The 144,179-nt window shown below is 47.5% G+C and overlaps 1 protein-coding gene across 2 annotated transcripts; it reads right to left on the bottom strand.

Moving 5' to 3' along the window:
• Positions 1-29,758: 29,758 nt before the first annotated feature.
• Positions 29,759-105,966, bottom strand: LOC146830194 (phospholipase A2 inhibitor gamma subunit B-like). 2 transcript variants are annotated; one of them, XM_085604027.1, is made up of 5 exons: positions 105,888-105,966; positions 96,634-96,750; positions 95,612-95,767; positions 79,759-79,908; positions 29,759-29,907 (listed from the first exon to the last, which is right to left on the bottom strand). In XM_085604027.1, the coding sequence occupies exons 1-5, from the start codon at positions 105,937-105,939 to the stop codon at positions 29,783-29,785; spliced, it is 600 nt and encodes a 199-aa protein (XP_085460153.1). In that variant the 5' UTR covers positions 105,940-105,966; the 3' UTR covers positions 29,759-29,782. The 2 variants fall into 2 exon arrangements, with proteins under 2 accessions (XP_085460153.1, XP_085460154.1); XM_085604028.1 differs by having other exon boundaries at positions 96,634-96,753; positions 105,888-105,951.
• Positions 105,967-144,179: the final 38,213 nt, after the last annotated feature.

Here is a 144,179-nt window from a genome sequence, read left to right as displayed (position 1 = left end):
TTAAAGAACTTTTCATAGCAAAAAGTAGACATGAGAGATGGGAAGAAATGAAACAAAGGGGCAGATTTATGTTTCCTGGCGCATCCCTGCAAATCAGCAGGGATGCGCCAGGAAAGATGCGTCACGCAAGTTTACCCTTGCGCCACAACAGATGCGCCGCATTTACAATGCGGCGCATCGTGGCGCAAGGATAAACAGATGCGTGACGCATCTGATGGTGTAAGGGTGGCGCATTGCTGGAGTCGTGTCGCAAGCACGACGCAACTCCAGCAATGCTCAGGGGCTGCCCATACCTAACATGCTGCGTCATGCCTTATGCCTGCTTCAAGCAGGCGCAGGGTTTTGACGCAGCAGCGTTGGAAAAGTGACTCAGTGAAATCTTGTAGATTTCACTGCATCACATTTCCAAGGCTTTTTCCGACGGAACGCCCACCCTGCATACATTAAAACTGACACAGGTTTAATGTAGCGCAGGGCTTTCCAACGTGACACATCTCCCTAGATGCGTCACGTTGTAAATAAGAATTGGCTTGGTAGTTTGGTTTGCCCTGTTCCCATCATGCACTGGGACAGGTACAGACTAATTTGCATGTAGCCAGGTTCTAAACTGGGATGGTGCAGTGAGCTAAAAAACGGTGATGGATTAAAACCATGATCTCTTGACTTGGTAAGAGTATTCTGCATCATTCAGAAACTCTGTCCATCACCACCCCCTTTTTCCCAAATCGATTTTATCCACACTCAGTGTGGGAGGGTATGCTCAGACGTGAGTCCCTTGCTCATTGCACCATCAGGATTCAGGCAAGCCGGGCCGACGAAGGCTGTGATGCCAGAAACCGGTCCCCGGAAGCTTGTTTCCTTCCCAGTATAAGAATTGGCTTGGTAGTTTGGTTTGCCCTGTTCCCATCATGCACTGGGACAGGTACAGACTAATTTGCATGTAGCCAGGTTCTAAACTGGGATGGTGCAGTGAGCTAAAAAACGGTGATGGATTAAAACCATGATCTCTTGACTTGGTAAGAGTATTCCGCAACATTCAGAAACTCTGTGCATCACCACCCCCTTTTTCCCAAATCGACGTTGTAAATAAGGCGCAACATGGCGCATGATTTATGCCGCCGCTGCGTCACAGAAGTGACGCAACGGCGGCGTAAATGTCTCGCAAGGGGCTTGTAAATCTGCCCCTAAATGTTCAGTAACAACATACCAGGCAATCCCCCCGTGCCATTTGGGCCTTCTTCCTACCTCCCCTTTATAGACAACACCCAGCATCAATTTATACTGATAAGTTTCCAATAAATGAAGTCCCTCTAATGCTGGGTTATCCGTCTTCAATCTGTGGGGCGCGACCCCCAGGGGGGCGTGTAGTTGAGGAAAGGGGGTCGCGCCTTCCTGTCGCACTTCTGCCTTGAACTGCTTCAATCTGGATTCCGAACAGTGCACCTCAAGGAGCGCTCTGATTGGAGGACATTGTCAAAAGAATACCACGTCATTGACGACTGTCCTCCAATCAGAGATACTGCAGGATGCAAACCAGGAAATGCGCCCGTGAACTGGAGCCATAAATATACACTTCTGGAGTGTGTAAGGCTCTGGAGTGCTTCAATATTTGCTTGTTCCTGCTGCCTTGCATGCCTGCTCCTGGACGTCCTCGTTGCTGCTGTGTTGTAGCTGGTGTCCTCTTCGTGAATCTTCCTAGGGGCTGCCTCTGCATTCCATCTCTCGGCTGGTTCCTGCTTTCCAAGGCAACCGAAGCTTCTTCCTCGTGGCTTCCTCTCCATTCCATCTCCCGGCTGGTTCCTGGTTTCCAAGGCGACCAAAGCTACTTCCTGTGGCTGCCTCTGCATTCCGATCTCCCGGCTGGTTCCTGGTTTCCAAGGCGACTGAAGCTTCCAAAACTAGTGAGTAAGCTGGCTGCCTCTTACCCCGCCTTCCTCTGCATCCCCCCCACCTTTAGGAGCCCTTTGTTTCTATGATAGGGAGAGTTGAATAAATGTCATTAAAATTTGATTTAAAGTTAAAAAAACATGTTCTGTTCCAGTTTTGTTAAATAGTTGAAAAAGAAAAAGGTTCAAGAAAAGTGGTTTTGTGTTATTTTAAAAAGGAATTTTAAATGGTGGGTTTTTTTTTCAACAAAAGATTTTGCAAACTGCACAACTGCTGTATCAAACTAAACCTAAAAAGGTGACAACAAATTATGGATGGCAGATAAGAGTGTGTATAACTCGAGTTGCAAACTGAAACCATGGCAACCCAAAATTACTTTTACATAGTGGTTTCTCCTGAACCATAGCACTTTGTCCTGCGGCAGATTGTTCAAAAGTATAGAAAGACATGTATAAGCCCTTCTTGTCAGGAATTACTAATGTATGCAGCTCCCATGTCTCCAGACTGGATTCGGCGTTTGTTAGACGGCGACCTCAGAGGAGCCCGGAAAGGGGGTCCTGACTACCCTGAGACCCACCCTCGAAGTATCGTAGCTGGGCACTGGCGGGAGACTCCCCAGGGGGAGGAATCTCGTATCTAGGATCGTACTTCTGGCACCACACGACACAGAGTGACCACACCGTGTGTTCTTAGAAATCAATCTTTATCAAGTAGGTTATCACTGCAAAATATGTACAAGGAGAGCACGGGCTCAATGAGTCTCGGAAGGGGTAGGGGGTAGCGGGACAGTCTCTGACAAAGGTTCAAGGCAGGGACGTATCCGGCGCACAGCTCACAATCCTCGAGCTGGGGGATACGTTGTTGTAGTCGGGGTCCGGCGGGACCGTGAGAGTCTGTCGGAGCCGCGAGTCACTCAGCGGGCTCAGGTACAAGTTCGGAGGTCTTACGATCTTCAAGGAGCCGCGAGTCACTCAGCAGGCTCAGGAACAAGTTCGGAGGTCTTACGATCTTCAAGGGGCCGCTAGTCACTCAGCAGGCCCAGGTACAAGTTCGGAGGTCTTACGATCTTCAAGGAGCCGCGAGTCACTCAGCAGGCTCAGGTACAAGTTCGGAGGTCTTACGATCTTCAGGGAGCCGCGAGTCACTCAGCAGGGCTCAGGAGGGTCCAAGTTCCAGGAGCCGCGACCACGTCGGCAGGCTCTTGTTCCAGCGTCGAATCTGCCGGACAGACCCAGAGCACCCCTTGTTATAGGTCGATCCCTCTTTGATGTCCGGAGTCTGTGCAGGCAGGGGTCTTGTCACCTGGGGGTCGCTTGTCGGGATTTCCTGTCATTGTCTTTTGATCCTTTCAGGGCCGGGTCGGGAGGAGTCCCAGACACCCAGCAGGCATGGAGCCAGCCCTCAGGGAGGCCGGAGGGCCGATCGAAACCCATCGTCCCAGGGGAGTTCAGAGCTGCGATAGAAACTGCTCCTCCCTCTCTCCTCCCCTGGAAGCGGGATGTCCTCCAGCCGGAGTGGCGCCTCTAGGCCCGGGTCGCGCTGGGGCCGGGCGGCCATCTTGGTGCATGAAGTGGGCACGCGGGCCCGGGGTGGCCGAAAGGAGAGAGGCCATGGACGGGGATGTCCGGGTCGGGTGCGTGTGTCCTGGTGGGGAGGGTCGGCTGGGCCGTGTGCTTGGGGATGCAGGTACCAGGTTTCGGTGGTGCGGGGGCACGCAGGGCCATTCTACGAGGCCGGGTCCAACACGCGTCCCCCCCAGCTGAAAGCCGGAGAGAACTGCCCATCATCTTGGGGGGTTCTCTTCGCTGAGGCGGAAGAACCGGGAGAGGCCGTCAGCGTTGGCGTGGTCCGTACCAGGGCGATGTTCTACGGTGAAATCCATCCCCTGGAGGGAGATTGACCACCGCAGTAGCTTGGGGTTTTCTCCTCGCATCTGCATGAGCCATCGCAAGGGCCGATGGTCAGTTTGGACTCTGAAATGTGTGCCGAACAGGTAGGGTCGTAGCTTTTTGAGTGCCCAGACCACGGCAAAGGCTTCGCGCTCTATGGTGCTCCATCTCTGTTCTCGGGGCAACAGCCGCCGACTGAGGAAGGCGACGGGCTGGTCTAGGCCTTGGTCATTCACTTGGGACAGGACGGCCCCAATGCCATGCTCGGAGGCATCGGTCTGGACTATAAACTCCTTGGAGTAGTCGGGAGCCTGGAGGACGGGGGCAGTACACATGGCTTTCTTTAGGGCATCGAAAGCTTCCTGGCAGGCAGCCGTCCACTGCACTTTCTTTGGCTGTCTTTTAGACGTGAGTTCTGTGAGGGGGCCGACAAGGCTGCCATACCCCCGAATGAATCTTCGGTAGTAGCCAGTGAGTCCCAGAAAGGCTCGGACCTCCGTTTGGGTGATGGGTGGTTCCCAGGCCAGGATGGCGTCGATCTTTGGCTGTAGAGGGGCGACCTGGCCGCTCCCGACCTGGTGGCCCAGGTAGACTACGGATCCTTGCCCGATCTGGCACTTGCTGGCTTTTACTGTGAGGCCTGCCTGGCGCAGGGCGGTTAGCACCCTCCGGAGGTGCTGGAGGTGCTCACTCCATTCTGAACTGAAAACAGCGATGTCGTCCAGATATGCCGCGCTGAACTGCTCTAGCCCGGCCAGGACTCTATTCACCAGTCGCTGGAAAGTGGCCGGGGCATTTTTCATTCCGAAGGGCATTACGCAGAAGCGGTAGTGCCCATCGGGGGTGGAGAAGGCGGACCGCTCCTTGGCCCCCTCGGTGAGCGCAATCTGCCAGTATCCGCAGGTGAGGTCGAATTTGCTGAGGAACCGGGCTGCCCCTAGTCGGTCAATGAGTTCGTCGGCTCGTGGAATGGGGTGGGCATCGGCTCGGGTAACGTCATTGAGCCCCCGGTAGTCCACGCAGAATCGGAGCTCGGGGCGACACCGGGGGCCGCTGCCTTCGGGACCAGGACCACGGGGCTGGCCCAGGGACTGTCAGATGGCTCGATCACCCCCAGGGTCAACATCTTCGAGACTTCAGCTTGAATTCAGGACCGGACCCGATCAGGAACCCGGTAGGCTCGGTGTCTCACCGGCGGGCTGTCCCCGGTGTCCACGTCATGAACACACCAGTCGGTGACCCGGGGGGTCAGGGAGAAGAGGTCGGAAAATTGTCTTAGGAGCTGGCGGCAGTCCGCTTGTTGCTGGGCAGTGAGGGCTGGGGAGAGGTTCACTCCTTCCACGGAGCCATCCTGCTCCTTGACACACAGGAGGTCCGGGAGGGGATCAGACTCATCTTCGGCCCCGTCATCGGTGGCCAGCAGGAGGCTCAGTCATGTCCGCACGAAGTGAGGCTTGAGGCGGTTCACGTGAAGGACCCGGAGGGGATCCCGAGGCGACTGGACGTCCACCAAGTATGTGACTTGACTCTTCCGCTCAACCACTTTGTAGGGCCCAGTCCACCTGTCCTGGAGGGCGCCAGGCTTCACGGGGGCCATGACCCACACCTGCTGGCCCGGCTGGAACTCGACCAGAGTGGCACTCTGGTCGTACCAGCGCTTCATCTCTTCTTGACTTGCCTCCAGGTTGGCCTCGGCCAGTTCTCGGAACTTCCTGGTCTGGTTCCGGAGGGCCAGGACGTACTGGAACACATCTCGGGGGGTGGTCTGGGGTGCTGCCTCCCACCCTTCCTTAACCAAACTGAGGGGACCTCGGACGGGGTGTCCATAGAGTAATTCAAACGGGCTGAACCCTAAGGACTTCTGGGGGACCTCCCGGTAAGCGAACAAGAGGCAGGGGAGCAGGACGTCCCACTTACGCCGGAGGGGCTCTTCTAGGCCAGCGATCATCCCTTTCAAAGTCCTATTAAACCCTTCTACTAGGCCGTTCCCTTGGGGATGGTACGGGGTGGTGAACTTATAGGACACCCCACATTGTTGCCACAGGGACGTCATATATTTCGAGATAAAATTAGTTCCGCGATCGCTCACGACCTCGCGGGGAAAACCCACCCTGGAAAAGATCCCCATCAGGGCCCGGCCCACCACGGGGGCCGTGATGGTGCGTAGGGGAATAGCCTCAGGATAGCGGGTGGCGTGATCCACTAGGACCAAGATGAAACGGTGACCTTGGGAGGTGGGGGGGTCCAGTGGTCCCACGACGTCGATTCCGACTCGTTCGAAAGGGGTACTGACGACCGGGAAGGGTTGGAGGGGAGCCTTGCGCTTCCCCCCACTCTTCCCACTAGCCTGGCACGTGGGGCAGGACTTGCAGTGGGCTTCTACCGCTGCTCTCATTCTAGGCCAGTAAAAATGGGTCACGAGACGGCTGTAGGTCTTGTCCTGACCCAGGTGGCCGGCGAGGGGGACGTCGTGGGCTAAGCCCAGGAGGAAGTCTCGGAAGCGGAGGGGTACTACCAGTACCCGTCCGGATCCCAGCTCCACCGACTTCTGCTCACTGTACAAGATGTTATTTTCCCAATAGATTCGGTGCGTCCCGGTCTGGTCACCTGCGGCTTGGCCCTCGGCCTGGCGCCGCAGCCCGACCAGGGAAGGACAAGTGGCTTGCTCCCGGCAAAATTCTTCCCGGGTGGGCCCGCCCTCATGGCGCCAATGGGCCAATTCGGGTAAATCTCCCAACTCGGGGACCGGGGCGGGGTCGGATGGTGCGGGTTCGTCGCTGGCGACGGACCCTTCTGATGGGGGGACGGGAGGACCCTCGGCGGGGACTGTTCTGGTCTCTTCGATCGGGGTGCTTTCGACTTCTCTCCGGGGAGTGAGTCGGGCTGACATAGATCGGGTGGTGGCGCACACCCACTCGGGGAGTCCCATCATTCCTAGGTGGGCCTTGCGCTCGACGTGTTTCCAGGGAGAACTCTCCAGGTCGTTCCCTAAGAGGCAGTCGACCAGCTGGGAGGTTCTTACGGCAACCTTGAGTTTACCTATCACCCCTCCCCACTCAAACGGCACCAGGGCTACCTGACACATACTTTCTCTATTGTCTGCGGAAATTACGGGGCAAAAGACGTTGGGGAGGATCTGCTCCTCGGGGACTAGGTGCCTGAGGACACCGGTGATACTGGCCCCGTTGTCCCGCAGGGCCTCTACTTGGTGGCCATTGATCTTGACGAGCTGCCCGTATTTCTTTGTGTTGGAGGGTAGGAGGCTACCAGGGATCATCTCCCTATCTCCCAGGGATACTAGGGCCATCGCTGCGGGTTCCCACTCCTCGGTTTCCTCAACCTCCTCCCCCAGGGCTACGTTGGCTATCTGTCTCGCAGGGGTGGTAGGGGAGACTTGGGTGGCCATGGGGCACTCTGGGTCATTGGCGTAGTGCCCGGGTTTCTGGCAACGGAAACACGTGACGGTCACCCGGTGTCCCCGTCTCCCAGGGGGCCCTGTCACTGGTGGGGGGGGGCGCCGGGAAAGGTGGAGGTTGTGTTTTCGGGGGGCTAGGCTGGGACTCTCTCGGCCCTCCCTGGTTCCCTCCCCCTCTCTGGCGGGGTGGTCCCTGACTGGCTCGGGGGTACTCTCCTACCATGCCCCGGGAGACCCGGGTGTTGGTCCAGCGGTCGGCCTCCACAGCCAGCTTCCTGGGATCTGTGAGCTTGCTGTCAAGCAGATGCTGACGTAGTTCTATGAAGCAGTTCGCAGCCAGGTGTTCCCACAACATGAGGTCGGTGAGTTCGGCAAGGGTGGTGACTTTGCTGCCCTTGATCCACCCATCGAAGGCCCGACTGAAAAAGTTTACATACTCCACCCAGGTGGTGCCCGGGATCTTCCTGCAGTCCCGGAATCGCTGACGGTACATTTCTGGGGTGAGGCCGTATCTTGTGAGTAGAGCCTCTTTCATGTGGCTGTAGGAGGTCTGCAGGGAGAGGGGTAGGTCGAGCAGGGTGTCCCTTCCTTCGCAAAGAAACCGCCCCCACAACCCCGCCCCCCAGTCCTTCTGCGGGACCCGATGGGAGGTCATGGCGACCTCGTAGGCCCTGAACCATTGTTGAATGTCATCGTTTTTATAATATTCTTTGACCACGTCCTTGGGGATGTGGACCTTCTGTTCCGCTGGGGAGGCCGTCTCTCGGTTTCCCGGGGGCCTCCCGTCCTCGTTTCTGGCCTTGAGCTCGAGTTCCTTCAAGCTGCGTTCGTGCTCCAGTTGGAGCTTCCTTCCTTCGTGCTCCCGTTGGAGCTTCTTTTCTTCCAGTTCGCCTTGTACACGCATTTGCTCTACTGCTAGCTTTTTTTCCGCTAACTTCAATTCGCCTTCGATTTTGAGTTTGGCTAACTCGAGTTCATGATTGCAACTTCTCTCTCTGTCCGCGAGTTCTTCCGGGGATAGGCCCCCGTCTGGTACGATGCCTCGCACCTGATTGCTGCTGCTTTCACTTTGGGGGGGTTCGGCTTTGTCGGGGCGCTCCCCCGTGCCTTCCGGGCGGGAGGCCCCGGTATCCACCCAAGTTTTCAGTGCTTTCTGCAAATCCTCTTTAGTGTTGAGACCGGTGGTAGCGATTTTAAGTTCTTTGCAAAATTGCTTTAGCTCTTTGTGTGTGTATTCTTCTAGATGCTCCACCTGGAACACCCTGTTGGCGTTGGTTTCTGCGGGGCTCATGGCGCTTCCTTCTGCCATCTTTGTCGGTAGTGCGTCCGTCGTTCACGGTACGATCTCTAGGTGATGGGCCCGAATCCCGTCGCTTGCCACCAATGTTAGACGGCGACCTCAGAGGAGCCCGGAAGGGGGGTCCTGACTACCCTGAGACTCACCCTCGAAGTATCGTAGCCGGGCACTGGCGGGAGACTCCCCAGGGGGAGGAATCTCGTATCTAGGATCGTACTTCTGGCACCACACGACACAGAGTGACCACACCGTGTGTTCTTAGAAATCAATCTTTATCAAGTAGGTTATCACTGCAAAATATGTACAAGGAGAGCACGGGCTCAATGAGTCTCGGAAGGGGTAGGGGGTAGCGGGACAGTCTCTGGCAAAGGTTCAAGGCAGGGACGTATCCGGCGCACAGCTCACAATCCTCGAGCTGGGGGATACGTTGTTGTAGTCGGGGTCCGGCGGGACCGTGAGAGTCTGTCGGAGCCGCGAGTCACTCAGCGGGCTCAGGTACAAGTTCGGAGGTCTTACGATCTTCAAGGAGCCGCGAGTCACTCAGCAGGCTCAGGTACAAGTTCGGAGGTCTTACGATCTTCAAGGGGCCGCGAGTCACTCAGCAGGCCCAGGTACAAGTTCGGAGGTCTTACGATCTTCAAGGAGCCGCGAGTCACTCAGCAGGCTCAGGTACAAGTTCGGAGGTCTTACGATCTTCAGGGAGCCGCGAGTCACTCAGCAGGGCTCAGGAGGGTCCAAGTTCCAGGAGCCGCGACCACGTCGGCAGGCTCTCGTTGTTCCAGCGTCGAATCTGCCGGACAGACCCAGAGCCCCCCTTGTTATAGGTCGATCCCTCTTTGATGTCCGGAGTCTGTGCAGGCAGGGGTCTTGTCACCTGGGGGTCGCTTGTCGGGATTTCCTGTCATTGTCTTTTGATCCTTTCAGGGCCGGGTCGGGAGGAGTCCCAGACACCCAGCAGGCATGGAGCCAGCCCTCAGGGAGGCCGGAGGGCCGATCGAAACCCATCGTCCCAGGGGAGTTCAGAGGTGCGATAGAAACTGCTCCTCCCTCTCTCATCCCCTGGAAGTGGGATGTCCTCCAGCCGGAGTGGCGCCTCTAGGCCCGGGTCGCGCTGGGGCCGGGCGGCCATCTTGGTGCATGAAGTGGGCACGCGGGCCCGGGGTGGCCGAAAGGAGAGAGGCCATGGACGGGGATGTCCGGGTCGGGTGCGTGTGTCCTGGTGGGGAGGGTCGGCTGGGCCGTGTGCTTGGGGATGCAGGTACCAGGTTTCGGTGGTGCGGGGGCACGCAGGGCCATTCTACGAGGCCGGGTCCAGCAGCGTTCCATAAAAAGTGCTTACTCTATATCACTGATATCCCTTCGCTACCTCCTCATCTGTTGTGGCCAAAGAGAGTACAGCCTATTTCCCTCAGAAACTGCCCACAGGTCACAAACCCCGCGCGGAGTCACCGAGGCCAGAGCATGGGCAAAGCTAAGCTTGGCCTGGATTCCTGGCGTTCTAGTCCCACTCCTCCACTGCCATCCCAGTCTTGTAGATCATGGCTGTATGTGGGCACGGTGGTGGGTTAGTTCTGTGGCTGTGGGGTCTTCTCCTGGTACACACATGTTCACGGCCTTTAATGTGGCCTAATGGCTAGGGCGGTCGACCTCGGAGCTGGGAAACTGGGTTCAAGTCTTGGCAGGGATGCTCAACATCCTGTGATTCTGGGCAAATCACTTAATCTCCCCGTGCCTAACAAAAATGAATGTGTCCGTCTGTAATGTAACTGGTGCTCATGTAAAGTGCTCTGACACCTTTGGGTCTAGTTTGCGCTATATACAACTCCACACAAAAAAAATAGTAATTGCAACACCCTTAACTCTAAATAATCTTGCAGCCTTCGCGTAAGGGACACTGGATGTAATGAGCTGAGTGCTATCCATTTTGCCTAAAATAAAGTTCCGGAAGGGGCACTGTAGTTAATGCAATACAGTAATCAAAAGAGCACAGAGCCACAGATTCCCTATGAACCGTTATGTTCATGGAAAGAGAGTGGGCCACTATGGAACAATACCCAGTGGGTATAAAAAGCCCTCACTCGCCAACCTGGTTGGTGACATGCTTCATCATTGGGCTTCCACTGGGACGACCAAATGTCATCCCAGTGTGCTGCGACGCCAGGTTACTGCGGAGCGGGGTTTGTTGTGTGGGGAAAGTGAATTTAAACTATCCAATTGAGTCAAAAAGAAATTTTAATGATTTTGCTTAATTGGAAAGGAGTAAAAAGGAGTGAGGGTCAAAAAAATAAAAGACCTGGTTCACTCCGTGGCGGTCAACATGTTTCTGCCTCTAAGAGTGTTAATCGGGCATTCTTCAGGACCAGAGTGGGATGTGCGGAGCCCCGGTGGTGTGAACACGCTAAGGTCCACCCTACCGTGGGCTGCTATGTGAAAATCAAAAAAACACTAAATAGTGTAAACTCCGCCAGATAATGTAATTAATTATGGGGAGAGGAACGAGTTTACTAGAGAGGCCAGTCCGTTAAATGCCTCATGGATCCCGGGAGGGGGGTGGGAGCAAATTGGCACACCGCCCTTGCTGCTCTACACCCGTGAAAAGCCTACACAGCCTCTTGCTGCCGGGTCCGGATGGATGAGAGTGAGTGGGTGGAAACTGTTTAACTCTGCACAAAAAAACTTTTTAACTCTGCACAAACCTCCAGGGTTTTAAGGGACCCCCTACTTCTCCTGCCAGGACACGGTGAGCTTCTAATGTGGCTACACGTATTCCTGCAGAGTGGAAGGCCCTTTCAAAGGTTGACTAGGCACCTTTCTGTTGTTCATTGCTGTATTTTGTTTATTTACTGGTACTGTTGAGGTGAAACCATTGCCCAGTGTTACCGTGTGTACAAAATGTCAAAATAATGAAGCAGTAGTATCCCAAAATATGCGCATCACATAGTATTATTTACATTTTCTTACCACAAAATTTAGTTGATCCTTCCGCCTAATTTGGTCCTCCCTTACCTCATAATTTTAGTAGCCCTTCCTATAGGGCAGTCTGGCAGTGCCCAAAGGGGTGGCCAGTCAGGTCAGTGTGTGTGCTTTGTTTTGCTGCTTGCTGACCGGTTTTACAATCTGGTGGGCTGTTTTTACTCTTAATTTCTGTGCTATTACCACAGATATTGTCTGCAGGACGCACAAGTGCAGTAGTCTCCCATACCTTGCAAAATACCTCTACAGCTCGGCCTTTACAAATTTAAACCCACATCATAATTTGGTCCTCACTTGCCTCATAATTCCAGTAGCCCTGCCTATAGGGCAGTCTAGCAGTGCCCAAAGGGGTTGCTGGCCACGACACTTGGTGGCAGAGCAAGCCAGAGAGTGTCACGCTAGGCGCCAGGTTTAGAAATCATAACTATAGGTAACAAAGGTGGAGAAAACAGCCCCACAGACAGATGCATGTCCAAGAAGTAGTGAATGCGCTCAATTCACTAGCTTTGCCTAGCAGAACACCACACAAAATCGTTCTGCATATCTTCATTCATGAAACTGCGCAGAACGAAGGATCCTTGTTTTGTATTATGTCATATTTTAATTCCCTGGGGATACAAAATCACCAAGGAAGAAATATGTTTTTAAATTTAACCTATTTAGATATTTCCCACACTATGGTACCTTTCAAAACAAAAAGCAACACATTTTTCCATGTGAGCTTACAAACAGGCATGCCAAAAATACTGCGGAAAACGCAAGTATTATAATCAAAACCAAATGGAGAAATATCTCCTCATTACCTGCCTACACAAATTGCAATTCGCACATCCAAACCTATACAAACCAAAAGCTACATTTCCAAATTTGCTAAGATCAGGCATCTTATAGCTCACTAATCTAGCTTCAAACTTCAAGGGGTTATCTCTACCAATACACTCGCAAATATGCGAGACCCTCGGTTTTGGGAATTGCAATGACCAAATCAGAAACCAAGAAACCAACCCCTCGGCTTTGGTAATTGCGATAACCAAATTAAAGACCCAAAGAACCAAAGGACTGGGAGTGACCCACTTATACTTAATTCTTATTCTTAATAATCAAAAGGTTATCCAAATTCTAATTGTCAAGTTCTACATGACCAAACGTCTTCTATAATACTCACGCCAAAAGGGTTCTTTTTCTCACCTTTTGAGTGACATCATGTGGAGGATCAAAATCAGGAAGAGCAGAAATATACCGGGCTACATAATCAAAGAATCTCCAGAATCCCTGTGCACAGAGTACCTTCTTGGTAGAATCCCGTTCTGTCCTCTCAGTAGATTTCAGTCTCCTGACAAGATCACTCCCACAGAAAGTCACTTCTCTGATGAGGCCGCGCTGGTGGGCGCCAACTGAAGTACTCCAATTTTTGAGACCCCAGAGGTGCTAGGGGTAGCACCCTATGACTTCGAGTACTTCCTGATGTGGTATTATAAAATTCTGCATATCTTGATAATATAACAAAGAACTTGGCAACAGAAGCTGAAATATGAAAAGACATCTTTATTAAACTCAAATGAGTGAGACTACGTCGCACAGAAGCCTTAGCAACTGAATGAGGCAGTCTGCAGAACAGAAACCAGTCTCCTCTTTTATGGAGAATGTTATGCTTTGGGCAACACTCCCTTCTCTTGCAGTTGGTCATTCACATATTTTACTTCAAAGAACAAGCAGAGTCATGATTACAATCCCACATTTCAGTTCAGCCAGCCCACAATTATTTACCCAGCAAGGCTCAGATCCCTCATCAGATATCAGCAGGCCCCAATAAACACGGGCACCTCCTGTTTGTAAAACAAGCCATAAAGCAGGAAGAGTCAGGTGTGAAAGAGATTAGTCAGGGTTCGTGTGGGAAGAAGGAATTTATGATGCCTCGGGCCCTGATGCTAATCCCATTTGGCCGCAGTAAAAGGAACCGGCCGGACAGGGCTGACCTCGGGCAGTGGAGTCAGTTTGCACAGGTCACAGAGAAGTCAAAGTAAAGTGTAGCCTATGTGAGGGCAACTATAAGATGGCCACCGCTCCAAGATGGAACCCACGGAGTCAATGTATAATAACGTATACATAGTGCATTCATAGCTAAAACGTTACACAAAGCACTTGTACATACCGCATTGACCATTCGCGGTTCACTAATACCGGGATAGACAGGGGTAGGGCCCTGCCTCCTACGCGGTCCCAAATTTTAAAGTACGACAATAATCAACAATAAATGGAAAACAGCAAAACACTACTCCCCATAATTTAGGTGATTTGAACCCCTCACACTCTTCTTCCCCAGTGCAACTGCACCTGCCACAGTAATGACAGCTTCCTCACTGAGTAGCTATCATCTCTGCCTCTTTGGCCCCTCCCCCAACAGGCCTGGCCATCAATCTCGAAACAGACTTGAAATGAGCTCCCACATGTTGGCTGCAAGGGTGCCCTCAGTCCTAATGCTAGCAAGGATAATGAGTCTCCATGCCTCTTTTGTAAAGTAAGACAGTCATACGTGTGATGCAGTGGACTCCTCACACTCCTGGACCCCAGGGCCTCTGCACCTGTTTCAATAAGCAGAACTACGGCCAGTGAATACATGAGTGCATAGGAACTGGCTGAGTAAACGTTTGAATTGTATAGTAGTGTCTAAGGGGCCGATTCACAGAACTAGTTTGAGATAAATTCCTAAACTGACTACTTTTGGTATTCAAAGAAGGTATTTAGTAGTAGTAAAGTTAGGACTTTGTAGCTGTATCCAAGTTCCAGGTTTATTCTTGAGTAGATGTTGCAGGAGTTGGTGCTGGATAATCAGCATAATAGTCCAAGTAATAAGATACAGCATAGTAAGCCGCACCGGGAGCAGCAACCCTGCTGCTCAGCCTCATGCATAAACTGACAGATACACTTAAAAATATACAGAGAGAACATTCCATAACATCACAGAGACTCATGAGCAGCAAAGTACAGGATACAAAGAAAGGACAGAGTAGAGAAGAAGGTAAGATACCACACATACATACTCTTTTTTAATTTTGCCTGGAATCTTGAACCCATCGCAGTTACACGGGGGGCCATGCTGAGAGCCACAATGGAGTTGAGACTCCAGGCACGTGAGAAAAAAAATACCCCCATTCTCAATACTCAAATTGCCCCGGGGACCCCATTCTCAGAGGCCCAGCCATTCTACTTATACAAAAAAGTACCCGCCAGGGCTTTTTTGTTTGCCGCAGGGACCCCATTTCCCGGGGCATGCCCTCACATTGGGGACTGAGGAGGAGCCCCAATGCCTCCACAGTCCCAGCCTACAATGAGACCTATGTGTATTCTTCCTAAGTCCAGCCGGACAAAGGAACATTTATTCTAAGGTATTCATAGAGATAAGGAAATGAAGAGTAATTAAACAAGGGCACAATCCTGTACCAAGTTTTCAAAAGAGGAGACAAGGAAGTCAGATTTAAGTGGAAGAAAATAACAGGCAAAAGGTTTTTTGGAGCAAACAGAGGGCTTACAAACCAATAAACAATTCAAGTAAGCACAACCAAGCAGAAACCACAAAACATTTTCACAGTGGATAAAAAATTGTGGTACTGTAATAGAAAGTCGACGACGTTTCGATCCCAAGCTCCTAATACTGTGGGATCATCATCAGGACTAGAATTTGAGAAGGAGTTGCCTGGTATTTATTGGCAATGCCTGTTAACATGAATTTGGGAAAAAAAGGGGGAGAAAAAACAGACAAAACAAATGTGTTCAGCAGTTCGGTTTGGCGTACATTAAAACAACAATTGTGAGGTCCAAGGACGTGCCTCATGCTTATGGTGAGTGTTGACGCTTTTAAAAAAAAAAAAAAAAGTTCGTGGGCGCGAGTGCAGAGGAAAAAAATCCATTGAGTAGTGCTCGGCGTCGCCGCTGAGGAAGCTGAAGGTAGTGGTTCGTGTGCGTGGCCAAGTTGCGTACATGTGACTAGATGCTGTTCATGCGCTGAGCATCATTGGTGAATTCATGCCTTTATTTTGAGGAGTTGATTAAGGCTTGGCCGAAGAAGTTGTGAGTTGGATTTATAAACAATACGCAGTGAAATAAACCATTTTACCTAAAAGTATCGGCGAGAGAAATGATCTCGCAGCAGGGCTCGATTGAGCAGGGCGATCAATAGCAGTAGGCGGACGCTGTTATTTGGGAGGGAGAGGGAAGTTAGAATAATGCAAGAAACGGGGAAATGCAAGGGTCGTGATAATGAGGTCTGACGGCTTACCGTTTAAAAAGGGGATAAAGTACCGATGGAACAGTAAAGAGGACGCGGTCATCCACGTGTGTAATTGGCAATAACAACAATAGCTGCGTCTTGTTTTAAGGTTTACAGAGCTAAGGGGAAAAAAAGAGGAATAATAAGGAACGGGAGATGAGGACGAGGTGTCCAGCCAGGGGATAAATTGAAACAGGCTTACCTGCTAGGGTTGGCTCTGCGGGGGATAGTGCAAGAACGTCCAAATGGAACAGAGAACGGCAGCTACAATGGCTGTCCGTTAATGGATACGAGCTGAGTGGGAAAGGAGGAGCTCATTAGAGGACGTTGTTGGTGATGTGATAGTAACGGGTGTAATAGGCCAGTGAACGCTTACCTCAACAGAGTCTCAATGGGACGTGTAATAGCATCCGATGTGGTCTTCAATGTGGACTGGGCTCTGAGGTCTTGGTGCGGTTTAAAAACCGCGCAAGAGTGAAAATGGAGGTAGGACTACGTGAAGAACCGTGCAAGGGAGTGAAAATAGTGGTAGGACTGTGCCAGGAAGTGAAACGATAGCAGGGGACATATTGGAGTGGAGAAAAATGAATGTGACTGTTTAAAACAATGCGGTTATACTTGTTACGATCAACATTGGTAAATCACAAAAACAAGTTTTTATCAAAACCAAAGTAGGATTCAAAACAAGATAGTTCAGTTGGGCTACCTTTGTAGCTGGAATGAAAGGCGATTGACCGAAGCGCCAATTAGGACATCATGATCAACCCTGAAAAACCTTGGATAAACAAGTACAACCGGACTTTTGAGCAATATTAGAAAGTATAGGACGTATGATTGCTGGGAGGGATAGTTCATTGTTACTTGAATGGTTCTTAAAGCAGTGTTGTCCAATCTTCTGTCCTGTTCAGGCCATTACGAATTGAGTCATAGGTGATGATAGATTTAAGTTCTTCTCGGTTCAGTAGTTGGGCAATGTTGCCTCCACGCTGTGGTAGTTTCAGAACTTTTAACACTGCCCAGCGAATTTCATCCTCATTGTGATTAGCCTCTGTGAAGTGCTCGACCAGCGGCGCATTTGGAGTCCTGCATCGTATTCTGCTTCTGTGTTGGCAGATTCTTGTCTTTACTTTCTGTGTGGTTTGCCCAATGTAGATTTTATGACATGGGCAATAGATGAGATAGATTACATTTGATGTATTGCAGTTAGAGAAAGAGTGGCAAAGTGAAGTAATGTTATTGAAAGTGAAACTTCTGCCCTCAATGGTAAATGCACAAACATTACAACACCCACATTTAAAATGACCAATGATGGGGGAAAGGCCCCAAGCAACATCAAGAGTAGAGGCAGTGACAGGACAGGGCAAGGAGGCTCGGATAAGATGATCCTTCAAATTTTCGTTCTTTTTAAATGCGAACAAAGGTTTCTCTAGTGCTAGATTACCTACATTCAAGATCGGCCAATGATGGAGTATCATCTTCCTCAATTTGTTTGAGACTGGAGAGAATGTTGTCACACATGCTAATCTTTGTGTTTCTTTTTTGGGTTTGGGGGTCAGCAGGACTTCCCCCATGCGCGTTTTGATGCATTTTTCACTGTTTTTCTAGGGTAACCTCTAGCTTTCAATTTCGCCGAAAGATAGTTTGCCTCTCTGAAATAGTCAGTTTTGCAAGAGCAATTTCTCCTAATTCGTAAGAATTGGGAGTAGGGCAATGAGTCCCTAAGGGCCCTAGGGTGATTACTAGTGTAGTTCAACAATGTGTTGTGCTCTGTAGGTTTGCGGTATAGGCGTGTGAGAAGTTCACCTTCCTGGTGGAAAGTTGTGAGATCTAAGAAGGCAACATTAAACAACTTTGCTCAGGCCCATCATTATTATCCGACACCTCAGACATACCAACATCATCAAACACCTCGATACCCGATCAACTAGAAAAACTTAAGAAAAAACAAGTCCGCCTGCAACTAATGATTTTGATGCTCACAGAGTACCTCAAAGCAGAAGTTATTCCCCTTGGCTTACAGGTACGCAACATTCCCGGGATCTTTACTGACAATCCCAAATACATATCAAACTTTAGTTATATTGGAACTACCTGTTCACACCACTGGCTAGTACTGGGGATAGACATTGCCACAGAAACCCTTAAAAATTTGGAATCAGAAATATCAGATATCCTCAAGCAGATCCAGGACTCTAATCCCACAGCAGAGGCCAAAAAACTGCTTGAACAGATTGACAAAACTGTATCAGACTTTCAGAGAATAGAGCAGAACAAGAAGGCCAATAAAATCAAGAAAGATATTAGGACCTATAGTGTAGAGGCTACCTACCCTTATTTACACAAAGACTTTTACACTAATAGATCTTACACCACCCACCAAAATAATCGCCCCTGGGGCAGATACAATAGACGTCACAATCTTGTCGGTTTTTCAGATACCTCAGCTGAGTCATCTGATAATTCTGACCCTGGTGAAGGGACCAGCACCACTAGACGTGGAGGCGCCCACCAGCAACCTTTTTTAGCCAGAGGCCCTCAAGATCCGCCACAACGCGGGAGAGCCAAGAGAAACCAACGATGGTACAATCAACCAGGGGAACGGAGAACCCGCAACAACTTCTACCAATGGTAGCCTCAGGCAATCCATCTCTCCAATACACTGACACTATTCCCATTTTCAATCTGTCCAGTTACTCACTAGCTACAGATGAACTTTCTCTCCTTAAAAAAGGCTTATCTTTTGTCCCCACAGTGCCACCTGACTATATGGAATTACACACAGAACTCCTTAGATTTTTCAGGCGTATTCGCCTACAAGCCTTTTTTCAGCTACACCCCACACCCAAACAAATTTGCAACTCTCCCTTTCTACCTCCATCTACCTTTTTACCATCTGCAGGAATGATTCCACCTGAAATAGTGACATTTGAAAAAATGGTCATGAAAGACCTCTCCTTAATACAGAATAAAAAGCAATTCATTCCTTTTAATATTTCCTTCAAAGAAAAACAAGCGATCAGCCATCTTAAAACCATTGACACTCTTGTCATCAAGAGCGCAGACAAGGGTGGTGGAATAGTCCTTCAGGAGAAAACAGCTTACATAGCTGAAATTCAACGTCAATTAGACAACAAAGATCACTATATGCTTCTGGCTAAAAATCCAACCAAAGAGATCCAAGAATTGATCCTAAAAACAATCACTGATGGACTTCAAGCCGGTTTTCTCTCTAAAAAAGAGTTCAATTTCCTAAATGTCAAAACTCCACGCATTCCTGTCATCTATACACTTCCCAAAATCCACAAAAACACATCCAACCCCCCAGGCCGACCAATTGTTTCGGCTTGTGGCTCAATTTTGGAACCACTAGGGGCATACGTAGATTTTTTCATCAAAGGTTTTGTCCCCAATACACAATGCTACGTTAGAGATTCCATGGCTATGATTAATTTAATTGAACATCACCCATACAATCCGACATCTGAAACCCTTTGCACCATGGACGTTGAGTCCTTGTACACCAACATACCACAGACAGCTGCCCTTTTGGCAATACAAAAGACCCTCGACTCACGTCCCCGTCCGCATGCTGTCCCCAGTCACTTCATCTTACAACTCCTTGAACTTTGTCTTACACGCAATTTCTTCTGGTTTGAAAACAAATTTTACCAGCAAATCAAAGGCACTTCCATGGGTGCAATTTTTGCCCCAAATCTGGCAGTGTTGTTTATGGACCAACTAGAAATAAATGTGATTCTCACTGATTCAAACCCTTTTTTTCCTTGTATCGGCCTTTGGCGCAGATACATAGATGATATTTTTATCATTTGGAAACAGAACACAGAAACCCTGCTCTTCTTTGTACATTGGATGAATAACAATTGTTCAGGCCTCTCCTTTACTATCACGACTGACAAAAATTCAATTGCCTTATTAGATCTCACAACTTTCCACCAGGAAGGTGAACTTCTCACACGCCTATACCGCAAACCTACAGAGCGCAACACATTGTTGAACTACACTAGTAATCACCCTAGGGCCCTTAGGGACTCATTGCCCTACTCCCAATTCTTACGAATTAGGAGAAATTGCTCTTGCAAAACTGACTATTTCAGAGAGGCAAACTATCTTTCGGCGAAATTGAAAGCTAGAGGTTACCCTAGAAAAATAGTGAAAAATGCATCAAAACGCGCATGGTATTGCCCAAGGGAAGTCCTGCTGACCCCCAAACCCAAAAAAGAAACACAAAGATTAGCATGTGTGACAACATTCTCTCCAGTCTCAAACAAATTGAGGAAGATGATACTCCATCATTGGCCGATCTTGAATGTAGGTAATCCAGCACTAGAGAAATCTTTGTTCGCATTTAAAAAGAACAAAAATTTGAAGGATCATCTTTTCCGAGCCCCCTTGCCCTGTCCTGTCACTGCCTCTACTCTTGATGTTGCTTGGGGCCTTTCCCCCATCATTGGTCATTTTAAATGTGGGTGTTGTAATGTTTGTGCATTTACCATTGAGGGCAGAAGTTTCACTTTCAATAACATTACTTCACTTTGCCACTCTTTCTCTAACTGCAATACATCAAATGTAATCTATCTCATCTATTGCCCATGTCATAAAATCTACATTGGGCAACCCACACAGAAAGTAAAGACAAGAATCTGCCAACACAGAAGCAGAATACGATGCAGGACTCCAAATGTGCCGCTGGTCGAGCACTTCACAGAGGCTAATCACAATGAGGATGAAATTCGCTGGACAGTGTTAAAAGTTCTGAAACTACCACAGCGTGGAGGCAACATTGCCCAACTACTGAACCGAGAAGAACTTAAATCTATCATCACCTATGACTCAATTCGTAATGGCCTGAACAGGACAGAAGATTGGACAACACTGCTTTAAGAACCATTCAAGTAACAATGAACTATCCCTCCCAGCTATCATACGTCCTATACTTTCTAATATTGCTCAAAAGTCCGGTTGTACTTGTTTATCCAAGGTTTTTCAGGGTTGATCATGATGTCCTAATTGGCGCTTCGGTCAATCGCCTTTCATTTCAGCTACAAAGGTAGCCCAACTGAACTATCTTGTTTTGAATCCTACTTTGGTTTTGATAAAAACTTGTTTTTGTAATTTACCAATGTTGATCGTAACAAGTATAACCTCATTGTTTTAAACAGTCACATTCATTTTTCTCCACTCCAATATGTCCCCTGCTATCGTTTCACTTCCTGGCACAGTCCTACCACTATTTTCACTCCCTTGCACGGTTCTTCACGTAGTCCTACCTCCATTTTCACTCTTGCGCGGTTTTTAAACCGCACCAAGACCTCAGAGCCCAGTCCACATTGAAGACCACATCGGATGCTATTACACGTCCCATTGAGACTCTGTTGAGGTAAGCGTTCACTGGCCTATTACACCCGTTACTATCACATCACCAACAACGTCCTCTAATGAGCTCCTCCTTTCCCACTCAGCTCGTATCCATTAACGGACAGCCATTGTAGCTGCCGTTCTCTGTTCCATTTGGACGTTCTTGCACTATCCCCCGCAGAGCCAACCCTAGCAGGTAAGCCTGTTTCAATTTATCCCCTGGCTGGACACCTCGTCCTCATCTCCCGTTCCTTATTATTCCTCCTTTTTTCCCCTTAGCTCTGTAAACCTTAAAACAAGACGCAGCCATTGTTGTTATTGCCAATTACACACGTGGATGACCGCGTCCTCTTTACTGTTCCATCGGTACTTTATCCCCTTTTTAAACGGTAAGCCGTCAGACCTCATTATCACGACCCTTGCATTTCCCCGTTTCTTGCATTATTCTAACTTCCCTCTCCCTCCCAAATCACAGCGTCCGCCTACTGCTATTGATCGCCCTGCTCAATCGAGCCCTGCTGCGAGATCATTTCTCTCGCCGATACTTTTAGGTAAAATGGTTTATTTCACTGCGTATTGTTTATAAATCCACCTCACAACTTCTTCGGCCAAGCCTTAATCAACTCCTCAAAAGAAAGGCATGAATTCACCAATGATGCTCAGCGCATGAACAGCATCTAGTCACATGTACGCAACTTGGCCACGCACACGAACCACTACCTTCAGCTTCCTCAGCGGCGACGCCGAGCACTACTCAATGGATTTTTTTCCTCCGCACTCGCGCCCACGAACTTTTTTTTTAAAAAGCGTCAACACTCACCATAAGCATGAGGCACGTCCTTGGACCTCACAATTGTTGTTTTAATGTACGCCAAACCGAACTGCTGAACACATTTGTTTTGTCTGTTTTTTCTCCCTCTTTTTTTCCCAAATTCATGTTAACAGGCATTGCCAATATATACCAGGCAACTCCTTCTCAAATTCTAGTCCTGATGATGATCCCACAGTATTAGGAGCTTGGGATCGAAACGTCGTCGACTTTCTATTACAGTACCACAATTTTTTATCCACTGTGAAAATGTTTTGTGGTTTCTGCTTGGTTGTGCTTACTTGAATTGTTTATTGGTTTGTAAGCCCTCTGTTTGCTCCAAAAAACCTTTTGCCTGTTATTTTCTTCCACTTAAATCTGACTTCCTTGTCTCCTCTTTTGGAAACTTGGTACAGGATTGTGCCCTTGTTTAATTACTCTTCATTTCCTTATCTCTATGTATACCTTAGAATAAATGTTCCTTTGTCCGGCTGGACTTAGGAAGAATACACATAGGTCTCATTGTAGTCTATGTTGCAACAGCTCTTTTCCAATTCAATTTAGGCTAAGGACCATTGTTTTCTAAATTAAATGATATACCCGTGGTCCTAAGCTACCTTCATCGGGTCCCCCTTGTTAACTTTATCGTCCACAGTCCCAGCCGGCATTGGTTTTGGATAAGGGGAGCTGCTGACATGCAGCTCCTCTTGTCCAAAAGCAATACTGCTTTGTTTCATGGAAGTGAGAGCAGGTTTCCTGCTCTCGCTTCTATGAAGCAAAGCAGAGTTTGAAATGACAGGACAGGAGCAGTGCTCCCACCTTGTCATTGCAAACTGCAATGTCCCGGGGGTGGCGGTCCCCAGGGCCATCTAGGGTTCTAGGAGGGGGGCCCATGAGGGGGGCCCAAAAAGTTCTGGGGAGGTGGTGTTCCCCAGGGCTGGAGGTCTGCAACAGATCCCTGCATTGACATAATTAGTGCCCCGGAAGGTGGTGGCCCCTGGGGCAGTGTGGGGGGGCTGAAGTCCCCCACACTTACTACCTAAAATAGCCCCGGGGCTTGGGGGGCTGCGAGGCCCCTCCATAATTAAGTAAAGCCCTGTGGGGTGGCAGTCTCTGGGGCTACGGGGCCATTTTCCCCCGCACGTAATTAATAAAGCCCCAGGGAGGTGGCGTTACCAGGGGCTTTGGGGGCCCTCGAGCCCTCGCTCATAGCTATAAATAGCCCTGGGGAGATGGCAGTCCCTGGGACTGCGGGGGCCAATGCGGCCCCTCATACATCTTACATATTGCCTTCGGGACCAGGCCCATCCGGGGGCTCATTAAAACGAAGCATGACATACTGTTTTTTGGGGCGGGGTTTGGGCAGGATTGACGCACCCAGCGTGAAGTCCGCCAAAATGTTTAAAACAATAATACATTTGGGCCCTGGAGGTTCCTATGGGACCCCCTGACCTGACCTAGGGGGTCAGGGTATTTCTACCCAGACCCTTTTCTTTTTTTAAAATTTTTATTCCCTTTTTTCTTGTGACTCGGTTTTACAGAGTCACAAGATGACTGTCAACACTTCTTGGTTTGGAGTGTTGACAGTCAATCAGAATGAAGCTCATGCGCGGGAAGGTTCACGAATCCACCGTGGTCACCAGATATCGATATATATTTGTTAAAATATTTCAGGAACTACTGAATGGATTTACAAAATTTAAAGCAAAGAATGCGCTCTGGAACAACAGCTACCTCTCTGCTAAATTTGGTTTAATTCCGTTCAGAAGTTCGGGCTGTGGCCACGACAAAAGTTCCTTTGGAAAATAAAATGGAGAAAACGCGCTTTGGGACCACCCTTTTTTCTCGGTCCCCCCTTGACAAATCACCCCAAAACGTTCAAGACAGGAGCTGACCAGAGCGGGCAATACGTTGAAAATTTTGCAAAGATTTGTCAAATGGCACCAAAAGATATGGGCAAATCAAAAAACGCTTTTCCTATGGAAACTAGGTCCTAACTATATCTACCTACTGGCGGCTGGCAGTACGTTATATATAGATATAGATAAAAATATAGATATATATTCACTGAAAAATACAATGGCTACAGAGACGTTATAGTTAGACTGTCATTTCACTTGTACAAAACCATAGAAATTCAGCCATTATAGTTAGCTGAGATAGCAATAACTTGTGCCCTCACAATGCACTGCTGATTATGTCACATGTTACATCACTCATGACATGGTAATTGACATCAGTTTTTCAGTGAATTTCTAATGTTTTTTAAATGGAAATTGCTAGCTATAAAGTTGCTGAAACCCTTGTTTTTTCAGTGAATTTCTAAGGTTTGTCAACTAGCAGTCACACTTACAGAGTGGTGGAGAAAGGGGTCTGGGCCTTCAACCAGTTCTCAAGAATTCTGATGCATAGCATTTATAGGAGGTATGAGGCCGGGTTTGTGGCCTCCAAGGTCCCTCTAGAGTAAAGTAGACTACATCCCCCAACCAGTAGTGTGCCAGGAGGTACATTTGCAGAGTGGTGGAGAAAGGGGGCATGGTCTCTCTCCACATTTGCGCAATCTATCTTTGTGGGGCTTACTGGCGATAACATGAGGGCTAGTCGGCCCCCAGGGACCCTCAAAAGGCAAGAGGACTTCATGCCCAACCGAGAGCATGCCAGGAGGCATGTTGCAGAGTAGAGGATGTTGTGCTCTTCGATGAATGTGGTGAGTTGGCTGTTGAAGGCTTTCTTGATGACTTTTGCTGGGAACCGGAGCAGGGAGATGGGTCTGTAGTTTTTTGAGGTCGGTGGGGTCCGCCGAGGGTTTCTTCAGGAGGGGGTTGACCTCGGCGTGTTTCCAGTTGTGAGGGAACGTGGCGGTTGCCAGGGAGCGGTTGATGGTGTTGCAGAGCATGGGTGCGATGGTGTCGGCGGCTCTGTTGAAAATGTGGTGGGGGCAGGGGTCCATGGGGGCCCCAGATTGGATTGACTTCATCGCCTTCAGTGTGTCTTCGTAGGTGAGGGCTGCACAGTTGCCGATCGCTGTCTTCAGGGTGTCGGGGGTGGTTGGTGAGGGTTCAGTGTGTTGGTTGTCTTCATCGAAGTTGTTGTAGATGCTCTTGATTTTGTGGTGGAAAATGGTGCTGAGTTTGTCACAGAGGTCTTGTGAGGGAGGAATGTCAGTGGACTCGCTGGTGGGTTGGGCGAACTCCTTGATGATGTTGAAGAGTTCTTTGCTGTTGTGTGCGTGAGTGGAGATTCTGTCTTCAATCGCTTTTTTCCTTTTTTCCTCTCTGAGCCCCCAAAACACACCCTAAAATCATATTTGATCCAAATGCACACCCCAATTTCCATGATTGAACCCAAAACACACCCCATTATACACCCCAAATATCATCTCTGACACCCGAAACCCATACCCACGCTAAAAATCAAAAATACCCTATTACTGACCTCACACTGCATTGTAATGGAATGCGATGTAAAGGCACCTGCCTTGTTGGATTTGCTTCTCTGAAGGCATTATGATCTAATGCCTGCGTTGTAATGGACGTCTCCTGTGCCAAAGGCAAGTCATAGGCAAGCCCATCTGCGTCCATCTGCCCCTGGACCTCGCTAACCACCAAGGACCATTCCTCTCAGACTCTCTACCCCTACGACGCCAGCACCCTCCTCGCCATCAACCCTGGCTGCCACATCGCCTGCCAGGACCAACATCTGCTCCAGACCGGACATCGCCATTGTCTTCACTGACGGCTACTATATCACCTGCAAAGAGTACCCTGACCGTCCAGGAGGAGGCATTGCCATCAACTACAGAAGCACACGCCAACTGAGCACTCACTCTTATGACTCAACTGTGACCATGGTACACCTCAACTTCCAGATCCGGACCAGCCCCAACTCCATCCTCTTTGGCACTCTCATATGCAGGCATCCCAGGCCATGGACACCCATTCTCCGATACCATTGTAGACTTCATTGCACACCAGGCTCTCCCACCCACCCACCAACGACATCCCACTCGGCAAACTCAAGTTCCACCTGGACAACCCCAGTGACGAGAACACTGCCCCCTCCTGGGGAAGCTCCCCAACATCAGACTCAAGCAGCTAGTCACCGCAGCAAGCCACATAGCAGGACACATGGTCGAGCACGTCTCCCCCAACATTGGGACCTACAACTACAGCCACACCACCGGACTCTCCTGCACTGACCATCATTTTATACATCACGCCTTCACCATGCCCATCATACACAACCGCCATCATCACCACCCTCGCAGCTGGATCAAGGCGAAGGGAGTGACATCTCGTCAACTCCCTCAGCACCACCACTCGGCCAACGCTTAGAGACGATGAGACAGCACCGTGCAACCACCACCGATAAATCTCCAACTGCGACGACACCTGGGCACCCCTCAAGAATGGCATTGCGTCAGTACCTTACGACTGCATGATGGCAGGTGTAAGGGTAATGCAGTGCTACAGCTATAGGCTGGCCCCATTCATTGATGGAGTTTCATCATAGTTGTGACATGACTGCAGCAATGGGTGACTTTAGCGCAGACAGATAAGCCAGGATTCCAGACGTATCTGTCATTACTCGTGTCATGGAGCGCTGTCCAGTAAATACAGAGCATCCATGGTGTTGCAAGAAGGCGGCAGTGAAAAGTGTTGCAACGCTGTCTTGTTGCAGCGCTGCAACACTTTTCATTAGTGATTGTTGATTATTGATTGTGCGCAGTCCTGCCCAGCAACATTGCTCGCAGTGCGGTGCAGCAACAAAACCTGCTGAAATGAGGCCCCAAGGGTTTTCTCCATTTTTAAGACAAGCTATTTTCTGGCCTTAAAAAACTGCCTCTAACTGCAATTAGAGGCAGTTTTACTGGTCCTCAAAACTTAAGGAATCCCCTTGTAAATATCGCTAAGTGGGGTTAGCGGCTGTTTTTGCACGGGAACGTCTCCCTTGCATGTCATTATCGCTATCAGAAGTGGCAATCTTTATAATGGCTGTTTTTGCCGAAAACTGCCGCTAACAGCGGTTATCAGCAGCTTGTACATAAGGTGATACAAATCTCGACGCAAAACTGTTGGAAAAGTGCTGCTAATGCAGAGTTAACTCCTTGTACATATGCCCCCAGGTTTTTCCTGTGTCAATCAATCACGGATTTGTGGAGCGCACTACTCACCCATGAGGGTCACAATGCACTGGGGGTAGGGGGATATGGGCAGCTCCATGGTCATCTGAAGAGCCAGGTCTAGAGATCCTTTCTGAATAGGTGCAGTGTTGAGCTTTGTCACTAAGTAACTATCATTCAAGGTTATGGATTTCAGTTGCGGCACCTTGCGAGGTGCAAGGGCAACGCAAAACTATGGTGAGTATACCTCATTATCCTAATGTAGAAAGCTGGCCTTAGCAGAGGTTACCAAACATACCATACAACAACTTCTCCTAATGTAAAATTTAAGTTCATCCTGATCAGAGATTATACCTACAAAATCACCAATATTATTCTGACCTTTCTCAAAGCCTCTTCACCTTCTGAGAGAGATATCATGATAAAGTATGATGCCCTTCCCCGCTGAGGGATTGTGACTCCCAAATCAGAAGGCAAATTCCTAGACCAGGCCAACCTGCTTGGTGTATACAACCTCGAGGTCCATTTTTGTAAGCCATAAAGTGTGCTTAGATCCCGGTGTACCATAGAATATTATTGCCACTAAAATGTATTTAAAGATTTAAAATGTCATTCCTCTGGTTCTCCTTATTGGATTTTTGTCATTTTGATGAAATTTCCCTTTTTAAAATGTACTTGATTTTTTCGAATTCGATTTGGGTTTTATATTGTTCGGTATTATTACTTTATTACTGTTTCAGTCCCGCATAAATAATGTATGCATTTTCATAGATTACGTCGGTGTGCTCTGTGTCATAGCTACCGGGGATTGAGCTCATGTACATTTAGTGACTCTTGCAGTACACTCTGGCAGTTGGTGTTATTATCCCTTAAGGAGGGCGACTGCCCACCCCAGATAATAATACACTTTGTTACAATAGACCTGAGAGCATAGGGGCATCTCAGAATCCTCTGCAGTGTTATATAAAGACGTGCATATTTGGACTGTGGTGGTGCAAGGGGACTAGGAGCACTGCAGGAACATTGGTTTCGTGTTCTTGGCCACACAGGAGCAGCAGCAGCACCCTCCCCTCCCAAAAATCAAAGAGCAATGTTTGTTTAAAATTCAAAAGAGCACCTTAAGTCTTCCAGGTGAGTGGATTTATGATCTGGGGAGGATTTCTTTTAAACATTTTGAATTAAATGGAATATAACTATGTTTCCTCTTCATTTGCTTTCTGATTCTCCACTATAACCAATGTGTGCTACAGGGGGGTGAGAATTCTCCACATAAGGGGTCTCTTTTTCTGCAAGGAAGTTGTTTTTTTGTTTGTTATATGTCAGCATCTGACCTAGTACATTCTTGTTTTATCCCACATCATAATGAGGAGCTTTAAAGTATGTTTTGAATGCTTAATTCTGGGATCAGCATCAAAATGTTAAGGCTTAATCAGCCAACAGTAGACCAAACTGGGACTCACTTGTTGAAACTTTAAAGATCATCTAGACTTTCATGGAGACACATTCATGGCAAGCCTGAAGTCCACCATTTCCTTGAGAGACAGTCTTGAACTTCACTTTGGTCCAACCCATCCTCCAATGGACTTCACAGTGAGGGCAGGCATGCCTACTGCCATGGTTCTATGTCAACGAGGGTTTCATCCTGTCTTTGACATAAACTGGTCTGTATGGGTGTCTATTTACCTTTATTCCTTGTACAACACCTCTCCCATTAAACACCCAATCAATAGCTATCCATGAAAAACACAGACCCATAGTAGATGCGTCAGTGTCAAATTAAGTTTAATAATTATTTCACTGTACATTATAAAGCAGCTCCGCATTGTTTATGCTATTGGGTTTGCTGTCGAAGGAAAACCCTGCTTTCTTGTGTTTTGACATCATCAGCACAATGTGGCAGCTATTTTCCATGATCTTATATTCAAAGAGGTGTTTACACCTCAGGCCAAGAAAGAGAAACAAAGCAGGAATGACCGGAAGCACCTGGTGATGTCCCACTGATAGTAGATGGTTAGCTAGTTGGGAGTCTCCTGAGGGCGTCACTGATGGTCATCAGTGTGGAAAGGAAGAAGGATGACCTCGAGCTGAGGCCCCAATGGATGATCCAAAACTTCCAGATGCATCTCAGATGGGAGGTGAAACCTGGTCTCTCTGGTTCAGGCACAGGTGTGTTCATAATTAAACAGCCCTTGATGGTGGAAAGGAAGTGATAAAACTGAAGGAGTCATACATTCAAAGTCAACCAGGGTTTGAGCAGGCTGAAGTGTGTTAGTTACACTATTGGTGCATCACATATAAACACAGGGACTTGATATGTGATCTGCATTTATATTTAGTGGCAGGATATACATTGACTGTACAATAATAATTTGGTATTGTTATTTAAAATAGAGAGGTGACACTAGATTTCATTTTCCTGCATGGTTACACATGAAGTCGGCAATAGTAGCTCATCAGGAGGAGAACCTTCTCTGACCACAAGCCAATATCTTTGGGTGGTTGAAGGGCCTGGGATTGGATCACTTAATGCATCAAGCACAGGAAACCATCTCATACACCCAGGCACCAAAAATGGCTTAATATGGAGGTTGGTGGTCCCAAAACAGCTCAAACAGCCCTAAGCACATTGCCCATGTGTATTCCTTTGTCCCAGAGAGGTTGACAAGATTTCATCCGCTTCTTTCTTACGGTGTTCCACTTCACAAGTCCAGACTCTGAATTACTGCATAAGAGGTGTAATTAATGGTCTCAAAGCTTCTCGGCAGGTGAGCACTGTAAATCATAAGTGTAGGCGTGCGTCCCGGCCAGGTAGAATGATTGACAGAAATCTTCAGAAGCGCATCCTTTCAAAGTATACTGTTGCACATCTCCCCCTTTAGAAGAAACACACAGACAATATTCAGTCATTAGCAATGTTGTTAAATAATTGTTTTTTTTCCATTTTGCAAAGAATTCATGCCTATCCTAGTTCCAAAATTCCCAAGATCTCAGATTGGCCACTAATACAGATGCTGCAAATTGTTAGAAGCAACCTGGACTGGATTCCAGGCTCTGGGATTTCAGGCTGAATTATGACTGTCACAAAAGGTCCATACATGTCCTTATGGTGGGAATTTAGAGGTCTGCATGGAGCAAGGAAACTATTGGCCTGACACATAAGTAATAATTTCAGCTTTACACTGTCAACAATAAATGTCAATCACCCACACTATTTTATGGAGTTTACCAAAGGACTCTTTTTATATTTTATTGCTTTTTGGAAAACTTGTTCAACCTTTTCTTTTACAATAAATGTTTTTTCAACTGATTACCAATGCCCAGAAATGCTAAGTTTTTTTCAGCAAATCTTGTAATGAACTGTACCACATTCAAGACAGAAAATAAAACTTTTTTATTGTAATGTTGTATCTCCTTATGCAAACTTTTCTGGTGCACTTGAATTTTCAGGCATAATTCTTAAAATAAGACTTCACCTTGGTGATGAGCCCATCAGTGAGAGTTAACAATCATTTTACGATCCTCTATGCTCCCAATGTTATAAAGTGGCAATATATATGATTCATATTTATTTCTGCTGGGGATAAGGCAGCAACAATGCACTCCTGTGGTTCCAACAGGTAATTTGGAGGAGGCCGACTGGACTATGCCACCCTGAACAACTTGCACAGCGTGCCCTGTATTTATGGAATCACCTGAGAGAACCCGTCCTCCAAAATAGCTGAGACACACACACTCATGTCCACACGGTAGGTATTGTGTCTCTTCATGGCAGTGTTGTGGCTGTCTGTTGTGTCAGTCTCCAGTGGTGAATTACAGAACCTGCCAAGGTGAGTATGTAGCTCGCTGTGCTCGCATAGAGCTCTGGGCACAAGAGTGGACTACTGCTGTTAGGAAATCTGGATTATAACCTTCCTGACCACCTGCCTTTTACTGCATTCCATAGCATCTCATTATTTCAGAGGGTGTTCTTGTTCTTCTGTGATGTGTGATGGACATTTAATTATACCGTAAAGGTAAGAATTGCAGGCACTGAAGGAGTTATATTGTTTGGCCTCTACTTCTGCATCCTCTCATCTCTTCCACCATTAGGCAGGACAATCAAATATTCTATGAACAGCAATCCTCTGAATCAATATTGATTAGGTGGAACAGAGTTGTGCCACTGACCCAGATGTACCCACTCTGTAAGGCTCTGGATGACTCGGGCAGCAGCAGGGTCCTCCCTCCTAAACCCAGCCATGGCTGCAGACGTCCCTGGAGGGAACATACCTTGCAGACATCTGGGCATGCTTTGAGCCAAATCACAGGCTCACACGCCCTCCACTCTGGAGCCCACTACTGCCCATTCTCTGAACTCGTCTCTGCTTTCCGATGTGTGAACGGAGCCTGCTGCCTGCTGGGCATCTGTAATTGCTGCCAGTGCTGCACAATGACATCACATAATGCTAATGTCTCCACAGCCCATCACAGGTGCCCTGTGCTGTTCTGCGAGGTGCACACGGAGAACTATGGCCTCTGGCTCAGCAGTGTCTACCATAATGATGAAAACAATGTTTTAACATATTTAATACAAATCAGAGATCTGCTTATATATAACAATTTCCCTCCAATTAATGGCTTTCTGGATAAAAAGAGTAACAATAAAACATGCAGAAGGATCATTTAATGCTTCATAGTGAAATAGGGATAAAAATACCTATAGCTTAGAAAAATGTTACAAAACATGTTCTGTTTACTCCAACTACCTCACAGGCAAAATATCATACTCTAGGGGCACGACCTCATATTAGGAAAAGCCACCAAATGATGCATTGTACCAAATTTGAGTCTTGTAAAAAGTGGGCCTGGGAATAGTTCGTTGATTTCTCTTACGCCAAACTCTATAAAGCAGACAAAAATAACTCTGCCACATAGTTCTGCAAGCAGCGACGTGCATTCGTTTGTGCCATTCACACAGATTTTTTGCACCCAGTGTTTGTCGCAGTGCAAACGGCAGCATTCGCAGGGCACGAGGGCGCTGCTCCTTTCTGCAGCTCGAGGAGATTTTCTCCTCTAGTGGCACATTCCTCAACACAAGCGGTTGGTTCCAAACGAGAGCAGTCGTGACCATCAGCGGCCGCCAGCATTGAGAAGGCTCACTAGGATGTGGTCTAGCATTGGAATTTGCTTGGTTGCCAAATTTTGCAGAGTGGAGTTTTTCCCGACTCCGTGAGCTCCGCAAAACGCGGAATGAAGAAATATCTGCGAACACAGCGTCCCTGTCAGTGCTGAAAAATGGTTCTTAGTAAGTGACAGTACTTGGGTGGGATCTGAACATATGGGTAATTTAAACATCAAACTAAAATAAGAACTAATTTATGATAGCCGAGAGTTATGTGATACATTATCCAGATGTAAGCAGCTACAGGATAATAGATGTGGTAAAACTGGTTTACTCTCTTGCCCACATAGAAAAGCATAATAACAAAGGTCTTGTCAAGAGTATGTCCTCCATGTACTGAGGACGAACCTACTGATGTGCGATCACAGCTGAGGGAGAACCGGAGAGGAATATTAATCATTTAAAAAAAAGAACGATTTCCTCAGCTTGCAGGGCTGTACTAGGAAGAAAGCCATAGGCCATCTTCATGGGAAGCAGAAGCCACCCCTCTAGCCTTATAAATCTCCACTATTTCTAAAATGTGTTGGCTACCTAGCTTAGATTAGAACCTAAAAATCCCATTTGAATTTTGCTCTTTTTGTCTTTGGCATTTAATACCTGTTGTGCCAAGAGCTATTACCTGTTAATAGAACCTCCAAGTAGCAAAACTGATTTACGTTAACAATTGGGTTATTATCATTAAAAAGGATGTAAATGGTTTGTGTTTTAGCCCACACATCATTGTAAAAGTTTCAGACCTGTTGATCTCCATATTTTTAAAATACATAAACTATCCAAAGGCACTCATCAATTTCTGCAGACCAAGCAGAGTTCTGGACAGCATGACAGCGTCGTCAGGACGCACTGGCATACAGGGAGAATCAGCCTGGAATGACTGCAAAGACTTATCCAATCCATTGATAAGAAGCATTTTCAACGCAATAGGTCTCGCATTTGTGAGTGTTTAAGCTATTGCCATTGAAAACGTCAATGCCTCTTATTTATGTGTTTTTAAAAGGAACACAAATATAAAAGGATTTGTTGTTTTTATTGCCAAGAGCTCAAACTCTCGCAAATGCAATACCGCTAGAAGAGTGGCCACGCCTTTTTTAGATGCTGTTCGCAAATTCAGGTTACTTTGAGCAGCGTCTAAACAAAGGGGCGTGGCCACCATTACAGTGAAAGCATGTAGGGTACTTTTACCCAAAGTAAAAAAAAAAAGTAATTTCAAAAGCTCTGTAGCTTTGCCACTAAAGTGAATACGGACCGCGTTGTACATTACATAATTAAATAAGCACGCCGCTATAAGGCGAACCGCGCTGTATATTAAATAAGATTGGCCACTATGAAGTGGACCACGCTGTAATTTGAATAATAAAAATATATTACAATTTAAAACAAAGAGGGCGGGAGCTCCGATGACAAAGCGTGCATGTGCACCAATGCCATGGGGGGAATAGGGAAAGAGCATTAAAGAAAACAGTGCTCGCTAACTTATAAAGCAGACCGTGTAACAACCGAAGTAAAAGGGCCAGTCCTCATGGGAAGTTACAAGTAAGGTGGTACTAAGGCAGGACTAACAAGCCTATGTACGAATTAGAAGCCAGCATTTATAAAGGGTAATGACATAAGCCAATGACAAATAGGAGCAGAGAGTGGGTGGGGCTTCAGTAGCATACTCTCATACAGCATGCCTCGCAGAGCGAGCAGCGCATGCACGCTGGCCTTAGGCTCAACCAAAAAAGCTGGTATTTTACCCAATATTACGTCGTCAACAATAGGTGTTCAAGAAGGGCTCTGTTAGGTCACTTCTGACTTGGTTGTAGAGTATATGTTTTGTTTGCTTACTGATTTTTTCCAGTAGACTTTAAAATCACTAGATCCTGAATGTGCCTGTCACTGACAGTGGACAGTCAGTCAATCATTAACTGCGGCTTTATAGTGCGTGTGTCCATCAGGAAAGTAGGGGTGTACTGAGCTGGTGAGTGACTGTGAATGAGTGAAGGTGGGGGGTGTGCACACGATAGCTGGAGGTGAGAGACTGAAGGAGGGAAATGGACACAAAGGGCCCGATTCACAGAACTAACTTAAGACAAAATCCTAAACTTAGTACCATTTTGGTATTCACAGAATGCACTTACTACTTTTGGTATTCACAGAATGGAATTCCAGCCCGGAGGCGGAGCTTCCGGCCCAGAGACGGGGCTTCCGGGCCGGAGGCGGAGCTTCCGGCCCAGAGGTGGAGATTTTGGCCATGGCTAAATCTCCGCCACTGGCCGGAATCCCCACTTCCGGCCGGAAGCTCCGCCTCCGGGCCGGAATTTCCGGCCCGAGTGCGGACGTAAAGTTAGTAGTCTTAAATCCATTCTGTGAATACCAAAAGTAGTAAGTGCATTCTGTGAATACCAAAAGTAGTAAGTGCATTCTGTGAATACCAAAAGTAGTAAGTTTAGGATTTTGTCTTAAGTTAATTCTGTGAATCGGGCCCAAAGTAAGGGGCAGAGGAAGGAGGGAGTTCATGTGTACAAGGGGGCTGTGTGTGAATGATTAGGAAAGGCTAATCTATTCCTTTTATCCTGTGGATTACAGAGAGCGAGTTTTGGAAACAGCAGGGGTATCCCTAGGATTACACCTCACATACGTACCTACCCATGAAAAAGCACACTTATCCCATGGGCTGTATCGCTCTATGGTAAGTAGGCATGCCTAGTTGGCATGTTACAGAGCTCTCCTTAGCTTCTAAAAAAGCAATACATCCCTCTGATGACAAAGTGGGAGAGATCTGAGATGCCAATCACTACCACGATACGGACATCAAATGTTTTTGTTAGCCCCCAATTAAAGCCATCAGTAGTGCCTGAGACAGCACAACTATCCCTCCGTTTCCACTGCACTCACTAACCCACGTTCACAGGGCAGTCATTAAAGACGACGATGGAACACGGAAACCCCATCACTCAAGGAGCAGATTCTCACTGATGTTGGAAACAGCAGTGCCGTGTCTTCTGTTGAAATAATCATGTACAAACCTACCCAACCACCGGGAGGCGCCTTGAGGCCTTGATGGGTGTGTGAAGCACTCTACGGATAACCATGGGAATGCAGAGTGATCCTCGTGATCAGGGCTGGCTTCGGAGGTGGCGGCACCCGGTGCAACAGTGTTTTTTTCGGGGCCCCACCATGACGTCCTTCATGACTCCCTCACTACCACTCCCCTACAGTGCCCCTCATCTCTCCATAGTCTCGCCCTGCTCGTGATACATATCTGTCAGCAGTGAGACAGAGAGTAGTACCTGCTAAAGTTTCACAGCGAAGTCACTAACACCACCACTCCCCCTCAGTTTACAAAGTACTCGGTAACGACAGGGACTGCAGACCTCCCCCCACCACACCGAACCTGGCACCAGAGATGTCCGGTTCTCCAGTGTCTGGAGCAGGACTTCCACTCACTACTGATTATGTTCTTGCCCCCATTTTACTACTGCTAATCCATTTTCAATGATAAATAATGCAGAACTACAGATACCAGAATACAAAGCGGCGTGGGAAAAAAAAAGTAACTTTTTCGTAAGCAGCACAGCCGCGCGCCTTAAGAAAAGTGTATACAATCGAAAGAAGCAGCTATGGACAGACAGACAGAGTGTTAGACAGACAGACAAAGTGTTAGATAGACAGACAGAGTGTTAGATAGACAGACAGAGTGTTAGACAGACAGACAGAGTGTTAGGCAGACAGACAGAGTGTTAGATAGACAGACAGAGTGTTAGACAGATAGATTGTTAGACAGACAGAGTGTTAGACAGACAGACAGAGTGTTAGACAGATAGATTATTAGACAGACAGAGTGTTAGACAGACAGACAGAGTGTTAGATGGACAGACAGACAGAGTGTTAGATAGACAGAGTGTTAGATAGACAGATAGAGTGTTAGATAGAAAGACAGACAGACAGTGTTAAATAGACAGACAGAGTGTTAGACAGACAGGCAGGCAGTTAGATAGACAGACAGAGTGTTAGATAGACAGACAGAGTGTTAGACAGACAGACAGAGTGTTAGGCAGACAGACAGAGTGTTAGACAGATAGATTGTTATACAGACAGAGTGTTAGACAGACAGATAGACAGAGTGTTAGATGGACAGACAGACAGCGTGTTAGATAGACAGACAGAGTGTTAGACAGATAGACAGGCAGTTAGATAGACAGAGTGTTCGATAGACAGACAGAGTGTTAGATGGACAGACAGACAGAGTGTTAAATAGACAGCGTGTTAGACAGACAGGCAGACAGTTAGATAGAAAGACAGACAGACAGTGTTAAATAGACAGACAGAGTGTTAGACAGACAGGCAGGCAGTTAGATAGACAGACAGAGTGTTAGACAGACAGACAGAGTGTTAGGCAGACAGACAGAGTGTTAGACAGATAGATTGTTAGACAGACAGAGTGTTAGACAGACAGACAGAGTGTTAGATGGACAGACAGACAGAGTGTTAAATAGACAGCGTGTTAGACAGACAGGCAGACAGTTAGATAGAAAGACAGACAGACAGTGTTAAATAGACAGACAGAGTGTTAGACAGACAGGCAGGCAGTTAGATAGACAGACAGAGTGTTAGATAGACAGACAGAGTGTTAGACAGACAGACAGAGTGTTAGGCAGACAGACAGAGTGTTAGACAGATAGATTGTTAGACAGACAGAGTGTTAGACAGACAGACAGACAGAGTGTTAGATGGACAGACAGACAGCGTGTTAGATAGACAGACAGAGTGTTAGACAGATAGACAGGCAGTTAGATAGACAGACAGAGTGTTCGATAGACAGACAGACAGAGTATAGATAGACAGACAGACAGATAGAGTGTTAGATAGACAGACAGAGTGTTAGATAGACAGACAGAGTGGTAGAAAGACAGACAGAGTGTTAGACAGATAGATTGTTAGACAGACAGAGTGTTAGACAGACAGACAGAGTGTTAGACAGTCAGACAGAGTGTTAGACAGATAGATTGTTAGACAGACAGAGTGTTAGACAGACAGACAGAGTGTTAGACAGATAGATTGTTAGACAGACAGAGTGTTAGACAGACAGACAGAGGGTTAGATGGACAGACAGACAGAGTGTTAGATAGACAGACAGAGTGTTAGACAGATAGATTGTTAGACAGACAGAGTGTTAGACAGACAGAGTGTTAGATGGACAGACAGAGTGTTAGACAGACAGACAGAGTGTTAGGCAGACAGACAGAGTGTTAGATAGACAGACAGACAGCGTGTTAGACAGACAGAGTGTTAGACAGACAGACAGAGTGTTAGATGGACAGACAGACAGAGTGTTAGATAGACAGACATAGTGTTAGACAGAGTGTTAAATAGACAGTGTGTTAGACAGACAGGCAGACAGTTAGATAAAAAGACAGACAGACAGTGTTAAATAGACAGACAGACTGTTAAACAGACAGACAGGCAGTTAGATAGACAGACAGAGTGTTGGATAGACAGACAGACAGTTAGATAAACAGACAGACAGAGTGTTAGACAGACAGACAGGCAGTTAGATAGACAGACAGAGTGTTCGATAGACAGACAGACAGAGTATAGATAGACAGACAGACAGATAGAGTGTTAGATAGACAGACAGAGTGTTAGATAGACAGACAGAGTGGTAGAAAGACAGACAGAGTGTTAGACAGATAGATTGTTAGACAGACAGAGTGTTAGACAGACAGACAGAGTGTTAGACAGACAGACAGAGTGTTAGACAGATAGATTGTTAGACAGACAGAGTGTTAGACAGATAGATTGTTAGACAGACAGAGTGTTAGACAGACAGACAGAGTGTTAGATGGACAGACAGACAGAGTGTTAGATAGACAGACAGAGTGTTAGACAGATAGATTGTTAGACAGACAGAGTGTTAGACAGACAGAGTGTTAGATGGACAGACAGAGTGTTAGACAGACAGACAGAGTGTTAGGCAGACAGACAGAGTGTTAGATAGACAGACAGACAGCGTGTTAGACAGACAGAGTGTTAGACAGACAGACAGAGTGTTAGATGGACAGACAGACAGAGTGTTAGATAGACAGACATAGTGTTAGACAGAGTGTTAAATAGACAGTGTGTTAGACAGACAGGCAGACAGTTAGATAAAAAGACAGACAGACAGTGTTAAATAGACAGACAGACTGTTAAACAGACAGACAGGCAGTTAGATAGACAGACAGAGTGTTGGATAGACAGACAGACAGTTAGATAAACAGACAGACAGAGTGTTAGACAGACAGACAGGCAGTTAGATAGACAGACAGAGTGTTCGATAGACAGACAGACAGATAGAGTGTTAGATAAACAGAGTGTTAGATAGACAGACAGAGTGCAAGATAGAAAGACAGACAGAGTGTTAGACAGACAGACAAAGTGTTAGATAGATGGATAGAGTGTTAGATAGACAGATGGACAGAGTGTTAGATAGACAGACAGACAGACCGACAAAGATAGCGAGAGATAAATAGATACATAAACAGAGAGATAGACAGACTGATAGATAGATAGATAGATAGATAGATAGATAGATAGATAGATAGATAGATAGATAGATAGATCAAGAGACATCTATGCGAATGTCAAAACTTTAGGAAGAAGTCTGTCTGACTTTCTTTACTTGATTGCCTGTATTATCCCCACCACTTTCAAAAATTGCTTTTGAGCAAATGTGACAGGAAGCAGAGGGCAGTGTTTGTGTGTAGAGAGGGTAGTGTGTTTGCAATGGGGCAGCATCTGAGATTGGTTGGGAAAATGAACAACGTTCTCAGTTGTAAATGGGATAACATGGCTTACATGTTTCAGCCCCTTCCGATTGTAATTCATCACAATGTAAATTTAGAATTGTGACATGAGACGCCGCCCCATCAATAATGATGTGAACCTGGTTTCCATCCGTGTTGCACTTTTCAGCTCTGGGGCAGCCTCGACTTTGCAGTGGTCCTCCTGGGCATCACACCGGGGCCATTCAAGGCTATGCAATGTCTTTCATTGCTCGGTGCCCCCTTCTGTGAATTGCCAGGGTTTCCCTGGTAACCGTGCCCCCAGTGCTTAGATATGTCCGGGACAGCTGCTCCAACATAGCCGATCGGGGTCCAGCACTATATTGAGATCTGAGTCTGACACGGGTTGAACCCAGGCTCAGAATGGTTCCGGAGTGGTGCGATGACTAGCGCGGATTGAGAGAGGGAAGAGACCTGCACCGAGTCTTAGGAAGAAACAAAAACTACTTAATACTTTAGAATCTTTTGTTTTGGGGCAAACTGCTCGTTTCATTTAATAGGAGCGCATCATTTCTAAAGTCCAAGAAGCAGCTTTGCAAGTTAAATTCTTTAAAAAAAGAAATTACGCTGTTTGTATAACTAAATTAGGCGGAGTAACTTTAACGTTTGAAGTAGGGAGTATTATCTGTGTTTTTTCCTTGCAATGTAAAACGGTCTTTCAAATGTATTAACACATTTACCAAACTTTAAAATATGGTGAGATGGCTGACCAAATGAAAGGATAATGCGCATAGAAGGCAGCAGGTACTTATTTGGGTTGTGAATATGTCTGCAAAGTTTGATATGATCTCTATGAACTCCTGAAACACTTTTGTGTTATCCAGTAAACACTATTACGCAATGCTGACGGCAGTAAAGGTAACAAATAAATGGTGAATGTTGTAAAGTGTAGTCTGCTTAAAAATGTGATATTTTGTTTCATGTAAATGTTATTAAACTTGTTTGTTTGAGAATGTTGTAAGTAGGTCATGTAAATCATGCAATATAGTACAAGATATAACAAAAGGATTTACATTCACAGTAACTGGAAACTTAGTTTGTAGTTAAAATCTAATTTGTAAATGTTGTGGCTGCTATGATTTGTTGTCACCATAAATAAAGCAATTGCACAAAAACCCACCTCTAGAGAGCTTTTGATCGGAGAAACAGAACATTAGCTAAGTAGGAGCAGATGGTAAAATCTGTTGTAAATCGGCCACACAGTAAAGATTGTTATCGCTGTTGAGTTGAAAGAAGTATCTGTGGCGTATAGTCACAAGAACGTGTGCTAAACATCACCCAAAAACTGCTAACCCAACTGTACAGCGCTCAGGGCCCCAATTGGAGCTGGATGACATGGAGGAGCTGGTGTTGACAGTCATCAGTGTGGAGACTGTGGCCGGAGTCGGGAAATGGACACTGCTCGACAGGATACAACACAACCGCAACAGGGTGAGTGACCACCAGGTACTGGGGGGATGGGTGGAGATGGCCACAATGGCACACATGCACAATCAAGCAGAGCACAGTGCACACCCTAATTGAGTCTGGGTCATCGCCCAGATCTACAGACTGTCACAATGTGCAATGCCATGCTGTCTGAATGTCAACATGTACCATGCGGCTACATACATGTGGACACATTGTAATACACCATCTCCCCTTCACATTGCAGGGGCACCGTCAACTCCTCCTACAGTGCAGTCCCAGCCATTCTTCACTGATGACGAGGAGGACACCCCCAGCATCGACACCCAAGCCCTCCTAGACATCATTGACATCATCCACAACTTACCTCCAGGATCAGGGCAGCCCAGCTGCATCGAGGAGACCCCACCCACCATCCAAGCCACCCAGCAGGAGTCACCCACAGCCCCGGCAGTCTCCCAAGACCCCCAGGAACAACACATGGCCTTCCAACGTCGTGTGCTGGAGGGCCAGAGGGCGACAGCTGAGCAGGGTGGGGTCCCACAACATGGCTACCTAAACTGGACACCATCCATGGGTGTCTAGGCCCGCTCCATGGTCTCCAACGAGCCCTGACTCACATTGCTGGAGTCATGACATGGAGAGAAGAACAGCTGTCCGTTCAGAGTGGCTCCAGCGATGCCACGAGCCCTGACTGACATTGCTGGAGTCATGACGCGGAGAAAAGAACATCTGTCCGCTTAGAGTGGCTCCAGCGATTCCAGTCGTGAGCCGGCACACATGCGGAGGCTCAAGGAGGACATGGTGCGGATGGAGGCGGAAAGGATGGCAGCCACCACTGCACATCAGCGAAATGTAGCTGGGATCTACCATGCCCTGCAGATCCTCATCATTGCATTGCTGCGATAAGGCGTGGTGCTGATGAATGCTGCTGCCCCCACACCATCCACATCTCCGCCCCCTGGTGTGTCAGTGCCTCACAGTGTGGCAGGCGTATCCACTCCGGCACCTAATGTGTCACTGCCACACAGTGCAGACGACAATCCTCCTCCAGCCCCTGATGTGTCAGTGGCACACAGTGCCGCAGCCAGTACTGCAACAGCCACAGGTGGGGCAGAGCACACATCTGAGGACGAGGTCGTGGATGGGTTTGTGATCAGGAGGCACAAGCATTAATTTCCGCCACCTGTTCCTTCTTGGTGCCGCACATGGCCCCATGACCTTCCACTGACCCCCGATACCCTCCGCTGCACTCACCTTGGACCGCGACATGGACTGCCATATCCTGTTTTGTGACCAATGACACGGCGACCGGATTGCAGACTGTTCCCTTCCACTTCTGCAGTACTTGTCATCCCCTGATGGACTCTGGCTGGCCCTCCATGGGCCCATATTGTGTAGTGTGCTTGGCATTGCACTGTACCGCTCCAGCTGCAAAACTCCACTGGATGTGCAATAAACATACAGTAACGCACTGCTGTGTCATGTCTTTCATCATTCATGTATGGATATGTGGATGAATGTAGGGACGGTGATTTCCCTTGTGTCAATGATGCTCATCTAGTGGGATGCCAGTCACAGTGTACTACATTGCGTATTGTGTTCCGGGTGCTGTGGACACTAAACAGGGACACACGCATTAGTCACTTCCTTGTCCGGACATGGACTGAACCACACCCAGAGCCACCGAGTCATTGTTGCAAGCCCTGCGCTGGTCCGGCGTATGCCAGGCCAGACCACTCCGCTTACGTTTCCTTTCGCAGGCGTAATCGCTGGTGGTGTGCAGGTCACTGGTCTTGTTGTCAGCATGTCACGGCCACCCCCTGAGGGCAGGTTTGCACACACAACACACCCATCCAGCACACGAATCACAGCACATGTGACCCTGACAATAAAAGGGCCGGGTGCACGTGCTCGACGCCATTTCCAACCTCTCTCGGGGTGTATCCATGTGGTGTGCATGTAGGCATGGGGGGCCCAGGGGCCTGGGATGTCACATTCCGCAGGCCCGGAGGTGACATGATGGCATCAGCACCACGATAGCCACTCATAAAGGGGCCATGACTTGCGGGACACAGACTTTGTGGCACTGGATACATTGTGGCCGGCACAGGTACACTGCCACGGGACGGTGACTTTGGGTGCACTGAGGTAGGGGCACCTTAAGTGCTGAGCGGGTGTGCAGCCTGCGATGATGCCCCATCCCAGCGGTCTGGACTGCTTAGGTTTTGTGTGCCCTGCTGGACCGCAGTGTAGGCCACAGCCAGCGGGCAGCGTGGGCCTACAGCCACGTGGCGTTGCATCCCGGATCACAGAGTTAGTGGCACCTCAAGGGCTGAGCGGGTGTGCAGCCTGCGATGATGCCCGGTGCACTAGTATGTCCTCTGCCATGGCGAGATCAAGACTCAGCATCAGCGGGGCTGCATGATGTGGAGGGTGCCATGTCTGTGGGCCCCAGGCTTGTGGCTTGCAGAGGCACATGGTGAGACCTCTTTTATACACGCCGGCGGCGGAAGGTGGGCAGTGAGGCCTGGGTGCACAGGGGCAGCAATGCTCCGATGGGCGGCGGGAGGGGCTGGGGTGCCTCTGCCTGGGTACGCAGGGGCAGGCAGGAGATAATGTTTTGTGCAATTGTATGTACTGTGCCATTCATGTATCTGGACCCTGTTTCAGATGATGGGTCTGTCTCAGATGTGTGACCTGGTGAACTGCACTGCATTCCTGCATGTGGTTGGAGACACACCGGTGGCAGCAGGTGAGCAGTGTGGCCTGGGGTTGCAGTGTCGGCACTCTCTCTACCCGTCCCTCTGTTCTTCACTGTCTCTCTCCCCCTCTTCTTCTCGCTCTCTCTCTCCCCTACTCTTCGCTCTCTCTCCCCTCTCTTCTTCTATCTCTCTCTCTCCCCCTCTCTGTCCGTCTATCTCTCTCTCCTTCTCTTCCTCTCTATCCCTTGATGTGCACAGTACACACCTTCTCATCATGATTTTTGTCTTGCAGGCTGTGGCCTACAGATTGTCCTGAGGGGAGCCGCCATGTGTCTTAGTTTCTGGTCGGTGTTTTTTTAAATACATTTTCATTTGTTGCTTCAAAGGTGAATTTGTGATGCTCATTTTTGTGATGACACATGTATGTCACCAGATGTGATTGTGCGACATCATGCAGATTATTTGGTGCATCTTTACGTGTAGAGGATGTGGCATGTCTTTGGTCGTGGGGGGTACCAGGGAGGGGGGTCCTGGAGGTGGTGGCGGTGGGTGATGTTGCCCTATTGGGCTGCGATAAAGTGCCGTTAACTCAGCGATAGTTCCTTGAGAATATGCCCCTGTGTTTTTTATTGCACCATGACCATGTGTTAGTAAAAGTTCCCATAACAAAGTGCTCGCATAGGGTGGGGTGGGAGGCGTGGGGGTTGGAGGTTAGAGAAGGGCTGTTTAACCATGTCCAGGGACTGCAAACCGATTCTCGTAGCATTTTTTGTTTGACGGTGTAAGCACAGTAGAAGGTCTTTAGTGATTTAGCCTAAAAACATTTGAACACTAAATTAATTTGGGAACCTTTGGTTGCAAAGATAACAAAACAAAAAGGGCAGAGCTGCGGAAAAAGGTAGAATGCTTTGTAGATGTGCAAAGCTATAAAGACTGCCATTGTCGCTCTAAGAAGCATGTCTGTGTTTTGTCGAACCAAAAACAGTTGTCTCCAAAACGTATCAATAGGAAAACACATGGTGGGGGCTGGAGGGCATGTAGGAGGGAACGCAGGAGAGTGGAGCTAGGGGACTTTCTGTATTAACTATGTGTGCTGAATACGTTGCGTGCACTGCATTTATGTGCTATTTTTTAGGGGGGTTTAAAAGTTGCTGGTAGGTGTTGTGCGAACTAAGTTAAGTTGCTTGCGTATGAGTCTTTTTTTGAGTGGGGGTAAGTGTATATAATTACCTACTGGTTACCATTGTAAATAATGTTAAACATATTGGCCCAAGATCACCTGTTGTGTTTTGGGCCCTAGGCCCACATTGTAGTAATAATTGACACAGACACAGTATGTATGCTTAGTCAACTGGCCACGAGCATGTGCACTTGGGCCCTTTTATTAGCCGAGTCACGTCACTCGTGACACCGGTGGTGAATGGGTGTGGGGTGTGTGTGTGTCCACTCCCATAGGGGAGTGGCTACTAAATCAGTGCCTGTCGAGACACTAGAACGTGTCTCACGGGACACAACAATCACCAAGTATTTTTTGCAGATTCGTTAACAGAAACACGCAGGAAACGTAACACGGATAAGGCACAGAGTGCACTAAACATTAAATATCTTTCACAAACGGTGCTGTAGAGCCAAGGTGTTTAACATTACTTGCAACAGTAACCAGTAGGTAAATATATAAACTTACAAATATCCCTCACGCTAAAATAGTATGGAAATATCATACAATATTCCTCAGGACAAATGCCTCTTCCAGCCTTCTTTACACCCCCCAAAACAATAAAACAACATGTAATAAACGCAATGTATTTAGCACATGTGCAGTCACCGCAATATATTTAACACATAAAGTGCTTTTAGCTCTATATATGTATAACTACTAGTTATGGTAATGTCCTTTTGCCTTTTTTTGCCAAGAAATCAACGGTCCGTTTCAACCAAAACAACAGAATCCATTCCGGAAAAAACAGCCAAGCACTTTCAACGGGAAGCTACATAAAAAGCATACCGTTTTTTACTGCCAACTTCTCTATTACAGTCTCTTTAAGACTTTAAAAGAATCATCTACAGTGAAACACAAAATAAAACCTGTTTTAGCCAAGAAACGGAAAATAATTCTTAAAACAAAGCGCCATTCCTTCACAAGAGAAAAATACGGTCCGTTCGTAACAGTAAACAAGCATTTGCAATGCAATAGGTCTCGCATTTATAAGAGTTTGAGCTATTGGCATTGTAAAATTACAATGCCTTTTATTTATGTTTTGGTTTTAAAACAAATAAAAGGCATTGTCATTTACAATGTCAGTAGCATAAACTCGCATAAAAGCAGTGTGTGGAGTGCAGCAGTTTGCGGCGTGCAGCAGTGTGCGGCGTGCAGCAGTGTGAGGCGTGCAGCAGTGTGCGACATGCAGCAGTGTGCGGCGTGCAGCAGTGTGTGGCGTGCAGCAGTGTGCGGCGTGCAGCAGTGTTTCGTGTAGCAGTGTGAGGCACGCAGCACTGTGACGTGCAGTGGCGTGCAGCTGTGTGCGGCGTGCAGCAGTGTGCTGCGTGCAGCAGTGTGCGGCATGCAGCAGTGTTTCGTGTAGCAGTGTGTGGCATGCAGCACTGTGGCGTGCAGCGGCGTGCAGCAGTGTGCGGCGTGCAGCAGTGTGCTGCGTGCAGCAGTGTGCTGCGTGCAGCAGTGTCGTGCAGCATGCAGCAGTGAGTAATGCAGCAGTGTGCAGCAGTGAGTGGCATGCAGCAGTGTGCCGGTTGCATCAGTGTGTGGTGTGCAGCAGAGTGTGGCGTGCAGCAATGTTTCGTGTAGCAGTGTGTGTCGTGCAGCAGTGTGTGGCGTGCAGCAGTGTGCGGCGTGCAGCAGTGTGCGGCATGCAGCAGTGTGCGGCGTGCAGCAGTGTGTGGCAGTGTGTGGCGTGCAGCAGTGTGAGGCATGCAGCAGTGTGTGGCATGCAGCGGCATGCAGCAGTGTGTGACGTGCAGCAGTGTGAGGCATGCAGCAGTTTGAGGCGTGCAGCAGTGTGAGGCGTGCAGCAGTGTGTGGCGTGGAGCAGTGTGAGGCGTGCAGCAGAGACACGTGGAGGGTGAGGAGAGACGTGGAGGGTGAGGAGAGACACGTGTAGGGTGAGGAGAGACACGTGTGGAGGGTGAGGAGAGACACGTGTGGAGGGTGAGGAGAGACACATGTGGAGCGTGAGGAGGAGACACCTGTGGAGGGTGAGGAGGAGACACATGTGGAGGGTGAGGAGGAGACACATGTGGAGGGTGAGGCGGAGGGTGAGGAGACACGTGTGGAGGGTGAGGAGAGACACGTGTGAAGGGTGAGGAGAGACACGTGTGGAGGGTGAGGAGAGACGTGGAGGGTGAGGAGAGACACGTGTGGAGGGTGAGGAGAGACACGTGTGGAGGGTGAGGAGAAACGTGTGGAGGGTGAGGAGAGACACGTGGAGGGTGAGGAGAGACACGTGGAGGGTGAGGAGAGACATGGAGGGTGAGGAGAGACACGTGGAGGGTGAGGAGAGACACATGGAGGGTGAGGAGAGACACATGGAGGGTGAGGAGAGACACGTGGAGGGTGAGGAGAGACACCAAGGGTGAGGAGAGACACGTGTGGAGGGTGAGGTGGAGGGTGAGGATAGAGATGTGTGGAGGGTGAGGAGAGACGTGTGGAGGGTGAGGAGAGACGTGTGGAGGGTGAGGAGAGACGTGTGGAGGGTGAGGAGAGACACGTGGAGGGTGAGCAGAGACACATGTGGAGGGTGAACAGAGACACGTGTGGAGGGTGAGCAGAGACATGTGTGGAGGGTGAGGAGAGACATGTGTGGAGGGTGAGGAGAGACACGTGTGGAGGGTGAGGAGAGACACATGTGGAGGGTGAGGAGAGACGTGTGGAGGGTGAGGAGAGACGTGTGGAGGGTGAGGAGAGACACGTGGAGAGAGACACGTGGAGGGTGAGGAGAGACACATGTGGAGGGTGAGGAGAGACACGTGGAGGGTGAGGAGAGACGTGGAGGGTGAGGAGAGACACGTGGAGGGTGAGGAGGGTGAGGTGGAGGGTGAGGAGAGACACATGGAGGGTGAGGTGGAGTGTGAGGGGAAACAGAGTTGGAGGGTGAGGAGAGACGGAGGTGGAGGGTGAGGAGAGACGGAGGTGGAGGGTGAGGAGAGACGGAGGTGGAGAGTGAGGAGAGACCGAGGTGGAGGGTGAGGAGAGACCGAGGTGGAGGGTAAGGAGAGGCTGAGGTGGAGGGTAAGGAGAGACCGAGGTGGAGGGTAAGGAGAGACCGAGTTGGAAGGGAATCAGAAGTGGAGGAGAGAGAGAGGTGGAGGGTGAAGAGAGACAGTGGTGGAGTGGGGGGGAGGGGAGGATATCACTTTTACTTCCTCTCCTAGTGTAAGGTAAAGCCCCCACCCCACAGGCCCTGCCGGGGCCGAGAGCAGATCACTGTTGGCATCAGCCGTCACCCGAGACCGCTCCGTACTTGTTGGTAAATAGAGGTTCACTATCTGTTGATAATGGGATTCACTTGGGGGGCTGACTTACCTCCTCCACCCCCAGGGCCAACACTGAGAAGGCATCAGAGACCTGGTGCTGCCTATGCTGCAGTACTGCGAGAGAGAGGGATGGGGGGGTGGGCAGAGGAAGAGGAGTGGGGTTAGAAAAGGGACAGGTGGGGAGAGAAAGAGGAGAGAAGGGACAGAGACAGAAAAGGAGCAAAAAAAGAATTATAGAGAGTAAAGAGGAGAGTTGGGGAAAATGAAAACATTACGGGAGAACATGTAGCAAAGAGGTGGAGAGAGAAGATGGGAGAGAGTAAGGACGCAGCCAAGAGATAGGGCAGAGACAAAAAGAATCGAAACAATACAAAAGTATTTTCCAAACTCGTAAATAACCACGGGCCAAACAACTGATCTGCAATGAAGCATCCGAATCCGGTATATCATGACGTTAACCATGCAATAAAAAATAAATTAAAAAAAAATAAAAAAACACCCAAAAACACGTATACACCATGTTGACCCTTTTCCATGCAACGTATTCTAAAACGCCATTCTCATTCATACATTCACAGCAAACCTGTTCAAAAGAGTGACAGAAAATGTGGTATTAGTGTTACATTTTTGTTTACATCCATACCCGCTCACTTATGCAATTAAAGGATTCATGACCACACGGTTAAACAAAACGTACTGATTGGCCTTGCCGTGAAGGAGAAACATGTGTTGACACACACTCCCGATCTGTGAAACGTTCACCCCACTTTCTCGAAATTGAAACCAGTGCATGTGTCCGACGAACTTCCTGCCGCTTATCTGAAGGCACCAGTGGCAGAAGATAGTCACCATCTTGCAACAACACAATTAAAGGGAGGCATGTCTGTCTCTCCCCACCACCACATGTCTCTGAGTCTTACTGTCTCATGCGAGATCTCCCTCTAGGAGACAGCTGACACCGACTCTTCCCCTGAGACAGTACGGGAGATGCGTGTGTGTGCATAGTGTGTGTGTCTATATGTATATATCTGTGTGTGTATGCATGTGTGTGTGTTTGTATGTGTATATGTTTGTGTATGCATGTGTGTGTTGGTGTGCAAGTATGGGTGTGTCATTGTGTTCATTTGTCTTCATGGATGTGTACACATATGTTTGTGTGTATACCTATGTCTGTGTATGCATGTTTGTGTGTATGTATATGTGTTTGAGTATGTTGGTGTGCGTGCTTGTTTATATGTGTATGTGGGGTTGGTGTGTTGGTGTGCATGTATATGCATATGTTTATGCATGTCTGTGTGTGTTTGTATATGTTCATATGTGTGTGTAAATGCATGTGTGTGTTTGTATGAGTGCATAGTTGTGTATGCATGTGATCAGAGGGAAGAGTGCACTTGAGGGCAAAGAGGAAAACATACAGGGAAGAGTATGTGAGGGCAGAGAGAAAAATACAGAGGGAAAAGCACGTGAGGGCAGAGAGAAAAATACAGAGGGAAGAGTCCATGTGAGGGAGGAGAGAAAAATAGAGAGGGAAGAGCTCATGTGAAAGCAAAGCGAAAAATACAGAGGGTAGGGCGCATGTTGATTTGATTTGATTTGATGATGTACTTGTAGAGCGCAACTATCACCCTACGGGCATCTTGGCGCTTTAGACTGAGGAAACCATACCGGAAAGACAGAAGACGGGACAGGGAGAGTGGACCCAGGTTAGACTTTAGGATAGAGCCAGGTTTTGAGTCCCTTGCGGAATTCGAGTAGAGAGTTACACTGTCTCAAGTTCAGAGGGAGCTTATTCCACAACCCGGGGGCTACTATGCTGAAGGCCCTGCCGCCTACCCGAGAGCGTTTAAATCTCGGGACTACCAGTAGGCCTGCTGTGGAGGAGCGCAGCTGCCTGGTTGGTATATGGCGAACGAGTTTATCCTGCAGAGGGGCTGGGCCCAGTCCATGCACTGCTCTGAATGTCATACACAGAGACTTGAAGGAGACGACTTGAAGGAGACCCTTTCCATGACCGGGAGCCAATGCAGGTCCCTCAGTGCACCGGTGGACGAGGAGCTGCGTCGTCGATCAAGCACTAGTCTAGCTGCTGCTGATTGTATCCTCTGCAGACCCTGGAAGATATACTGCGGGGCCCCTAGATAGAGGGAGTTGCAGTAGTCGAGCCTGCTTAATACTGTGCTGCGCACTACCATGGCACGTAGTTCCCTAGGAAGTAAAGGTAGAATACTTCGAAGTAGTCGTAGCAGGGCGAAGCAGACCGAGGCGGTCTTGCTGGCCTGGGAGACCATCTGGAGATCATCGTCAAAAAACACCCAGAGGTTGCGCACCTTGCTGACCGGTATCAAGGGATCCTCCTCTGGAAGGAGTCTAAATTCTGGAGGTAGATGTTTTGGGATCCTAGTAAGAGAGCAGAAGACCACCTCGGTTTTACCGCTGTTGAACTGGAGGGAGTTTCTTCTAAGCCAGTCCGTGGTCTGCCTCATGCATTGCTGGAACCGGTCCATAGGTATCGCATCATCTCCCTCTAGAGAGAAAGCCAGCTGCGTATCGTCAGCGTAGTTCACTAGGCTGACTCCAAAGGATTTAATTAGAGGAAAAAGGGGCCGTAGGTAGATGTTAAAAAGGATGGGACTAATTGCCGATCCCTGCGGCACCCCGTACGCAACTGGCGACCTACTAGAGGAGAAAGGGGTCATGGTGACTACTTGCTGTCTGCCCTCCAGATAGGATTGAAACCATTGAAGCGCACTGCCCTTGACACCTATCTGCTCTAGTCTCTCCAACAGGACCGGATGGCTCACCGTGTCGAAAGCTGCCGACATATCGAGAAGCACTAAAATCATGGCATTCCCGTTGTCGGCACGCATTCGAAGATTGTCCAGCATGGTAGCCAGAGCCGTTACGGTCCCATGGCCGGGGCGAAAGCCGAACTGATCCCTGTCGAGCAGAAGGTTCTCCTCCAGGAAGCAGGACAACGTCTTTGTGAGAAGTTGGCCTGGTATATGATGCTCACTAGTTAAAGTGATCACCTTGTACCATGCCAAGCAACCCTTATGGTGTGGTTGTAAGTCAACCTTTTCGGACTAGCTGCCCTAGTGGTAGCGTAGGCTAAGCAGTCTTTGAGGCTAAACTCGTGAAACGTGTTAAGCCAGCTGTTTTACCAAATGCAACCCCCTTTTATACCAATGAAAGGACACCACACAGATATATATTCAAAATATATATGTATTTATTTCTCAAAGTAACCCCTAGTCTCTTTATGAGCACAGGAGCACAAATCGTCAAACAAGATTATCACAGAATACACAGAAGTTGCACGTTATATGGATAGGCCCTGGTGGCCACTCAAACCATATACTAAAATAGTGGTATAAGTACCACGAACAGAAAAGGGAAAAGGCCTAGGGCCTCTAGAATCGCTGGGCCTACAAGGAGCTAACGTCAGTTAGTGACCAGGAGGTCCACGGGTGGCGTGTGCAGAGCAAATAGTCACACGCGTGCTCCCATAGGTTTCAATGGGTGCGTAAAAAGTACAAAGTTACTGCAAAGGAGATCTTCCGGGTTGACTAGGAACTTAAGATTTGGAACACAGGCACTAGAGATGTATTACTACACATGGGCACCGGAGTACCAGCTTTACCTCACCCACAGGAAGCGGGTGCATAGGCCTCAAAGTGCGTCGGGTTTCTTCTATCTGTTCCGTGGAGCTTGAAGACAAAGATGCTGCAGGCGGTCGGTCCGGGAGAGATGCAGTGGATCCAAGAGTGGATCGGAGATGTTGAAGACCTGAAAGCAGAGGGGACAGTGTTCACAGTCACTAGCCAGTGACCAGCGTGGCACCAGGGGGGTACCAGGCGATGTCGGGTGCAAACAGGTGATGAGGGGTAGCTTGTCTCTGCAGCCACGTGGTCCCTGAAGGTCGACGACGTCCAGAAGTCGGCTCACGAGCTGTCCCACGCAGGCTCTCGCTGTCGGCGGTGTCGGCGACTTGATCGAAGCAAACAAGCCTTGGCAAAAGCAATTGCAGGAGGATTCGGAAATCAGCTGTTGGTTCTGACCAGCAAGGTCAGAGGGATTGCTCCTTTGGAGGGGAGCAAGGGCCAGTCTGGAGCAACCAGACCAGCGGTGTTTGTTGTAGATTTCGTCGCCAAGATGGCCACTAGCCAGCGGGCCAGCAACCGGTTAGGCGCGTCGAGTGGCAAAATGCAGAAGGGCCCCACGCAGATCGTGGAGATGCTGGAGGGCTCACCTTTGGTGCAGATGCTGCTCGAGGGTTGGGCTTCTCAGGACCCAAAGCACAACTTGGAGGGAGCCTCGGTTGTTGCACTTGTCAGCTTGTCGTAGTCGTTCCAAGATGGCTGGCTCCACGTGTCTCGGGGCCTCCACGGGTCTCCTCTTTTCAGGGACTGTGGATCGGGTGGTGAGAGGTCTGGAGGTCCAGGTCTTGTCAGTCTCTGGGCTCGGGCTCCGGCGGGAGGCGGCGGCAAAGCAGACGGTGATTCGCTGGATGGTGCTTGCGTTAGCAAGGTGGTCACTCCCTGACCACAGGGGAGATTTTCTTCAGTCTTCTGTGCAGCAGAATGTCGAAGTTCCCGTCTTCTTCTTAGTTGCAAGTTGATTCCAGGATGTCTGAAGTCTTTAGGACACAGCTCCTACCTTTAAGCGGATTCTAGGGGCCGGACTACCTGCTAGGTCCCTCCCTATGGGTGGGACCAGGAAGGGGGGTGGTTACACCCCCAATCCTTTGTCCAGCTCGCCCCAGGCCCGGGACTGGTGTGCCCCAGGACCGGTTTGAACTGGCATATGCACCGAGGCTCCTTGTGAGCCACAGGCATGTCTGGTTTCTTTCAAGCCCTACCTGACCAATACACAAAATCCTGTCTGGGGTGGTGCATGCACCTCCCCTGGCAGGAAACCCTTTGTCCACACCTCCCAAGCTGGAAGGACTCCCAGCAGCAGGAGGGCAGACTTGTGTCTGTGGTGGCAGCATCTATTTTGTGGAGCTGAGGCTATGTCTGATTTTACCCGGGTTTCAGGTACTGTACATGTCGTGTCCCTCTAGAAGGGTGGAATGCTAACCCCGTCGCCAGAATTGGCGAGGGGTTAGTATTCCAATTCGTATGACACCTTACTCGACATGTTTTGATAAAGCCAAACCAAAGATAGCATTTAACCGCGAGGTTCATAATGCACTTAAGAGTATATGGTATGACGATATCTGGAAACAGTAGAAGGAAGTTGTTCCGACCACTGCAGACAGGCTCAGCTCATGCCAGAGCACCATCTCACATGGAACCAAGCACTCTGCCTTCAGGATTGTTAAGGCCTGCCATAGGAGTGACTTATAGGTTACCAGGTGTCCCATTTAAGGTTAGGTATAGGTATACTACACCTAAGTAAGAGGTGATTACACCAACTTACCCCAGCTGAGTGATCAGCCAGTTGTGTCAGATTGTTAGGCCAAGCCTGGGGTGGCATAATACATGCTGCAGCCCCTGGCAGGCCTTGGGTACACCAATGCCCTGGGTACCTAGTGTACACTGGTACAGGGGCTGACAGGGTGATCCAACCAATTGGGTATGTACCTAGGGTACATGGAGTCCATTTTAAAGAGAGAACAGCCAGGCTGAGATCCTGAATGGCAGGATCTCAGGCCAACTAAGTCGAAAAACCAGCTAGACACTAGGCAAAAATTTGGGGGTAACCATAGTCAGATATCCACCTTCCTACAGTCTTGCTAACTGATTTTTTGAGAATTTTCACCGGGTAAGGCAGGAGTGAGATGGGCCTGAAATTAGCAGGAACCAAAGGATCCAGATTTGGTTTCTTAATCAATGGAGTTACTACTGCTAATTTCCAACATTCCGGGACTGATCCTGCCATCAGAGACTGGTTGCAAATCAGCCTCAGGCCGGGAAAGGTGTTACGCCCGTGCAGTTTCCAAATTTTATGAGGGAGGGGGTCAAGAGGAGAGCCAGAGGACACGCTTTCTATTAGACTGTCAAAAACTGCCTGGGAGAGTGGTTGAAAGCTGTCTAAGACCGCGGTCAATGGGAAAGCTCCGTCGGCCAGGCTGGTGGTTTCCTCAGAGCCCTCCTGAGTCTTGTCGTAGAGTGTGTTAACAATATTAGCGATTTTCTCCTGGAAAAAGGAGGCAATTTCATTGCACAAGGTTTGTGAGGGAGCTACTCTGTTGTTCATGCAATCCGGGTTGGAGAGATCGCGAACAATCTTAAAGAGGGTTTTAGTCCCATTAGAGGCCTGGGTGATGGAGCTCGCATAGAAATCAGCCTTGGACCTCAAGATCAGAGCTTTATATTTTAGTTGGATCAGTCTCAGATCTCGCTTGTCGTCCTCGGCCTAGTTTCTTCTCCATTTCCTCTCGGCTTGCCTACGAGATAGTCTAAGCTGATGCAGCTCCTCATTGTACCAGGGCGCTGATCTTTTCCTCGCCTTCTTTAGTGATTTTATGGGAATGGTGCGATCAAGAGCCTTAATTATCTGATCGGTGAATGATTTATAGTTTTCATCCACTGACTTATCAGGGGAGAAATGGCTGACGTCCGAAGATATGGTTAAGGGGTCGGCTTTGGCCAATTTGGCCCATTCTCTGTCCTTCCTATAAAGGCTCTGCTGGCTGGACTTGTTCTTTTGACAGGGCAGCATCGTGCTCAAGTGTATAAGGAAGTGGTCTGTCCAGTTCAAGGGCAAGATATTTGATATCCCAGTAGTGTCTGGGCAAGCAAATACCAAATCCAAAATATGCCCCTTCTGATGGGTAGGACTGGCCACCAATTGATGAAGATTTAAGTTAGAGCACGTGTGCTGGAGGTCCCTCAGGTGACTACCGAGACCTCCATCTTCTGTGAGGTTGAAGTCACCTAGTACAATCAAATTGGTATGAGCAAGCTTTAGATTGGTGATGGTATCAGCTAGGAGTTGGAAAAGTGTGGTCGCACCCGGGGGCCTGTAGCAAAGCATCCCCGTAAGTAAATTCCCGCCAGGAGACTGTAGGGAAAAGCCCATGATTTCTATCCCCCCTACCTCATCAATCTGAAGAGGTCTGAAATCTAGGGTGTCCTTATAAAACATACCCACTCCGCCACCTCTACCTATGCCGCGGGGTTTGTGGAGAATTTTATAACCACTGGGACAGGCGGCGCCCAGGCCTACTATGGACGTGGCCGTGGCCCAATTTTCCATTATAAAAAGAGCGTCGAGCTCCAGATCCTCCAGGAGGCCATAGACTTCAGCGGAGTGTTTAACTAATGACCGGCTGTTGATTAGTCCGCAAGATAGGCTAACGGCGGAAGGATTGTGGTCTTTAGGTGGGTTCAGCTGCAGTAGTTGGCCTCTGCTATAAGTCACACGACCAGAGAGGCCATTTGGCGGGGCAGCATTCCTGGCGCTGGGAGCTTGCATTAAGCGCCTTAAGTAGGTGGCGAGGGAGTTCCCTTGGTGACTAGAGCGCTTCCCAAGATGTCCGCCAATAATGGCAGAAGAGCAGTTTCCCCCACCCAAGATGGCGCTGCAGATGAATGCGGGTGATCTTCACGCTAAAGCAGCGTGTGAGGAAAAGTTTTACAGTGCGGGTAAGTGGAACATCAGTAGCGATCTTTAATTATGAGAATAAGATTTGTATTTAAAATTAAATTGAGGCCAGAGCCCAAACAAGCAGCGAAGTTTGGGCTCTGGCCTCTGTTAGACCGGAGATAAAAACATAGAGGGAAGAGAGCATGTGAGAGCAGAGAGAAAAATATAGAGAGAAGAACACATGCGAGGGCAGAGAAAAAAATACAGAGCGAAGAGCACATGTGAGGAAAGAGAGAAAAATGGAGAGGGAAAAGCACATGTGAGGGCAGAGTGAAAATACAGAGGGAATAGCACATGTGAGACCAGAGAGAAAAACATAGAGGGAAGAGCATATGTGAGGACAAAGAGATCAAGTACAGGCTATGCCAAGCGGAAGTGATCGCGTTTGCGATCAAACATCAAAGCGGCGAAAGTGAAAGTAATCGAGCAGAGCATCAAAGGGCTGGGTGAGAAGGGAGGGGGGAATGCAAGGGTCAAAGCGGCTAAAGTGAAAGTAATCGAGCAGAGCATCAAAGGGCTGGGTGAGAAGGGAGGGGGGAATGCAAGGAGCAGAGGAGCAGCTGTGCACGTGCACGCCATCATGCACTCAAGCCCTAGGCCAGCAAAACCATGTGGGTAGCACTTTTGAAAGCCCACTTACAAAATGTCTCAAAGAGACAGCTTTCGCTGTCTCAGCGAGACCTAAAAAGCAACCACTAATGAAGCACAAATCAGTCTTCTAGTGAAGATCGTTATCTTCAGATTTACAGCACCTGTGGAAAACACATCACCTAAATTAAGAGAAGCAGCAAAATGTTAAAGTTAGAAAAAAAAATGCAAATCACTGCTAAAGCCAGCAACGCAAGCTGCATGCACGTTTAAATTAAGCAACCAATACAACCAATACAACCAATACAACAAATAAATATCTCAAATGCAAAAAAAACACTTGATCACACCAATACAAACAATAAACTCAATGCACGTTCTAATTAAGGAACCAAAAACAAAAGAGTTCCAAACCAAATACTTCATCCCACTGCTAGCAAGTTTACCGTAGTTAGGCGGTGCTGCGCAGTCGTTACCAAACAAAGAAAAGGAGGAACTACAATACATATTAATCACTAAAAACAAAGAGATTTTATGAGACAAGCAAACTAACCAATAAAAAGCTAATAGGTGGAGTGCCAACACACTTAGTAATTACTCAAAGTCTCAGAGAGACAGCGCATGCTCTGCCTAGGCCTCGACATAAAAATAGCGTTTGGCGAGCCTTGCCAGTGAAAAGAAAGGCGCGGCTCGCCAAACTCTATTTTTTCAAACTTGTAACTTCTTCGTATGCTGCGCAGCTTGCCTGCCGCCTGTTCCGCTCTGCTTAAGTAAAGTGTATACAATTGAAACAAGCAGCCACGAACAGCAGCATCAATGTAAAAAAAACTAAAGAGTTCTCCAACAAAACACATAAGGAATGAAACGGGAAGGAGACTGTAATCAGCCAGTGAGGTATCGGCTGGCAGAACAAGAACGAAAGCTGCAATTAAGAGGGGCACTGGAGGGTACCTATGGAAATCAGCAGGCGGGCAGAAACATGGTGTAAGTGATTACTAAAGGTCTTGCAGACAGCGCTTGCGCTATAGGCTCGACCTAAAAAGAGAAAACTGTAAAGAGGCCAAAACACAACCTTGACGAATGCCCTGCCCTAATTTGAAAGTGGGCGAGCACTCACACTGTGAGCCAAATTTGAAACATTTACTTAGCCGCGTGTAAGGAAACCTATATTTGGCCTAGAAGCACCAAGGGAAATCAACAATGACCAAATGATGGTATGGTTAACTAAATCAAATGCACTAATCAGATGTGTGAATCTAAGATACCAGATTGTAAAAGGACTCATAATTTGATGTAGTGTATCTTTTGATCCAGACTAGTGTCTGTTAAATTCTTTATATTATAGCGAGATAATTCTGCCTATATATAAGTAAAGGCAGGGGGCAATTTGGTCCCCCTTTGGGTGGTCTCTCTACATTCCTGCAACCTTCTCAGTAGGATCCTGCTCATCTTTTTCACAGAGGTGTCCAGGAGCGAAAAAGGCCGATAGTTTTTAGGGTCTGATTAATGATCCTTTTTAGGTCTCGCTGAGCCCAGCGCATGCGCTGGCTCGGAGAGACATTTTGTAGGTGAGTTTTTTAAGTGCTGCTGGCTGGCCTAGTGCTTGCGTGCACGTGAGCGTGCACGCGCGCAGCCGCCATGCGCTAGGCCAGCCAGCAGCACTCAGGAACGCCTTTAGCGCGTCATCATGATCACTTTCGCTTTCACAGCGATCGTGATGACTTTCGTGGCCAATGCTTGTTTCAAGCTCGCATCCTTGTTTTTTTGGAAAGCATTGGCCGTGCGCGCACACAACTCCCGCTTCTCCCGCCGCGCACGCGGCCAATTCTTTTTTTTCCTTAACTTTGGATATAATCACGGCACCCGCGCTTTACTTTTAAAATTAAAAGTAAAGCACGGGTGCCGTGATTATACCAAAAGTAAAGAAATAGAAAAAACATCTATTTCTTTACTTTTGGTATAACCGTGGCACCCTCACTTTACTTTTAATTTTATAAGTAAAGCGCGGGTACCGCGGCTACCTGGCGAGCGCTTGTTTGTTAACATGAGTTGCCAACAAAATCTGCATTTTCGTACCATTTTTGCGCGTGGGAATAAGCCATGCTTATGAGGTGATTCTTAGAGTACGTCATGATGCCCTTGCCGCGACAAAGTTAAATAAAGTAACACATCGCATTTTGAGCATCTGCATAATGCCATGGCCTTATTTCATGTTTCGTGTTTGAAAAAGGTACTTAAGTAACCTTCAGAAAACGCCGGGTTCCTTTCGTGGCAAAAAGAGGCTTTTCCGTGTTCCAACAGATTGGTTCATACAGTTTGGCATCGACTCCTGAACAATCAAGGTTTATGTTACAAAACATTTGAATTCTGTAGACCACTTATGACATATAGGTTTTGCTACCCACAATATATTAATACATAGGCAAAAGCCGTTATTCACACTGTCCTCGGCTCCTGGTTCGGAAATGAGAACATATGTAGGTGACGCGATGTGCCATGGATCACACAGTGTGCTCTGGTGGGGAATCTCAGATTGGAACATAGTGCTCCCGAACAGCCAGTACAGTCAGTGGAAGCATCAAAGGACGCCTTTTTCACTGGTGCTTAAAACATGGCAACTTGGGGGCATATTTACAAGCTGGCGAGAAAAAATTATCGCTGCTTATGCGGCCGTTTTCGGCCGAAAAGCGGCGATAATTTTATCACCTAATTAGCAAGGCCACGCTAACGCGTGAAACCTTGCTTTAGCGTGGGGATTCCTAACGCCCACTTTGCATCTCTAATGAGATGCAAAGTGGGCGTTCCTGACCTAACATGACAGGAGAAATGTCGCTAGGCGACATTTCTCCTATCATCAAGCCCCTCGCTATGAAGCATAGCGTCAGGAAAAGTAGTGATAACAGGGGTTATCGCTACTTTCCTTACGCCTGCTTCCGGACTGACTTAGCCATGATATCCTATGGAAGGTGGATATCATGGCTAAGTTTGTGAGTCCCTATCAGCAAGTTAACGCCACATTGCGTGAGATTATCGCTGGGTTTCCAGCGATAATCTCATGTTAGGCAGTTAGCGTGAGGATTTTTATCGCTGAGGAGATAAGCGTTGCTAAAAGCATGCTTTCTCAGCGATAAAAATTCACGATAGCCGGCGATAATTATCCTAGCGCTAAGTGCGCTTAGAGATAATTATCGCCGGTTGTTGCTGATATGCCCCTATGTTTGCACGATTTTGCCGGGCAAGGAATGGGGGCAAATTTATTTTTCTCTGCTCCATATTATATACATATTTATATAAAAGGGATAAAATGGTTTTAACAACCTCGATAAATACGTGTAACCATTACATTGCATTTTATTTTAAAAGAGTGACAGATACATTCAAATGGATGTCCTAGTCTTCGACTAACCCTTTAAAACAAATAGAACAGACTCATTTTCACTCCAGGGCACATAGGGGCATATCAACAACAACCGGCGATAATTATCTCTAAGCGCACTTAGCGCTAGGATAATTATCGCCGGCTAGCGTGAATTTTCATCGCTGAGATAGCGTGCTATTAGCAACGCTTATCTCAATAGCGATAAAAATCCTCACGCTAACAGGCTAACGTGAGATTATCGCTGGAAACCCAGCGATAATCTCACGTTACCTTGTTGATAGGGACAGGCAAACTTAGCCATGATATCCTCCTTCCATAGGATATCATGGCTAAGTCAGAAAAATACCAGACTTAAAAAAGCAGCGTTAACCGCGGTTAGCGCTGCTTTTTTTGTCTCTAACAGGGTTAGCGACATTCTTGATAATAGGAGAAATGTCGCTTAGGGACATTTCTCCTATTATTGTACTCTGGAACGCCCCCTTTGCATCTCATTAGAGATGCAGGGGGAAGCGTAGAGTAAAAGGGTGCTAACATGCAAATTTGCATGTTAGCACCCTGTTGTTGATAGGGTGCTAGTTTTATCTCTGCTTTTTTGGCTTTTAAAGCCAAAAAAGCAGAGATAAAGCCCTTGTTGATAAGCCCCTGAGTGCTGAATGAAGGGATGGGTGAACACATCGTGGTATTTCACGTTTGGAAGGGCAAAGCGTGTTTTCCCACTTCGTATCATGTAAACACAGCTTTTGTAGAACTAATCAATTTTAATTTGATTTATATCGGTGCTGCCACCATTTGTACGGGAAGACGTCCCCTTTGCATAAGCAGCAAGTAAGGTGCAAATCCATCCAATCGAATTCTGGACCAGTACAAAGTTTCATCTACAGTACAGCCCCTTCTTTTCCAAGGCCTCTCTGAAGATGGGTACTCTTTTCTGTCTCGGGGTGGGTTCGGTTTCAGGCTCGGTTCAGGGAAGCCTTTGCTCCTCGCCCTTGTGTTTTTACTGCTGAATTTTGATTGGCGGCCTTATGTTGGTATTTTAGGCAATGGCGGATGCTTGCATGATACCTAGTGGGCGCCATTTCTGTAGGACTCTTGAATTTCGGTTCCGGAAGGCCTTATGCGGAATACATAACGCGATGTAAAGCGCCACGTGTCGCAGTGGAAGCACTTCAGGGCTCTCTACTGTCCTCCTTGGGCAGTAAGTTCAGGACTTTATAACACAATAACCTTTTCTCTAGCGCCTCTTGCTTCAGTTTGTGAGGTCTGCAGGTGTCGTAGAAACCCAGATTTACAACACGCCATTTACCGACCTCGGAAGGATGAAAGGCTGGGTTGTGAACTTGTGATGTGCTGATCGCGCCAGATGTCAGCAGCGAGCGCTTAACTGGCTGAGCCTCCAGTTGGAGCTGTGGGTCGGGGTGATGGGGCAGTCGAAGTCCTGTAGGTTTGTGGCTAATTGTAAGCGCCGACATGTTTGTGTATTACAAGCACTATTGGCATGTATATATGCCAAGTGTAACGTGCCATTCCTTCACCTCTTGGCGCTTTGTATTGTGATGTGTTCATTCTTGCACCTGTGCCTCAGAGATTGTCGGTGATGTGCTGTCGGCGCTGTCTCCAGGTAGCTCTGAGGTGTTCACAGTAGTCAAGATGTCGCAGAGCGGAATCAGTTTCCTCGCTTAGGGGCATATTATCAAGAAACGGCGTTGAAATTATCGCCGCTTTAGCGGCAGAAAACTGCCGCTAAAGCGTCGATAATGGGCTTGATAATATGCCCTTGTGAATTCCCATAGAAGCCCTTGTTCTGGTGTCAACATGGGCTTCTATGGGAATTCTCCAGGGCATATTATCAAGCCCATTATCGCCGCTTTAGCGGCAGTTTTCTGCCGCGAAAGCGGCGATAATTTTAACGCCGTGCTTGATAATAATATGCCCCTTGATGTCTTGTTTTCGCAGCATAGGAAGATTTTGTGTTCACTGCGCACGAATTTTGCTTTAAAAATGTGTTTTTGAAATAAATACAATTTTAAAACATCTGCAGAAAAGGAAGAGACATAAAGTGAAGGCATCTCGCCAGTAACACAGCATTTAATACTGTGATGCATAAAAAACGCACGAGGCTCAGGCACCATGCACCCAGTGACTGAGATCCGCCCCAGAGCTCACCCACCTACGGCGACCCTCAGTGAAATGTGTCAGGAATGAAGCCCTCGGGGATGAAATCTATATATCATCTTCAACAGAACTCAAGCTACTCAATAATTCAGACAGACACGGAAACAAATATTCTGTTATTTGTCAACTCTTAATTTTACACAGATGACGAAGATTAAAAAAGATAGTGGGTAAAAATTGCCACATAAGAAGAAATAAACCCTAAAACGTACTATTTTTGGAATAAAAACGTGTCAAAAGCAAAAAAGAACCTTTTAAAAAATTGCCACGGAATTTTGAAATAAGAAAAAAAATACTAAAACGCACTATTGTTATAATAAAATCTTCTGTCAAAAGCAAAGAGAAAGAAAACCAAACACATTTTAGCTGGAAATTTTTGCAGGAAATTTCATCCATAGGTGAAGTTTGTCCCGTTCACTCAAGTTTGTCAACGGAATCATAATTTCACACAAGCATACGCTGACACAATCTGTGACATATGTATCATCAATGCTTATTTATGTAAGGCACAGCCTCTCCGACCTGCTCACCTGAATATTTCAAAGTACCAGGCTTTAGGCACACGTGGGATTTGTGTTTGCTTCTCATAAAAGCGTGAAACAAGTGTCCTTCTTGCCACTGGACCAACACCCGCTTATTCACACTATCCAAAATGATTGCATAATGTTCTACATGAATGTTTGGAAATCTGTCTATACCCATATACTAGCACTTATGCCCTCGGCAGATGAAATGCTTACCTTGCACAATAGTGCAACAGATCACCACCATTTACCACACATTTCAACATTTGATTCATTTACTATTCTAACCACATCTAGAATGTTTGGTGTAAGAGCTGGAAATGGTGAGGTTGACAGTGGTGCTGCTGAAATTCTGGTAAGAAGACATTTATTGAAGGTCGAGAGCTCGGTGGTCATTGTCCTGAAGCCTCTGTAGGTGCAGTCTGTTTTCACGTGGCACCATGAGCTTAAATAGGTACAGACCCTCCAAAAGGAAAGCTTTACTTTAGAAATAGTGATGGACCGGGCAAGCCAGGTGACCCCTAAGCAAGTTGACTCCCAGAAGCTTAAACAATTGCATCCTTGATAGTTATTGAGAAGGCGTTTCTGAAGTAACCATGCAGCACAGTGGGTGATGTCCCTGCGCCCTTACTAAACTCTGCACTTCATTGTACAACAGTTAATGCGAGTGCCATCTTTAGGATTTTGGAGGCCATGGACAAGACATATTTTGAGGGACTCTGTGCACACTAATTTGAAATGTATTGCCCATTTCCTACTAATTTAAGCACACGCAATGCCAAACAATGCTAAATTATATAACGGGGTCAGACAAAAACGTCTGAAAAGTCTTGCGTGGGACCCCAAAGTCAGAGAGGGAAAGAGTTTGAACTAGAGAAATAGAGTAGACAGAGGTCAAACAGAGATAAAGCTCACTTTGCCAGGGAACCCCTTGGAAGTTGGGGGTTGTTAGACGGACCGGGAGGGTCGGCCGAGGACAAGGGGAGAGGTCTCCGGGGAGAGCCGTCTCCAGCGATCGTACAGATGAATAACTTCTCCCCCCACAGATATACACCACACAAGGATAAGATTTAGCGTTCTTTATAGGTGATTTCTTAAGGTACGATGAAATGGTACAAGGAGGTCTGGACTCAGGGGTCCCCTCGATTCGAGTCTCTTGGTTTGGGGAAAGGGGGTAGCGGGACAGTCTGGTTACCAGTCTGGTAGCTGAGATGGTATGGTGGATAGCTCACAATCCTCGAGCTCGGTGTTCTAGCTTGGACGGGCCGCGGCAGCGCCAGCAGGTCCCGGTGAAGATGGTCGTTACACGGTCCGCGGCAGCGCCAGCAGGTCCCGACGAGGATGGATGTTGCAGAAGGCCGCGGCAGCGCCAGCAGGCAGGACGATAGTTCACAAGGCAGGGCTACGGCAGCGCCAGTAGTCCGTCAAGGCTGAGTTCTCTCGGTGTCTCTCGACTCCAGGATACAACTGCCTTCCTGCTCTGGAGCTGTCCTAGTTATAGGTCTGTCGCCCTTTGATGTCCGGACCCTCGCACTTGGAGGTCAGGGGGTCCGGGATGAGGGAGTCCAGACACCCAGCAGGGAGTGGAGCCAGCGCCTGGGGGAGCTGGAGGGTGATCGGCACCTGGCGGGGGAGAGCCCCCGACGCTTCTTTCTCCCATTGTCCTGCCAAGTGGTCCGTTCACCTCCTGGGTGGATGGTGGTGCCGGGATGTCGGGGCCGGCCAGGCCCAGGGTTAGGGTCGGGCTGAGGCCGCGCAGTGTTCAAGATGGCGGCTGATCCGGCCGGGGGAGCCGGTAGTGGTTCGGCCCCATGACACATGGATGTCCAGGGGCAGGAGTTCCGTTGGGAGACGGGGTGCGGGTTGCCCCTGGGGGTAACACCTGGGAGTCCGGGGGTTGGGCCCTGTCGTGCGGGGAGGGAGCAAGCCCTTCATGTGGCCTGTCCAACATGCGTCCCCCCCAGCTGAAGGCGGGGAGAGTCACCCATCCTCTTGGGGACTCTCCTCGTCGAGGCGGAAAAAGCGTGACAGGCCATCTGCGTTGGCGTGGTCTTGGCCCGGTCGATGTTCCACAGTGAAGTCCATCCCCTGCAGGGAGATGGACCAGCGCAATAGTTTTGGGTTTTCCCCCCGCATCTGCATTAGCCACTGCAGGGGTCGATGATCGGTTTGCACCCGGAAGTGGGTACCGAAGAGATAGGGCCGGAGCTTTTTGAGGGCCCACACCACTGCGAAGGCCTCCCTCTCGATTGTGCTCCAGCGCTGTTCTCGGGCCAGGAGGCGTCTGCTGATGAAGGCCACCGGCTGGTCAAGACCCTCGGGGTTCAGCTGGGAAAGAACCGCCCCGATGCCGTGGTCGGAGGCGTCCGTTTGTACAATGAATTCCCGACTGTAATCGGGGGCCTGGAGCACAGGGGCGGTGCACAGGGCGGCCTTCAGCTTCTCGAAGGCCGCTTGACAGTCGGGGGTCCAGTTAATCTTCTTCGGGTGGTTTTTGGACGTGAGACCCGTGAGGGGCCCCACAATGCTGCCATAGTCCCTCACGAACCGCCGGTAGTAGCCGGTGAGTCCCAGGAAGGCTCGGACCTCGGTCTGCGTGACGGGGGGTTGCCAGGACTGGATGGCAGAAATTTTGAGTTGCAGAGGGTCCACCAGACCGCTTCCCACCTGGTGTCCGAGGTAGGTCACGGACCCTTGACCAATTTGGCACTTGCCGGCCTTAATCGTGAGGCCGGCCCGCTGGAGGGCCTGCAGGACCTCTTGGAGGTGGTGGAGGTGGTCGGACCAGTGGCGGCTGTACCCAGCGATATCGTCCAGGTAGGCGGCGCTGAACTCTTCGAGCCCCACCAAGACCTGGTTCACTAGACGTTGAAAAGTAGCTGGGGCATTCTTCATGCCGAAGGGCATGACCTTGAAGTGGTAGTGGCCATCGGGGGTAGAAAAGGCGGACCGTTCCTGGGCCCGGGGTGTGAGACCGATCTGCCAGTAGCCCGCTGTCAGGTCGAAGATGCTGAGTTAGCGGGCGGCCCCCAGGCGGTCGATCAATTCATCCGCTCGGGGGATAGGATGAGCGTCGGTCCGGGTGACAGCGTTCAAGCCCCGATAGTCGACGCAGAATCGGAGTTCGGGAGTGGTGCCGGGGGCAGCGGCTTTGGGGACCAGCACGACCGGGCTGGCCCAGGGGCTGTCCGAGGGTTCGATGACCCCGAGCGTGAGCATCTTGGATACTTCCTCTTGGATGCAGGCCCGCACCCGATCTGGTACGCGGTAGGCCCGGTGCCGGATAGGGGGACTGTCCCCGGTGTCCACGTCGTGCAAGCACCAAGGGGTGATCCCTGGGGTGAGGGAAAACAGTGTAGCAAACTGCAGCAGGAGGTCACGGCAGCCCTGGCGTTGCTCTGGGGTGAGGGCATCGGAGAGCCGGACCCCGTCCACGGAACCGTCGTTCTCCTGGGTCTTCAGGAGATCAGGGAGGGGCTCGGAGTCTTCTTCCGCCCCACTATCGGTAGCCATCAGGAGGCTGAGTTCCGAGCGCACAAAGTGGGGTTTGAGTCTGTTGGTGTGGAGGACCCGGAGGGGGTTCTGGGGGGACTCCATGTCGATGAGGTAGGTGACGGGGCTCTTGCGTTCGACCACTTTGAAGGGCCCCGTCCACTTATCTTGCAAGGCACATGGTTCGGTGGGGGACATCACCCACACTTGTTGACCAGGTTCGAATTCGACGGAGGAGGCATTCTGATCGTACCATTTTTTCATGTCCTCCTGACTGGCCTCGAGGTTCGCTTTTGCCATTTCCCTGAAGCGCCGGGTCTGATTGCGTAGTGCCAGGAGGTTCTTGAAGACGTCTGGGGGGGTCTTTAGGGGGGCCATCTCCCAACCTTCTTTGACTAGGCTGAGGGGCCCTCGCACAGGGTGCCCGTACAGGAGTTCGAAAGGGCTAAAGCCGAGGGACTTCTGGGGAACTTCTCGATAGGCGAAGAGGAGGCACGGGAGTAGTACATCCCACTGGCGACGGAGGGGCTCTTCCAATCCCCCAATCATTCCCTTGAGTGTGCGGTTGAATCGTTCAACTAGTCCGTTCCCTTGAGGGTGATAGGGGGTCGTGAATCGGTAGGTGACCCCGCACTGTTGCCAGAGGGACTTCATATATTTCGAGATAAAGTTTGTGCCTCGGTCGCTGACGACTTCTCGGGGGAAGCCCACCCGGGAGAAGATCCCCATTAGGGCCCGGCCGACCACCGGAGCTGTTACAGTTCGCAGGGGCACAGCCTCGGGGTAGCGGGTGGCGTGGTCCACCAGCACCAGGATGAACCGATGTCCTTGTGCTGTGCGGGGGTCCAGGGGCCCCACAATGTCTATTCCTACCCTCTCGAACGGGGTGGTGACCACTGGGAAGGGTTGCAGAGGGGCTTTGAGCTTACGGCCGCTCTTCCCGCTGGCCTGGCACGTGGGGCAGGACCGGCAGTGGTTGAGGACGTCGTTCCGCATCTTCGGCCAGAAAAAGTGGGTCACCAGGCGACTGTAGGTTTTGTCCTGGCCCAGGTGTCCAGCCAGGGGAACATCGTGGGCCAAAGTTAGTAGGAAGTCTCTGAAACGGAGGGGCACCACCAGCACTCGACTGGCCCCTAACTCTGCGATTCTTTGTTCACTGTATAGCAGGTCGTTATCCCAATAGACCCAATGGGTTCCGGTGGAGTCCCCTGCGCTCTGGGCGCTGGCTTGCTGGCGGAGTCCCTCGAGGGAGGGGCAGGTCTTCTGTTCCTGGCGGAACTGTTCCTGGGTGGGCCCCCCTTCTTGACGCCACTGAGCCAGGCCGGGAAGGTCCTGGGGCGGGGCGACCCCTTCGGGCGTTGGCTCGGGGGGGTCGGTATCGCCGTTGTCCTCTACTGGAGCGACCGGGGGAGGAGGTGCTGGCCATTCTGGTTCTTCTGGTCGGGGGACGGCACGGGCGGCCATGGACCGGGTGGTTACGCAGGCCCAGTCCGGGAGGCCCAGCATCCCCAGGTGCTCTCTTCTTTCGACGGCAGCCCACGGGGAACTCTCAAGGTCATTCCCCAGGAGACAGTCCACGGGGGCATCATCCCGGACCGTCACCTTCAACATGCCGGAGACCCCTCCCCATTCGAAGGGGACGCAGGCCATCCGACACAGACTTTCGGAATTGTCGGCTGAGCGGACGGGGCAGAGAATGTTCGGCAGGATCTGCTCTGGTTTCACCAGGTGACAGCGGACGGCCGTCACACTGGCCCCTGTGTCACGTAGGGCTTCGGCCCGGTGCCCATTAATGTTCATCCACTGGCCATATTTCCGGGTGTTGGCGGGTAGGGGAGCCCGCGGGACCATGTCTTTTCCCCCTAGGCACGCTAGAACCATGGCGGCCGGTTCCCATTCTTGTTGTGCCTGCTCATATTCTTCCTGTTCCTCGGAGATTTGTTCTCCCCCCAGGGCGGCGGCAGCTACCTGGCGGGGCTTTGGCGTTTGGTTCTGCGGGCAGCTCGGGTCATTGGCGTAGTGGCCGACTCGCTGGCATCGGTGACACGTGACGTTGGCTCGGAACCCCGGGCGCATCGGGGGGTTGCCCCGGCCGGCCGGGGGCGGGGTGTTGGCCGCGGGAGTGGCCGTGATGGTGTCTCTCCCTCGCCCCTGGCCTCCTCCTCCTCCTCGGGGACGGTGCTGACCTTGGTGGTTTCGGTTTTGCTCGTGTGGCCCTCTCCGGCCCACTCGGGTGCTTTCCCACCGGTCAGCTTCGGCAGCGAGTTGCCGTGGGTCAGTCAGTTTACTCTCGAGGAGGTGCTGCCTGATCTCGACGAAGCAGTTGTTAGACAGGTGCTCCCACACCATAAGATTAAAGAGTTGCTTGTAGGTCGTTACGTGGCTTCCCTTGATCCATCCCTCGAAGGCTCGGCTGAAATAGTTGACGTATTCCACCCAAGTTGTACCTGGGATCCGGGTGCAGTCTCGGAACCTCTGGCGGTACATTTCGGGTGTGAGCCCATATCGGGTGAGGAGGGCAGCCTTCATGTGGTCATAGGATGACATCTGATGATCTGGGAGCTGTAGTAGGGCATCGCGGCCTTCGTTGACGAACCTCCCCCATAGGCCGGCTCCCCAGTCACTCCGATCGATCCGGTGGGAGGTCATTGCGATCTCGTAGGCTTTGAACCACTGTTGTATGTCGTCCTCTCGGACATACTCTCGGACAACATCCTTGGGGATGTGGACTTTCTTCTCGGTTGCTCCCGGGGTGTGCGGTCGCTCAGGCACCCCCGGTTCTTTGTTCTGTTTCCGAAGTTCTATTTCCGCCAGTTTGCGCTCGTGTTCGAATGTTAGTCTTTTTTCTTCGAGCTCTCTCTGCCTCTGTTTTTCTTCCCGTTCTTCTCGGAGCCGCAGATGTTCTAGATTTAGTTTTTGCTCGGCTAACTTTAGTTCACCGTCCATCTTGAGTCGTGCCATTTCCAACTCATGTAATCTGGTTCTTTCTCTTTCTTGGATCTCTCCCTGCGAGAGGCCCGTTCCTCGCTCCTCGGGAGCTGTGGCGTTCCCCTCTGGTGCTACACCGTTTTGGTCGGGGGATCCGGCGACCCCGGTTTCCACCCACGACTCAAGGGCGTGCTTCAAATCGTCTTTGGTACTCAGGCCGGTGGTAGCAATGCCTAGTTCCATGCAGAATTGTTTAAGTTCGCGATGGCTATACTCTTCCAATTTATCCATCTGGAATTTCTCGGTGGAACCGCTCTCTTTGGTTGACATCGTGGTTTTGTCGTGGGGTGAGCTACTCTCTGTACGATTACGCGTTGATTCGGATCGCGCCGCTGGCCACCAATGTTAGACGGACCGGGGGGGTCGGCCGAGGACAAGGGGAGAGGTCTCCGGGGAGAGCCGTCTCCAGCGATCGTACAGATGAATAACTTCCCCCCCACAGATATACACCACACAAGGATAAGATTTAGCGTTCTTTATAGGTGATTTCTTAAGGTACGATGAAATGGTACAAGGAGGTCTGGACTCAGGGGTCCCCTCGATTCGAGTCTCTTGGTTTGGGGAAAGGGGGTAGCGGGACAGTCTGGTTACCAGTCTGGTAGCTGAGATGGTATGGTGGATAGCTCACAATCCTCGAGCTCGGTGTTCTAGCAGGTCCCGACGAGGATGGATGTTGCAGAAGGCCGCGGCAGCGCCAGCAGGCAGGACGATAGTTCACAAGGCAGGGCTACGGCAGCGCCAGTAGTCCGTCAAGGCTGAGTTCTCTCGGTGTCTCTCGACTCCAGGATACAACTGCCTTCCTGCTCTGGAGCTGCCCTAGTTATAGGTCTGTCGCCCTTTGATGTCCGGACCCTCGCACTTGGAGGTCGGGGGGTCCGGGATGAGGGAGTCCAGACACCCAGCAGGGGGTGGAGCCAGCGCCTGGGGGAGCTGGAGGGTGATCGGCACCTGGCGGGGGAGAGCCCCCGACGCTTCTTTCTCCCATTGTCCTGCCAAGTGGTCCGTTCACCTCCTGGGTGGATGGTGGTGCCGGGATGTCGGGGCCGGCCAGGCCCAGGGTTAGGGTCGGGCTGAGGCCGCGCGGCCTCGTGGCGCAGTGTTCAAGATGGCGGCTGATCCGGCCGGGGGAGCCGGTAGTGGTTCGGCCCCATGACACATGGATGTCCGGGGGCAGGAGTTCCGTTGGGAGACGGGGTGCGGGTTGCCCCTGGGGGTAACACCTGGGAGTCCGGGGGTTGGGCCCTGTCGTGCGGGGAGGGAGCAAGCCCTTCATGTGGCCTGTCCAACAGGGGTCCTGGACATTTGCCCACTTTGCTAATGCTTGAAACGTCTCTGCTTAACACCTCAGTGAATCTGGTGAAATTGAGTTTATTTCTATGTGTAATGCGCCGGGTAAACTCTCGTGAGAACTGAGGGTATTACGCAGCGTTCTGTGGGGCAGTTGTCGATGTGTAAAATTATACCAAAGATTGCCCTGGGTACAAAAGGCACACTCCATGTTTTGGCCGCACAGCACAGGGTGCCACGGCACATATCCTGTTACAAAGTTCCCATCAGATATTTTCTGCTCAAACCAGTCTCTTGCCAGAGAAAATCACCGCAAGAAATGTTATTAATTTTGCTAAATATGTAGAACCAAATAATCAGGATTTACCTGAGATTATTCTTGTGTAATACATATATCAAACCTCACTTACAATCTTTCGACACACACTGCAGTGCAGCAAGCCTTCCTGCTGCGCTGCCATGCGTAAAAAACAAGCATTGGCATAGCCAATAGGTCTCGCTTTTGGAACCTTATACGTATTTCGTTATGCAGCACAATATCCTTGGTGCAACAACATCAATTGTTGCATGGGTAAACACTTATAAAGTACAAGGATCAGCCATGCAACAGCTGATGTTGTTGCACCAAGGATATTGTGCTGCAAAACTAAATACGTATAAGGTTCCAAAAGCGAGACCTATTGGCTATGCCAATGCTTGTTTAGATTGATACAAAAATAGCCCAGAAGGGTGGGATAATGTAGAGAGGAGCTACATTAAATACTCTTTTAAGAATAGTCCCCCATAATTCAGCAAGAGATTTAAAAGCATCTACCGCCCCCAGCACTAGCACGCAGAGCCAAAAGGACCTCGTCAATAGTGATACCCAGAGAAAGGGATTCCTTTCTATGCGACCCCCAGCACTAGGATGCAGAGCCAAAAGGACCTCGTCAATAGTGATACCCAGAGGAAGGGATTCCTATCTATGCTCCCCCCAGCACTAGCATGCAGAGCCAAAAGGACCTCGTCAATAGTGATACCCAGAGGAAGGGATTCCTATCTATGCGTCCCCCGGCACTAGCATGCAGAGCCAAAAGGACCTCGCCAATAGTGATACCCAGAGGAAGGGATTCCTATCTATGCGCCCCCTAGCACTAGCATGCAGAGCCAAAAGGACCTCGTCAATAGTGATACCAGAGGAAGGGATTCCTATCTATGCACGGCCCAGCACTAGCATGCAGAGCCAAAAGGACCTCGTCAATAGTGATACCAGAGGAAGGGATTCCTATCTATGCGCCCCAGCACTAGCATGCAGAGCCAAAAGGACCTCGCCAATAGTGATACCAGAAGAAGGGATTCCTATCTATGCGCCCCCGAGCACTAGTATGCAGAGCCAAAAGGACCTCGCCAATAGAGATACCCAGAGGAAGGGATTCCTATCTATGCGCCCCCCGGCACTAGCATGCAGAGCCAAAAGGACCTCACCAATAGTGATACCCAGAGGAAGGGATTCCTATCTATGCGCCCCCGGCACTAGCATGCAGAGCCAAAAGGACCTCGTCAATAGTGATACCAGAGGAAGGGATTCCTATCTATGCGGCCCCCTGCACTAGCATGCAGAGCCAAAAGGACCTCGTCAGTAGTGACACCCCGAGGAAGGTATTCCTATCTATGCGCCCCCCAGCACTAGCATGCAGAGCCAAAAGGACCTCGACAATAGTGATACCCAGAGGAAGGGATTCCTATCTATGCGCCCCCCAGCACTAAGCATGCAGAGCCAAAAGGACCTCGCCAATAGTGATACCCAAGGGAAGGTATTCCTACCTATGCGCCCCCCCCAGCACTAGCATGCAGAGCCAAAAGGACCTCGTCAATAGTGATACCCAGAGAAAGGGATTCCTATCTATGCGACCCCCAGCACTAGCATGCAGAGCCAAAAGGACTTCGTCAATAGTGATACCCAGAGGAAGGGATTCCTATGTATGTGCCCCCTAGCACTAGCATGCAGAGCCAAAAGGACCTCGCCAATAGTGATACCCAGAGGAAGGGATTCTTATCTATGCACCCCCCGGCACTAGCATGCAGAGCCAAAAGGACTTCGCCACTAGTGATACCCAGAGGCAGGTATTCCTATCTATGCGCCTCCCAGCACTAGCATGCAGAGCCTAAAGGACCTTGTCAATAGTGATACCCAGAGGAAGGGATTCCTATCTATGCACCCCCCAGCACTAGCATGCAGAGCCAAAAGGACCTCACCAATAGTGCTACCCAGAGGAAGGGATTCCTATCTATGCGCCCCCCAGCACTAGCATGCAGAGCCTAAAGGACTTCGCCAATAGTGATACCCAGAGGAAGGTATTCCTATCTATGCACCCCCCAGCACTAAGCATGCAGAGCCAAAAGGACCTCGCCAATAGTGATACCCAGAGGAAGGGATTCCTATCTATGCGCCCCCCAGCACTAGCATGCAGAGCCAAAAGGACCTCGTCAATAGTGATACCCAGAGGAAGGGATTCCTTTCAATGCGTCTCCCAGCACTAGCATGCAGAGCCAAAAGGACCTCGCCAATAGGGATACCCAGAGGAAGGGATTCCTATCTATGAGCCCCCCAGCACTAGCATGCAGAGCCAAAAGGGCCTCATCAATAGTGAGACCCAGAGGCAGGTATTCCTATCTATGCGCCCCCCAGCACTAGCATGCAGAGCCAAAAGGACCTCGCCAATAGTGATACCCAGAGGAAGGGATTCCTATCTCTGCACCCCCCGGCACTAGCATGCAGAGCCAAAAGGACCTCGCCAATAGTGATACCCAAAGGAAGGGATTCCTATCTATGTGCCCCCCGGCACTAGCATGCAGAGCCAAAAGGACCTCGTTAATAGTGATACCAGAGGAAGGGATTCCTATCTATGCACCCCCCAGCACTAGCATACAGAGCCAAAAGGACCTCGTCAATAGTGATACCAGAGGAAGGGATTCCTATCTATGCACCCCCCAGCACTAGCATGCAGAGCCAAAAGGACCTCGCCAATAGTAATACCCAGAGCAAGGGATTCCTATCTATGCGCCCCCCAGCACTAGCATGCAGAGCCAAAAGGACCTCGCCAATAGTGATACCCAGAGGAAGGGATTCCTATCTATGCGCCCCCCAGCACTAGCATGCAGAGCCAAAAGGACTTCGCCAATAGTGATACCCAGAAGCAGGTATTCCTATCTATGCGCCTCCCAGCACTAGCATGCAGAGCCAAAAGGACGTCGTCAATAGTGATACCCAGAGGAAGGGATTCCTATCTATGCGCCCCCCAGCACTAGCAGGCAGAGCCAATAGGACCTCGCCAATTGTGATACCCAGAGCAAGGGATTCCTATCTATGCGCCCCCTAGCACTAGCATGCAGAGCCAAAAGGACTTCATCAATAGTGATACCCAGAGGAAGGGATTCCTATCTATGCGCCCCCCAGCACTAGCATGCAGAGCCAAAAGGACCTCGCCAATAGTGATCTCCAGAGGAAGGGATTCCTATCTATGCTCCCCCCAGCACTAGCATGCAGAGCCAAAAGGACCTCGTCAATAGTGATACCCAAAGGAAGGGATTCCTATCTATGCGCCCCCCAGCACTAGCATGCAGAGCCAAAAGGACCTCGCCAATAGTGATACCCAGAGGAAGGGATTCCTATCTATGCGCCCCCCAGCACTAGCATGCAGAGCCAAAAGGACCTCGCCAATAGTGATACCCAGAGGAAGGGATTCCTATCTATGCGCCCCCCAGCACTAGCATGCAGAGCCAAAAGGACTTCGCCAATAGTGATACCCAGAGGCAGGTATTCCTATCTATGCGTCTCCCAGCACTAGCATGCAGAGCCAAAAGGACCTCGTCAATAGTGATACCAGAGGAAGGGATTCCTATCTATGCGCCTCCCAGCACTAGCATGCAGAGCCAAAAGGACCTCGCCAATAGTGATACCCAGAGGAAGGGATTCCTAGCTATGCGCCCCCCAGCACTAGCATGCAGAGCCAAAAGGACCTCGTCAATAGTGATACCCAGAGAAAGGGATTCCTAGCTATGCGCCCCCCAGCACTAGCATGCAGAGCCAAAAGGACCTCGCCAATAGTGACACCCAGAGGAAGGGATTCCTTTCAATGCGCCTCCCAGCACTAGCATGCAGAGCCAAAAGGACCTCGCCAATAGTGATACCCAGAGGAACGGATTCCTATCTATGCGCCCCCCAGCACTAGCATGCAGAGCCAAAAGGACCTCGCCAATAGTGACACCCAGAGGAAGGGATTCCTATCTATGCTCCCCCCAGCACTAGCATGCAGAGCCAAAAGGACCTCGTCAATAGTGATACCCAGAGGAAGGGATTCCTATCTATGCGCCCCCGGCACTAGCATGCAGAGCCAAAAGGACCTCGCCAATAGTGACACCCAGAGGAAGGTATTCCTATCTATGCGCCCCCCAGCACTAGCATGCAGAGCCAAAAGGACCTCGCCAATAGTGATACCCAGAGGAAGGGATTCCTATCTATGCGCCCCCCAGCACTAGCATGCAGAGCCAAAAGGACTTCGCCAATAGTGATACCCAGAGGCAGGTATTCCTATCTATGCGTCTCCCAGCACTAGCATGCAGAGCCAAAAGGACCTCGTCAATAGTGATACCAGAGGAAGGGATTCCTATCTATGCGCCTCCCAGCACTAGCATGCAGAGCCAAAAGGACCTCGCCAATAGTGATACCCAGAGGCAGGTATTCCTATCTATGTGCCTCCCAGCACTAGCATGCAGAGCCAAAAGGACCTCACCAATAGTGATACCCAGAGGAAGGGATTCCTATCTATGCGCCCCCGGCACTAGCATGCAGAGCCAAAAGGACCTCGTCAATAGTGATACCAGAGGAAGGGATTCCTATCTATGCGGCCCCCAGCACTAGCATGCAGAGCCAAAAGGACCTCGTCAGTAGTGATACCAGAGGAAGGTAGTCCTAACTATGCGCCCCCCAGCACTAGCATGCAGAGCCAAAAGGACCTCGTCAGTAGTGATACCAGAGGAAGGGATTCCTAACTATGCGCCCCCCAGCACTAGCATGCAGAGCCGAAAGGACTTCGCCAATAGTGATACCAGAGGAAGGGATTCCTATCTATGCGGCCCCCAGCACTAGCATGCAGAGCCAAAAGGACCTCGCCAATAGTGATACCAGAGGAAGGGATTCCTATCTATGCGCCCCCAGCACTAGCATGCAGAGCCAAAAGGACCTCGCCAATAGTAATACCCAGAGCAAGGGATTCCTATCTATGCGCCCCCCAGCACTAGCATGCAGAGCCAAAAGGACCTCGCCAATAGTGATACCCAGAGGAAGGGATTCCTATCTATGCGCCCCCCAGCACTAGCATGCAGAGCCAAAAGGACCTCGCCAATAGTGATACCCAGAGGAAGGGATTCCTATCTATGCTCCTCCCAGCACTAGCATGCAGAGCCAAAAGGACCTCGTCAGTAGTGATACCAGAGGAAGGGATTCCTAACTATGCGCCCCCAGCACTAGCATGCAGAGCCAAAAGGACCTCGTCAATAGTGATACCAGAGGAAGGGATTCCTATCTATGCGCCTCCCAGCACTAGCATGCAGAGCCAAAAGGACCTCGTCAATAGTGATACCAGAGGAAGGGATTCCTATCTATGCGCCCCAGCACTAGCATGCAGAGCCAAAAGGACCTCGTCAATAGTGATACCAGAGGAAGGGATTCCTATCTATGCGCCCCAGCACTAGCATGCAGAGCCAAAAGGACTTCGCCAATAGTGATACCCAGAGGAAGGGATTCCTAACTATGCATCACCTCACAACCTTCTACACCATTGTCCAGGTTATTCTGTTTAAATATTCCAGAAAGATGTGCAACCCTGGCATCACAAGAAACAAAAGAACAGAACTCAGGAATAACACATTTGTTTTTAAAAAAACAGAGCATTGGCCGTTTTCCAAAATAACTTATTATTGTTAGTTTCTGCAGCTAAGGTCAGTTTCAACCAAGCCTCATTCTGGAGTTTTTTCTTCTTTTGGGAAAGGTTGTGTTTGTACTGTAAGTAAAAAGACTAAATAACCATAATTCCCGGGATGAACTGCTTAGGGCTTGTTTCAGACACCGGGAGAACTAGGTATAAGCATGAGCAACCTGTAGTAAATAAGCAGGCATAGATAAGTATCTTCTTGTAGGGTAGTTTAATGAGTCAGAGCAAACACAAGAATGGACTCTCCACGACAGAAGCCAACAGCAACTGTCTTGGAAGAGAACATAGAACACACAAGGCAAGGAAGAACATAGGAGGATAAACATTCCATGAGCAATAAACATTCCATGAGCAAAGAGAACATTAAGCATGTACTACACAACCCATCCCCTATTACTTCCTCCATTACCAAATTGTGAAAGGGTAACTTATTAAAAAAATGTAAATATGATTAAAGGTATCCATCAGCACATTAGGAGTCACATCATCCGATATATAGTAACCAATTCATGTTGAATTGTCTGTTACTATTTGTTGTAGAATGCGGTTTGGATCACAACCTGCCCACTTAATTTGTACGCCATTAGGCCTTTCACATTTCTTACCCCAGAAAAGAAAAGGTAATATAACGGGGTCATGGTCACTTAAAACAGACTAGAACGAGCTTAGGGATGCCACACAAATTGATTAGAGAGGCAATACATGATAGATAACTGTAGAGGCATTTCTTACAGTTAACAATGGAATCTCCTTCCCATTAATGTCTGGTCCACCACACTTTAATAAATGTAAATCATGCTGTGAAACAAAGGAGTTCAATGCATCTCCATATTCATTAAGGCAAAAATGAACACAGCCCATCCCACCCTGATTAGTTTATCCATATACACGTGTTGCCGCAAAGGGCAAGCCTGAATGTTAAAACTGCCAGCCCATAAGAATACAAAATCAGTATGGATGTGGTGTAAAAAGTCTTCCAGACCATATTCTAGTGCTCTGTCTGCCTTGCAACATGTAAAATGCAAAAAATTGTTATAAAATTTCATACACCAGATTATTGCTTAGAACCTCCAGAAACCCATCTGGAAACCCTGGTGCTTCAACATCACATGCTTCAAAGTTGCCCTGTATAAGATCCACTTGAAATCTTACATGACCACTTACTGAAGAGTTGGTAAAACTTCTGTGGGCAGCTAAGGACCCTGTCCAGGGTCAACTAATGAGAAATGCTGCCCTCAAGGACAAACTTAGGGAGCAGTGACATCCGCCTCCACACTCCATACTTGGGGAATAGGCATTAGCTAAAGAATGCCAAAATAGAGCTTAACTCCCTATGTTCATCTCAGGTAGAGGACATGTTCTATAAACTGAAAAACCTCCATTAGGTGCAAGGGGAGAAAGCAGGGAGGCTCTTGGCTGCCTTACTTATAGAGCAGGTAGCCACAGTGGCCATCCTGGCTGTTTGAGTGTACACAGATTACTTTACCCATACCCCACTGAATATCTTCAACACCTTCCGGATCTACTATATAAAAATATACATCTCGAAATTCAATTACAATGAAGACAGGGTAAACATCTTTCTTGACTCCCTGGCACTACTTTGTCTTAATGATGAGGGCCAAGATGGTAGGAACTCCGAGGAGTAAATCCTGCAGCCCATCATGTATAACAAGGTGCCAGGAGAGGATAATTTTCAGAGAGAATTAAATCTGTGCCTTAGGGTGGAAACTGTGCACTGTCTGCACTGTGGCCTTCCCAAAAGTCTAACAACACTGGGTCTCTCTTGCAGATGTCCAATCGTGCAGTGATCATTGTTCTGCTGTAACCAGATAAGGATCCTTTGCTCTATAGCAGCTATTGCCTGATCTCCACCCTGAAGAACTCTGACAGCAAGATACTTGCCAAAATCTTACTACCCACATCAAACAGGTTATCCCACCCTGATCCATCATTACCAAGTAGGATTCCTTACAAATGATAATGATCACCTAGAATTCCTGGCCCACCTTCTATGGCTATCCAGGGACTCACAGGAAGACACCCTGACCCTTTAACTAAATGTCAAAAAGGCATTAGATCATATTGATTGGAACGATCTGTTTTGACCCCTACAACAGTTCAGACTGGGTAAGGACTTCATTGTGAAAGTTGGCTGGCTCTACACCTCTACTACAGCTCAAGTCAACTGTAAGGGCTTACTGTTGGACATATTCTCTGTCTCAAGAGGTACGTGCCAGGGCGGCCCCATCACTGCTTTTGTTCCTCCTGACAATGGAACCTATGGTGGAGCCATCTGACAAGATCTGAAAATCTCGGGTGTTTCCACATTAGAAAATTCCTCTCTATGCAGATGACAATTTTACTTACACTTATCAACCTAGATAGCTCCCGTCTAGCCCTCTTGTCCCTTATCACAGATTTCTCTGACATATCAGGATTGGAAATCAAATGGCCCAAGAGTGAGGCCCTGCCCATTATGTAAGCCATGACCAGAGCAGCTTAACTGGCTACCAGTTCTAGTTGGCCCCAAAATACACATGAGTTTGTCACGCAGTGCAGCACAGCAGGTTACCTTGTATTTAAGACTATATGGTGCACTTCTGTCCTTTCCCATGGGCTGGCACCCTTTTGTCAGGGATAGTCCTCTTTCTATGAGTGCTGCAGAATGCAGCACACAGAGAAAGATAAAGAAATGAGGAAAATCGATAAGTTTCTTGTCATTACTCCTCCCTTTGGAAGGCGTAACTTTTTGGATAACTTCCATGGTTACCAGTACTGGAGAGGAGAGCCTGACTTGACAACATAAATTGATTACTTAAATTTTAGATTTTACTTCCTTCTCTGTGACAAGTCTAAAATTTGACCAGAAATTAAAATGAGGAGCACCTTGATCCAGTCTTTCTTCAGATTTAACTATAAATTCTGCCAATTCTGAAAAATGCATCCTTGTGTGTGTGGGAGGGACCTTGTGGAAATGGTTCATAATTGTTGCCAAGATGTTTTAAACTGGAAATAGGGCTCTGGTAGGGTAATTTGCAAAAAGAGTTTGAATTATGATAATGATTACACCTAGTAGATTTCATATTCCCTTTATACATTCTAATTTATGACTGAATACCCAGCTGATAAATGAGCCTGATGACACTTTTGTAGTGCCGGCCGCAAGCTATCTGGGTGTAGAATGGATGGAACAGGACACACATATTCCAGGTGTCTTAGACTCAGTTTCCCAAACACTGCAGTCGTTCTGAAGCTTATCCATGGTTTAGTTTGCCTTTGGCTATGTACAGCACCTTTGTGCCCCTTTGTCTGGGTTTGCATTGTACAAACAACAAATCATGCGGCTTTATTTGGTCAATGGGGGATGATTGCTACTATATATTTTGTAAAACCGTGCAAGCCGAAGATAGTCAGTTGGATGTTATGTACATATTTAAAATTAATTTGTGTGAACAGCTTTTAGGGGCAGATTATGATGATGGTCAGACGAGCGCCCGACCGCCATTGTTGCAGGAACCTGACTGACGAACAGGTAGCTGGTCGTCCCGCCTACAAAATTGGGATCTGCCCGCTGTGGAAGCGGTCGGAAGCATGCCTATTTGTATTGAGGCAAGACCAATGCAAAGAGGCATGTTTTCAAACATCCCTGCACCCCTTGGAAGGCACCATGTGGTGTATGCTACAATATGAAGGGATGTTTAGGGGTGCACCAGAGGTGCCCTCAGTGTCCGAAACGGAGGGCCACAGGGGACAGAGGCCCTGCTAGGGGCCCCTAAAAAGCCTTTGCACCAGCTTTTTTTCACATTGGAAGAACTGATATGAGATGGCTGGCAGAAAGGTGGATCATAACCGCCACCACGGTGCCTGAGAAGGAACTGACTCCATTGTGGGAAAGTGATAGGACCGACCGCCCAATGGCATCCTGGAGCTTGTCGGAAGCTGTTGGTCAGTCCCTGGGCCAATGGGGTCAGACCAACTGCACCCTATGCAACAGTCTGCTGGCGGTTAGAGATGTCAGTGAGCCCGCACTGAGAGCAAGTCAGTGTCAGTCTGACCAACATCAGAATCAGCCCCTTAGTTTAAAACAAAGGACCAGAAACCAAGAAGATTTGTGCAATGGGCTATATAACTCATAATTACAAAAATCGGTTTATCTCACCAGGTCTTGCGCCAGTTCCAGAGAAGCTGGCACAGGTGTTGTGCTCCCCGGTACACTGGACTTCTCCAGCTGCTGTGCAGGGCTCCAAAGACTGGGTAGTGAGACAATCTTTGCATTTATATCCATTGGGGGTTTCTTCTACAGCAGGCACTAAATTAACACAGAACAGGAATTGAGAAGCGCAATTCTATCCATAAAAGGGGTGCCAAATTGATGCTAAATTCTCCCACCCTAAAAGCAATAGCATTAAATACTCTACATTGCATGAAAATTAAACAAATGTTAGGTTTAACTCATCAGGCACAGATTTGTTAACTTTATCCTTGCCCAGAATAACAATTATTTTCCATTAACTGCTGTAGAATTGTGTGTGCCTTGAGTAACTCACTAGACATGAACCCTAGTATTCTCCATGTCTGGGAGACGTGAGGGCAACAACCCACCCACATATCAGCCATGCAACAGGGTGCACTGCACCCTTGAGGTTTAAGTAAATAGTGCCTATGCCAATGTATTGAGTGTGTTTTGAATGTCCCAGTTAGCCCATGCTCCATGCCCCAGCATAAAGAGATATTTTAAAGGCAGGGGAAAGTGGGCTGCAGATTTTAGGGAGCACATCATTGCAGGCACCACAATGGACACACAGTCTTGATTTAATCTTCAAAAAGTAATGATGTTACAGGTAAGTGAGACAATTGCTTTTGAATCTCCACTTTCCTGTTGACATCTTTGAGACTATGAGCAGGTGGCTTCATGAAAATACCAACTACCCTTAGAGAAACAGGTGTATCATGGAAGAGAGACAAATTGGCAAGAAGATGTGCAGCAGGTTGGGGTTTCACTTCTTCTCTAGCCCTTGTTGTGAGGCAGCTTCTGAACCCACACTGTCTTTAATGGTAGCTGCTCACAAAAATTCAGAAGCTGGAGAGAAGATGATATAGGAGGAGGTTTTAGATCTAGCAGATTCCTCTTCTTCAAGATTAATCTAAGAACACTCACCAGGGTGAAGACGGCAACAGTACATCTATAGAGGCAGAATAAAAACAAATTGATGCTGACAGGGACAGTGTCTGCACTTGTGGACGTCATGGTAGTCACCCTAACTACCAATCGACAAAGACTCTTTAATCATTTCATTTCCTACAGGCCCTATTGACCAAATGAAGTCTTTCCTGTGTTTGACAGGATCTTTATCTTTAGATGTTAGACAAAAGCCCCACAGAATGACAATATGGTGTTAACGAGCATGACCCACATCGGTCATATCTAAATTAACTTAACCATGAAGGTCTTTGTCATGAGCATATTCTGGCCTTAACATCTCACTTAATGCATGGATTATGATGCTTATGGAGTTTGACAGCTGATTTGGAACCTTTAAGGTCTAAAGTTAGTCTAGGAGGGGAACTGGTAAAAGGTCTCTATGATGAGATTAGGCTAAACTGGGGCAAGATAAGCCCTACCCAATTTAAGGAAGACACCATTATAGCATATTATCACCCAATAATGAGGTGTTTAGAGCACGATTAATTCCCAGATGAGGATGTCTGGGAGTTTGAGCTGATTTGCTTGGATGTAGCTAAAAGGGTGACCAGACCCACCCATTGAAGAGAACCCCAAGAGGTATGGTGGTGTGACACTGAATGTACAAAGGCCCAAAATAACCCTGAAAGGGCCCTTCATGCTACCCCCTGCGTCAGTACCTAATTAGTAGTGCAAGGCAAATTTATAAGATCACTATGGGGAAAAAGAAAAGAAGAATTGAAGAGACTAACATGGGAAGATCAGTTGAGAGCAAGCTCCCTCAAAGATACTAAGGGCCTCATTTAGGAGGTTTTGCCGTAAGGCAGCGCAGCAGGCCTTCCTGCTGCGCTTCCCTACGGCAAAAGAAAAGGGCAGGAATGTGCCGTATCTATAAGATACGGCGCATTCCTGTCCTTTTCCCCTGCACCGGCGCACAATGGGCTGCCGTGCGCCAACGCAGGCACCTTTGCACCATGGTGCAAGGGTGCCTGCGTCGCGGGGATGATTATTTTTGTGCAGGAAGGGAAACCTTTCGGTACAAAAATAATCACAAGAGGCTTTTCCTCTTTCTATGTGTGCTGCAGAATGCATCTGACATAGCAAGAGGAAAAACAAGAAGAAATAAAGATATTTCTCCTCCTTGTGCCTCCCTTATGCCTCCCCTGGGGAGGCGTAAGCTTTTGGCCCTACCTCAGATTTACGATTTCTCGTAAATCTGGGGCAGAGTCAAAAGGCCATGGATGTTGCTGGGAACGACCCCAGGAACACCCATTGCACGCCCCTTTAACACAGAACGATGCGTTAAAGGGACTAATATTTATCAGACAGCATTAAGCCAAAAAAAGTGGCTTAGTGCTGCCTGATAAATATCACGCAGGCTTCTGCGCCACGGAACGTCACAAAAAGTGACGTTCTGGAGGCGCAAGGAGTCTCATAAATTAGGCCCTAAAAGCTTCTGGGACATCATTAACCACCCTCTATTCAAGGAAGAAGTGAGACAGATGGAATGATTGTTTTTTGGGGATGCCTGGGAATTCCACTTTACTGCTATATTTAACCCGCAACTCAAGCGGTTAGATGAGAATGTTGGGGATCTTCCTGTAGATTTAATTGCAGCTTCCCAACTAAGTTCATCCAGCTCAGTATCTGAGGTTGAGGAGGCTTTAGCGAAGGGGATTTGTTTGAAAGCCTCAGGCCCAGACGGTGTCCCACTTGATTTGTTTAAATGGAATCCCAACCTGTGGGCAGCTCTATTGACAAATGTCTTTAAAGCAGTAGTCATCGGCTCTGTTCCATTAACTTGGAAGGAGGCCATAGTGGTTCCTGTTTTTAAAAAGGACAATAGGAGTGAACCGGCATGTTACAGGCCAATTTCTTTAATTGATGCTACAGTAAGGTATTGGGAATGGTAATCCTTGCCTGACTAGATGCCTGGGTCTCCACCACAGGGGTCATATCAAAAACACAATATGGCTTTAGGAGAGGGTTAGGGACCACGGAACAATGTCTCAATTTGCCCCTGATCATTGGCAAGTACATGAAGACCAGACAGGGTTCAATCCCCCTGGCCTTCATGGACTTGTCCAGTGCTTTTGACACCATTAAGCAGGGCAAATTGTGGGCCCGATGGGAAGAATGGGCGTAGAAGAAGGAATGATTCCCCTCCTACGCAGGTTACACGGTAACCTCGCAGTTGTTATAAGATACGGCACCCAAGGGGAAAAGACCAAGCCGATTGTCTCTACAGAACATGTTCGGCAAAGGTGCATCTTTGCCCCGTTTCTCTTTTTAATGTACACAAACGGCCTAGAAGCTTTTTTATTGGATTTGAGGATTGATTTTTATTGAATTTGTGGCAACCCTGTCCCACTACTATCATATACAGATGGCACAGTGTTAATGGCAGTGACAGCAAATATCCTTTGAAAATCACTGAATGATTATTCCAATTTTATGTTGTTGTTTGACTTAAAAGTCAATTTTATTAAATCTTATACCATGGCGTGTCCCCAAATCTACAAAAAACAGAAATGTTGCTGTAAGGGGCAAAATAATAGATAAGTTGAACAACTTTACGCACTTAGGGAACCTATTCAACAACCAGATGAATTGGGAACCACTTATTACAGCAAGGGTGCAACACACCAGTACGGCGGTGGAGAGGCTATTTTGCTTCACATGCGAATTAGGACACAAGCCTGTGAGAGAGCTAGTCACCCTTTACAAAGTTAAATGTTTGCCTGTGGAAACCTATGGGGCTGGGGTGTGGGGTCACTACAACAGCTGCCAACTATAAGTTTTGGAAAATACATTCATACATTTTTTATTAATGACCCCCATTAGAGCCCCTACATAGAGGACAGCATGGGTAGTGCACTTCTGCTCTTATGGGCGCAAATTTGGATGGCAGTCAATTTAATGTTCTCTGGGGAAGTAATTAAAGATTGTATTAATCTGGACAGCGCCTTAACGATCCCATGGCTTCAATTTGTAAGAGACAAATTCCAATAGATAGGACTGGGCTTCTTTTATGACATCCCTGAAAAAATTCCCACAAATGGGAAAATCATCATAGAAGAGGCACATCACTCTAGGGCCAATATGTGCTACTCACAACATGAGGAGATGGGCCTCTCATGTTTGCTTCCCGGCCCAAAGCAATTTTATCTAATATTTACTACTAATGTACAGATCATATTTCTTATAACCAGATTTTGCTGACGCACTTTGCACTTTCTAGGTGCATTTCCGCGTCAAATAGGATGGGTCGATAACCTCATGCCCTGCCCGTGTGATAATTCATCAAACCCGAGCACCATGCACTTTATCTTATTCTGCCCCCTGTTCAAAGAGGCAAGAAATACATTTTTAGCCCCACTTTGAAGGGAAATCTGCCCCTGTACATATATTGATGGTTTTAATTTTCTGCACACTTTGGTCACTCCTGTTATTTACACTGCGGTATCCAATTATATTAAAGTTAAGATGGCTATCAGAAAGCGTTATGGACTATAGAGGCTGAACAAGAATGTTGTAATTTCTCATTGTCAAAATTTACACTTCGAATTTTTAACGATCTGAGTAATACTATGCTGGCCTAAACTTTTCACTCTATGTACTGAAATTTGTAAACCTCGAGCTCTTCCCCATTTATCCCATTTCCTGTGATGTTTTGCAAAGGTGTTACACAATTCTTAAACTGTAATGTTTTCATTTGTCAAACCTTTATTGCTCTTGGAACCGAACTAAAGTTATTCTTGACTTGACTTGACCTGGCTTGTGTTGATGTTTTTTTCATTTTTAAGGAATGTCACTCCCTCACTATGGGTGTTGAGAAGATCAACATCACCTGTGAGAGTAGATCACGTGAAGAAGACAGTCACTCTTAGAGTGCCTTTGTTGGGGAAAATGTTTTCTATAGTCCAGTTTTTGGCACTGTTGAAGAACAGTCTAGTCCCATAATGCATTCAAGGCATATAATCGTAGACATTATTTTCAAGACACACCAGAGGATCCAGACAACTCATTTCTCCACTCACCAAAATTATAAGAAGAATTTTCCCCAGACAGATAATAACTACATAAAACTACATGTTACATACAAGTTTATAAACCATACACACAAACATGTTTGGTCTCATTTATCCTCCTTATGCAAGCAAGCCATGGCCACTACCTGCTGTGCGTCTTTGCCTCTGGGTTGACTTCTTCCACAGGATTATCACAAAGGCCCTTGCTAATTTGATAAGGCTTTGCAGGGTAGAGTGGTAAAGATGCACCTTTGCCTTTTGACTTCATTGTTTATGCTGCAAGCAAAGAGCAGGTGGAGAATTTATGGTATTATATTGCATGATTTTTATTGGGCTTCATAACCCTGACAAGGCAGCAGAACACTCAGATTTCAGGTTTATATGCCCTTTTAGGAGGATACTGTTTCAGAAGTGTTGCATATAGAAGTGCTATATGTGTAAGATTCAAAACTATTTTTCAGAGTTGGTTTGATATGCTTCTTTCTAGTGACAAGTTTTATATCCTTTGATTTGATTTGATTTGATTTCAGCAAATGTGTGTTGTTTTGCTGAGACTGCAAGGTTAGATGCATCCTAGAATATCTGATTACAAATTTGTGGAAAGTGATATTAATGACCATGCCAATACCTATCATACTATTTGGAAGTGGATATGATTGGCTGACTGGATGATTTTGAAGGAGGTATTTTCATATTGTGTCTTTCAAATGTGTGGTACAGTCAGTAGTTGATCCATCTTTGAGCTATAACTCTTGCTTGTTAATTGTAAGATGTTATTTTTGCTGATGGAAGCATGGTCTGTCCCCATGGAGTGTTCAGTGAGCTGTGGATGTGGCTTTAAAAGTGACCTGTCAAGCTTTTGCCATTAACTTGAAATGCGACCTGGTGTGACGCAGCTCAACATCAGTGGAATGGGAGGCAGTCTGACACCCACATGTTTGTTTTACTATAGTTTCTGAAGTATTAAAATGAAAACTTCACTATTTAAGCGATTGGAATAGCCAAGGTACCCCATGCAATAATTGCCTTTTTACAGATGTTTAGCATACGTTAAGTGATCAATTGTTTGCAGGCATGAAATTCTGGAATCAAGAACAAATGCAAGTTAAATTTCAAGCTATACAATGATTTATGCATCTTTAGCATCACTATAGCAGGTGAGATGAAATGATGACATCCATGTAGATAGTGGACTGAGGTAGGTGAGATAGGCCTGAGGTACGATAGCGGACCAGAGTTGAGTCTTGAGATACTGCCATTCAGGCGTTCAACAGCTGAGAGGCAAAGGGATCACTAATCCTCAGTTACAATCACTCTCACTCACAAACACAAATACACTCAGAGAAACACTCATTCACAATCACACTGAGGGGCATATTTACAAGCCCCTAATGCCACCATAATGTCACTTGTATTGACATTGTGGTGGCGATAGGGGCTTCACCTTATTTACAAGGCAGCGTTAAGCCACTTAACGTGGCTTATTGCTGTCTTGTAAATAAGGCACCCTTTTAGGCTGTACTTAACATGAAAGGGAAAGGCAATGGGAGTTGCGGTGGGCTGTGCCTCCTACTTACAAGGGTGCCATTTAAAAATGATGTTTTGCAACTTCTATTTGTGTTGCATTAAGCAACACACATAGAAGTAGCAGACTGCCATGAATGATTGTTTATGTGCCGGAAGGTCTCCCTTCCTGCTCATAAACAATCATCATGTGCTGGGAGACTTTGTTGCACATAAACAATCATTTCCTCCAACTCAGGTGGAAATGGAAATGGAAATGGATGTACATTTGTAAAGCGCGAATTGCTGCCCGGAGGCGTCCAAGCGCTTGAAGATAATAGAGGAGACCTCATAAAGAGGCTGAGTGGGGATTAATAGGGGAGATTGAAAACGAATGTTTTTAACTGCTTTCGGAATGAGGAAAGGTTGGAGTTGGCTCTGAGATGCATTCCAGGTCTTGGCTGCATTATAAGCGAACGTCCTGCCGCCCGACCTGGTCTTTTTTATTCTGAGGGGTGTAGCTAAGAAGGTCTGGCTAGAGCGGAGGTTTCTGGTGGGTATGTAATGGGTGACTAGATCCCGGGTGATCATAGGACCCGTATCCCAAAAGGCCTGATGAGCAATGCACATGGCTTTGAATCGGATTCTTTGACGAACTGGCAGCCAGTGAAGGTTCACCAGACCGACCCTCACAGATTGTCTGCGAGGAAGTTCGAGAAGTAGACGGGCCGCGCAGTTCTGTACTGTCTGAAGTCTGCGTAGGGTGTAGTCTGGGGCGCCAAGGTGTAACACATTGTTAAAATCCAGGCGGGACTGTATCAGACCCTGTATAGCTACCTGCTTGGCTTCCATTGGGAGAAGAGGAAGGATTTTCTTAAGCATTTTAAGGAGGCCAAAACAGGTTGCAGAAAGTTTTGTGGCTTGAGTCTTAAATGAGAGGGAACTGTCCAGCCATGCCCCAAGGCTCTTGATGTTATCCTTAGGTGCTGGAGGGGGGCCTAGATCGGAGGGCCACAGGGAGTTGAAAAGAAGGGGGTCGGATGGGCCCAAGAGCATCAGCTCCGTTTTGTCCCCATTCAGTTTAAGGGATGATGAGGACATCCAGCTTTTTACTTCTTTTAGGCAGTCTCTAAGTCCACCTGACGTAGGTGGATTGGCTACCTGCGCCAGTGAGACCACCAGTTGCATGTCCTCCGCGTAAGAAATGATCTTAATCCCAAAAGGGCGGACGACATCGGCCAGTGGCCTCATATAGATGTTGAAAAGAGCGGGACTTAAAGAGGAGCCCTGAGGGACTCCGCACCTCAATGGTCTACTGGTGGACACGGCCTCACCATCAAAGACTCGGAAGGATCTGTCCGCCAGGAAGGATTTAAACCAGAGCCAAGCTTTGTTCTTAATTCCGACGCTGGACATACGGTGCAGCAAGGTGTTATGGCTGACCGTGTCAAAGGCTGCGCTGAGGTCAAGGAGGATCACTGCCACTGATCCTCCCTGATCCAGGATTTTTCTGGATTCCTCCGTGACCATGAGGAGGGCGGTCTCAGTCCCGTGTTTGGGTCTTAAGCCCGTCTGGGTGGCGTCTAACAATTGGGAGTTTTCTAAGAAATTTACCAGATGGCAATTAATGTATTTTTCTAAAATTTTGCTCACCCACGGGAGCAGGGAGATGGGCCGGTAGTTGCTGAAGTCTAACGGGTCTAGATTAGGCTTTTTTAATAGTGAGCGGACCATGGCTTGTTTCCAGGCTGAAGGAACTGAGCCGGAAGTGATCGAAGCGTTCAGTACATCCCTGATGATTGGCAGTGTAATTAGGGATGCTGACATTAAGATGTCTGGAGGGGCTGGATCATCAGGGGAACCGGTTTTTACTTTCCGGGCTATGGTTTCCAGAGTGACAAGATCCAGAAGAGGGAAGTGATCCAGGGTAGGATGAGGCTGAGGGGAGGGGGTAGTTAGGACTGCGTTGGACTGGGCTAGGGAGGTGATCTTGCTGGGGGGAAAAGTGGAGTAGATGTTATTAACTTTTTGATGGAAAAACTCAGCTACATCGTTGCAGTGAGTTGTGGATTTTGTATCGTGCAAACTAGGAGGGGGTTTGGTTAATTTTTTTACAATTTGGAAAATTTCTTTGATTTTTGATTTGGCTAGGAGAATTTTATTCGAGAAATAAGTGGTCTGGGCGATTTTGACTTCAGCTTTATTCGCTGATTGACTCTCGATAACAGATTTTGCTTCCTGGTGAGTAGTCTAAACGCCAACGTCTTTCGTTTTTCCTACACTGGCGTTTCTTGTCCCTGAGAGCCTCCGTATACCAGGGAGCCGTTTTGTGGGATCGTTTTAGCGTGATTTTATTTTTAGGGAGGGTGTTTTCGAGAGTTTGCGTGATCCAGTCAGCGTTGGCCTGGTTGGCTAGGCCTGGGTCATCATTATAAAGAGGTTGGTTGGTAGCGAGCTTGGAAGACCAGTCATCGACTGAAAGGCGGGACCAAGCTCGGGTGAATTTTGTGGTCGGTCTAGTCGGCAGAGGCTTAAATGTGGTCCATGTGAAGGGCACAAGAAAGTGATCTGTCCATGGGAGCGGGAATGGCGGGTCGGCTGTAAAGTATGCACAGTTGCTAAATACCGGGTCCAATAAGTGACCCTTGACATGAGTTGGGGTTTTGACGTATTGGATGAGTTGCAGCGCGGCTAGGTCATCTACCAGTGTGGTGACTCCCTGATCCAATACAGAATCAAAGTGAAGGTTAAGATCACCTAGCAAAGTGAAGTTGGACGTGCAGCTGACGCGTTCCGCGACAATCTGAGGAAGAAGGAGGTGGAATTGCTTAGGGGGACCTGGGAGACGGTAGATAAGTGTACCGGAGAAACAGTTATTCGGAGAGAGGTCAATGCTGAAAGCAAGGCTCTCACAGTCGGGAATGGTTTGAGGAATAACTCGGCATTGAAACTGTTCTTTATGGATAATTGCTAGGCCTCCACCTCTCCCATCAGAACGGTCCTGCCGAGTAATTTGGAAGCCAGGAGGGAGAGCGCTAACTAGGGCAGGATTGGAATCTGTGGTGAGCCATGTTTCCGTCAGGAATACTATGTCCGGAGTGAGTTTGTCTAATAACAGGGCAATTTCTGTCCTATGTTTCGGCAGAGATCTGCAATTTAACAATTTGCAATTTACCCTGGGTTCAGCTGCCTGCGTTGACGCTTGGCAGCTGAACCCAGTGCCAGTGCTAGGGGAAATGCAGGGTGCCTGGCATTCTTGTGACACATTCCTGCCTGCATTTTCAAAATGGAGAAGCGCTGTGTCAGCAATATTTGCTTAACGCCACGCTTCTCCATTCTGTTGTAAATATGCCCATGAATCTTTTTCACTCTATGATTTCCACTCACTTTTACTTTTTCACACAAACAGTTACACATTCTACAACACTCACTACTACACACTTCCCTCATACGCATGTTCGCTGTTCCTCATTCTCCTGCTGGGTTAGTGGCTTAGTGGACTAATGAGTCCAATGTGGGGCCTATATTTGACCTCAGAGTCGCAGGTTCAAATCCTGGCGTGTCCACTCATCATCATTTCATCATCCTGAGGCTGGTAAATGAGAACCATTTAGTTGGGTACCAATAGGCATCTGTTATTCAGCACCAAGATTCCCTAGGGTGAACGTGTGCCTTACAAATACACATGTTATTTTATTTGCACATAACCCTGAGGGCATTCAAACAAACTCTCACTCTTTCACATTTTCACACTCTCCTTTATTCACTCATTATAAATGTTTCTCATTCCTTCACACACACACACCTGAAGACACTCAAACACATACTCTATCATATTTTCTCCCTCTCACTTTCACTCTTACTTACTTCCCTCATGCACTTATTCTTACCTACTCCTGTCCACAAAACCTCCCAGATTCTCAATTCCGGGCTCAACCGGATCCCTCCCTCTTTAACCTACTCTTTCTCATTCACTCATTCACTAACTCATTCTCCCATCTATTTTCCCACTCTCACTTTGAAACACTTACATATATTTTTACTATCATCGGATCTCATTCTTTGAAATCCATGAACAATCACACTCACAAACACAATCAAACACCCACTCTCACTGATTCTCACTCCTTCAAACACATGCATATACATACTAACTCACACACCCACTTCCTGTCACACAAATATACTCACACACTCTCACAAATGCACAAAGCAACAACTTTGGAATGATCTTTTTTTCTTATCTTGGTGTCTCCTTGGTGGCTGCTAGCAGCAAGGTAGGAAACTGCCACTGGACATAGGAAGTAGAAATGCATGATTGCTGCACTGCAAATCAGTAACCAGGCAGGGCAGAAGATACCCATAGAAGACATGTATTAAGCCATTTGCCATCTTCTAATAGTACTGGAATTTCAGCGTGAGAAGAAGCTAGGAGAAGGCTTAGATCTAACCCCGGCTGCCCGGTGTCACTCCTCATTAATCTAAGCAATGCACTGCTGAGTGACCTGACAGACCCATTTTAGCTGATATACTCAAAGTGCCTGTGGCTTCCACAGTACATCCACTATATGAAAACAATTGTACCTGTGTGAGTGAAACAAAGTTGGATTACCCCTCACACATGTGCAGGCAAGACATCTGCCTACACAATGAGATGTTCTTAAACATTAGAAGGATTGTGGATCAACCTCTTTCTTCTCCTCATATAATCAGGAGCCTTGAAATGCAATAAGGCTGAACTGTGTTGTGTTCTCAATAACACAACTAAATGAAATGAAGACCAAGGTGACCAGAAGTGAGGGGCAGTATGAGGTGGCTCACAGAAGGCTGGTCAACACCCGACTCCTCTATCGATGAGTTGATACTACTCCATATCCAAAAGGACTCTTTTGAGGCCTGAGATAACTGGCCCAATGATCATTGCTGGTGATTAGAGCTGAAGCTTGCGTCACCATTCCTCCTTAGCCAAGTTGTTGTCCAGATCTCTTTTTTTCAGTTCCCTGCTTCCCACTAAGAGACCTTCCTACATGCATTTATTGTGGGAACCATTACTCCCTCCTAATGTTTACTTTTATTAGGAAACCTGGAAGAGCAAGGACAACAAGTTATTTCTGACTCTCATCATTAAGAAAACTCTACACATTGCAAATCTTAATCTCTGGTCCATATCTGTGAGAACATATTAGATGCCAATGAAAATTCTGTGGGGAGGCTTGTGTTAAATCAAAATCTGAATTCCCAGGCTATGATTACCATGATGAGACGTTGGTGGCTGATTATGTGGAGTCAATCTATGTGAAGGTTGATATTATTGGCCTCTGTGTTGTGATATACTGTGTATACTCTTGATTTTGGGCTTACGAGCTGGGGCAAGGACACGTGATATAGAGTAATGAAGATTTATTGTGAGAAGTCATGCAACTAGCTAAATCAAGCCCCCTGTATTTCACAAGTTCCAGCACTCACAGCTAGCTCATGCACATATGTTCCACATCCCCTCTGTTACTGTAGTCAGAAACTCAAACTATACACACATTGCACATCCCAGCCATTATAAAAGTTGAAGCCACACACTATATGTACATTGTACATCCTCTCTGTTACAGATGTCACAGTCACACATTGAATGTATCTTGCACATTCCCTCAGTTGTAGATGTCATAGTCACACATTGTATGAACCTTACTTATCCCCTTAGTTACACATCCCCCTGTTAAAGATATCAGAGTCATAGACAGTACATACCCTGAACATCCCATATATTACAGATGTTGGAGTCACAAACTGTACGTATCCTGCCCATCCCTCCTGCTACTGTATGCCCCTGCACAGCCCTGTGTCACAGGCTGCACATACTCTGCACATCTCCTTTGTCACAGATGTTGGAGTCACAGACTGTACGTATCCTGCCCATCCCTCCTGCTACTGTATGCCCCCTGCACAGCCCTGTGTCACAGGCTGCACATACTCTGCACATCTCCTTTGTCACAGATGTTGGAGTCACAGACTGTACGTATCCTGCCCATCCCTCCTGTTACTGTATGCCCCCTGCACAGTCCTGTGTCACAGGCTGCACATACTCTGCACATCTCCTTTGTCACAGATGTTGGAGTCACAGACTGTACGTATCCTGCCCATCCCTCCTGCTACTGTATGCCCCCTGCACAGCCCTGTGTCACAGGCTGCACATACTCTGCACATCTCCTTTGTCACAGATGTTGGAGTCACAGACTGTACGTATCCTGCCCATCCCTCCTGTTACTGTATGCCCCCTGCACAGCCCTGTGTCACAGGCTGCACATACTCTGCACATCTCCTTTGTCACAGATGTTGGAGTCACAGACTGTACGTACCCTGCCCATCCCTCCTGTTACTGTATGCCCCCTGCACAGCCCTGTGTCATAGACTGCACATACTCTGCACATCTCCTTTGTCACAGATGTTGGAGTCACAGACTGTACGTACCCTGCCCATCCCTCCTGTTACTGTATGCCCCCTGCACAGCCCTGTGTCACAGGCTGCACATACTCTGCACATCTCCTTTGTCACAGACGTTGGAGTCACAGACTGTACGTATCCTGCCCATCCCTCCTGCTACTGTATGCCCCCTGCACAGCCCTGTGTCACAGGCTGCACATACTCTGCACATCTCCTTTGTCACAGATGTTGGAGTCACAGACTGTACGTATCCTGCCCATCCCTCCTGCTACTGCATGCCCCCTGCACAGCCCTGTGTCACAGGCTGCACATACTCTGCACATCTCCTTTGTCACAGATGTTGGAGTCACAGACTGTACGTATCCTGCCCATCCCTCCTGCTACTGTATGCCCCCTGCACAGCCCTGTGTCACAGGCTGCACATACTCTGCACATCTCCTTTGTCACAGACGTTAGAGTCACAGACTGTACGTATCCTGCCCATCCCTCCTGCTACTGCATGCCCCCTGCACAGCCCTGTGTCACAGGCTGCACATACTCTGCACATCTCCTTTGTCACAGATGTTGGAGTCACAGACTGTACGTATCCTGCCCATCCCTCCTGCTACTGCATGCCCCCTGCACAGCCCTGTGTCACAGGCTGCACATACTCTGCACATCTCCTTTGTCACAGATGTTGGAGTCACAGACTGTACGTATCCTGCCCATCCCTCCTGCTACTGTATGCCCCCTGCACAGCCCTGTGTCACAGGCTGCACATACTCTGCACATCTCCTTTGTCACAGATGTTGGAGTCACAGACTGTGTGCACCCTGCATATTCCCTCTGTTACAGGTGTCAGAGTTGCATAATTTATATAGCCTGCATTTCATTTCTGTTACTGAACATACCTTTACTTTTTATTTCATTGTATGTTATGTTATTTTATTTTATGGTATGTTATGTTATGTTAGAGTTTTTTATAAAGAAAAAACATCTGCCTGGTCTGAATCGGTATTCCCAGTGCTGTCAAGAGAATAAATGACAGATGTGTACAATGGATGGGACATTTTGGGTACTGCAAGGAGGGACAGATCATTAGATATTTGTGCTCTTGAAGCTGTATATGAGTGATAAGATGTTGTAGTACATGAGGACATATGAATACTTTAACTAATGGGCAATGCACAGGGCCTTAAATTCTATCTGTCTCTTGGTGGGTCGTCAAATCAGTTGTGTGAGAGTTAGGCATCTCCTCAGTTACAGATGTCAGAGTCACAACCTGTACGCACCCTATACCTTCTCTCTGTTAGAGATGTTGGTGTCACAAACTGTACCTACCCTATACCTACTTTAAAGCACAGATATAAGTCACAGACTGCATGTACCCTAAACACCTCCTCTGTTACAAATGTAGGAGTCACAGACTGTACATACCCTGTACCTACTTTATATCACAGATATAAGAGTCACAGACTGCATGTACCCTAAACACCTCCTCTGTTACAAATGTAGGAATCACAGACTGTACATACCCTGTACCTACTTTATATCACAGATATAAGAATCACAGACTGCATGTACCCTAAACACCTCCTCTGTTACAAATGTAGGAGTCACAGACTGTACATACCCTGTACCTACTTTATATCACAGATATAAGAGTCACAGACTGCATGTACCCTAAACACCTCCTCTGTTACAAATGTAGGAGTCACAGACTGTACATACCCTGTACCTACTTTATATCACAGATATAAGAATCACAGACTGCATGTACCCTAAACACCTCCTCTGTTACAAATGTAGGAGTCACAGACTGTACATACCCTGTACCTACTTTATATCACAGATATAAGAGTCACAGACTGCATGTACCCTAAACACCTCCTCTGTTACAAATGTAGGAATCACAGACTGTACATACCCTGTACCTACTTTATATCACAGTATAAGAGTCACAGACTGCATGTACCCTAAACACCTCCTCTGTTACAAATGTAGGAGTCACAGACTGTACATACCCTGTACCTACTTTATATCACAGATATAAGAATCACAGACTGCATGTACCCTAAACACCTCCTCTGTTACAAATGTAGGAGTCACAGACTGTACATACCCTGTACCTACTTTATATCACAGATATAAGAATCACAGACTGCATGTACCCTAAACACCTCCTCTGTTACAAATGTAGGAGTCACAGACTGTACATACCCTGTACCTACTTTATATCACAGATATAAGAGTCACAGACTGCATGTACCCTAAACACCTCCTCTGTTACAAATGTAGGAATCACAGACTGTACATACCCTATACCTACTTTAAAGCACAGATATAAGAGTCACAGACTGCATGTACCCTAAACACCTCCTCTGTTACAAATGTAGGAATCACAGACTGTACATACCCTGTACATGTCCTCTGTTTCTGATAGCAGAGTCAAAGACTGTATGTACCCTAAACACCTCCTCTGTTACAAATGTAGGAGTCACAGACTGTACATACCCTATACCTACTTTAAAGCACAGATATAAGAGTCACAGACTGCATGTACCCTAAACACCTCCTCTGTTACAAATGTAGGAATCACAGACTGTACATACCCTGTACCTACTTTATATCACAGATATAAGAGTCACAGACTGCATGTACCCTAAACACCTCCTCTTTTACTAATGTAGGAATCACAGACTGTACATACCCTGTACCTACTTTATATCACAGATATAAGAGTCACAGACTGCATGTACCCTAAACACCTCCTCTTTTACTAATGTAGGAATCACAGACTGTACATACCCTGTGTCAAAGACTGTATGCATTCTGCATATTGCCTGTGCAAAGGATGTCAGACTCATGAACGTACATACCTTGCACATCTCCTCCATTGCAGATGTCAGAGTCGCAGCAAGTTCTGCTAATTCTTAAAGAGGAAACTGAGTTTCTAAAGGTTAACTCTCTTTCGCAGGCTGCTTTTTGGGATGGATCCAGACAGTCCTTGAATGCCGTTAGAATAACATTATTCCCTGTTGGCAAAATGCATAGTGTGAGTTTCTGAGCAGGCATGAGTAAGCAGTATGGATGAAACAGCTGCCGCCTCAAAATCATTGGTTTGGTGCATAAAGATATCTCATAGAATGTTTTTCAGAAAATGTCAATTTTATGTAGGGAGAAAAGTTTCTCTTGAACATTTTTGAATGAGGTGTCACATTTCGCACCTCCCTCAACAATGCTTACTTAATGGCATTCTGTCACTGGTGTCACTCTCATGCCTTTATAATGTCTTCCACAATTCTAACCTCCCAAATTTTCTGCCAGAGACTGAGGCTGGCAAGGTTGGGAAATTTATACCAGGCAGCACATAACAGTGAATCACAAGCTGCTGCCATGTGGATGCAATGGAAGGGCATCTTGAAGGTCACAGAGGAAGGTTACAACCAACCCACGAATGGCCAGAATCAATTCTTCAGTTGTGCTGGTGTTTTCTGGTGCTAGGCATCTGCACTGATTTCATATCAGCCGCATGTATTTATGACAATTCACCACAAGGTGGATCTGTCACTCCATATTTCAAAAAAGCACATGAGCAAAGTGTTTAACAATTCAGTATAGGATTATTAAAATATTAATGCCTGGGTGCTTGCTCAGGCCCTTCTTACAGCTTTGGCTCACACAGTATAGTCCAAACTGTCATGCTTTCAGGACTGTAATAGTATGTAGGTGTTGTTGGTACCGGTATCTGGTAGCGCTGACAGGGCCTGCAGGTAGTGCCATTTGCAATGGCCTCTTAAGAAACATCTTTGGCTATTGTAATCATTATTGTACAATATAGGCACTGGCCATATTGTTGACAAAGAAGACACATTACCGAAATGTGGCATGTGGCACTCACCAAGTGTGTTGTTCTCCAGTCCTTTGATGCAGTGAGTGACGTCAGCAGAGCATTGCTTGAAGATCCCTGAGCATTGGCTGCTGCCGGTAGCAAGACACTGCTCGCAAAGCAGGCAATCTGCTGGAAAAAGAAATGCATTCTATAGATCTGAGTATAACTGGGCTTTCAATTCAAGCAGAGTGAATTACATGTAAACACTAGTATAGATGTTAAAGCCTCAGAGTACTCTTTGCAGTGAAATGATTTAGGAATAAGGAGAAGCCAAGAAACGTCTGGGGCTGTATCATACATATGGTGCATTTTACTTGTTTGCACCAGGCACATCTTTTAAATGTGCCATATTAGGATGAATGCCCTGCCCTCAGGGCAGCCGCAACACCATGCTGTGTTGGGAGCAGTGAATTATTGTGAAAAACAGAGCGGCTGCTTTGAAGCTGCTCCATGTTTCACAGTGCAGGCGGCTGCTGCCTGCCTGCAGGCAGGTGCAGTGAGTGGGTCCATGGGAGCCCCTTCCCACTTCATAGGGCTGCCACCAGGGGGCGCACTGACAGTGTGCCATGTTTTAGTGCTCCTCTGGACAGAGTTTCTGTCTCTGCACCACATCTGTAATACAGTACGGGCGCAGAGACAAAGGGATTCCCTCATGCAAATGTGTGAATGTTGTCTGATGATAGAACTGGCGCTTTTTGTGTGCCAGCGCTATCGTTGTTACGGAAGGGGATGCCCAAGTGACTGAGGCCCCTTCTGTAATACCAAAGTGCCTGGAGTGCGCAAAGCAGGCGCGTATGCCTGCTGCCCCCCAGGTGCACTTCTGTGATATGGCACCTTGTGGTCAATGGTACAAAATACAATGGGAAGTAAAAAAATGTATCAGAAAATTCTAGCTGCTTGGAGAGTAAAAAGGTGAAGGAACACAAACACAAAATGCCACTTGGGGAGAGATGAGCAACAGCTGAGGGCAATAATATTGTAACAGACTGAGACGGAGAGAGAATGACAGAAACACAGAAATGCAAAGAAAGAGTCAGAGAAATTCAGAATATATCGAAAAGGGAAATAGAAATATGTAGAATTAATTAAAGATAGAGGGGCAGATTTACAAAAACTTGGCCCAAAACAGAGCAACAACCAAAGCTGATGCTCTGTGTTGCATCAAAGGCAGAGAGTAGAACTGCACAATATCTACTAAGCTATTGTGCTATTTCCCTTTCTGCCTGTGCTGGAGCACTTGTGGCTGCCTTGTGCCATGCACACACACTTGCACCATAGTGCAAAGCAGTGAGTGTGAAGTCTCACATAGGTTTTGTCCTGGAAGGCTACCCTTCCTGTCAAACATTGTTATGGTTAGTCATAGATGAAAGATATTGCACATCTGTATGAGTGCCGTGCATCACAACTCATAAGTAAAGAGGGATAGGATTAGAGGATACAAAAATTATATGGCAGATCTGACATGTCATGTGATGCAATAAACATTGCAACCTACATATGACATTTTACTTTGAATGGCAATGGTGCATTTTATGAGTCAACTTACTTACTGTACTGTCAAGTTAACCAATGACCTGAAGCCATCACAGTTTTGAGGACAGAGCACATATTGTAGCATTGATGCAGAAAAACAGGGATCCCTGATATGTGAATAATCTAGAGAGATCACTCAGCAAAAGCAAATTTCCTATAGTTGGGTTCCTTCTTTTGTTACTTCCTGAACTTTTGACCTTTTCTGTGATTCAAACTTGCTGACCAAGCCTCAGTCACAAATGCTCAGTTAAAAGAGCAACAAAATATATCTAATGTGAGCATGGCTGTCTATTTTCTAAGTACACTTTTGGAGTGAAGTTAAAACCTTTCATATTGACACCTACAATTTATACTTTCAGGAGAAAAGATTGCAAAACTGTTGTCAATGTGATATCTTAATTAAGACTTTAAGTTTCTAACTTTTGGTGAGAAGTTCGATAAAATATCAAATTGCAGCACAAATGTAATCCTCTATGGAACAGGTTGGACTAGCAAGATGATGTTTCCCTATAAGGTAAATCTTTTTACCTATTTTATTTTACTTCTCCTGCGCTGTTTGTATTTTCCTTGTTGTTTTTGCCTTCGTTGTATTGCCTTGTTGTATTTGCCTTCCCATTCCCGCCGCTGCAGCCCCTGCGGCCCCGCCCCCGACCCAGCCGCTCCCGCCTCCCGTCCTCTGCTCCCGCCCCCCTCCCCTTCATATGGTGACTGCGCACAGTGGGTGCGCCGCTGGCGCGCCTAAGGCAAGCCCGTCTGTGTCCGTCTGAGCCTGGACTGTGCCCATCGCCAGACCCCCTGGCCCCCGCGACCACCACAAGATCCGTCGCTGCTACGACGCAAACACCCTCCACACACTCAAAGCCGGACAGACTTCCACTTGCTTCCAGGCCACCCCGAAGCTCATCCACGGACCCTTCACCTGCCAAAACTGCAGCTACACCAGCCAGCACACTCCTGCATGTCCTGCACATCCCAACACTGCTGGCCACAACCATCTCAGCTGCGTACTACTCAACACCCGCTCAGTCCACAAGCAAGCCGTCAAACTCTGGGACCTGCTCGACTCCTCTGTCCCGGACGTTGCCTTCCTGACAGAGACCTGGATGAACACATCCTCGGCGCCCGACATAGCCATAGCCATCCACGACGGCTACAAGATCACCCGCAGGGACCAAAACAACAACAAACCAGGAGGAGGAATAGCCATCGTCCACAGGAACACCATCAGGATCTCAACCAACACCAAAGACTCCCTCAGCATGGCCGAACACCTACACTTCCAGTTCCACGTCAATCACAACACCACCCTCAGAGGAACACTTGTCTACAGACCTCCGGGACCCCGACCACAGTTCAGCGAATCAATCGCCAACCTCATGAGCAAGCACGCCCTCGCCTCCACAGACTACATCCTCCTCAGAGACCTGAACTTCCACCTCGAGAACGCCAACGACAACAACTCCACAATGTTAATCGACAACCTCGCCAACCTCGGACTCAAACAGCTCGTCACGACATCCACCCACTCCGCAGGTCACACGTTCGACCCCATCTTCTCCGCCAGCAACCACATCACCTTCAGCCACACCACCGAACTCCACTGGACCGACCATCACTGCATCCACTTCTCCTTCGAGAAACACACCACACACAACCAACCGCAACGTAACCCACACCGAAGCTGGAAAAAAGTCACACGAAGACCAGCTCACCACCACACTCGCCCGAGACCCTCCACCCGAGCCCTCCGATACCGACGCAGCAGCCAACAAGTTCAGACAATGGATCGACAACTGCACCAACACCCTCTCCCCGATAAGGAGACCCTACAACAGACGCACCGACACGAGAGCCATCTGGTTCAACGCCAACCTCCAAAATTCCAAGCACACCTGCAGAAGACTCGAGAAACATTGGCGCAATGACAAGGCACCAGACAACCACACAGCCATCATGATCGCCAGACGCAAACACCACCAACTCATCCGATCCACCAAAAGAACCTCATTCAAAGAACGCATCAACAAGAACGCACACAAAAGAAAAGAGCTCTTCAACATCGTGAAAAAACTTGCCACCTACAGCTCTTGCTCCAATGACATACCACCATCACAAGAACTCTGCGACTCCCTGGCTACCATCTTTCACCGCAAGATCGCAGACATCCACAACAGCTTCAACACCCAGACACTGACGACAGACGCCATCACCCCCGACTCTACACCCACCAAGCACATCGACCCTCTACTCTCCTGGCACAACGTCGATGACAAAGACACCATCAAAGTCATGAACACCATCCACTCTGGCTCACCCGCCAACCCCTGCCTCCACCACATCTTCAACAAGGCAAGCTCCATCATCGCACCCCAACTCAGAAAGATCATCAACAGCTCCTTCGAGACCACCACCTTCCCAGAAGGCTGGAAACATGCAAAGATTAACGCCCTTCTCAAGAAACCTAAGGCGGATCCAAAGGACCTCAAGAACTTCCGACCCATCTCCCTGCTTCCGTTCCTGGCGAAAGTAATTGAGAAGACAATACTGCTGGGTGTATAGGGTATGCTGGTGCTCATATAGGTATTACACCTAATTAGAGAAGGAAATTACTAGCTACAGGTGCATCCAAAAATGGAGGGAAGAGAACACCCTGCTCTCTAAACTCAATCCACTGATTGAATAACACTTTAACAATGCTTTTGGAGCACACAAACATTTATATAGTTCAATTATAATCATTAAAGATAAAATCCACAGAATTCAAATGGGCTCTTGTTTTTCTCTTCTTTAATATCAACAGATTCCAATCCCATGTGCCAACGCGTTTCGCCGTGGTAGGGATAACCTAGGGCTTCCTCAGGGCTGGAAATGATACAAATTATGCATTTTACAGTCCATCCTATAACATCTCAATTAAGCACCATTGAGCCCATTTTTTGACAACCTTGTGCACAAGACTATTCAAATCTACAATCAGTGCAATAAGTTGCTTCATAGACCAAAATTAATAACTTTGTACTGTTTGTTAATCGTACATATACTTTTCTCCTTAATATATAGAATTTAAAGCCACATATAACATATTCCTTCACGTTTAACAATTCACTCATTATTTACATCCAGTTGATAGTGATATGGTGATCTAATTTGTTATGCCCCTTGAGTCCACCAAGTGTTTCTATAACTATATAACCCACGTGAGTAATGAGTAACAGCAAGTCATATGACGTTGGTACCTTCTAATTCCTCAATGTGTTTCTATTGGATCAGAGCAGAACAGAAACTCATGTTATTACAGAGCATACGAGGCAAGAGTTTATCGATGCAATTGCTTAAATAATGACCTCTAAGACCAACTGTAGCTCCTACCTTATTCACGATATTAATCCATCCTCTATCCAAAGAGTTTTTATCCTTATTCTCGTGAAATGAATACGCCTCAAATCTTAACAGACAATGAACGTTTCGTTTAGAATCATATATTAAACGCTTCACTAGCCCGAAAGAATGTCCCTCAGACTGCCAAATATCATATCCTTACCTTCCAAGGTTAGAAATTCCAACATTAATTAATTCCAAATCCTCTAATATGGTATTCTTCAACGGAAAATAGCCATGTATTCTCCTATCCACTTGCGAATATAAATTCAAAAATCTGAAATATCAATATGATATAATATTCATTCAGAGACTACCCTCACCTTTAGGCTTAAAGCAGTATTCTGTGCAGTTGTATTACAGACTGAATGTTTTGGCGCATCCCTACCGTATTATGTTTCACAAAAATGCCCGGTGGTAAGCCAGACCTGTCGTTTGTTCTCTTCCCGTCTCCTAGCGGGAAAAGTAAATAATAATCGAAGCGTCAAGCTACTGTTACAGTATTACGCTAGCAATTTTTCTTAAGCTACTACTGGCGTTAGTTTAAGAGGCCCCTATTTTCCTCTTACCTCTTCAAAAACCGATGTCTCCACACCCGAGTGCAGGCGAGAGTCAGCCGTCTTCCGGGTTGACGCTGAAATAATCTGTATAAATCACCAAAGAAGGACTCATCTAGCCCGGATTTCTGTCAGCGCCATCTTACCATGGTGCCGACATGCATCTACCGCAGTCTATGGACAATTCCCTTGCAATGTTTTGTTTCTTCATTTATAATTAACTCTTATTTAACATTTATTCTGTTAAGCGACAGAGTTTCCAATGATTCAAGATAACTTATTATATTGTGTTTATCAATGCTCATATGAACAGTCATACGATTATATTTAACTATATCTATTTGTTTGTAAATTAGTCACTCCTAAACTGAACAGTGTTTACGCTGTAATACGACTACAGATCGCGCTTAGGCCTCGCTTGCCCTTATATGGTTATTAACATCCAATGCTCATTGATGCAGTGATTAGGCAACCTTTGCATTATAAGAGTCACAGCTAAAAGTTACCATAAAATGAAATGCCAATTATGTATACCATTTTTGGAACTCATCAGAGGGTGAGTCTCACAGTCAAAAGAGGCTGCATATAGTATATAGATAGTTGCTCCCCTATTAAGATGCAATTTTTTTGTATCAAATGAAAATACATGCCATGACATATAATACTTATTAGGTATTCAATCAATGGCACATAACAACAAAAAAGTCTATTTCGCAGTCAACAGAAGCTATATATAATAATGAGCATTATTCATAATTAGCCTTATTTAGTCTCCCAAAAAATATTGTAGCTCCTGATCGAAATTTAAGCCGTCTGCTACGGCTCTTAAGCGCATATTCCACCTTGCCTCGTGCCTCCGCAACATAAGCTCTCTATTTCCACCCCGTGGGTCAATTTTAATCTGATAAATTCCAAAGAATCTGAAGCTTTTCCTGTCGTCCTGAGTAGTACAATTATGCACATGCTCTGCAATAGGATTTCGTATATCATTCTGTTGTATAGCCCTAAAGTGCTCGCTCATACGTTCTTTTAGCATTCTTATTGTACTTCCCACATACATTTTAGTACAAGTACATTCAATTACATAGATGACATATTTTGTACTACATGTCATATTAGTAAGTATGTCATATACCTTCCCATTTGGAATCTGGAATTGCTTCGTCTTGTCTTTAGCATATCTGCACATCCCACAGTGCCCACATTTAAAAAAAACCTTTAGAATGTTGATCTAACCATGTCTCTGATTGTTTCCTCTGTGGGTAACTGAAAAGACCTCCAACAGACAACTGACCCACTTCCTGGAGGAGAACAATGTCCTGGACTCCTCCCTATCTGGCTTACGCAGCAATAACAGCACCAAAACTGTCCTCATTGCCGCCACTGACGATATCAGGACCATAATGGACAACGGCAAAACTGCAGCCCTCATCATCCTGGACCTCTCAGCCGCCTTCGACACCATGTGCCACCACAGCCTGGTCACATGCCTCCATAATGCAGGGATCCGAGACAAAGTCCTGGACTGGATCACCTCATTCCTCACCAGCAGAACGCAGAGAGTCCGCCTCCCCCCCTTCAAGTCTGAGGCCACCACAATCACCTGCAGTATACCCCAAGGATCATCCCTCAGCCCAACCCTTTTTAATATCTACATGGCACCGCTCGCCAACATCGTCCGAGCACACCACCTCAACATTGTCTCATACGCCGATGACACCCAGCTGGACCTCTCCCTCACCAAGGACCCGGCCACCACCAAATCCAACCTCCATGAAGGAATGAAGGCCGTCGCAGAGTGGATGAAGACCAGCCAGCTGAAACTGAACTCGGAAAAGACAAAGGTCCTCATCCTTGGCTCTGCCCCCTCTGCATGGGACGACTCCTGGTGGCTGGCCACGCTGGGTGCTGCCCCGACACCCACCAACCACGCACGCAACCTGGGAATCATCCTGGACTCAACGCTCTCTATGACCCAGCAAGTCAACACGGTTTCCTCCTCCTGCTTCAACACCCTCTGCATGCACTGCAAGTTCTACAGATGGATCCCCACTGAAACCAGAAGAACGGTCACCCAAGCACTCGTCAGCAGTAGGCTGGACTACGGCAATGCCATCAATGCAGGAACCACGGCCACACTCCAGAAGAGACTCCAACGCATTCAAAACGCCTCTGCACGCCTCATCCTTGGACTCCCTCGCCACAGTCACATCATAACCCACCTGAGAGATCTGCACTTCCTCCCGGTCAACAAGATGATCAACTTCAAGCTCCTCACCCACGCTCACAAAGCACTCCACAACGCCGGACCAGCATACCTCAACGAACAACTGTCCTTATACATCCCAAACCGCCAGCTTCGCTCCGGAGCCCTCACACTCACCATCGTCACACGCATCCGCCGAACAACCACTGGTGGATGATCATTCTCCCACCTCGCCGTCAAGACATGGAACACCCTCCCCATCCACCTGCGTCAGACCCAGGACCTGCTGACCTTCAGGAGACGTCTCAAAACCTGGCTGTTCAACTAGTAGCTGCTCCCCCTCTCCCCTCAGCGCCTTGCCACCCTCACTGGTGAGTAGCACGCTCTACAAATGTTTGATTGATTGATTGATTGATTGAACCTGTGTTGAAATATTAAAGTCAAAGCTTAGTTATCATGCAGCATGAAAGATTTAACATTCTTAGCTCATCTCAGTTCAGGCAAAATCTGCTTTTCAAATAAATAGCACACAATCGGTACTGGCAGGATAACAACTCTAAACTCATTTGCCTTTAAATAACCTTTTTTGGACACAGGCAAGATAAAGAGTCTACATTCAGGACCTCCAAAGTACTTCAGTCTTTGAATAGCCTTTTTCATACACTATGAACTTGAGTTGGGACACAATTCTCATGTTTGGTGGAGCCCAAGCCGAGGAACAAATTAGACTTGTTGATACAGATTTTGTTCCATATTTCATGACAAAAAAGGAAACCTTTAGAAGATGAGTCACATTGACGTAGCGTCCTGGATGAAAAACCTGACAATTACAATTCTTCATTCAGTATTATCAGCAATGCCTGAATGGTTCCACCACTTCAAACCTGACACAATCCCAGCATCAAACCTCCTGAGACAAATGAAGAAGTTAGGAATTACTAACTGCCTGAGAGAGTACTGTGGAAATAAGACTGGGGAATCATTTGCTTCCGCCTGCGTCTTGACACTGTGGACGCAGACGGCCTATGAAATGGCTGGTTGAACTAGCCACTTGCTTCGCCACACTCCCAACTTTCAGGCAAATATATTTTGGTGATCAAGCTATGGAAACTGTGACAACAGATGCACCTGTTGCAATGTTTGAGACCATAATTGACTGCATTGTCACAGGGAGACAAGTCTCAGGGTACAGGGCTAAGAATTTTGGCAAGGTCGAGCAAGACAGAACCTCAGGCAGACCGTCAGGTAAAGTTCCAGCACCCTCTGAATACTACACGTCACTGCAAATAATTCTACTTATAGCCCACCTTGGAGCACACCCAGGGGGATGCCAAGTCCAGGTGTAGATTCCCATGCAATTACAGGTTGTCCAAAGCTGAGATAAACAATGGAACAAACAGGGAAAGACAGGGACAAAGGGAAAAAGGGCAATCATAGGATAGTAGATAGAGTCAGCTGGGGGCATTTCAACTTAAAGCAACTTTCTGGAGAAAGGTAAGCTCAGTCCTGATCAATACTCTCTCCAAATTTGTGTGCACCTTTAAGTGTACTCAAAAAATGAAGACTGTAAAGGGGCATGCTCAACTTACCTCCAGCTATCAGTGCCTGGAGCATGGCCACAGCTGCGAGGATAGCCCTCATTGTGCTAAGAGAGTAAGGAGCTGGGCGATGGAGTCTCTGTGCCTGATCACCTGCCTGGGTCCTCTATTCATCTTGTGCTCAGGGCATGTATTTTATACTGTCACAGAAGAGGTGGGGCATATGATACCTGAGCTCTAAACACAGGATGTGGCTGATCCATGTGTGTGTGTGTGACTGGGTGCACTTCTCTGGTTACTGGCATCACTCCTTATAAATGTATTAGAAAAGAATGAAAATAAACTGTATGAAATGATGTAAGGCAGAATTATTGAGTAAATACAAAATTGTACTGAGGCCATGCTTATAAGTGCGGAGCTCAATTCCATCCAAACAAACATATATAAATATATGCAGGAATCATATTTATCAATAATATAATTTCTACTCTGGGATATTTAACATGGGGTGTAGGATTTACTGCATAGAATACATATCACACCTCTGACAATTTAGCAAGAAATATGCCAAAAGTAGAAGCAAACATGAAGACTTTGGGCTGGTAAATACTGCATCTGTATGTGTAGCCACACAAAAGGGCCATAACCTTGAATAAGAGGGGCCTGATTCACAGAACAAACTTAAGACAAAATCCTAAACTTAGTACCATTTTGGTATTCACAGAATGCACTCACTACTTCTGGTATTCACAGAATGAACTTACTACTTTTGCGATTCACAGAATAAACGTACTACTTTTGGTATTCACAGAATGGATTTACGACTACTAACTTTACGTCCGCACTCGGGCCGGAAATTCCGGCCTGGAGGTGGAGCTTCCGGGCCAGAGGCGGAGCTTCCGGGCCGGAGGCGGGGCTTCGGGGTGGGAGGCGGAGCTTACGGCCCAGAGGTGGAGATTTTGGCCATGGCTAAATCTCCGCCACTGGCCGGAATCTCCACCTCCGGGCCGGAAGCTCCGCCTCCGGGCCGGAAGCCCCGCCTCCGGGCCGGAAGCTCCGCCTCCGGGCCGGAAATTCCGGCCCGAGTGCAGACGTAAAGTTAGTAGTCGTAAATCCATTCTGTGAATACCAAAAGTAGTAAGTTTATTCTGTGAATCGCAAAAGTAGTAAGTTCATTCTGTGAATACCAGAAGTAGTAAGTGCATTCTGTGAATACCAAAATGGTACTAAGTTTAGGATTTTGTCTTAAGTTAATTCTGTGAATCGGGCCCGAGGTATTTAACCAATCCTGAAATGGCCAATATCTTTGCCCGTTTATTATTTTGTGCAGTAAATACCTCATCCCATTCCATCCTACTATTTGTTGTGACTCCTGCTAGATATGGTGCAGATGCTTTTTTCTTGTATATTATATCAATTATACAGCCATATATTTAAATGAATCTGCAAATTGGAATTCTACCACCTTAATTGTGAGGCAAAAGAGCGCTAAATCATTTACCGTGGTTAACAAAGATGCAGATAGCAGGCCTAAGAACAGGCTTGTATCATAATTATATGGTGCATTTCGTATTTTCTCTTCAGGTTTCCTTGTTCTCTGGTTTCTTGCTCACCTTATCAGCTTCAGTAACAAACTGAGGAGTGCACAGCCAATACGTCTTTTACCTCTTGCTGGCATGCAGTTCTGGGATTCTTCAAGGCTGTGAATAATTTACTATAGTATTTAATTGCATATTCTCATTTAAGAAAATATCAAAATTTGGAGAAGGTGTGACACTGGACTGCCCTTGAGCTGTGACTGGAATATCGACACTGTTGAGGTGAAGCACTTGTGTTGTTTATGAAAGCATATGAAAGAAAGTAACACAAGTCCTCCCAAGCCTTGTGCTAGCAACTACTCCTATTAAGGACTGTTTTCTTATAGACATACCAAAGCTCCATAATCTCATTCATGTCAAAATTAATAGTAGGCTGAAAGTCAGAACATGCACTCAGAGTAGCGTGACAGAAATATTTATGTTTCTTAAAAGTTATTGGACCAATTTTTCAAGAAGTTAACAGGTTATTGACAAAGTTAGAGTTATTTCGAAAAACTTCGAAAACTATACATTGAGCAGACATCTCCCGTTAACAATATATCATTTTATGAAAATATAGCTCACTATTTTGTTTGTCAAAGTGTCAAAGTTAACCAATTCCTGTTTTGGAAATTATCCATTCTCAGCACTACTCAAAACAGATTGATTGATCAGTTTTCTCAGAGGGTTTGTGAAAGCTAGAAAATGGTAGGATGATTGGATTATGATCATTTGAGGCCTAACCTCAACATAACATTGATTGATTTACTTATGTCAATTATAAGAAACAAAGACATGGTCAATCATGCTCTGTATACTCCTAGCATTAAAGGTATAGATATTACCTGAGCCATTCAAATTACGTTGGGAGGCTTTCCGTAAATTAGCTGTCAGCACATCCACTAAACACTCTCCTTGCTTGGACTTCATTTGGGTGATACTACTAGACCGAATATCATCAGACCCAAATTCTGGGTAGAGATTCATTGCCTCAATTAAATGTTGTACACAAGAAAGAATGACAAAGGCTTCTTTTTAGGGCGAGCCTAGCGTTGCAGCGCACGCATTGCTCACTTTGCGAGGCATGCATTATTCATTATAGCGTGGAAGCTTTGTGGAAGTTCCGCCTAATTTCTGCTCATCTTTTTCATTGGCTTTTGTCTTAAATACTGCCTTTTGATTGATTTTAGGGTTGGTAGTCCCTCCTTATGACGGCCATGTTGTCATTTCTGTCCTTCCATGGCTACTGTCTCCTTTACTTTGACTGTTGCACAGCACTACTTTCTTCCCGTGTGCCCCCCAAAGTCCATGCCTTCTCTTTTGCCCCCTCCCCCTCCTGTTGTTCGTGGTTTCCATAGTCCCGTTTGCAATGCAATAGGTCTCACGTAAATGCGAGTCCTATCCATTGCAAATGCTTGTTTTGGGCAGCTTCAGCTGCAAATAATAATGGTGACTGCGCGTGCATTTTTTTAAAATTAAAATCAGCACTACTACGGCCGCACTTTATCTTTAGCAGCTGCGTGCTTTTGCTGCCTGTTAACACTTTATAGAGAAAGCACACTTCCGTAAAGGTAACCCTTCCCTAGGGAGCGCAGCACCGGATCCCCATATCAGGCGTTTACTTCCAGAGGAGAGGCATGCACATAATTGTTAGTCATGTCGAGATCGGGTGCCACACTCGCCAGGAAAGGGCTAATAGGGTTAGAATCACTGTTTTTTTCTTCATTTTAAGCAGCGGCTTAAGCACTTTACTTGTGATATGTGCGCCTCAACAAAATGGTTTTTTTAATTTTATTTGTTAAACAGCAGGCACACCATTTTCATTTCGCGGGCCTGCTGTTTGGGTAGTGCTCCAGGGAGAGGGTGGCATAGGGACCACTGCAGAGAATAACAATATGGTTGAGCCCTTCCGGAAACACAGCTGTCCCCGGACCAGGTGAGAGTGTGCTACTGGCTGCTTTAATGCATTCACAGCATTGCAAACACGGCACGCTTTCACTATTGCCGCCGTGCCCCTTCCGCTCTTTTTATGGCAGCTTTAGCTGCATGCAATAATGGCGACTGCATTTTGAGGTTTTTTTTAATTACAATCAGCACCACTGCGCTTTATTTTTGACAGCCACGTGCTTTGACTGCCTGTCAACATTTTTTACAGAAAGCAAGCTCTCTAGCACTTTCCTGAGAAAGAAGGGCCTCGATTCAATGTAAATAACTTTATCACCATGAGGTGTTCTGCGGCAGTTAGCAATGCCATTACTGCAGCAGAAATTGAGAACTCTCATAGAGGGCAATGCAGTGCAGGGCGCACAGTACTGCCATGTGCAGCACCGTTGGGAACATATCTCACAGACATCTGCTGCTGTTCTGTGCTGCAGTCCTGGTACTTGGCTTGTTCCTTTGACTTTCTATAAAGGCTCGGTAGTGTTTCTGCCCACTTGTTTCTGACTCTCCAGTGGTGTGGAGGAGGAAATGACCCGGCGTGTTCCTTTGTGCTCGAACATGGCACTTTGGTGAGACATGGCAGAGGGAGTGGCTGAGCCTGGAAGCTTTGCTCCTACAGCAGACAAGAAAAGCTGTGTGATCCTCGTGTAAAATTGTGACATCCATTCAAATCTGTGAATCTTTGGAAACACGTGTCAACCCATAAGCATGCCAATCAAGCATTGTTGTGTTGTCCTGTATTTCCCCTACCTTCTGAACTGTCTTTTCACAGGTGAGCAATTCGGTTTCTATTGTGCATTCCACCAATAGTTTCTTTTCGTGGCAGCTGTGCCACTTCAACGTTTGCACGTGTGTAAAAAATTGGAACCAATGGACTTTGAACACGTTCTGCTTCTTGCCCGGGCGGCTGTTTTTTCGTGCTCACGAACATTTTAGGGTTTGCGCCGTGCTGTTCGTGTTCAATCTGTATTTTCTTGAGCTATTTTTATTTTTTAAATCCCAAGGCCTATTATTTTACCCATGTATTTGATGATTTTAAGCTTATTTATTTTCCAGAGGAATTGACTTTAGAAATGCCTGTGTTTTAACTGTAGGAGATACCGGGGGTAGTTCTGGGCATCCCCCAAAAACCGTAGATGCATAAAAGAAATACAGCCGGGATAACTTGGTAAAGTCCTCGAAAACTTGGGGCGGTGCTTAGACGCAACCGTGAGGGGCATACAAACATGTTTCTGCCTGTCTGTGCCTCAGATGTCTGCCCCTCCATCTAACGCTCCTCTGTCTCCTGAAACAATATTTTAAACTCACTGTTTGCCCCTCAAACTCACTTTCTCTGTCTCATGCACAGTCCCTTTAAACCCAGCGTCCTTCCCTCTACCCCAAACTCTGCCTGTCTCTCTCTTCTAAAGTTTCTCATCTTCCTCAACCCCGAACTCTGCCTGTCTCAGGGGCATATCAGCAAGGGCCGGTGTAGGAACCTGGGGTCACCAGGCCCTATAGGCGGTAGCGTGGCGCGAGCCGGTCGGGCAACCAGAGGGCTATGTGTTAAGCAACCATACACCACACGCTTCTCATGGACTAGAGTCACACACAATAAGGGACGCCACACCGTTTAAATTATGCAAATACTTCAAGTTTATCCAAGTATAGCTGGTCAGATGCAGTTCAGGAAATAACAAGGTAATACATGAATCATAATACCATTGTGACATTACATTCGACACTCTGGGTGATATCTATGCAGTGCCTAACCTTGTTCTAGCGCCGTGCGCGCTTACGTAAAGTCTTTCCCTGAACTGGCCGTCTAACTAAGCGTAATACTTGAAAGGGGACACATTGGGTTCACTAACATGGCGCCTGTAGAACTGAGCGCTCCTCGTGATCAAGGGCCCCTAGTACTGTGAAGCAAGGCATATAAACATAGCGCTACGCGCAATCAGTTGCATATGGATACGTTTGCGTAGAACATTTAATACATCGCGTGACTCGTAATCAGTCGCATGTCATTACCTTTGAGCAGAGCATATAACACAGTGCGCTACTCGCATTCCTGGGCATGTAACTACTTTCGAGCAGAGCATATAACACCATGCGCTACTCTCATTCCTTGGCATGTAATTACTTTCGAGCAGAACATGTAACACAGTGCGCTACTCGCATTCCTTGGCATGTAATTACTTTCGAGCAGAGCATATAACACAATGCGCTACTCGCATTCCTTGGCATGTACTTACTTTCGAGCAGAGCATATAACACAGTGCGCTACTCGCATTCCTTGGCATGTAATTTCTTTCGAGCAGTGCATATAACACATGGGGTTACTCGCCGTCCCGGTCTCTCCGGCTGAGGAAGCAGAGTCGGTGGCGTGAAGCGCCACACGAGAGCAATGTCAGTCAGTACTTTGAACGGCTTCCAGCGGGGAAGATTACTGGACTTGAGGAGCGAGTCCCTATGCTCCGGTGCAGTTCCCAGAGCACCGCGCTCAGTATTACAAAAAGGGGGACACGGACAGGATCCCTCGGCGGGGTCTCTCCGTCGCGCAGGCAGGGGAGGGGATTCCCACGGAGGGGACAACCCGGGCCAAGTGCGGTGTGGTTTCCAGACCAGCAGGGGGCGCACCAGGGGGGATCTCGGCCTCCGGGCTTACCTCCGTCTCGGCGTCAGCAGGCGTCCGTCCTCACGACGTTGGGGGAACTCGGCCCCGACCTTACGCTTCTCCTCACACGGCTGCGACGGCAGCGACGGGGCCCCGGACGTCGCCTGGGCCTCGCGACACAGCAGGGCACTCCTCCAGGCCTCCAGGCCGCGGCGGTGATCGCGCTGGCTTCGTCGTCGCAGGGGGGGGGCTCAAATTAAGGATGGGGTAAAGTGCTCAGCGGAGCACGCTGCCGGGGGTCCCAGACCAGGGCAGGGAGCGCGGGGGTCACAGCGCTAGTACCTGGTTGATCCCCGGTGACTTGGCAATTGGCTTAGTATTTTGTTCACTAGGGTAGCTTGGACACGCAGTCTCAGCTCTGGCATTCAAGGCTTACAGCTCGCTCTTGTCATGCAGTCTCAGTTCTTAAAGTTAGGTTTCAGTTCTCAGTTGACAGATGAAGTCTTTTGGCGCAGATGTATCTGGCGCCCTTAAGGGGTTCTGTTACAGGGGTAGGGATGGAGAGGGCGACTAGGTCCTTCCTAGTCAGGCTGGCAGAGAGTCTCTGGGTCCTCCTACTACTGGGCAAGATCAGTGGGATTCACAGGGCACCTCACTCACTTAAGAGGCAGTACCTAAATCCTGTCACTCTCAGAGGCATAAGTCCCTGGCTAGGCCCTACCGCCTACACTCCTGGTGGATTCTTCCAGCTCTGCTTCACCCCAATGGCCAACTCACCACAAAAGTTTCCCTCCCACTCTTAAGTAGCCCTAGGTCAGGTGACCTCTAGCCAAGGCGGCAAAAGTAAAACCCCACCTCCCTTCTAGAAGGTTCCAGCTTCTTCCAGGAGCTTCCCCACTCTAACTATGGGACAAAAAGGCGGGCTGGTATCGCAACATTGTTGTGGGTCCCAGCCAGCTCCTGGCAGCTAGGGTGCTACTATGAAAAACGACCACCCTGCAGTAGCAGGGGTCTGTGGCAGCCCTCTTGGGAGAAGTAAGCACCTGCACCTTAACACTACCAAAACGAAAAAAATCAGGGAAAAAGGGCCAAGTCCAACATAACCCCCTTCCAGCCGAAAGCCAGGGTAGACCGATCAATGCCTTGATGGTCTTCCCTGCTTGGGGCGAGAAAAGGTGGACGCAGGCCCGCAACGGCAGGAGCACCCGCAGGTTCTCCTCCGCTCTGGAACCCGATGGTTCCCTAACAAACCTCCCTGGACCAACGAAAACACCCCACTGGGGCTCCCTAGCTAGTTGTGGCCAGGACCGGCCCCTGGGCCGTCCAGATGTCTCTGGCCCGGGTGATCTCGCGGAGTGGGGGGCAGTAGCCCCAGGCCTGTAGTGCCTGTTGACCACTCCGGTCCTCCTCCTTGCAGTCCTAAACTGCCTCTGGTCCTTCCACCTGGGGTTCACCCGCTTAGGCTGACCAGCCTTCAGGGGCGAGGCTCTCCTCCCCTAACTCTCCTTCTGGGGTTCCTCACCCTACCCTGCGAGGCACCCTCAGACCACCACTTCCTCCTCAGTACAGGGCCTTGACCCTTCAACTGATTCCTCAACCTAGGGTCTAAACCCTTAGGCTGAGTCGGTGCCCGAGGCGAGACCTTCCTCCCTCTGCACCCCCTTCCAGATTTCCGCACCCTCCCACCGGGAAAGGTACCCCTGGAAGTCAATCCTGGGGGGACACTGCTGATAGATGTCCCACCCGCCAGGTCAGGCAACCCCTGAGCCTGGCACCCCAGCACAGGATCTAAACCCTGCGACTGGGCCAACCCCAGAACCTCAGGCGCGCTGGTTACAGTCGCCCTGGGTCCTCCTGACACTAGGGGCTCCCCTGCACTGGATGGCACATCGGGACAGCCTAGGCTCCCAACCTGGGGCTCCCTTGCGGAACTCTCCAGGCCCTGAGACTTCGGTTGGGGCACCTCGGGACACCTCCCCATCTCACGCCTTCCTATAGATAGGTCGTGAGGCCCTACAACCCTCTCTCCCTGGGACCTAGCTGGGCTATCTGCCACTCCTCCCACCTCGCTGGGTTGGGAGATCCCTGCACCACCCCCTTCAGGTTCACACCCCAATGCCTCCTCAGACACCCTGGTGATGTCATCCTGGGGTAAATAAACTTCTAGCTCCTGTGGAGCTTCCGGTATGCTGCCACCAGTGTCCTCACTGGACACACTCATCTGGAGGGCACGCAGCTCCAACTCCTTCATCCGAAGCTCGTGCGCCATCCTCCTTTCCTCCATTGCCCATTTCTTATTCTCCCTTTCTTGTTCCAGTCTGGCCCTTTCCCTTTCTTTCTCCTGTTCTAATTTGGCCAGCTCCCATTTTAATTGCCTCTCTTCCCTCCTGTCCTCGTACTCTTGTGGAGACGCGCTCCTCCTGGACCCTGTCCTACTACTGGCCCCAGAACGTCTTCCTGGGGGCACATTCTCAGACATGTCTACATTCAAGATGTCTAGGACTTCCTGGGCGCTCTCCCCCTGAGGTGCCTCTGGCGCTTCCTGTCCCTCATCCCCTCTCCCGTCTGGGTGGGCCTCTACCCATGCCCTAATGGCGGTACGGAGTTCCGGCCCTTTGGCCCTCCGCATCCCAGGCACCCCCAACTCCTGCGCGAACTCCCTTAGTTGCTTCGCTGTGTACCCCTCGAGGTCAGCTAACCGGGATTCCATTCCGGCAGATGGGGACCTAGACACTAAGGAGAAAATTCCTAGGGTGTAGGCAACAGTCAATAGCTAACCAGGCTTCTTGCACTCTCTACCTGGAAAGTGGAACTAATGATCCAGCAACAATGGTTTCTGAGCTGTGGAACAAAAAAAATGTAGGATAGGCGTTTAATTGTGGCGCCCTTCGCCTCACGGAAGGGTGCTGTATGGTCACAAGTCCCAAGGATCCCACCGCTGGCCAACAATGTAGGAACCTGGGGTCACCAGGCCCTATAGGCGGTAGCGTGGCGCGAGCCGGTCGGGCAACCAGAGGGCTATGTGTTAAGCAACCATACACCACACGCTTCTCATGGACTAGAGTCACACACAATAAGGGACGCCACACCGTTTAAATTATGCAAATACTTCAAGTTTATCCAAGTATAGCTGGTCAGATGCAGTTCAGGAAATAACAAGGTAATACATGAATCATAATACCATTGTGACATTACATTCGACACTCTGGGTGATATCTATGCAGTGCCTAACCTTGTTCTAGCGCCGTGCGCGCTTACGTAAAGTCTTTCCCTGAACCGGCCGTCTAACTAAGCGTAATACTTGAAAGGGGACACATTGGGTTCACTAACATGGCGCCTGTAGAACTGAGCGCTCCTCGTGATCAAGGGCCCCTAGTACTGTGAAGCAAGGCATATAAACATAGCGCTACGCGCAATCAGTTGCATGTGGATACGTTTGCGTAGAACATTTAATACATCGCGTGACTCGTAATCAGTCGCATGTCATTACCTTTGAGCAGAGCATATAACACAGTGCGCTACTCGCATTCCTGGGCATGTAACTACTTTCGAGCAGAGCATATAACACCATGCGCTACTCTCATTCCTTGGCATGTAATTACTTTCGAGCAGAACATGTAACACAGTGCGCTACTCGCATTCCTTGGCATGTAATTACTTTCGAGCAGAGCATATAACACAATGCGCTACTCGCATTCCTTGGCATATAGTTACTTTCGAGCAGAACATGTAACACAGTGCGCTACTCGCATTCCTTGGCATGTAATTACTTTCGAGCAGAGCATATAACACAATGCGCTACTCGCATTCCTTGGCATGTAATTTACTTTCGAGCAGAGCATATAACACAATGCGCTACTCGCATTCCTTGGCATGTAGTTACTTTCGAGCAGAGCATATAACACAGTGCGCTACTCGCATTCCTTGGCATGTAATTTCTTTCGAGCAGTGCATATAACACATGGGGTTACTCGCCGTCCCGGTCTCTCCGGCTGAGGAAGCAGAGTCGGTGGCGTGAAGCGCCACACGAGAGCAATGTCAGTCAGTACTTTGAACGGCTTCCAGCGGGGAAGATTACTGGACTTGAGGAGCGAGTCCCTATGCTCCGGTGCAGTTCCCAGAGCACCGCGCTCAGTATTACAAAAAGGGGGACACGGACAGGATCCCTCGGCGGGGTCTCTCCGTCGCGCAGGCAGGGGAGGGGATTCCCACGGAGGGGACAACCCGGGCCAAGTGCGGTGTGGTTTCCAGACCAGCAGGGGGCGCACCAGGGGGGATTTCGGCCTCCGGGCTTACCTCCGTCTCGGCGTCAGCAGGCGTCCGTCCTCACGACGTTGGGGGAACTCGGCCCCGACCTTACGCTTCTCCTCACACGGCTGCGACGGCAGCGACGGGGCCCCGGACTTCGCCTGGGCCTCGCGACACAGCAGGGCACTCCTCCAGGCCTCCAGGCCGCGGCGGTGAGCGCGCTGGCTTTGTCGTCGCAGGGGGGGGCTCAAATTAAGGATGGGGGTAAAGTGCTCAGCGGAGCACGCTGCCGGGGGTCCCAGACCAGGGCAGGGAGCGCGGGGGTCACAGCGCTAGTACCTGGTCGATCCCCGGTGACTTGGCAATTGGCTTAGTATTTTGTTCACTAGGGTAGCTTGGACACGCAGTCTCAGCTCTGGCATTCAAGGCTTACAGCTCGCTCTTGTCATGCAGTCTCAGTTCTTAAAGTTAGGTTTCAGTTCTCAGTTGACAGATGAAGTCTTTTGGCGCAGATGTATCTGGCGCCCTTAAGGGGTTCTGTTACAGGGGTAGGGATGGAGAGGGCGACTAGGTCCTTCCTAGACAGGCTGGCAGAGAGTCTCTGGGTCCTCCTACTACTGGGCAAGATCAGTGGGATTCACAGGGCACCTCACTCACTTAAGAGGCAGTACCTAAATCCTGTCACTCTCAGAGGCATAAGTCCCTGGCTAGGCCCTACCGCCTACACTCCTGGTGGATTCTTCCAGCTCTGCTTCACCCCAATGGCCAACTCACCACAAAAGTTTCCCTCCCACTCTTAAGTAGCCCTAGGTCAGGTGACCTCTAGCCAAGGCGGCAAAAGTAAAACCCCACCTCCCTTCTAGAAGGTTCCAGCTTCTTCCAGGAGCTTCCCCACTCTAACTATGGGACAAAAAGGCGGGCTGGTATCGCAACATTGTTGTGGGTCCCAGCCAGCTCCTGGCAGCTAGGGTGCTACTATGAAAAACGACCACCCTGCAGTAGCAGGGGTCTGTGGCAGCCATCTTGGGAGAAGTAAGCACCTGCACCTTAACACTACCAAAACGAAAAAAATCAGGGAAAAAGGGCCAAGTCCAACAGCCGGCGATAATTATCGCTAAGCGCACTTAGCGCTAGGATAATTATCTCCGGCTATCCTGGAATTTTATCGCTGAGATAGCGTGCTATCAGCAACGCTTATCTCAAAAGCGATAAAATTCCTTGCGCTAAGAGCCAATAGTGAGATTATCGCTGGAAATCCAGCGATAATCTCACACATTTTGGCGTTAGTTTGCTGATAAGGCGGGCATACTTAGCCATTATATCCACCTTACATTGGATATAATGGCTAAGTGAGGGTGAAAGCAGGCGTAAGGAAAGTAGCGTTTACTGTGGTTAGCGCTACTTTTCTTATCGCTATGCCTGTTAGCGATTCCCTTGATAATTGGAGAAATGTCGGTTAGAGACATTTCTCCAGTTATTTTGGGATGGAACGCCCACTTTGCATCTCATTAGAGATGCAACGGTGGGAGTTATGGGAAAGGGAGCTAAAGCAAGGAATCACGCGTAAGCGTGACCTTGATGATTAAGCGATAAAATTATCGCCGCTTTTCATCTGAAAACGGATGCTTAAGCGGCGATAATTTGTCATCGCCAGCTTGCTTATATGCCCCTCTGTTTTTAAACTCTCTCTGAAATGCACGCTACCACCGCCGATGCTCCCACCCAAAACTCTGTTTGTCTCTTTCTTCTAGTTTCTCCTATCCCTCACTGCTGACTCTATGTTTATCTCTTTTAAACTAACTGCTGTTCTCCAAACTCTCTGTTGGTCTCTATCTATACTATCCCATTGCCTCCACTTTCTGTCCTTCTGCAGAACTCTCTCCTCTCCCTATGTCACACTGCCTCAAGCATTGTGCTTAAAGTCCACCCAAACTGTGTCAGCACAGGCGGTCTCCCCATTTCATGCCCCTACTCTAAATATGCGGAATCACTAAATACGCTTAAGGACCCAAAGGAGAGACCGATTGCATTTCTTGTTTAAATGAGGAAGGAATAGAAGATGCTGGAGCAGTTCAAATGGTTAACGTGTTTGTTATAGAAATTGCCAAGCAGAATAATACCTTTCTTAGAAAAGGTCAATTAATGAGCTTGCAGACATCTTTGGCCAGTGGGATGTTCTACTTTGGCACAAATAAAAGGCTAAAAAGAGCCAAATAATGAGTCTACCTTTAGCTCTTCCTGAAAAGGACGGAATAGCAGGCAAATGAGGAGCATCCATCCAGAGCCTGGTGTCCCTAGACCAGGTTTTTGGAAGTAGTTCAACTTAGGTATTCATGCATTTTAACCAATCCATATTTTGCAACATAGTGTCATTCCCAGCTATATCCCATGGCAATAGCATAATGTGATTATTAATAGAGTCTCCTGTGTGCTCCCCTCCTAAGTTAGACTCATCAGTGATCCGCAGCCAGACTCAGTGGATAGAAAGCCTCCTTCACATAACGCAGAACGAGAGTGCAGTTCATACTATGATTAGACGACAGGCTAATGGGCATCAATCATTTGTATCCAACAAGAAAGGGGACAATGTGTTCTCTACTGAAACAATAGAGCTGTCAGGCAAACAAGCATGCACTATAAGTGCTTTCTTGGAAAATTGTGACATAACAGGTTTGAAGAAATATCCAAAGTGTATGACACAAAGCCCTGAGTTTGGGATACAATCAGAAATCAAAACAGAGGTTGTTTCCTAGAAAACAACTGTCTCTGAAGTTATGAATTTAAAAAAAACGTCACAGTCTTTTTGGCAGTTTCCGATACATCTGAAATGCCTGACGATGATACATTTGTGAAAAGTAGGCCTGAGTGAAATTTAAATGAGGCCGGCCTAATTCCCATCATTTTGCGAATATCGTGTTTCACTTGGTACACATTTCTGAAATGATGTCACACTTTGAGTGCTGATGCCGTATTTGTTGTAGTACACTGACAGCATTCCCTGTACAAATGGACGGCTAATGCTATAGAACAACAGACCGTGAGCAGCTGTTATTCACAGTGATTTCGTGTTAGCGCTCTTTTTAACAACAACAGATTTACCTTGTTGTGAGAGGCGTGGCCAAGATGGCCGCGAGAGCAGACGCGTAGTGCAGAGCTACGCGGCAGGCCGACCAAAGATCCTGATTAATACTCGGTTGTTTGCTGGCCAAACGGACGAATAATCATGGCTCAGCACCGCCAGGCAGCGCGGTACCTTCCTACAGCCTGCAGCTCGTCACCCTGGCGCTTGGCAGGCAGAGCTGGTCGTGTGGTGACTCGGAGCAACAGTGCCCTGCAGGTTGCAACGCAAGCCAACGATCCAGGCTGGGGGTAGAGACGTGGCCGTTTGGCACCAGATTAAAAGTGCTGTGATGACCACTGAAGGAACTGAGGTGGATATCTGATCCTGGGAGAAGCCTGCACAACACGGCCTGACGTCCAGGCGCTGACCGCGGACCTCACATAATACATTTGCCTTGTGCCTACCTCCACTGGCACACATAGGGGACCCTGCAAGGGCTTTCTGCAGCAGACCTGATTTCCCCTTCTTCTTCCACAGACACAAAGGACTTCGGTGCCCCCCCGGTAAGCCGAGCGCCACTACCAGGGGAGCAACGCTATGAAAGGGCGCGTACCTGGGAATGTGCAGATATGATCGGTAAGATCCACTGTGACTCTGAGGTGGCCTAATGCGCTGCACTGCCCACTGGGACCAAGGATTTACTGTACTTATGCCACAATAATAATATACATAAACAACCACCGCAGAGGGGTGATGCTGCCTGGTCGCTTACTAGAACTCTACGCATAGTCTGCTTGCCTGGGGCCCCAATCATACTGGGTTATGCAGTTGGCCCTCTAAACATCAAGTACAGGCTAAATCCTATCTCTGGGCCCCCCGACACGGACCGACCAAGACGCATAAGGTCCACTGGTCGTTGGGTTGCTTCAGAGTGCGGGGAGAAGTGGCTGCAGGGATCCGCTGCGACCTGAGCGGCCTACATCGAGAATTCCCATAGAGCACTCAATGTAACAGCAGGGATACAGCCACCTCTAAATGACCCTTGAGGGCACCCAGGTCTGGCGAAGCACTCCCCAGGTGAGCTGCACAACACTGTACGGACTATATGTGCACCGTGTGTCCGCTTGACCACCCTATTGTCCTCGGACCCACGGCATACCAATCCATCAATCTACCTGGACAAGGCACACAATACCTTGCTGGAATACAAATTGTAGGACCCCCACTCTGGCCTTATGCAGTTTCCAATAACCAGTATAAGTTCACTCAAAAACTGGTCATTTTGGCTCCACGGCATAACGAGAGACAAGGTCGCCCTCTTGTGCACACTTGGATAATTGAAAAGCTTACCCCACAATGGCCCTCAGTGTGGCCCGCCCCACAGGGGTGTGAGGGAGCCAATTACTCAAACAAATTGCCAGCATAAGTAAGACAGGTCGAACGCACTGCATCTCAATCGGCTACATTATTGTATAGGGTAAGCCCAGAGCTGATAGGTCTCAGATCCAGCCGGGGATGCGGTAACCCAGCCCTCTGCTGCGTACAAAAAAATTAAAACGGCGACTTCTAAACCTACAGACCACGCAGACCTCTCACATCAGTTCAATAGGCTAGTGGCAGCAGTACTTGACATTAAAACCATGCTGGGCCCTAAAATAGATACACGTTGTGTGGATGTAGGATTCCTACGTGAAGACCACAACAAATTCAAAGGCTGAGTAGAAGAGACAGAGTTGATGCTGGCCAGCTTAATCCTCATAGTGGTATCAGCAACAGAACAGATTAAGCTGATAAAGAACAGGGCAAATGATCAGGAAGGCAGATCCTGTATTAACAATGTGTGTATAGTAGGGCTTCCAGAATGAATTGAGGGACAAAGTATGGAGCTATATTTGGAGACATGTTTCACAACAGACGTTCTTAATGGGAAACATTTGAAATTCTTCTCGGTCGAACGTGCACATAGTGTGCCAGGTGGCCCCCCTAACCAGGCACTCCCAAGACCGGTGGTCGTGCATTTGTTCAATTACCAGGACAGAAACAATATCTTGCAGGTTCCTCAGGGCCAAGGCCCATCACAAATAGAAAACTCTAGGGTACATATATATCCTGATTACACTCTATCAGTTCAATGGTGCAGATCCTCTTGTATGGATGTTAAGTGATGCCTATGGAGACACGAAATACAGTACACACTGCAATACTCTGCCACTTTGCAAATCTGACACAAAGATAGTACAACCCTCTGTCACTTCCCTGAAGAAGCTAGTCCTGGGTGGAGCAGAACGGATTTGCCAGTGCCCCGCAGTTGCCAGGGTCTCACAGACAGTGGCACACTGTGGCTCGTGGGGTGGCCACAACAAGACACAGGCAATGAGTCCCACTAAAGATCAGGTAGCATAAGAACGGGAAGAAGATATTAAGCAGGCAGAACAACAAGGCAACCTGGACTCGCCGTCCAGATCGGGATCTGATACACATACTGTCCTGGACCAAACGTACAAATGAATGGAGTCACAACACTCAGCGCTGATGGGGGGAGGACCCACAATCACACTGCAAACAGCGGATGAACTTGAATGATCCACCCAGGCATCTTCCAAGGAATTCAGGCAGCTGTACATCTGTAAATGTTAATTTCAACCTGTCCCTTTTGTATTGACAAACACCGTACTCATTGTACACTACCCTAATGACGCAACATCCGAGATACACCTGCCATGGAGGGGGTCCGATATTTATTGGCCACACTGGATGGGGGAATATCTTCCTGATATCTGCAACCCACTAGACAAAAAGGGCAAGTAATGCTTATCTCTTACTCACCTGGAACGTGTGGGATTGGTTGGCAGTGCCAAGCAGCACGAGGTATACCAGTATCTGCGAGACCTAGGATCACTATTGCACTACTCCAGGTAACACACCTCACACAGCAAACACTCAAATCAGTATGAAAGCTTTGGAGAGGTATGGTGATAGGGACCACATACTTGGGCTATGATAGGGGTACTCTGATATGGGTGGCACCTGGAACTCCCTTGCAGCTATTACACACTCGGGTGGACCCACAGGGTCGTAATATGATTCTAGAGGGACTCATAGATACTTGTTTGCCTATATGCACCAAACTCAGGGCAGTCCGCGTTCCTACAAACCAAGACCCTATCCTTATTGTGCACTTCGTCAGCTCAAATGTATTGGGGGGCGCCTATAACTGCATACACGATTTGGACTTAGATAGGTCAGGACCACCATTACCAGGTGCACAATCAATAGTTTTAGACATGCAGCTAAGGGAAGTCTGGCGTAGCAAAGATCCCACGATGTGCACAAACTCATAGTACTCACAATACACAATCTATATACTAGGATAGATGTAATTTATTGTTCAGCAGATGCTTTAACTAAGGCATCATGTGCCGAGTACCTAGCCTGCACATTGTCAGACCATAACCCTCTTCTGGTACACCTGTTATGGGGCACACGTAGTAATAGCATTCCAACATGGCATCTCCCCCTGGAAGCACATAAGCATGCACCATTGCGCACGTCTATGGCACAATTCATCACCTCAAACTTTCAAGAGATTCAGGTACTGCCACATCCGCTGATGTAGAGTGGGAGACATTTAAAGGGGTATTGCAAGGATCAATGATTAAAGCCATATATGGCTTCCATTCGATGCTCTTGAAAGAGCTACAGGACCAAGAATCCAAAGTTAGTTTCTGCGAACTCCTTGTTCCTGTCGACGTGGGTATTGTGCCCTCATTGGCCAGGTCCCGATTGGCTTTCAAAGAGACAAGCTCTGTGCTCTTGAATACAAGCAACATCTGGCCGAGCAACATGCCGACGGCGACAAAGTGGGCAGGACGCTGGCATGACTGCTTAGGTCTCCGCAGATCCCCATTTGCGTCCATTTACACACTGGATGGGCAATTAGAGCAAATCAATAACTCCTTTTACAAATATTATGTCTCCCTTATACAGCCCCAGAGACTAGAACATAACAGGTAATCCAGCTATTCCTGTCACGCGCCACACTGCCACAGATAACGCAACCCCGGTACGAATCACTAGAGGCACCTATCTCTGAAACTGAGATTTCAGAAATGATGAAACAATTGGCGGAGTTCTATGCAGCGTATGCGGAGGCCTTGATGCACTGAATATAATATGTCTAACGTGAGGTGTTTGATCACGGCACGCTCCCACCATCGCTACAAGAAACCATATTGGTGGTACTGTCAAAGCCTGGGAGGGACCCATTGTAAATGAGCTCATGCCGTCCTTTGTTGCTACTGAACACCGACTATAAAATTATGAGTAAAATAATAGCATACCGGTTAATAGATGCGGTGCAGCTCCTAGTCCACAGCAATCAGAATTGGTTTATACCAGGGAGGATTGCTGGGATGAACCTACGCCAGCTTTTTAAATTATTGGAGTGGGCACGGACTGAGCAGAAACACTTTGGATTGCCACCTTAGATATTGAAAAAGCATTCAACACCTCAGGCTGGAGTATTGGCATTCATCTCAAAGTTTGGGATGGGCCCGAATTTTCTCTGTTGGGTACGGATACTATAATACTATATAGTAGCCCACATGCTAGTGTAAAGACAGGTCGTACTATCTCCCCTTCCTTCAATAATGAGCATGGTACGAGACAGGGATGCCTTCTATCGCCCATTATTTTTGCACTGGCCATAGAACCCTTGGCGAGTGTACTTCGCAGACACATCCTGGATTGGGGCATCCAAGCATACACCCAATGGTACATTGTTTCTCTCTATGCAGATGACACGCTGCTTTAACTGCGTGGTCAAAGCAAGATCTTTCAGGGTTTAATGAGGGTACTGGATGAGCATGCCCAAATATCCGGTCTGAAAGTAAACTGGTCCAAATCAGTAGTGTTCCCGATAAAATACCTGTCTGCGGCACAGAGGGCGCTTCTGCTTTTTATACCACTCACATGGGACTTGAAATCTTTCAAATATTTAGCGGTCCAAATTTATCATTTTCAGACAGATTTGATGGAGAGTACTTGTTAACGCTCGTTCCACACTACAATTCTGGACCAGGCTGATTTTATCCCCATTGGTCCAGAGTTGCCATCGCCAAGGTGTTACTACTCCCCAGACTCCTATATTTCTTTGCAAACATCCCTTACAAACTCCTGTGCAAATTTTTTTCAAGACCTGGCTCACTCCTGATATCATTGATTTGGGGTAATGCTCGGGCTAGAGTAGCTAGAGTAGCACTTCGGAAATTATACCTCCCCCTCTCGGAGGGGGGTTTGGGGGTGCCCAAATATGAGTACTACTACGCCACGGCACAACTCCAATGGCCAATGAGATGCTTTCAAATGGAAACCTCATTGATTGAACCCCTGGGTGATGAAGCTCCAAAGACCAGCCATGCTCGAGTGGCTGTCTGGCACAAAAACTTCACTGCAGAAAAAGCAGGGCAATCTGTTGATGGTAGCGGCTCGGGACAGCTGGTTGAGATATGTTCCAGTGCCCAGCGACCCTCATCATGCGTCTCAGATTTAACCCTTGAGTTGCAACCCGGCTCCCATGCTTGCCGCAGGAGAGCAGAGATAGGTGTGTGGCTCACGCCTGGGCCCGAACCGGGGGGGATTTATATGGAGTTTGAAAACTTGACGAATATGGATTACCACTTGGCACTTTCTTGCTCTATGCACTATTGAAAAAGCAAATTATTCAGAAGTGGGGTAACACACAAACCGTACCCCCCACATCAAGGGTTCTACAAACACTGCTGACGCATGGTCAGGGCAGAAAAGAGATCACAGCGCTATAAATCTCCCTTAGACCTGACACCCTCTCCCTTCTGGCACCTTTATGAGAATACTGGGACAGCCCCTTGGCAGCAGACCTCACTGATTAACAGTGGACAAAGAGCATAGGCTACCCTAAGTACACATCTACTAACTCCAGACTAAATTACACACAATTCAATTATCTCCACCATACATATTTAACTCCACATAGGCTGTCCCGCATGTTCCATACCTCCATTGATATATGTCCTAAGTGTTTAACCACAGATGCCACATTCCCCCATATGGTTTGGACATGGCTTCAATTTAGGACATACTAGAATGGTATAGCTGAGACGACGCTACACTTTATCTTTGGAATCAGAAAGTGAAATGCCCACCGAAAAAATCCTAATAGATTCTTTTATCTGGCACTGGCATTGGCTAAGCGTAGAGTAGCCATGTCTTGGAAATCATCCACGGGCCCAGTCATGCACGTATGGCTCATGGATCTTCGCAGAACACATGAACCAACAAGATAATGCTAAACGAAAACCCGAACAACAACAAATCTCACACAGTGGCAAACCATGACCTCTGACACATCATGATTTGGACTGCATTCCTGTAGCGTTCCACAGGCCAAGTAATACTTACAAAAGAGAATAGCTGTTTTTCTCACACTGGTGCATTCCGGTCCATCACAAACAGAGACATACAAAACCACTCTGATCATGGCCTCCCCCTCCCTCATATGCACCCACCACATATGCACACACAAGCACATAGGCAGAGACCTGATAGAACCCTCAATCAGGTAAACATTACACATACACAGATAACAAAGGATAGGTTTTTCTTCCTTTCCTTTTTATATTTGGTTCCTCTCTTCTTGATTTAAATAATAATAAAGGATAACAGTCATGAAATATGTTAGGTTTTGCTAGGGCTTTCATCATACCCTTGAAATGAGTTGGAATTGTTTGCAAGTACAACCATGTTTTTTATCTTGATACCTGCAATCTCTGATACACAAATTAGTTGTTACTTTCTAAATATCATCAACTAAATATTCTACTCCCAGCAGACCTCTGTCTAATCCATTCATTCCATAGCTTGTTCCTGGTTAGCAGGAGGACTCATCCCTGCATCAATAACAGACTTGGTGGGGATCATTCTTGTCCCACCTCTTGTCTCAAACTTCAACCGTGATAGGTATTCCTCTATGTTCCTCGCAAATCAAGCAAGACTTGCTATCTCTTTTACAAATAGCAACTCAGTTATGCTTCTCAGCGTGTTTTGCACGTTGAGCCTCATTACAAGTTGCTGGTAACATGGGGTTCTGGAAAGGGCCCGTCTGGTGGGTCACTCCTAGATTTTTCCCCTTCCTTCTCATCTTATTGCTGAATTTCTTTTTGTTGGCCTATTACTCTGTGCATTTTACCCCTGCGAACCAGTGCTAAAGTGCCTTTGCTCTCCCCTTGAAACATGGAATAATTGGTTTACAGCTGTTTGGCATATTCATTTTACTTGACAGCATCTTGTAGCATGGTAAGCATAAACCCAGGGCCTGCAGCATCTATCGTGCCACACACTTAAGTTCCACTCTAAAATATGTCACAGGACTGCCATTGCAGCCTGAAAGGAGTGGGACATTGCCATGTCAACTTGCCATTTAAAAACTCTTGCCAAGCCCAAAACTCCCCTTTTATTACATATAGGTCACTTCTAAGGTAGGCACTAGTTAGCCCAAAGGGCAGGGTGCTGTCTAATCAAAAGGTAGGACATGTACTTTTAAGTTTTATACTACTCCCAAATGTGTTTTTTTTCACCACTGTGAGCCCCCTTCTGCACACAAATCAACATTGGGGATTCCTTGTTACATCTAAAAAGCTGCCCTTCCTAACTGGAAGGAGATAGAGCTGTCATGTTTAGTAATTATGGAGTTTTAATGATAAATCATCTTTAATGGTAAAGTCAAATTTATCATTACAATTTTAAAATTACCACTCTAAGGATGATGGCACTTTTCTGCTCCTAGCTCTGTGTGCCTGCAACCTATCTCTAATACACAACATGGCTTTGCGCATTCTCTCTAGACAGCCCTGCATAAAGAGATTTTAGGTGTGACAATGGCCTACCCACATCTTGATGGGCCATCCTGTGCAGGATGGGAGGGAGTAGCCGGAACCACCTCACACTTACACCTGAATAGGTTGTGTCCTGTCCCCACACAAAAGACTGATCTAGTGAGTCTGGAAACAGGGCAAGAAGGGTGGATCTCTGTGCACTGGCACCACCAGGTATAAAAACTGGATTTCTGACCCTTCCAGACCTGGTGCATCACTGCATATACGTGGCTCAGAAACTGCACTGCCTTTGGAATTCATCCCATCTCTGTTGGTGACAGCTTTCATCTTGTGCTGAAACTCCAAATCACAGCAACCCTCTCACTGGAGCCAATGCGTCACCACTGTTGAGTGACCAGGAGCAGCGCATCGGCGCCGATGAATGTATTGACATTAGTGCATTGCCCCCCTCTGTACTCCGCATCCTCTCCATTGACAGGATCTTCGGCATCAAGACATCCCGGACTATGGTACTTTTATTCAATGGGCTCAATCTGGTCCCTGAGCTATTGATTTTGTCCTGGTCCAGCATGACTAGATATCCCTTTTTGGTGATTAGTGCTTTTTGGCACTACATTCTCTTAATTCTTTAAAAAATCTATATTTTCATTTTTACCCAAATATAATTTATGTTTCTAAATTGGATTGGGATTTTTCATGTCATGGTTTTACTTTTTAACGGTTTGTCTGCTGTATAAATACTTTACATAAAGTTAACACCGCCCTGCTTGTGTGCCAAGCTACTCAGGGTAAAGCACAGGTTAATTTATGGACTTTATGTAGGTCATCCTCCAAGGGATTATGGCTCTTGCTTGACCAGGGTTTGCAAACCAGTCAACCAACAACCCTATTTCTAACAGGGAGGTTTGATAATAGTTAGTGTATTTCCATGACCAGGTATCATTAACACCCCACCTACCAGCCGTTATGATGTTGATGCCCCAGAATCTTTAATACTACATGAGCTCCTGCTATTACCAGGCCATTTGCCCAATGTTACAGAAATCCATGGGCCTTCTCTATTGACAAATTCCGCCTGCTAAAAACATTTGTGATCAGGAATGTCATTGGTGATATTGGGTGCAGTGCTCCAGTGTAGATTTGTTACTGAGATCCATAAAGTAATAACACGCTGTGCTGGGTATAATGTGACCTATGTGTTTTCTTGGACTTGAGCAGTCATTAGTAGTTTGAGAGTGTATCCCACTTCAGTCCTATTTGCACTGTGCACATGTATGAATGAACCAGATATAGCATTGGAATAGCTTAGGAGTAACAGTAGTGGTTTTAGAATGCCAGCGGTCTGAATATCAGACTAGACATTGACTCAATTGGACTGGTGCAGGTAAAAAGCAGGTGTAATACCCAGGTACAGAAGCCATTTAGTGGCAAGGCAACGTAAAATTGACGACCATGCCAACAAAGCTAAATGTGTGAATGTTTTTGGGGTCTAGAGCCGGGTGAAATTATCTAAAGCATCCAACTGCTCATTGATATTCAAACATGTAACACAGATACGCCTGCAGAAACCAAAGGCCCTGCAGATAGTTAAACTTAAAATAGCACAGAAGTTAGAGAACATCAGGCAAACCATGGATACATGGGGTCTGACTTAGAGTTTAGTGGAAAGGGTGTGCCGCCAAACCCTTGATCCGCCAGCTTCATTTAGAGACAAGAGGACCTTACATTTTCAAACAACAGAGCCCTTGTTTGCACTAATGATGGAAAACTTTGTCTGAAGGACCGAGAGAGTAGAGATAGTCAGGGGGATTTGACTAGACAGTTTATCTCCCTTTATGGCGGACAGCTTAAGGTGTAATGTCTTTTTTCTGTATGTCACCGCCAGGAAATCTTGGTGGTGTGGTCCAGAAACAAACAAAATGACCTGCCACACCATAGACAAAATATTTTCTTGGCAATGCCAGATATAAATATAAGACAATACAATGTCCAACCTAAATAAACAATCTCCTTCACCACCCTTAAGGAAAGATTATCACCCATCAAACATTAATTCAGCCCATAGTTTCATTACAAAGCATTGAAGCAAACTATCTTTATTATTCTTTAAATCTAATTCTCCCTGCATTTGTGACCATTATCAATACCTTAGAAGCATTACCTCCTAAAGCCCTGATCGCTTCAGCCACTATCTCTGTGTCTACTAGCCAGCACTACTGACATACATTTCTTGACTTTTTCTGGATATTTCATTTTTACTCCTGTTCACTTTTATATTCTACTGCTACCTCTTAATCACCTTTGTCAATTGAACAATTGTGAAGTTCACAATCAAGCAACAAACTTTCCACTACACTGTGAACGCTCCATCTACCAGTGTGTTTGTTGCAGGGTATAGTTGCAAAGCAAAAATGTATCATCCTCATCACTGTAATACATATTTTGAACAGCACCTTCTCAGGACTGATGATTCTCTTGCAGAGGGCACCTACTGTAAATTAAATGTAAATTAAATGTAAATTGATACTTGTATAGCGCACTACTCACCCGCAAGGGTCTCAAGGCGCTTGTACGAATACCGCTGTGGAACCCATCCTGGCTTTCCCTGTGAGGCATCCACTCCTGGGCACCCCCAAGGTGGAGGCCAGGCATCCTTAGCGTTGTGGGGGCCGTTGTGGAGATTAAGCAAGCTATTGCCCAGAGTTGCAGAGTGGGACTCCATGATTGGAATAGGCACCGAGGCGAGAAATGTCAGGTCCGTGGAATTTTGAGCCCAAGACCCGCCGAGGCGGGGAATTCCACCCTAGTCATCTCCAGCTGTGGGGCTTCATGAGCCAGGACAATGTCAAATTACCAGATATGTTGGTGCAGTTCAACCCATTTATTATGTGTAGTTGTTATGCCCATTATAATATTGCCACTTGTTAATGTACTGTATACCCACTTTGGATTGATTTAGAGATGTACACAGTAGAAAGCTGTTGGTGGCCTCCCGAGGCATGCTAACACTCCCATTCTCTGGTTTGACATAATGGACTGCATGTGATGTTCAAACTGTAGGAGCAGGATCAGACTTCCCGGATCTGTGATTTGAAATGAGGTATAGGACAACATCGGTAAAGATCAATCTATTCACCTCCAATAACTGTAGGAAAAAAGAATAGCAGTAAAAGGAACAGAACTATCTTTCCTCTTCATTTGCATTGTGAATCTCTAGTAGAAGCAGTGTGTGCTGCAGGTGGATAAGATTCTGCCGCATAAGGTGCCTTTTTTCAGACAGGAAGTAGCGTTTGCTTATAAGGATGAGAAAAGACATAGAGATGCACATTTTATGCACATCATGAATGGGAACCAGTGTAGAATGTCAAGTGTTTGAGGGACTAGGGGAGAGTTATCAAATAGGTCTCCATATGGAAGGTATATTTTTGATTAGTAAATGTGGGAGCAAGAAACCAGTGTGCATGAGATTGCCCTGTGTTCACATGAAAGTATCTATTGAGAAGATAGATTTGATGTAGTGCATGAGACCAAGTGACACCACCCAGTCTGGAGCTTCTCATCTACCTATTGAAGGAAAGGCTTGGGTAGATTTACAGACCAAGGAGCCTGAAACTTGTGGAGAGGAAAGGCTATTGCTCCATGTAGTTTAGAAAGTCTGCAAAGTGTTGCTGCTTTTCCACAAATGATGTCCCAGATTTGGTATAAATTTGTGATAAACTGTGTATACCCAGGATGAAACGATGTCCCAGGTAATATCTTATATCTGCTGCTGATGTTAACTCGAGCTATAGTTGCATCACGTATGAGTACAAATAATAAGTTAAACAGTAATACTCCTAAGGCCTCCATGATCAGATTAAATACCATTGTGTGTTAACGTAACCTTAGGAGTGCTCCATATTTGACAGTAAGGACAAATAATCTAGAGTCCATTTAAATGCATTTTGCGTATTGGGTAGAAAGGACGTGAGGATTTCCTCTATGCAACTGCCAAAGTTCATTAACTGTATCAACGGTCAGCTAGAGGTCATAGAGGAATAGCATGAGTTGATATTTGTATGCCACTTATATTTGGTATTTTCTTCCCACCTCCCTGTTATTTGAAGATTCTGAAACATAAGGGAGGCTTGTGACCAAATATATATGAGAACATTGTAATGAGACATCTGGGTCACCATCAGACCTAGTAAATTCTTGTTTTATCCTGAATCATGATGAGGAGATTTAAGATATGTTTTAAATACTTAATTAGGTAACCAGCATCAAAATGTTAAGGTTTAATCAGCTAACTGTAGACCAGAGTTTAAAACTGGGACTCACTTGTTGCAAACTCAAAGGAATGCTTTGACTTTCATGGAGTCAAGATCATAGCAAACCTAAAGTCCACCATGTACTTGAGAGACCGTCTTGATCTTCACTTTGTTTCAACCCATCCTCCATTGGACTCCACAGTGATGGCAGTCATGGCATCCGTTATGGTTCGATGTCAATTAGTGTTCCATCTATGGTCTCATGTATAAGACTCTGGGTCTTCATTCCATTGCAGACATAGCATTAATAGCATTGATGTGTCATTCTGTCTTTAGCATAAACTCTTCTATATAGGTGTCTATTTACCTTAATTCCTTTTACATCACCTCTCCTATCTATAAAGCACAGACCCATGGTAGAGGCAGCAGTGTCAACTATAGTTTATTAATCTTTTGAATCTGAAGTATAAAGCAGATGCACACGTTTTATGCTATGGGTTTCGTTACAAAGCAAAACCAAAGGAAATGATGGACGGAGTGTTAAACATTGCATGCACTCACCCCCAGTCAACTGATCTGGGTTTAATCCACCACCGTTCTTTAGCCCACTCTGCCACCCCAGTTCAGACATGGCCATATGCAAATCAGTCTGACCCTGTGCCTCATGGGAACAGTCCAGCCCGAACTACCAAGCCATGTCTTTCCTGGACCGGAAACAAGCTTCCTAGGACCGGTTTCTGGCATTTCAGCCGTCTTCAGCCAGGCTTGCTTGAATCCAGTGGCAAAGTGAGCAAGGGACTCACGTCTGAGCATACCCTGCCAACTTATGGCGAACAAAGCAAAACCAAAGGAAATGATGGACGGAGTGTTGAACATTGCAAGCACTCACCCCTAGTCAACTGATCTGGGTTTAATCCATCACTGTTCTTTAACCCACTCTGCCACCCCAGTTCAGACATGGCCATATGTAAATCAGTCTGACCCTGTGCCTCATGGGAACAGTCCAGCCCAAACTGCCAAACCATGTCTTCCCTGGACCGGAAACAAGCTTCCTAGGACCGGTTTCTGGCATTTCAGCCGTCTTCATCCAGGCTTGCTTGAATCCAGTTGCAAAGTGAGCAAGGGACTCACGTCTGAGCATACCCTGCCAACTTATAGCGAACAAAGCAAAACCAAAGGAAATGATGGACGGAGTGTTGAACTTTGCAAGCACTCTCCCCCAGTCAACTGATCTGGGTTTAATCCATCACCGTTCTTTAGCCCACTCTGCCACCCCAGTTCAGACATGGCCATATGTAAATCAGTCTGACCCTGTGCCTCATGGGAACAGTCCAGCCCAAACTGCCAAGCCAAGTCTTCCCTGGACCGGAAACAAGCTTCCTAGGACCAGTTTATGGCATTTCAGCCGTCTTCAGCCAGGCTTGTTTGAATCCAGTGGCAAAGTGAGCAAGGGACTCACGTCTGAGCATACCCTGCCAACTTATGGCGAACAAAGCAAAACCAAAGGAAATGATGGACGGAGTGTTGAACATTGCAAGCACTCACCCCCAGTCAATCAATCAATCAAAGATACTTTATTTCGAATTTAGTATTTAAATTCAGAAAAAGTCATATACATACAGTTAAAAAACACAACCCAAATATAAAGTTCCTTTGACAATTTAACAATCCATAACCGCTCTTGATTTCATTATTGATTTTAAAAAACGGACAATAAAATATATACAATCCATATGTAATAATTGTAAAAACATTAAAGCAGGTTTCACTTGGGTAAAATTCATTTTCTTTAAAATTGGTGTCAGATAGGTTTTCCTAGGGACAGAGTAAAGGTTACAAAAGAACATAAAATGTACTAGGTTTTGTGAAGATTGTCCATCACAACTGCATACCGGTAACATCTGTCCCAGGTGTCCCACTTTGGGTCTAGCCAATAAAAGATGGAATGTATTGCATCTAAACCTGGTTAATAAAAATTTTTCATGCGTCGTAAGGGTAGACATTAGGTACGGTTCAGTAGTATATGTAGTTTTTAGAACAATATATGACCGAACACTGGGTTTTGTAAGCTCAGTCCCTTCCCTCTCTTGTGACCTGTAATTCAAGAAGAGGGATTTGACCAGATCAATGTCCTTTTTAAGGATTTCTTCAGGTTTAGAGAACAGAGAACCCCTTCCAATTGATTCAAAACCTTTCTTAATATAGGAAAACCACGGGATCCGTAACTTGTTCTCCAAAGTCAGACAATCTCTGAATATCTCCTGAGTCAAGGGTATATCTTTGTTAATCCAGCATTGTAGCCAAAAGGTCATGGGGCTCATTGCTATCTGGTCGGCTATATAAGGTACTCCAAGTTCTTCGTGATCCACCAAGTTTGAAGTACTGGACGGGACACATAAAAGTCTTTTTAGGAACTTATTTTCCTCAACCTGTATAGGATTTATCACAGCACGTCCCCACAACTCACTACCATAAGTTGTTATGGCAATGCTCTTTGCTCTATATACCTGAAGCATAGCCCCTGTAGGTTTCTTCCCTATTTTAGTGGCGAAGTTAAAAATTGCTGCATTAGCCCGAGCCATCTCCCCCCTTTTTTTATGTATAACGGCATCCCATTTTAATTTATCATCAAATAGGACTCCTAGGTAAGAGAACACATTGGTGCTTGGAATTATGTCTCCCCCTGTTTTAAATATAAAAGACTTCCTTGATCGTTTGCCCAAATTCATAGTGTATGACTTTGTGGTGTTTATCTTCAGGTCTAGCATGGACATAAACCCATGGAAAGAATTTAACAGTGTCTGGAGCCCAATTTCAGTTCTGGCTAAAAGTACAGCGTCATCCGCGTACAGCAGGAGGGGAATTCCCCTTCCTGCTATTCGCGGGAAATCTGCACCAGTCTCTACCAGGGTCCTCTCGAGATCATTAATGTAAAAATTAAATAAAAACGGGGCCATAATGCAGCCTTGCCTAACGCCTTTCTTGATAGGAAAGTCCTCTGTGACCTTTAAATCTTTGCCGTACCTAACATTTGCTCGGGTCGAGGAATGCAAATCCCTTAAGAAGTTAATCAACCCCGCATCTACCCCTCTCACCTCCATGACCCGCCAGAGCTTCGACCTGTTGACACAATCAAAAGCTGATGAGAGGTCCATGAAGGCGAGATGAATCGAACCAGGATTTACCACAGTGTATTTATTAAGCAGCAAATACAAATTGAGACACTGTGTTGTAGTCGAGCGTCCTGCATGGAAACCATACTGACAATCTGTTAAAATCTTATTTTCAACTGCCCAATCCTTCAGCCTAGTTAAAATAACACGCCCCATCACCTTCACAACCGAGTCTATAAGTGATATTGGTCTGTAGCAGCTTGTATCATTTCTATTGCCTTTTTTGAACACCGGCACTATAGTGGACAGTGCCCAGCTATTTAGACAGCCATCTGTGGCTGCCGCATTAAATACCGGACAAAGAATGGCTGCCCAGAATTGGGGATCTGATTTGTATAAATCCGGAGGAATCCCATCGGGCCCAGGAGCTTTGTTACTTGTCAGACCCTTGATTCCATCCAGAATCTCCAATTCAGTAAAAATTAGTGTAGAGGCAGCTCTATTGTTCACTCTATTGTTGTTGGGTTTGGACGGGCAATCAAACATTACTTTAAAATAGTTGACCCAATCACTTTCAGCAATATGAGCCACCAGACCATCCCCTCCCTCCTGATGCAATAAGGGACCGTTTACAGTTTTTCAAAACCTAGCACTATCTTTTAAAGTGCTACTATCTACTAGTTTTTCCCAGGCCTCTTCTTTTAATGAGGACTTACGGAGTGTTAAAGTATCCCTATATGACCTTCTCAGACTACGTACTGCCACTACGTCTCTGTTTTTTTTTTACAAGTGCTTCTTTTAATAGTTTAGCAGCCTTGGAACAATTTTTATCAAACCATTTTGGGCCAAAATTAACATTATGTCCTGAACTTGTTAACAATAGTCTAGATACTTTTAATGACAAGTTGACAAAGGCATCCAAAACAGTGCTGGCCATTGTTCCGGCAGTTGTACAGGTAGCTATTTCTCCCGTACAATGGCTCTTTACTTTTTCATAGAAATCACTAGGCGATATCTGGGTCCACTTTAGCCTCCTTTTCCCATCGGTGGGTCTTAAGACTCCTGTAGCTGGTTTAGAATATATCGGATCAGACAGTATACCACCAAGGTAAACCGACAGCGGATTATGATCGCTAAATTCATTGGTTAAAATGAGAAAATCCCCTAAATGGGAAATTAAAGAGGTTGAAATCATAATATAATCAATAAAAGTTCCATTCCCTTTACCTATAAAGGTTGGGATGGTATACAAAGTGGACGGACTCATATGAGACATAACTGTCCCCATATCAAATTCACACAGGAAATCATTTAATTCCTCTCCATATATTGTATGTTCAAAATGTAGACCAGATATTAATGGACAGCCTAAATTTACTAAATAGGTGGTAGAGGGATTACCACATGGATGGATAATAAAATCCCCAGTTATAATTAAACTATGCAGGATATTGGCCATGTATTTTTTTATAAATGTAGCCAGGGACTTGATGTTTCCTCCGTCTTCCACTGTAGTTGGGGAGTTATAGAAGTTTATTATTCCCCACTCTACTTGCCCCTTCCTTAGAATGATTGCTAAAATTCCAGGGTGGGAATGGGTAATCTGGCGCACATCACATTTGACGTCTAATGAAACGTATGTAACAAGGCCTCCCTTAGGCCTGCCACTGGCCGAAGAAGAGGCCGGAACAAAGTAAGCCTGATAGCCGTTCAGGTAGTAGTTGTTGTCCATATCCCAAGTTTCCTGTAAGTTTATAATCCTGTACTGGGTTACAAACGCAATCCAACGTGGATCACTACTTTTCCTGGCCAACCCAGCAATATTCCAAGATAAGATATTATTTCTGGGAATCAAAGATTTATCTATTACATTATCTTTGTTTTGAGCCTGTATAGGAGTTTGTGGATTTATTTCACCTATCACCGGGGGGGTTAGTCAGTCACACTCATCGATATCTGATAGTGGCTGATATCTGTTCGTTAATTCCAATCCGTGAACAAAGAGAAGATTAACCCTATTCCTCATATGGTGAGGATGGTTATTTATTCGATGAGGGGGAATCTGTCTCGTGGTATCCCTTGAATGTGTGAGATCTTTACTATTGAAATCAGCTCTGTGCTGCCAAGATTCCTGCGGGTAGAAATACCTAAGCGACAAGATCCCTATATTAGAACCAGTACCCAGATAGCCCATTTGAAACTCCTGTAAGATTTTATTGGCAGTATATGGGTTATCAAAATTCACAACAATGCAATCGCCATTGTGTGATTTGGTTCTATTGCCGATCCATTTAGTTCTACGGGCCATAATAATGAATCTATTAACATCCTGTCCCCTATATAAGTTGTTAGTGAACCATTGATTCAATTTATTTTTAAGTTGATCAAAGTCTTCAGTAACCCCTTCCTTCAGTTGGGGGACATTGCTTAGGATTACAGTATAAGGTACGGATTCCCCTGGGAGGTCAATCGAGTTGAATTCCTGCAGATGATGATCAGAGGATATCTGTTCCTGATTGATCGTAAGATTATCAATGGTACTATTATGTTTTTTGGGTTCCTGTGGCCCCTGGGTGAGTATAGATTGCTGTGGCCCCTGGGTGAGTATAGATTCAATCAGTTGAGGGGACTGGGTGGCTATATTAATCGGGACCTCTTTTCTCATGGATAAGTCAACCTTATGTACTTTGGAATTGCTACCTAAAGGCACTTCTGCTACAGTATTATGTGTGCTGAGTGATCTGCCGTTGAGTTTCCCCCCACTGTTCCTTTCTATAATTGTTAGTCTGTTCTCTATGCTTGTGAGCTTTTTTAAGATCGGGTCCAGGAACTTTTTCAATAACATTTCAAGAGTATCTGGGTTGTCCTCCTGTGTATGGCTGCCCTCAATAACGTTCTTAGTTACCTGTCTCGCCCCGGTAATAGTAACACGGTCCGTATTTATTGGGGTTAGGGTGTTGGCTATTGTCCCACCCTCGCTTTCTTGTACACCCACTGGCTTATGTTCCCCTTTTCCTTTCTTTCTGTGGATTGGAGCCTTGATTGGTTTATTTTTGCCCTATTTCCCCCTAGTGATCATCCCTCTATCCACAACCACTAATTCCTCCTCCGCCGGAATGTCCAACTCCTTAGCGGGCTGAGACAGTGATATATTAGCCTGTGAGCCCTCAGTAACATCTATTTCTAATGGCGTGAGGAATTCTGGTGTTGCTGATAGCCTATTCAGAGAGCTGTGGGGATCTAAGGAGAGTCTGCGTTCTGTATCCAGGATCTCTTGGGTCAATACAGAGTTCGCCCTGGATAGAAAAGCATCCAGAGTGCCCACCACCGTATTGCCCAAATTACCCTTAACTTTGTTCATTGTCGATTAGATAAGGGAGTTATTATGAACAACAGGGTTTTTGAGGTACACAAGTTATCAAGCAATAAGCCTGGCAGTCCAGCGCAAATGCGAACAGTACCTTAATGATTATTAAGCCGCTCTGTTATTCGCTCTTATGGGAAGCTCCAGCCAAATAGCGTGGCCCAGCCCAGCCTACTCCGGGCTATGACGGGCAAGGACGGGCCCGCCCTTGGCCCGGGCTTCGCCCGGGCGCTGCCCGCGCGCGTCCCGTGCTGCGTGAAGCCTGCGGGGCTTATGAGGAGCCCGGGCGCTGCCTGATGTCGTCAGCAGCAGGCGCCCGGAGCTTAGGATGCTGGGGCTTGTAGTCTCCAAGCCGTTCACCTCACGGCGGTGCAGGAAGACTCCCGGTCCCGGTGCACGGCAGACAGGCAAGGCGACACTCCCCACAGAAGCCGTTCCCCTCACGGCGAGCCTTCAAAGAGTAGGTGCAAGTTATTTGAAAAGCGCGTCCCGCGCTGCGTGAAGCCTGCGGGGCTTATGAGGAGCCCGGGCGCTGCCTGATGTCGTCAGCGGCAGGCGCCCGGAGTTTAGGATGCTGGGGCTTGTAATCTCCAAGCCGTTCACCTCACGGCGGTGCAGGAAGACTCCCGGTCCCGATGCACGGCAGACAGGCAAGGCGACACTCCCCACAGAAGCCGTTCCCCTCACGGCGAGCCTTTAAAGAGTAGGTGCAAGTTATTTGAAAAGCGCGTCCCGCGCTGCGTGAAGCCTGCGGGGCTTATGAGGAGCCCGAGCGCTGCCTGATGTCGTCAGCGGCAGGCGCCCGGAGCTTAGGATGCTGGAGCTTGTAGTCTCCAAGCCGTTCACCTCACGGCGGTGCAGGAAGACTCCCGGTCCCGGTGCACGGCAGACAGGCAAGGCGACACTCCCCACAGAAGCCGTTCCCCTCACGGCGAGCCTTCAAAGAGTAGGTGCAAGTTATTTGAAAAGCGCGTCCCGCGCTGAGTGAAGCCTGCGGGGCTTATGAGGAGCCCGGGCGCTGCCTGATGTCGTCAGCGGCAGGCGCCCGGAGCTTAGGATGCTGGGGCTTGTAGTCTCCAAGCCGTTCACCTCACGGCGGTGCAGGAAGACTCCCGGTCCCGGTGCACGGCAGACAGGCAAGGCGACACTCCCCATAGAAGCCGTTCCCCTCACGGCGAGCCTTCAAAGAGTAGGTGCAAGTTATTTGAAAAGCACGTCCCGCGCTGCGTGAAGCCTGCGGGGCTTATGAGGAGCCCGGGCGCTGCCTGATGTCGTCAGCGGCAGGCGCCCGGAGCTTAGGATGCTGGGGCTTGTAGTCTCCAAGCCGTTCACCTCACGGCGGTGCAGGAAGACTCCCGGTCCCGGTGCACGGCAGACAGGCAAGGCGACACTCCCCACAGAAGCCGTTCCCCTCACGGCGAGCCTTCAAAGAGTAGGTGCAAGTTATTTGAAAAGCGCGTCCCCCAGTCAACTGATCTGGGTTTAATCCATCACCGTTCTTTAGCCCACTCTGCCACCCCAGTTCAGACATGGCCATATGCAAATCAGTCTGACCCTGTGCCTCATGGGAACAGTCCAGCCCGAACTACCAAGCCATGTCTTTCCTGGACCGGAAACAAGCTTCCTAGGACCGGTTTCTGGCATTTCAGCCGTCTTCAGCCAGGCTTGCTTGAATCCAGTGGCAAAGTGAGCAAGGGACTCACGTCTGAGCATACCCTGCCAACTTATGGCGAACAAAGCAAAACCAAAGGAAATGATGGACGGAGTGTTGAACATTGCAAGCACTCACCCCCAGTCAACTGATCTGGGTTTAATCCATCACCGTTCTTTAGCCCACTCTGCCACCCCATGGGTTTCGTTACAGCACAAAGCAGATCAATTCCAGGATTACAGAGTGCATTAAAACTGAGGACATAAACTCTTAACTCTGTGTTCTTCTGTTTGACATCATCAACACAATGTGGTAGATATCTATATTATAGGGTGGGACTGCATCAGAGGTGTGAATAATGGTCTCACAGCTTCTTGGCAGGTACGCACAGTAATTCATCACTATAGACTTGGGTCACCGGTGGGTAGAATAGTTCACAGTAATCTCGAGTAACACATGCTTTCAGGTTATACGGTTTCATAGTATCACCCGTGGAAAAAACACACTGACAATAATCAGTCATTAGCAATGCTGCTACATACATATTTTCACCATCTAGGAAAGAAATCATGCCCATCCTCGTCCAACATTTCCAAGATCTCAGATTGGCCACTAATACACACACTGATAGTTGTTGGAAACAACCTGGACTTGATTCCAGGGCCTGGGATTCCAGGCTGAATTGTGATTGTCACAAAAGGTTTATAGATGTGATTATGGTGGGAATGAGCACTGCACGGAACAAAGACACTGGCGGCCTGACTGGTAAGTAATAGTTTTAACTGTACATTGTCAACAATAAATATAAATCACCCACATTATTTTATGGAGACTATCTAAGCAATCATTTTATTTTTTTATTGTATTTGAAATCTTGTTTGACTTTTTCTTTTAAACTAAATCTTGAAGAACTTGACATGTTAATTCAACTGATTTCTAAAATCCAAGAATGCTCACTTGTTTATCTGCAAATGTTGTAATTATCTGTACCTCATTCATGACAGAAAATAAATCTCTTTCATTTTTATTTGTATATCTTTTTATGCTACATCACCATGGTGATGAGTCATCAGTGTGAGTTCACCCAAAAAATCCCTCCTTGTGGTTCATCATACTGTTATCCTCTGGACTACCAGTGTTTCAAAGTGAGAATAAATATGAACCATCTTTCTTTCTTTGGGGTACAGTAAGAACAATGCACTCCTGTGGTCCCTGTAGACCCAACATGAAATTTGGTGGAGACTGACTGGACTTTGCACCCTAGAGAAGTTGCACAGCCTGCCCTACATTAATGGAATCACCTGGGAGAACCGTCCTCTAAAATAGCTGACACACACACATGATGACACTGTAGGTATTGGTTCTTTTCTTGGTACTGCTGCTGGCTGTCTGTTGAGTCTGTGTCCAGTGGTGAATTACGGAACCTGCCACGGTGAGTATGTAGCTCGCTGGGCTCACGAGAGTGGACCACTGGTGTTAGGAAAGCTGTACAATCCCCATCCCGATCACCTGCCACTCACTATGTACTGTAGCATTCCATTATTTTGAAGAGTATAGATCTTGTGTGGTGTATTTCCTTGGGATATACCGTATGATGGACATTTAGACAGAAAGAATTAAATAGTTTTCCATCTACTTTTGTATCTTATCATCTCTTTCCTCAACAGACAGGACAAGAAAAAACTAATATGAAAAGCATTTCTTTGGATTTATATTGATTAGGTGGGACTGAGTCGCTCTACAGTCGTAGATTGCCCCTCTCTATGTGGCTCTGGATGACACGGAGAACAACATGGTCCCTTCTTCTACACCCAGCCATCCCTTTTAACTCCCCCGGTGGAAAAATCGCTTCATGGACATCTGTGCATGCTTTGAGCCATATCACAGGCTCTGACAACCTCCTTAGCCACTGTGACTCTGAGGCCTTCAAGCAGTGGAGGGTACTACTGCCCCTTCTCCCCACCCGGCTGTGCTTTCTGCAGCTCGGACAGGGCCAGCTGCTTGCTGGGCATCTGTAACTGCTGCCAGTGCCTCCCAACAACATCCCATAATGCTGATTGGAGCTGGCAGGACTCGTGTCTCCATGGCCCATCACAGATGCCCTTTGCTGTTCTGCCAGGTCCACGCTGATGGACTAGGCCCTTTGGATTCAGCATTGTCTACCACAAGTGAGCCATACAAGTCAATGCAAGGGGCTCCTTGGGGACATGATTCTTATCACTACAGCGGAGCTGCTCTAATATAAGAACCATGGTGCAACCTGGATTTCTCAGGGCCTTGTTGAAGTAAGTCCCATCTCCCCACCATTTTCTTGGGCATCTCTTCAAAAGACCCTCTCCACTACCTCGATCCTGGTCTACAGGTTTGCCACCACATCTCCCAGAGACTGTTGGATTTTGGATGGTTTCAGCCCTGACCCTCTTCTGTAGCTCAACCCACTGGAGTATCAGGACCTAAGATGATGCACCTTTATTTGTTGACGCTACTGCACTACATGTCTTGGCCTGACCTTATTCACACTTTCCTGCAGTGGCGGCCTGCCGGGCAGCTACACTGTCTAACCCCACGTGGACTAGACAGTGATTGCTGTCTCTAACCTTTTTCACATCACTGTGCACCTGGGCCTTGCCTTTTTTTTACATCTGTTACTGAACTCGGATCCTAACACAATATTCTCATATAAATCCTCTCACCATAGGCCTGAAGATAACCTATTTTATGAAGAAGTCAAGACCATATAGGACAGCATAAGCTTTTTTCAAGACCGAGTGGACATAGTGTACTGGTGACTAGTCAATGCAGAAGACTATTTGGGGCACCTGGAACTGGACAATAATCCCTCAAATATAAGTTGACCTTGAAGACTGGCCACCCCATCTGAAAATCTGCTATTATGGAATACCAGAATGTCTAGAATGCAATGACACCAACACGTTCCTCTTGGATCTTATCCCATGCATCAGTGGTCTGTCCTTTGGCCCGACTGGAAATTCAGAGGGCAGTTAGCATTTGGTCTTATACTACTTACTCCTCTACTGTGTGCTCCAACAGACTTCCTCTACTGAGAGCCTGTTTTCTATGTCATGCCCAAACCCTTCTTATTATACAGGATGCACATCACAGTGGAGTTTTGATCAGAGACCAGCACAAAAAGGAAGGTCTATTAAAACATATGCCTGCACATGGGACGTTGGTTTGTAGATTTGAGACCTATTAGTGGACCAGAATGTTGATGTTAATCTTGATGCAGATGTTAATGCTCCTGTTTGTGATTAGGGGTGGGCGGAATTTGCGAAATTAACTTTCGCAAATTATCGCGAAAATGCTGAAAATCTCCGCAAACACGCCGGAAATATCGCGAAGACGCGGAAGTTTTTTTTTCCGCCTGTTCGCGGTATTTTTTGCGTGATCGCGGGTCGCCAACTTACCCATGCGGTTGCTCACGGGCGCGGCCATCTTGTTTTTATTTGTCCCGCCCTCTCGCGATGCTTACTTCCTGTTCCGGGTCGCGCAATGCATGTTCGCACCCGTTCGCGGTAGTTATTTCCTGTTCGCGACCGCTTTTACTTGATTGCGTTGCTTTTTGCTTGCTCGGGGAGAAAATATTGCGCGAACTTGCGCACGTGGTCGCAATGGGCGCGGCCATCTTGTTTTTCACTCTCTTGCAAGGTTCTGGGGCCTGATTTTGAATCCTCCCAAAATCTTTTCAATCCTTTGTTTATATTATTTCTCTAACTATTTTCCTGCTTCTATATTTTTGGTTTTTGTCTACTTTTTTTTTGTTTTTTAGCTACTTTTTCTCTCTTTCTATTGCCTGCTATTTATTTCCTTTACTCCTTTATTTTTTTTACCTTTTCTTTCCCGCCCCGTCCCCAGAACCATGTCTAAGGCTAGGGCTGTTCGCCGTCGCAGCCAGAGCCGCGACCGCCTTCCTTGCGGAAGGCTGCGCCCACAAGGGGTGCAGGCACGGGCCTTATTTGGGGAGGTGGAGTTGGCTGCACTAATTTTCTTTGTGCAGCGCAACCTCCCCTCAACCCTGGCAGCAGGTGGCAGGCCTGGGTCCGGGTACGGCCTCCAGGAGCGTCGGCAGCGGTGGGGGAAGGTGCGCCGGGCAGTGTCGCGCTTCTCTGGGGTCCGGCGCACCCAGGCGCAGCTGACGCACCGGTGGTCCGACATCCTGGACCGTGAGCAGGACCTGCTGGACCTGCTAGGAGTGGAGGTCCCGGGGCTTGGTGAGTACCTATTTAATTATTACAACTTTGTGTCTGTTCTTCTGCTCTGTGTTATAAATTGCGAATATCTTTTTTTCCTTCCAACCAGCTACAATGTTGCTGCTTACAATACATTCCAGGTTAATAACGTTTAAAAGTCTTCTGTGATTATGACACAGGTGCTCTTCTGCGCTACTACTAATCTTACTTGTTTGCAGCTTTGCGTTTGCGCTTGCTTAGCGTGATTCTTTACGAGTTTATTTTAGAGAAATTAAGTTACGTAATGCTACAGTGACTCTAGTCCACTCCTTACTTTGTCCTGTCACTAATAGATAGGGGCGGATTGATACTTAGGTTTAGGTACTTTGTATGAGCTTCTAATTTGTTAGTGGTATGCGTGATGCCCCCTCACTCAGTTACGTGATGTGCTGCTAGTATGGCAGTCTTTATTAGAACCTTT

Source organism: Triturus cristatus, chromosome 5_1 (genome assembly GCF_964204655.1).
Source record: "Triturus cristatus chromosome 5_1, aTriCri1.1, whole genome shotgun sequence".
Classification (NCBI taxonomy): domain Eukaryota; kingdom Metazoa; phylum Chordata; class Amphibia; order Caudata; family Salamandridae; genus Triturus; species Triturus cristatus.
Note: the sequence above shows the minus strand (reverse complement) of the source record. Positions and strands in the feature narration are given on the sequence as shown.

Coding starts and splice junctions, on each gene's coding strand:
- LOC146830194 (XM_085604028.1), bottom strand. CDS start 105,939: ATGAGGGCTATCCTCGCAGCTGTGGCCATGCTCCAGGCACTGATAGCT. Junction 96,754..105,887: donor CCAGGCACTGATAGCTGGAG/GTAAGTTGAGCA, acceptor TTCTTTTTCCAG/CAGATTGCCTGCTTTGCGAG. Junction 29,908..79,758: donor TGGAACTGGCGCAAGACCTG/GTGAGATAAACC, acceptor TTTCTTCTAAAG/GGGGAGATGTGCAACAGTAT.